The sequence below is a fragment of the Schistocerca nitens genome, chromosome 3, assembly GCF_023898315.1.
Source record: "Schistocerca nitens isolate TAMUIC-IGC-003100 chromosome 3, iqSchNite1.1, whole genome shotgun sequence".
Classification (NCBI taxonomy): domain Eukaryota; kingdom Metazoa; phylum Arthropoda; class Insecta; order Orthoptera; family Acrididae; genus Schistocerca; species Schistocerca nitens.
Genome location: NC_064616.1, coordinates 363,649,810 through 363,786,055, shown reverse-complemented (window position 1 = coordinate 363,786,055; position 136,246 = coordinate 363,649,810). Strand labels below are relative to the sequence as shown.

The following is a 136,246-nucleotide window of genomic DNA, read 5'->3' as shown; positions in this document are numbered from 1 at the left end:
GTCTTGAACTGTGTCGGAACAAAAGTGAGGCATTCATATGACTGTTTTCATTTCTCTACACTTATACAGATGTCTGAGTTCTGCTGTGTTAACATTGCAAAGTCCTGTAGGCATGTGGAGTATTAACCAACACTGTCATATTGGAAGCAGAATCAAACACATTTGTTACGTTACTTGATATTTTCAGGAGAAAAGGGCAATGTTGCTTCTTATTAATATAATACATTCAGAGTCACAGCAGTATTTGACCAACCATAACTGATGCTGAATGTGCATGTCGTTATATAATATGAAAGGCTTATTTCAATAGTGGTACAAGTCCATTACCTCCACTTTTCTGTCTATAATGCTTCTGAAATTAGTGATCCAAACAAACATAAATAAAGGTTCATCTCTAGCAAGAAGCCATATGCTTGAATATTTCTCGTATCTCAACTGCAGATTTTTCAGCGCTCATTTAACTTTACGACTCTGTATCTCAAAACGAACAAAAATGGACTTGTACCACTATTGAAATAAGCCCTTCATATGCACACACAGCACATCGATCTCGTGAGGCACAAAGCTCTCATGACGAAGTACGTACGTCGGTCAACAGATGACACTAGGAAAAGTATGTTAACTGCGCTTTTTAGTTGCTACTTGCGACTCTTAGTTGCGATTTGTCACGGAAATCGCAGTTGGACTCAATAGTGTATCGCAGAGATGGGCGTAGTACGAACTTTGACCCACAGATGGCACTGTTAACCGCGCTTTCTAGTTGCCACTTGCGACCCTTAGTTGCGACTTGTCACGGAAATCGCAGAAAGCAGTGCTAAATTCGACCAATAGATGGCTCACGTCTTTGAATGTGAAATACTTATTGCGACTGCCAACTGTGACTGAAACTGCAGTTAGACTCTGTAAAGTTGCTACTGTGATATCTGTGACTTCTCAGTCACTGTGATTTCTAACAGATACGCGATTTCCTGCCCACCACTAATGTACATAATAAAGATTAAAACACAAGTCGGATGCTTGTTCGTTGTCTGATATATGTTTTCGGGCATGCATTAATGTGCAAAGTGCATTTAAATATGGTGCAAACGTAAATATTAGGCTATGCCAAAAGTCTGTCTGTTACCAGAACATTTATTTTTACATTCGCTGAGTTCATCTAAACTATCACCTTTAGAGGTGGGCCAAACGGTTATTCTGGAGTAACCGTGATCACAGTTCCAGTTATTCTTTGACAACCGTTATCGTTAACGGTTATTAATAACTGCCAAGTTATTTTTCGCTAGCGAATACCGAATACTCGGAGGGGCTACAGTTAAATAACGACATAGTGGGAATCTATCAGTTTAGTTATCAGTATAACTGCGAGTAGTGTGAAATGACAGGAATGTCGTATGAATCGTGTCATAACCTTAACTTATTAACTCCGGGTACATTTTAGTTGATGTTAGAACGATTATTCAAGACCACCTACAATAAATGTATTGTAGGTGGTCTTGGATTATTAGTGTTTCATATTATATGTTTGTAGGTTATCAGTCGCTATTAGAAATATTATCTTCGCAGCTGCGACAGAAAGTACGCGGAACTTCGCCACAGCAGCGGTTAAGTAAAATGTTAACAACGTGCGTTTTTAAGTATGAAGTAATATGTAAACTGAGTACTGTAGGTTAAATTCGAAGCTTAATTTCTTGTGCTGCTCACATAATACACTCCTGGAAATTGAAATAAGAACACCGTGAATTCATTGTCCCAGGAAGGGGAAACTTTATTGACACATTCCTGGGGTCAGATACATCACATGATCACACTGACAGAACCACAGGCACATAGACACAGGCAACAGAGCATGCACAATGTCGGCACTAGTCCAGTCTATATCCACCTTTCGCAGCAATGCAGGCTGCTATTCTCCCATGGAGACGATCGTAGAGATGCTGGATGTAGTCCTGTGGAACGGCTTGCCATGCCATTTCCACCTGGCGCCTCAGTTGGACCAGCGTTCGTGCTGGACGTGCAGACCGCGTGAGACGACGCTTCATCCAGTCCCAAACATGCTCAATGGGGGACAGATCCGGAGATCTTGCTGGCCAGGGTAGTTGACTTACACCTTCTAGATCACGTTGGGTGGCACGGGATACATGCGGACGTGCATTGTCCTGTTGGAACAGCAAGTTCCCTTGCCGGTCTAGGAATGGTAGAACGATGGGTTCGATGACGGTTTGGATGTACCGTGCACTATTCAGTGTCCCCTCGACGATCACCAGTGGTGTACGGCCAGTGTAGGAGATGGCTCCCCACACCATGATGCCGGGTGTTGGCCCTGTGTGCCTCGGTCGTATGCAGTCCTGATTGTGGCGCTCACCTGCACGGCGCCAAACACGCATACGACCATCATTGGCACCAAGGCAGAAGCGACTCTCATCGCTGAAGACGACACGTCTCCATTCGTCCCTCCATTCACGCCTGTCGCGACACCACTGGAGGCGGGCTGCACGATGTTGGGGCGTGAGCGGAAGACGGCCTAACGGTGTGCGGGACCGTAGCCCAGCTTCATGGAGACGGTTGCGAATGGTCCTCGCCGATACCCCAGGAGCAACAGTGTCCCTAATTTGCTGGGAAGTGGCGGTGCGGTCCCCTACGGCACTGCGTAGGATCCTACGGTCTTGGCGTGCATCCGTGCGTCGCTGCGGTCCGGTCCCAGGTCGACGGGCACGTGCACCTTCCGCCGACCACTGGCGACAACATCGATGTACTGTGGAGACCTCACGCCCCACGTGTTGAGCAATTCGGCGGTACGTCCACCCGGCCACTATACGCCCTCGCTCAAAGTCCGTCAACTGCACATACGGTTCACGTCCACGCTGTCGCGGCATGCTACCAGTGTTAAAGACTGCGATGGAGCTCCGTATGCCACGGCAAACTGGCTGACACTGACGGCGGCGGTGCACAAATGCTGCGCAGCTAGCGCCATTCGACGGCCAACACCGCGGTTCCTGGTGTGTCCGCTGTGCCGTGCGTGTGATCATTGCTTGTACAGCCCTCTCGCAGTGTCCGGAGCAAGTATGGTGGGTCTGACACACCGGTGTCAATGTGTTCTTTTTTCCATTTCCAGGAGTGTAGAATAAAGTGTACAACCTTGTAATACAACAAAAAATATACGTAATGTGACAGATTCGTTTACTCCTGTGCTGTAAAAGCTACTCCTATTGGGGAAAGTGTGAGTACGCTTGGAAACTGCTCGATTTCTCCAGCTACAGCATGTTTATAACATATGAAGACATGCAGATCGAAACGGTTGACAGTGTTACATTTCTGGGACTGATAAATTCAGTTAGGAAGGGCATACCACATTTTTTCACTATTATTTCATAAGGGAGCATATTCTGTGGTAACTTATCAATCGTAGCAAAAGTTTTTCGCATGTAAAGCGTGTAATAAAAATCGTTTGTGGTATAAATTCAAGAACATCATGTAGGAACCTGTTCAAGGAACTTTATATTCTAACCACTGCTTCCTAGTATATTTATTCCTTAATGAAATTTGCTACAAGTATTTCCAACCAATAGCTCAATGCATAATATCAGTACTAGAAATGGGAACAGCAATCTACATAAAGACCTAAAATCACTTACATTGGTCCAAAAGGGGTCCAATATTCAGGAACATGCATTTTCAATAAACTGCCAGCAAGTCAGCAACCATTAAAAACTTGGTTTCAGATAAAGCACGGTTTACAGTGTGTTTGAAAGACTATTTGATACAGAAGTGTCTGATTCCACCCGTCAACAATATGCCAGAAATGGCTATTTTAAGTGTCTATGACGTCACTACATACACATGGCAACAAACACGAAGATACATATAAATAATACAATAACATCTCCCACCAAAAATACAATCAAACCAACGGGACAACTGTGGGAAGTTGGGGGTTTTAGGGTGAGGACAAGCTAGTAAAAAAAAAACACACCATGATCCCAAAACACAAAATGAAGAAAAACAAATACAGTATTCTGCTACACCAACAAAAATCTGCAGGCATCCGACACTTCCCTTGAACAATATAGGTCAACCATAGATGACCATACAAAACACCAATACCCACAACTAAAAGTACGAAAATTGGAATCGGACATTTCCCTTGACCTACATAGGTCAACCTCAAATGACGATACTAAATCATCAACACACAACTATGAAAATGGGAATCGGTCATTTCCAGTGACCTATATAGGTCCACCACAGCTACTGATGCCAAAATACCAACACCTACAACTGCGAAAAATAAAACCACAATCCCAAAAGTCCACAAATCAATCATCCCTACATAAATTAAATCACATTCAAATCTCCATAAATGCACAAAACATCACAGCTAGCAAAAAAAATTAATTACCACCAGCAAATTCCGGCTCTGCAAACTAGATCACCCGCAACACACACACACACACACACACACACACACACACACACACACACACAAAAACACACACACACACACACACAAAAAAAAAAAAAAACCAACTCATAAACACCGTGCCGTAATGACATTCACACACCACAACACCTTTACGTCGAAGCAGACGGGTGGAATCAGACGCTTCCATTGACCCCTCCTACTCTGTAGATGAATATCGTAACAAAGACTGATAGACCAGCTTAGGTAAAAATTCTGCTATATTTCAGTTTTGACAGCACTTGGTTGCAACAGTCAAGATCGGGTATTCTGTGTATGATAAATTTATTAAAAGTGTGTAACTGTGTTTTATTCTAACAGTGTATCAATTCTGTAAATATTAGCAGTTACTGTGATATGTTCACATATTTTGACAATCTCCTGACAAATGATGAGGATAACTATTATTATATTCAACTGTATTATGTTATACTTTCTTACATGCTATTTGTCATTCGCGATGGCCAGCGGCTATTTCCGAAGAAGTACGTAAATATTGGTTCGCTCCAGTAACTATCGTCTCTAATATCACCGGGGTCTAAGACTGGAGTGAGTGGAGTCACTGTATCAGGAACACAGACACAGTTATTCCGTTACCAACTTCCAGGTTACCTAAATGGTAGCCCGATAGCTGCCAGAGAGCGAGAACTGTGAGCCAATAAAGATAACTGCCAGAGGAACATACCGATCTCTGACAGTTAATTCCATAGTCGCTCGAATTCCATATGGTACCTCTCTTTATACAACCCGTCCAAGCTAAATTGACATATGTGGCGGTGGCTTAAGGGAACGACCGTACTTGTTAATGCCTGTACTGCAGCTACTATCAGCCACCGCTCGGTCATTAACTTTATTTAATTGTTTGTGCTAAAAGTAACGAAGGCGCACGATATAGTACACAGTTCTTATCAACAGATGGCGCGCAGTCTCACAGTTATTCCCATGGCCTATAGAACGCCTTCCAAATGGTCTGCCCTCTCCTTAGTTCCTAGCCAGCTCTCCGATGAGTCGACGGGAAAGCGTAATACGATCTTCGGTCAATAGATGGCGCGAGGCACTGTTGACAGTAGACAGTTATCGCAGTAACCATTACTTTTCAGTAACCGGTTATTTCTATCAGTTACGTTATTTTTTGCCACCTCTAATCACCTTTCAGCCTAATGTAGATCTGAGACTACGCTACAGATAAGCTTGTTACTCCAATCAAGGTTTCTGGGGAAGGGGGGGGGGGATCCAAACTAGTACTCTAGCCCAAATAAGTGCTCTTGCCAATACGCTTAAATTTGGAACGTCGTCGTTCTGCAAACAAACAACTATATGCCAATCACATCTTCCTATAGGTAGTTTCTGAAAATCCAGTTCATTTGTATGTGGCAGTCTGATAAACAGAGCTGAATAAGGAATTAGTAATAGATCTAGGCAGTACTCAGATCTCGAAATTGTAAATCTGTTATGCATTATCACTGTCTATAAGGTACAGGTAAATATGGAACAAAACATTTGAAATAAATCACGAAGTTCTAGGATAGTTTCAATCAATATATTTTATTTTTAGTGTATTGCATCAAATTATCAAAGGATTAAAAAACTAAAGTAGATGAGTTTCTTGTGTGCTTATAATATTTAGAAACAGAGGGCGGTACAGATGTAGTATGCCTGTCTGAATAACGAGCGCTTATTTCCTCGACCAAAAATATGTTCCATTCCAAAGTTAAGTCTCTAAGTCCAGTCAACCAACGAGAACGAAGTTACCATTAGCCAATGAAACCGTTCGGCGCGTATCGACGGGAAATTAACTTCTGACATTTACAAAACATTTGTTTGAGTGGCAGTAAATGATTGAAGAAATGGAAGAAATACTCGGCGCGAAATGGTTGGGAGTTGCAAAAGCCACAAATCGTACCAGTTTAGCAAACTGTGAAACCTTATGTTACCTCCTTTTATCCCTACAAGCCATGATTCACCTTGACATTTAGTATTTCATGTGCGTTAATATTGTAAAATGGAATTCATTTAATCTGTGAATATGAAGTCTATGGCAGCGTAAACACCGTGCACCAGTGAAATACGAAATAAGTATTGATCCCCCCACAAAACCAAGATTGGCCATAAAATTTTATATTTTGTGTATGCAGGCATAATTTGAATTTGTATTGTGGAAGTCGTTAAAGCCTTGGACACAGTGTGGTTGATTGCAGTGTAGTGTGTGGTTTTTGCTTAACTTGTACTGAAACATTGGCATTACACAAATGTCCGATTCCACCCAACTGCTTTGACCCATGATGTCATCAATACGGTGGAAATCTCTATTCTCAGCGCCTCCAAAATGGCACCTATGACGTCATTACATACACATGGCAACAAAGACGAAAATACATATAAATAAGACAATAACATCTCACTCCAAAAATAAAATGAAACTAAGAGAACAACCACAGGACATTGGGGGTTTAGGGCGTGGACAGGTTAAATATAACAATAAAAAAAAACACAACACGATCCCAAAACATACAAAATGACGAACAAAAAAACGTTACAACATGTCGCTACACCAACAAAATCCATAGGAATCGGACACTTGCCTTGACCTATGGCTCAACCGCAACTGTCGATACCATAAAACAACACAAAAACATCTACATCTACATTTATACCCCGTAAGCCACCCAACGGTGTGTGGCGGAGGGCACTTTACGTGCCACTGTCAATACCTCCCTTTCCCGTTCCAGTCGCGTATGGTTCGCCGGAAGAACGACTGCTAGAAAGCCTCAGTGTGCACTTGAATCTCTCTAATTTTACATTCGTGATCTCCTCGGGAGGTATAAGTAGGGGGAAGCAATATATTTGATACCTCATCCAGAAATGCACCCTCTCGAAACCTGGACAGCAAGTTACACCGCGATGCAGAGCGCCTCTCTTGCAGATTCTGCCACTGGAGTTTGCTAAACATCCCCATAACGCTATCACGCTTACCAAATAACCCTGTGACGAAACGCGCCGCTCTTCTTTCGATCTTCTCTATCTTCTCCGTCAACCTGATCTGGTACGGATCCCTCACTGATGAGCAATACTCAAGTATAGGTCGAACGAGTGTTTTGTAAGCCACTCCTTTGTTGATGGACTACATTTTCTAAGGACTCTCCCAATGAATCTCAACCTGGTACCCGCCTTACCAACAATTAATTTTATATGATAATTAGACCTCAAATTGTTCCGCATGCATACTCCCAGATATTTTACAGAAGTAACTGCTACCAGTGTTTGTTCCGCTATCATATAATCATGCAATAGAGGATCCTACTTTCTATGTATTCGCAGTACGTTACATTTGTGTATGTTAAGGGTCAGTTGCCACTCCCTGCACCAAGTGCCTATCCACTGCAGATCTTCCTGCATTTCGCTACAATTTTCTAATGCTGCAACTTCTCTGTATACTACAGCATCATCTGCGAAAAGCCACATGGAACTTCCGACACTATCTACTAGGTCATTTATATATATTGTGAAAAGAAATGGTCCCATAACACTCCCCTGTGGCACGGCAGAAGTTACTTTAACGTCTGTCTCTCCATTGAGAACAACATGGTGTGTTCTGTTTGCAAAAAAACTCTTCAATCCAACCACACAGCTGGTCTGATATTCTGTAGGCTGTTACTTTGTTTATCAGGCGATAGTGTAGAACTGTATCGAACGCCTTCCGGAAGTCAAGGAAAATAGCATATACCTGGGAGCCTGTATCTAATATTTTCTAGGTCTCATGAACAAATAAAGCGAGTTGGGTCTCACACGATCGCTGTTTCCGGAATCCATGTTGATTCCTACAGATTAGATTCTGGGTTTAATGATACGTGAGCAAAAAACATATTCTAAAATTAGATAACAGATCGACGTCAGAGATATAGGTCTATAGTTTTGCGCATCTGCTCGACGACCCTTCTTGAAGACTGGGACTACCTGTGCTCTTTTCCAATCATTTGGAACCTTCCGTTCCTCTAGAGACTTGCGGTACACGGCAAGTTCTTTCGTGTACTCTGTGTAGAATCGAATTGGTATCCCGTCAGGTCCAGTGGACATTCCTCTGTTGAGTGATTCCAGTTGCTTTTCTATTCCTTGGACACTTATTTCGATGTCGGCCATTTTCTCGTTTGTGCGAGGATTTAGAGAAGGAACTGCAGTGCGGTCTTCTTCTGTGAAACAGCTTTGGAAAAAGGTGTTTAGTATTTCAGCTTTATGCGTGTCATCCTCTGTTTCAATGCCATCATCATCCCGTAGTGTCTGGATATGCTGTTTCGAACCACTTACTGATTTAACGTAAGACCAGAACTTCCTAGGATTTTCCTTCAAGTCGGTAGATAGATTTTACTTTCGAATTCACTGAACGCTTCACGCATAGCTCTCCTTAAGGCCCGTCCACACGCAACGATCTGTCTGCGCAAATGTCTGCGCACATCACATCTGCGCAGACAGATCGTTGCGTGTGGACGGAAGATTTGCACCAACCTGAGGTGTGTGCAAACCTGGAAGTTGGAGTTGGAGGTTTGAGCGAAACCTCTCAAATCTGTGTGTTCAAACCACATCTGCTCAGACAAGTTGGAGCGTGTGGACAGGAGATCCCCGCAAATCTGGCGCGAAACAGCTGTTTGCTCAGTCTAATGTTTGTATTTGTGCGCATAGGGCATTAAAATGGCTGATACTCGTCAGTGTTCTCGAGAGTTTGTAAGTGAATTCATTGAAATATATAGAAACCACCCATGTTTGTGGAAGATTAAAAGTAAAGAATATAGTGACAGAGACAAAAAGACAGCAGCATACAATGCTCTAATTGAAAAATTGCGGGCAGTTGACGCCTCGTCAAACAGAGAAACGGTAAAAAAAATCGTTGCGAACTGGCAAAATTATTTGCGGATGGATGTCGAAACTTATAATTATCTCTTAAAGCTTGTAACCCCTCATATTATGAGAAAAAATACTTTTATGAGAAGGGCAATTTCTCCTCATGAACGGCTGGCGGTAACATTAAGATTCCTAGCAACAGGAAGGAGCTACAAGAATTTGGAATTTTCAACTGCAATATCGAAACAAGCGTTGAGTAAAATAATACCCAACACATGTGAAACTATTTACGCTGTCCTGAAGGATGAGTTCATGAAGGCAAGTCAAGTAAATTAAGTCTGTCAGCGAACTGTTTACCGAAAAGAGTAATCCAAAGTTCAGAAATCTAGAAGATCTGGTGTAAGAGTAGATCAAGTATACCAGCCAACGTTATGGTATTTTGATCTGCTTGGCTTTCTTAGTGATCAAGAAACGCCAAGACCAAAGAGGAGTACAATTGAAGATGAAATTGGAGTGTCAATGTGCCAGGAAATGGAACACGAGGTAATGTAAAACAAAACAGGTTCGCCCTGCAACTCTCGCAGTAATGTACGTGAGAAAACTGCTTTCGCTTTAGCAACCACTGTCTACACCATTTTGACCGCCTTCTCTGTTTCTTGCGGTTGGTCTGAATGTTTTTTGCAACACAAGTTGCGAACACAGACCACAACAGAACTTCCTCCATTTCTATATTTCAAAATAACTGAATTAAATTTTTGACGTTTACGGGGAGCGTAGTCGCTTGCCACGGATATTTCTTATCTACACCGACAGATGGCGGGCGAGTAGTAGATTGGGGTTTGTGTCGTGTGAACACACCACATTTGCAGCGATCTTTTGCATGTGGACCGGGCTTTACGCTAACTTTGACATCGTTTAGCTTCTGTTTGTCTGAGAGGTTTTGGCTGCGTTTAAACTTGCAGTGAAGCTTTCTTTGCTTTCGCAGTTGTTTCCTAACTTTGTTGTTGAACCACGGTGGGTTTTTTCCCGTCCCTCACAGTTTTACTCGGCACGTACCTGTCTAAAAGGCATTTTACGATTGCCTTGAACTTTTTCCATAAACACTCAACATTGTAAGTGTCGGAACAGAAATTTTAGGTTTGATCTGTCAGGTAGTCTGAAATCTGCCTTCTATTACTCTTGCTAAACAGATAAACCTTCGTCCCTTTTTTTTATATTCCTATTTACTTCCATATTCAGGGATGCTGCAACGGCCTTATGATCACTGATTCCCTTTTCTGCGCTTACAGAGTCGAAAAGTTCGGGTCTGTTTCTTATCAGTAGGTCCAAGATGTTATCTCCACGAGTCGGTTCTCTGTTTAATTACTCGAGGTAATTTTCTGATAGTGCACTCAGTATAATGTCACTCGATGCTCTGTCCCTACCACCCGTCCTAAACATCTGAGTGTCCCAGTCTATATCTGGTAAATTGAAATCTCCACCTAAGACTATAACATGCTGAGAAAATTTATGTGAAATGTATTCCAGATTTTCTCTCAGTTGTTCTGCCACTAATGCTGCTGAGTCGGGAGGCCGGTAAAAGGAGCCAATTATTAACCTTGTTCGGTTGTTGAGTGTAACCTCCACCCATAATAATTCACAGGAACTATCCACTTCTACTTCACTACAGGATAAACTACTACTAACAGCGACAAACACGCCACCACCGGTTGCATGCAATCTATCCTTTCTAAACACTGTCTGTGCCTTTGTAAAAATTTCGGCAGAATTTATCTCTGGCTTCAGCCAGCTTTCCGTACCTATAACGATTTCAGCTTCGGTGCTTTCTATCAGCGCTTGAAGTTCCGGTACTTTACCAATGCAGCTTCGTCAGTTTACAATTACAATACCGATTGCTGCTTGGTCCCCGCATGTCCTGACTTTGCCTCGCACCCTTTGAGGCTGTTGCCCTTTCTGTACTTGCCCAAGGCCATCTAACCCAAAAAACCGCCCAGACCACGCCACACAACCCCTGCTACTGATGTACCCTGCTGCGTGTGATGGACTCCTGACCTGGAACTACACCTTCAGCTACAAAATTTGGAATTGGCCATTTCCCTTGACCTGTATAGGTCAACCATAGGTGTCGATACCAAAACACCAACACCACTGACTATGAAAAATAGAATCTTACCTTTCCCCTCACCTACATAGCCTAACCACAACTATCCATACCAATAACCAACACGTACAACTACAAAAGATAAAACCAAAACCACAACACCCCAAACACCCAAAAATCAAACCTCAGTACATAAATTAAACACCATCAATATACTATAAACAAAATTCGAAAAGAATAGACCCAAAAAAAATTTCTTACCAACAACAAATTCCAGAGCTGCGAACCAGATTGGCCACCCCAACCCCCCCCCTCCCCCCCCCCACACACACGAAACAGGAAAGACTCAAACAAAAAAATCTCCCAAACCACCCACAACATACCACCCACAAATTAGTCACAAACCATCCATGTTACCCCACCCTCCACAAAACAAAAAACTGCCAACAAATAAAAACCACAAAATAAACAAAACTCACCATACAAATCCACAACAACTGCGACAAGAAAGGTCCTCTACAACATAATCATACCCTGCCCACCCAAAAACCACCCACCTAAATCCACAACCATTATCCACAACCTGCCCCCTCCCCACCTGCACATACCTAACTCCCTCAACTAACCACCCTTGGCATGCACACCTTACCCACAGCCCTCAAAATAACACAGAAAATACAATAATCCCCAGAGACACTCTTCCACCAGCAATACACATCTAAATGAGATTTCAAGTAATAAGAACGTCTCTTCCCCTTCCATATGACTGATTTAACCTTCCCTCCCCTGCCCCCTTACAAAACCTCTGTCATTTTAATACATGAACCAGTTTCAGAATTTTTAATCTCTATACTAATATGCAGAACTAAATGGTCAAAACGCCTCTTCCCCAAACCCCTATAGGATCAAAAGCATCTGAAATGACAGTACTTCCCTCCTCAATATATTCTTCAATCAACACCACCAATTCCCTCTTAGTTCAGCCCCCCAAACCCCTGAAAACACAGTCCACCCGCTGACATAACAGCTCCCCATATTCACAAACCAACCCAACAACCATCCCTGCCATACTTCCTCCTTCCAAACTGCAACTCATTGATCTCAACCGCCACCCCTGGTCCAACCAACTTCCTGCAATACTTGACAAATTCAGAACACACTTCCCTACAAAAAGAAAACCAATCTAACACCATTCTCTCACTCACTCCAGTCTCATGCACACAAAAACTAATCGTGGCCCTATAACAGAAATGGTATGTCAGCAAAACAATCTCTCTCATGGTCAACCTTGATTTCTCAAACCAGTTACCATGTCTACTGGAGCACTAGACGTTATCATGCTGACACCGCCACATGTACCCGTCCCTGGTCCGAGATGACAGAACTCTGGACAACCTTATGTTCTCGTGGTAAATACTTCACTTCACAACCTCAGCAAGCAGTCCAAATAACTGGAGAAATTTAATAAAGGGCAACACATCCTCCGCCATCTGTGACTGCTACATAGCATTGTAATATTTCGTTGTCATATCCATTCATAACAACCGAAGCCACACATTAAATTAAATGTCTTATTGCACCACAAACAGCACACCAATAACACCTAAAGTAAACGCCACACACATAAACAAAAAAATTGATAACTCACTGAAAAAACTTCCAGTCTTTATGTCCAAACTACAAACACTGCCAACGACTTCACTCATCAAAGCTCTAAAGAACCCAATACAACACATTATACTCAACACATACACACACACTGCCAGAGGGCACCATCAAACACAACTAGACGACATCTGGAAACACAACCAACTCATGAACTTACTGCCACCAGTGTGCAACAAGAAAAATGTCCAACAATGAAGACAGTGAGAAACTGGTAAGAAAAGCATGCAATAGCATGCTCTAAGAATTATAGTGGTACAAGTGGGGGCATGGAGGCTGCTGCAGGTGTGAGAATGTTCTCTAGATCTGAGGACCAGTAAGGTGTTAGATATACTAAATACCTTGGTGATGGGAACTCTTCTTTCAACACTGTAACAGATAATCTGTACAATACAACAATAGAAAAATTGGGATGTGTTGGCCACATCCAAAAAGAGGCTTGGTGGTAGGCTTTGTTACTTGCTGAAAGGGAAGGAAGGCGAAGTACTTGAGGATGGAAAACCACAGAATTTAGAGGGAGTGAAGCATGCTATATGAGCAATTTTTTCCACAAACCATCCACTGACCAAACACCAATGCACAATCTGTGTAAGTTCAACAACAGAAATGAGATGTATTACATAAAAACTCATTACCAGAACATGTTGTGAATGGAATTAAGCTCACATTAAGGTTTCTTGCAAACCCTGATTTATTAAGGAAGTGTCTTTACGGAAAGACACAAAATGCAAATGAAAGCCTCGGTAATTAATTAGGATTAGATGGTCAAGAAAGGAACTTCTGTGGACTCAAAATAGCTGTCTATGATGCAGTTTTGTTACAATAATGGAAATAATGGTAGAATTGAAGTGCTGAAGAGAGTTGATATAGGTCCTGGTTTGTTTACAACAGAAGCATTTTACACCATCGACGAGAGAATGGTCAAGAATGCTAACAGATCAGTGTCTTAACTGCAAATACAGGCCAGGCAGATTTGAAGAGGAGAGGAGAGACCTGGAGGATGAGGAGTATCACTATGGATTAAAATTGAGGTAAGCTTATTACATTTAGAAGTATGAGAAGAAAATCTGTGAACCTCATTTTCTGTGTTTTAAATTTTTTACATTATTAGAAGCCTTTTCTTAAAAGGTATATGTGCTAATGCTATGAAATTTTCAGGAACTGTTCGCAACGTGTTGCTGTCTCCCTGGAACAAAATATACGAGATCCTGCAATTACATTCTGATTTGTAGATGATTGTATGTAGGAAAACAAAGTTTATTTTGGATGGGCAAAATTAAAAACTCTGTTAATGATACAATGTGTACCATAAATTAATAACTGTAGCTCAGTGGTCTCATCTTCTCAGGACACTACAATAAAATTTTCAGATTGTGTGATTAGAATTTGAGTTATGGCTTTTTATAAAAAAAGACAATAAAATTAAAAATTCAAATTTCTGGCAAAATATTAATCCTGCATATTTTATTATATTTCTCTGTTAAAAACACAGTTCTTTTGCTTTACACATGTAAAATTTTAGATTTGTACATTAATAAATATATCTGTAATGATTTTTTAAATAAACGTTTATTTTCAGTTACACCCCCCCCCCCCCTTAATAGAAATGTGCGGCTGACAAGTGAAAAGCTTTACTCAGGTCTATAGTGTGGCACTGACAAAGTTTGGATCTGAATGCAGACAAAGTGAAAGAAATGATATTTTCCTCTGCTTTCACAGTTAAACCAGGTCCTGAATCCATATTTAGATTCACTAAGAATGTCGTTGGCAGATAGATGCTTATGGATTTGGAGTTGCATGCAGTGCTCTGCTGGATCCAATAGAATGGGTAGTAAAAAACTGGTCGGTAATTACTTGGACATGAGGTTTTTTTGTGGTGTGACCACTCATGATTAGACATGACTCAGATGCAGTAGAGGAACTTACATCACAAGCATTCACAAAATAGGCATTGAATTCATATGGTGTGACATTAACATTATGGCCATCATTTTTATAATTCTTGCTTCTCCCCAGTTCAGTTTTTACAACATTCCAAGCAGCTTTACACTTGTGGTACAAACTAATGTAATTGTTTGCTTTCCACTTTGCTAACTTGCATTCTGATCTGTATTTACTCTTTAACTCAATGTAATTAGCTTTGTCAGCATCACAATGTTCATATTCAACATAGTAAACCATGAAATGAAATGTCGTGGGGCTAGGTCCTCCCGTCGGGTAGACTGGTCGCCTGGTACAAGTCTTTTGATTTGGCGCCACTTTGGTGACTTGCATGCTGGTGGTCGCGGTCCAGATAAAATCTTCTACCCAGCCGGGAATCAAACCCAGGCCCCTTTGCACAGCATTCAGCTGTGCTGACCACTCAGCTATCGAGGTGGACATAGTAAGCCATACCTAATGTTCTAAGCCCCTGTAGAGTGGGTGTGAATGGCTCAGACGTACTTATGTTTTTGGGCTGTTGCAGTATTTCATTTCAGAACCTTTGGGCAACAGGTGTTAAAAAATGTCTGAGTGCATTGATAAAAACTGCAACTGCATCCTAAAATTTCTCTTTTTCAACAGTATGTCATGCCATCAGATCATCTGTAACTGTATCCTGCAGCCGTCAATATTTTGACCATAGAGTAGCCTAATATGTACTGCTTTGAGGCAGTCAGATATAGGCTTATTAATTTTTAATTGTAACCATATCACTTCATTGTCCGAAAGGAAGGAAGTATTGAACAATCCTAACTCATACAGATATTTTTCAAATTGGTGATGACATCAAGGCAGGGTATACTGCCATGTTGGATTGTTAGTAATGCAATATAGATCATACAAATGTAACATATTTTGTAGATAAAACTATTTTGTAGATAAAACTATTTTGTAGATAAAACTATTTTGTAGATAAAACTATTTTGTAGATAAAACTATTTTGTAGATAAAACTATTTTGTAGATAAAACTATTTTGCTTTCTTTAGCCTTGTATCAGTGTTTGTATCTCCAAAAAGTAATATTCAGTATTAACTTAATTTTTCAAAGTGAAAGACCACTTTTCCTAAGATCTGTGTAAAAAATTCACTGTCAGAGTATGGTATACTATTACGAGTTTTAGTGTTGCAAGTAGCATTGCAGCTGCTTCAAGCACTTTTTCTATATAGTAAACAGCAATGTTAAGGTCACTATATTGCAGATCTAGGTAATTACTTATATATAAAGAAGCTTCACCATGCTGTTGTGTTTTTCTACAGTAGGCTGTGACTAAATCAAAGCCAGGTGGTACATACAAATCCTAGTGACCTTCAACTAACCATTGTTCATGAACACATATGATCCTTTCCTTACAAGAAGTGATTACAAGAAAAAATAAATAAAAAATTAAAAAAAAGAAAAGAGAAAAGTACAACTAAAAAAAAGAGAAAATAAGTGAAAGCATAAATATTAAATTATTATTTGAACATGTGTGCTGCCTATTCATTACTGAAAGGAGATATACAAATCTCTTAAACAAATAAATAAGCAGCTAACATTGCTCCAGTAGAAAGCTGCAGTCTTCATTGGAGGCATGGAGTATGCAACACGTAAGTACTTTTATTTAACTCTGATAGGGTTACCATAGCCTGAAACTCCAAAATGAGGGCACCTGCAACAGGATTGATCACCATGCTTTTAGGACAGTTCTATTCTAGACCTCAACAAAAGGGTAGAATAAGGCAAAGATTGCTGATGTTATATCATGTATAGCCATTCCAAAAAGATTGTTTTTTAAAAAGTAGGACTACCATACCTCTTATCTGTAGCATAGTACAGGTATGGTTTTTTTTAGATGAAGTAAACAAAATAAAAATGTTACAGCCTACACATTATGCATACCTGTTTTACTTTAGATCCCATATCCCTTGTGAATTTTTCACTGGACTGAATCTTGTTTAAAGTTCTTTTTGTTGACACAAATAAAATTTTACACAATGAATTGTCAGCCTCTTTCTCTCCTTTGTCCACTGTGGTTGTATTAAGAGCAGCCTCACAATGCAAGTGTTATGGGCTGGCACGCCAAAGAAAAGAAAATGCACAATTTTAATTAATTCACGAAACTGTTCTTCCTTGCTAGACAACTCAACATACTTGCACCATTTCTTTTGGCTTGGTCCAGATTTTCCATCATATGTAGCCATGATTTCTTTTTTAAATCTGAAAACTGATCAAAACACTTTTCATCATAAATTTCAATATTTTTATGAAACAAAGATGTGATGGATTCTTCCACATAACCTAGTAAAGATTTGACGTAGCACTGTGGGCAATAATAGAGTTACTCATGTTTCCTTGCTAAACTTGTGGGACTTCTCAGTAGCAGTAGCTATCATTGGTATGTCCAGTTGTTGCACTTCAGTCTTGTGCATTCCTCTGGCTGTTTTATAAATCTAATCAATAACAGAACCTCGAACCTTGGCTATAGTGTGCAAAAGAAGAAGTGTCTTAAGGGCTAACAGTTGAGTACTGTAAGAGTTTAGATTAGTGAGTTTTGCGGCTGTAGGCCTAAACCTGTCCTGCAGTTTGTAGCGTCGCAAGTTGTTCCGAGTGAAGTTTTGTTTTAGGATAGCTTGCTGCATGTAGCTTCAGGGGCTGGATCTAGTCGAGAGAGACACGAGCATCAGTCACTGCCTGCCGTGGGAAAGATATTCAAGGTCTCTTACTGGATGCATACATTCACCACCTATAAGAACCTAAATAAATGATATTAAATATTATTCAATCATTTTTAAAATTGGTACACTACCTTTTGTTATTCAGGAGAAGATTGAACAAAAATTTCAACATCGTAACCATTATAGTTTCGGAGATCAAAAAGTTGCTAAGAAGTGAAAAACCAACACTTAGGGAACTAAATTCAGTTAGGAAATATAATAGTTTATCTTTTGCTATAATTGAAAACAGAACTCTCAGTGCGCAGAATTAATTAATTGTAATTTTCATATTATAACTAATTATTATTGGTTATCGTAATATAAAAATCAGACAAAATTAATATTTGTGTCTAATATTATTGTGGGAATAAATGAAAGTAAATGAGAGTGTGTACGCAGGACATTCATCAGATTTAAATGTTGCATGGTATACAGTCTTAAGAAACCTGCAAGAGTTACACAAGCCTGTCGTGGGAAATTGATCCTAGGGAATTTACTCACTTTGCTGATGACATATGTCTAGGTGTGATTGCTATTTTAACAGAGCAGCCAGAAAGTCAGCTGGAGTAAAATCTGTATCTAAAGAATATTTCCAGAATTGTCTTTTTGTTTTTGTTTATTAAACATTACTTTAATATTTTCATGTCAGATTGACACAAATGCATCTGTGTCTAGAGATTGGTGCAGGCCAGTTTTGGCGCGAGTATGATCATGAGTGAGCATTCTGATTGGCAGCGAGTATAATCAGCCAATCAGAATTGAGACGGTTCCCACTCTTTACCTGATAGTTATACTGGGGGTGAGGCTGCAAGAAGGGGAGTTACTCACTAGCTTTGAACATGGACAGTCATGCTATTAGTACAAGTCAAAATAATGTGTAAAATGAAATATTTGGCTTCTCACATCCAGATTGCATGGCTGTAACAGCAGTTGCATTTACGAACAGTTTTGTGAAGTTTGGAAGTTTTGTAATTGTTTCATTGGAAAGATATTCGCGTGTGAAAATTTGGCCTTCATAGTATCCATGTGGCATGTTTCAGTATTCAGCCACGGAGCATTTTTGGCGAGCAATTTCTTTTTTAGAAATCCACAAGAAGGACCGAATGTAATAACTCAAATTAGTAGTGAAATTAATGACTGAAAACTTTGTTTAATTCGGGTCGGGTCTGGACAGATTTCTGGCTAATGTGTGTACGAAATGTGTGTGTGTACGAAATGTGTGTGTGTGTACGAAATGTGTGTGTGTGTACGAAATGTGTGTGTGTGTACGAAATGTGTGTGTGTGTACGAAATGTGTGTGTGTGTACGAAATGTGTGTGTGTGTACGAAATGTGTGTGTGTGTACGAAATGTGTGTGTGTGTGTACGAAATGTGTGTGTGTGTACGAAATGTGTGTGTGTGTACGAAATGTGTGTGTGTGTACGAAATGTGTGTGTGTGTACGAAATGTGTGTGTGTGTACGAAATGTGTGTGTGTGTACGAAATGTGTGTGTGTACGAAATGTGTGTGTGTACGAAATGTGTGTGTACGAAATGTGTGTGTGTACGAAATGTGAACTGGAAGAAAATAGCCAATAGTTTAAATGTGGAGTGAATAGTACCATCTCTTTGGCTATAAGGACAAAAAAAAAACATTTTTGTGTGGAAACTTTGGACATTATTTTCCAGAAGCTAATCCATTTTCTTACTGTGGGATAAAATTTAATGACAGTTTTTCTACAGCTCTTTCTTTCATTACTAGAGTTGCATGGCCTCAGTAATTGTAGATATTAGATGGTGTTTTTCATCAGCAGTGCTTTTACATCATCTTTTAAGTATCTATGTTGTCGAGTGAAGGGACATCGAGCAGACGCCGTTCTGAGGTAGGTGAATTTTAATGTGCAGCCTTCACTGAGACCATAACCCTGCCCCGCTGCAAGTTGTAACTAAGCAAAGGTGGCAGTCACTAAGCAGTGACTATTAATTAAGGTCACAAAGTATATGGTCAGTGGGTCTGTAACCACTGTTCCACAGCCTGTGCCTTTCTGCTTCAGATAACTTTATCTGTGCTATGACATGTTATCTTGTTTAGGACAGCCTGAATCTTCTGAAGTGTGTGGATTACTGTCTTTAATGACTCATCTACTTTGAGGTTTGATGTAAGCAAAGGAAAAGAAAAATTAACTGTACAGTACTTGTGGCACAGACAACTTCGGTCAATGTTTCTGTGGTGCTGTCATGCAGCCTGTGATCTTGTTCTTGCTCTTGGTCTTGGTACAGAAAACTCATAGCTTCATGTTTCAATGTAGATGTGCATCTGTAAATCTCATCTAGAGCCTACATACTACAAAATATCTATAGCTCAAAAACTTGGCGTGGGTGCTTGCTCAGATAATTGTCCTAAAAGGACAAATTATCTCGGCGGGACAGTGACGCCGCCATCGCGACCTTGGGACCCGGGGGGCCCCTTTTTTTTTATCAGTTGCTGACCCTCATGAATCGAAACATGACTGCGTCGCGTCGTTTCATGATTCGAGGGTCAGCAACTGATAAAAAAAAAGGGGCCCCCCGGGTCCCAAGGTCGCGATGGCGGCGTCACTGTCCCGCCGAGATAATTTGTCCTTTTAGGACAATTATCTGAGCAAGCACCCACGCCAGCAAAAGGTTGCCCGACACGTGCTGTTCGATAATGTAATGTATATAAAAGGTGGTAATAATTTATTTAGTGTAGTCAGCAAAATGTCCCGCCGAGATAATTTGTCCTTTTAGGACAATTATCTGAGCAAGCACCCACGCCAGCAAAAGGTTGCCCGACACGTGCTGTTCGATAATGTAATGTATATAAAAGGTGGTAATGATTTATTTATTTTAGTCAGCAAAATGTCTTGGGTAAATCAGTATTTAAGCACGGGCAACCATGGCTCTATACAATACGACGGAGGTGTTTTATATCCGGAACCTGAGGAAGACAATAAAAGGTGGTAATGATTTATTTATTTTAGTCAGCAAAATGTCTTGGGTATATCAGTATTTAAGCACGGGCAACCATGGCTCTATACAATACGACGGAGGTGTTTTATATCCGGGACCTGAGGAAGACATTGAAATGGGGGAAAGAATTCCATTAACAAATGTAAATCGTTCTCGTAGTACTAATGATATTCGAACAGTGCAAAGAGAGGATGCTGCTAATCGTATACGGTATGGCCATAATGCAGCATACGACGATTTGGATACGAGTGGCGAAACAGTTGAATTTGAACGGGTGCCAGAAACAAGGCCAGAGAGTGTCACGGACGGGGCCGCAATTAGCACAGCTGGAGTTACAAGTTCAAGGCAGATAGCGATAGCGGCTGGCGCGGCGACAACTGCTGCTGCCGCAGGTGCTGCTTACGGCGTTAAAACAGTAGTTGAACGTGTACAGAACAAAGGATAATTGTAATTTATTTTTATTTGTTGTAATAATTGACAATAAAAATTATACATTGTACAAATTCTTGTCTTTTACTTAATAAGGAATATTATAAATTTGCAACACTGAAAAGAAAGCTAAGGGATAAGGCTTTTCTATTCCATTTTTCAATTCATCAAACTTTTTCCACCTAATAGTTCTCATACGGACATTGTTGAAATCTGGATGACTACATACAATTGGCTGAGAATTAGAAATTAACAGTAATGGAGTACGTCTTAAAATAGCATCTCCTTTATATTTTACACGAATGTTGCATGCAATTCCTTCACAAAGTTTTTTGAAATCCTCTACAGCACCTTCTTCTAATGAAATTTCATTTCCAATGATTATACGCCTATTTACGGCGTCTTGAGGAGCAAATTGATTCGTCTTATTATTGCATCGGCCAATGTGGCCTACATTAAGTCCAAGATGCGACCCTGCGATGTTAATGATAATCACCTTTTATCCACAGTATATAATAAAATACGTACCATAGACAAATCAAAGCAGAAATTTAAAGTAGGAGAGTTCGTAAGAATCAGTAAAAACAAAGCCATTTTTGATAAAGGATACAAACCAAATTGGTCTACAGAAATATTTAAGATAATTTGAGTCCAAGAAACAAATCCTAGGACATACACTCTGCAAGATTTTGAACTAAATAATATTGCTGGTGCGTTCTATGGTCATGAATTACAGAAAACAAAATACCCCAATACTTATCTAGTAGAGAAAGTATTGTGCAGGAAAGGAAATAAGGCATTTGTGAAATGGTTAGGTTTTGATAGAAAACATAACAGTTGGATTACAGTAACATAAAATGTAATTTTATTATATAAAATTACAGTTATGTTTAAAGAATTATATAAAAATTACAGTTATGTTTTAAAGATATACCAAACGAACAACTGCTTCTTCAAGTTCCTAATAGTTATACCACAGATGCACACCATCACACGACACATCAGGAATTTTAAAGCATTTACAAAAAAGGCCTGAATACTAGGAAATGAAAATAAGCTTCACAGTTTTCACATGATTCACAATTGTCTAACAGATCACACTTGCCAGCTTTTGTGAGGGTCCATTACACTCTTTACTCCACACTGTTCGGCATAATTTTTTAAGTAGTACCCTTTGTACCACTTCACCAGTAGATTTGTATTCAATTTCGCAGTTACTGGTTGGTACCTGCCAATACCATTCAGCTTACGTAGAGCATGTAGTGAAGGGCAGCCTTTCTCCTCCACATTAGTTATTAGGCAGTCAGGTAAGAACTCTCTTACCCATTTCACTTTTTCAGTACCTTTAACAAGTACAGTGCAGTTTGTTGGTACCACTGACTTGATGGAGTTTAATGCACTATCCAGCGAGTCTCCAACTGAATTAATGTTGTAGTGGTGATGGTTCTCGGCCAACCATTTTGCTGATTCGATATCAAGTTCGTAATACGGTGTTGTACATTGAAGAATGTAACTTCCAGAGGCAAACACTGTTCCATCATCGCACACCATTTGGAATGCTAAGTCCTTAGGAACAAATTCATTCGCACATGTCTTGAAGCCTTGACAGTCGAAGATTACAGTATACATCTTGAAAGAAGGTTACACACACACACACACACTTGCTGCTGCTGCCCTTAGATGTCGACGTTATCGGTTCAGAGGACATGATGTGCTGAGCTCCAAATCACCCCCCTTATGTACTAAAATTCGGGTACAGCCGGTTAAAACAACTCCTGTTATCAACAGGTGTCGGGCAACCTTTTGCTGGCGTGGGTGCTTGCTCAGATAATTGTCCTAAAAGGACAAATTATCTCGGCGGGACAGTGACGCCGCCATCGCGACCTTGGGACCCGGGGGGCCCCTTTTTTTTTTATCAGTTGCTGACCCTCATGAATCGAAACATGACTGCGTCGCGTCGTTTCATGATTCGAGGGTCAGCAACTTTTTTGTGTTTACCTGTGCACTACAAATCAGTTACCCACAGATGAGTAATTGCCTGTCTTCAGTTTTTGTTGTCAGGTAACTGGTGCACATTCAGATAACAGGATCAGAACTAACAACCATCATATGTGGGTGGAGGCATAAGGAAGTCTTAGCTGGAAGTGCCAGTAGAGGAGACACAGGGATGATGACTGCTTTCAAATACTTGAGGTCAAAGTATTTTCTGTTGAAAGTGAAGCACCACTTGATAGTAGATTCACATGCAGAACAAAAATCCCCCATGGAATCTAATCTGATGAAGATTTGTGTGTATCAGAAGATTTATGCATCTGCAAGATTTCAGGGAATCATATGCTATCAGTCCTTTGCCGTTACTTTTGGTTGATCCATGTGGCTCCGCAAAAAGATCCTGTAATGTTCAGTCATTTTGTCAGTTGAAATGGAAAGCTTGCTAATCACAGGTGACATAGTATACGAAAGTCAGAAATTGATGACAGTTTTTTAGTGGCTGAGGATCCTGCCAACTTTTATGCTGCCTTCTTGCAGCCTCTGATCCCATCCCTGCTCTTGGCACACAAAGCAGATAGCTTTATGTTTCAATCGAGGTGTGCATGTGTAAATCTCATCTAGAACCTATGTGCTACAAAATGTCATGCATATTGCTTTAGACAATAAAGAATGAACTCTTGCCATAGTTGATGTTTAGTATGGTCATATTGTTCTTTTGAAAGTATGCTGCCACTTAAATGGAAGTTTTTATAGATTGTAGTGTGCAGTTTTGTATTATTTTTGTGTTGTGGGAATATTAGCTGGTGGCAACTTATGCTGACATAATCTGTCATTATGTGGGTCTAATTGCAAAAGAAATTTTGTAATGTTTTCTCATGTAAACTTGATGTCATGATTTGCCCTACACATGGTTGGCAAAGAAATCCATGTTGAGATTCTCAGAGGTTATCTTCCATCAGAAAAAGCACAGACTATAAATTTTTGGCTAGAAATTACTGTACCCTCCACATCACAAATGTCTAAGAAGGCATTGTAAGTTTTTCCCTTATACTGGAAAACAATTACAAACAAGTAATTTCCAAATTTTGTAGCAGTATTACGCTAAGTTAAATCCCATACGGTGCAAATAACAAACTGATGAGTAATGTAGGCACTGTACATGAAAAATGCCAGAAATGAATAGTCTGAATGGACAGATGTGTCAGAATAATGTCCAGTTTCACGAAATTATCTTAGCACAAGAAAAGCTTGTCAGTCTGTTCTAGAATAAGACAAACGTTATATGCTATTGCTCACAAAATAAATCTGAAATTGCAAAGTATGTGAACGACCCATAGTAATTGCATAGATGTCCTCACTTCATGTCAAAGATCAATCTATGAAAACATGTGCAAGAAGGCTTTCACATGATAATGCGAAGAGTGACTCCAGAGATTCGAAGTATGCAAATGTAAGTATTTTGTTCTCAGGAGTGAACCTGCCATATGGAAGCTACAGAACTGCATTAGATGAACAAAGGGATACAACTCATGTAACCCACTAAAGGAATTATTTACACATTTATCGTAATCACAAAAGTCAGAAAAGTGATTTTCTATATATTCAGGACTGAACAGTGGAATATTGATATATTACTTGGTGCCTCCATATGCACAGCAAGAATAAAATAATAATAGTAAAATAATTAAAAAAATAAACCACACACACACACACACACACACACACACACACACACACACACACACACACACACACACACACAGAGAGAGAGAGAGAGAGAGAGAGAGAGAGAGAGAGAGAGAGAGCAAGGTGAATTATTTTTCCAGGAGAATACAGCATTGGAAAATTTCTTCCGTATCCAGTTTCTTCTACAAGATTGTACAGAGTTGTATTCATCTTGAGGAGGGTTACCAGGTTGGTTGCACCAATAATCACAACCATTTAGCAATAGTTCATTTATTAACCTTAACACATACAAGGATCACAAAGAACTGACTTGAACATGGCGGAACAGCCAAAGATAATGCTTTGAGTCCAAAGATGAATGCAGATCAATGTTGTTGTAGATTCCATCGGCTCCACATAGCCCCCTCCCCCCCCACCCTCCCCGCCCCCTCCCATAGTCAGCACAATAGCATCGTCGGGGAGCTGTGTGGGTAGATGTTGTGAAGGAAGGTTCGGCCACCGAACCTTGAAGTCGTTTAAGTGAACCAGGCGTCTTACTGGGCATACCAGCCCTGCGGCGACAGGTAGCCCTGCGGTTCGCGGTTTGTGGGTGGAACGGAGCGACGATGACGTTGTCTCCGGTGGGTGTGGTGAACACACGAAGCATGTCCAGATCGACGTCGGGCAGGAGGGGAACAAATTTCACCAGGTGGCAGGGAATGGCAGAGGCTGTGTCATGAGCACTGGATCAAGGGAAACACACGATGAACAGTATATAATTGTGTAGTATTATTGAGATGTCATGGATTATGTCCAGGGGGACAGGCACAAACACCTCAAGCGAGGGCTCGTTCAACACGGGGGGGGGGGGGGGGGGGGGGGGCGCGTGAGAAACCTCGACAGGGCGAGGCAGGCGATGGTGGAGAGGTCGAAGGGACTGGAAAAGGGCCCAGTGGCGAGTGAACGATCGTAGGTAAGCTCGATGTGGGGAGCATGTAGTCACTCTATGGAGTGTGAGAGACCGGAGTAGAGGGCGAGGTCAGAGGAGAGCTCAACAATTGGAGCTGGAAGTCACTCGATCGAGAGTGTAAGTCCAACGTGGAGGGAGTGGTCAGAGCATTGTGAGCCATGACAGTGAGTGGCGTGGTCGTGGCCTGGAGGGGGGGTAGAAGAAGGCTCGACATGGGCAGGCTTAAGTCTCTTGAGAGAGACTAACAGCTGAATCTTTCATCTGGATGTCATAGGTGTTGGCTGAGCACTGGAGAACTCTGTAGGGGACGGTATATGGAGGTAGGAGGGGAGCACGGACAGTGTCATCTCTGAGCATGACATACTCTTAATTGTCCAGAGATTTAGGGACGTGAACCTTAGGGCGTGAATGGCTGGTGGGCGGAGGGATATGGAAGTTCTTGAAGTGGCGTCTGACGCGGCCCACGAAGGAAAGTAAGTCAGACTGAGGGAGAGAAGCGGAAGGGCTCACAAGTTCGCCAGGGAGAAAAATGTTCTGACCGTATACGAACTCTGCTATTGTGCCTTTGAGGTCTTCCTTATAGATCACACGAATGCAGAGTAGCACAAGGGAAAGGGCCTCCTCCATAGAGCGTTGTGGCATTGAAGAGTCGCCTTGAAAGTGCAGTGCCAGCACTCGACTAGTCCGTTACTTTGCAGGTGATATGCTGTGGTACGGATGCACCGGATGCCGCAAATGTTACAAATCCCGTTGAACAGGGCTGACTCAAATTGTCTGCCCTGGTCAGTCGTGATGATAGCTAGATATCCGAAACGCGATAACCATGACTCGATGAAAGCTCAAGCAACAGTTTCTGCCGTAATATTTGGGGAGGGGGACAGCCTCAATCCAGCGAGTTCTTCGGTTGATAGACGAGAGAACATAACGAAAGCTGTTAGAGGGGGAGAGAGGGCCGACAATGTCAATGTGAATGTGAATATGCTGCAAACGCCCAGGAGGGATCGAAAAGGCGCCAAGGGGGGAGGGGGGAGGGGGAGGGGGGAGGGGGGGAGGGGGGAGGGGGGGAGGGGGGGTGAAGTGTGCTTGTGTACTTTTGCAGCGTTGGCATGCGAGGCAGGAGCGTGCCCATTGCTGGCGGTCCTTGTTGACATTTCTCCACACAAAGCACTCCGCTACGAGGCGGGCGGACGCACGAACACCGGGGTGGGCTAAATTATGCAATGTGTTGAAGACAGCTCGACAGAGCATGGTTGGGATGAGGGGGCATAACGTGCCCGTACTGTCGTCGCACCAGATCTCACCAGAAATGCCAGGGAAGGTGGTGCGGGTTGGAGGATAGGCAGTTCAGAGAGGTCTAACAGCGAATGGACGGCGTCGACTCGTGAAAACAATCAGCAACTATATTGTCGGCACACTGTGTGTCTGAAATCGGTGGTGAACTGAGATACTAAGTCCATGTATCTGAAGCGGCGAGGAGTCGGTTAAGCTGGTGGTTTTGTAATGGCCGCAGCCAAGGGTTTGTGGTCCGTTAAAACATAGAAAGGGCGTCCCTCAACGTCAGTCTTTAAATGCTTAATCGCTTCGTAGACCGCGAGCAACTCCCTGTCAAATGCAGAATATTTCCGTTGTGCATTGGTGAGCTTGCGCGAGAAGAACTGCAAGGCGAAGTTTGGCCGTCGATTGTCTGGCTAAGGACAGTGCCAATGGCAGTATCGCTCATGTCTGTGGTGCTGAAAAGCTGCACATTGGGATGAGGATGCGTGGTGGTGCATGCCTCGGCAAGAAGATTTTTGAGGGCAGTAAAAGAGTCAGTCGTAGTAGGGGACCATGGAACGGGCCGAGATCCAGAAATGTTGGTGCCTGCCAAGACGTCCATCAGTGGAGCCTGAATCTCCGCAGCCCGAGGTAGATGTCGGCGATAATAATTAACCGTCCCCAGAAAGCACTGGAGCTCTTTGAATGACGAAGGTCTGGGTAGGTTTAGTATTGTTTGTACTTTCTCAGGGGGTGGTGAAATGCCGTCAGCAGAGACCCGAAAAGCAAGAAAAGGGACAGCGGGTTGATGTAGCTGCAATTTGTCCTGGTTGGTCTTCATGCCTGCTGCCGCGAGTGTGTTCATAACAGTTTGCGCGTGTCAAATGTTGTCCTCGACGGAGGAACTGCAGACAAGAATGTTATCAAGATATGCAAAGCAGAATTTTAGGTCGAATAGCACTTCGTTGATGAAGTGTTGCCACGTCTGGGTTGCGTTTTTCAGACCAAAGGGCATGAATCGAAACTGAAATAACCCAATTGGGGTGGTGATTGCTGTCATCTCGATGTACCATGGGAATCTGGTGGTAGGCCCGTTTGCAATCAATGACAGAACGTGGTCGCACCTGCAAGGGAACTGGTGAAGTCGGCAATGTTGGGTATAGTGTAGGTGTCCATAATTGTTCGTGCGTTTAGTCGACGGTAGTCTCCGCACATGCGCCAGGACCTGTCTTCCTTGGGTGTCATATGTATGAGCGTAGACCAGATTACATTAATACAAGTTCCATGGATCATGGATACGATATTTCGTAATGATGTGGAACGAGTCAAATTTTCCAATACATGACATAATTAGGTTAATTTAACAACATACTTAAGTTAATATAACTATTTTTTTTGTGTTTTTTCTTCATTTTTTATTTTTATTTTTTTAATATTTTTTTCTTAATATATATCTAAAAATTCCTCTATGGAATAGAAGGAGTTGTCATTCAGAAATTCTTTTAATTTCTTCTTAAATACTTGTTGGTTATCTGTCAGACTTTTGATACTATTTGGTAAGTAACCAAAGACTTTAGTGCCAGTATAATTCACCCCTTTCTGTGCCAAAGTTAGATTTAATCTTGAATAGTGAAGATCATCCTTTCTCCTAGTATTGTAGTTATGCACACTGCTATTACTTTTGAATTGGGTTTGGTTGTTAATAACAAATTTCATAAGAGAGTATATATACTGAGAAGCTACTGTGAATATCCCTAGATCCTTAAATAAATGTCTGCAGGATGATCTTGGGTGGACTCCAGCTATTATTCTGATTACACGCTTTTGTGCAATAAATACTTTATTCCTCAGTGATGAATTACCCCAAAATATGATGCCATATGAAAGCAATGAGTGAAAATAGGCGTAGTAAGCTAATTTACTAAGATGTTTATCACCAAAATTTGCAATGACCCTTATTGCATAAGTAGCTGAACTCAAACGTTTCAGCAGATCATCAATGTGTTTCTTCCAATTTAATCTCTCATCAATGGACACACCTAAAAATTTGCAATATTCTACCTTAGCTATATGCTTCTGATTAAGGTCTATATTTATTAATGACGTCATACCATTCACTGTACGGAACTGTATGTACTGTGTATTATCAAAATTCAGTGAGAGTCCGTTTACAAGGAACCACTTAGTAATTTTCTGAAAGACAGTATTGACAATTTCATCAGTTAATTCTTGAATGAGATTTTCACTCTGCAGCGGAGTGTGCGCTGATATGAAACTTCCTGGCAGATTAAAACTGTGTGCCCGACCGAGACTCGAACTCGGGACCTTTGCCTTTCGCGGGCAAGTGCTCACAGGAGAGCTTCTGTAAAGTTTGGAAGGTAGGAGACGAGGTACTGGTAGAAGTAAAGCTGTGAGTACCGGGCGTGAGTCGTGCTTCGGTAGCTCAGTTGGTAGAGCACTTGCCCGCGAAAGGCAAAGGTCCCGAGTTCAAGTCTCGGTCGGGCACACAGTTTTAATCTGCCAGGAAGTTTCAGTTAATTCTTGTTTGTCAGGTGTGATTACTATACTTGTATCATCAGCAAAGAGAACTAACTTTGCCTCTTCATGAATATAGAATGGCAAGTCATTAATATATAATAAGAACAACAAAGGACCCAAGACTGACCCTTGTGGAACCCCATTCTTGATAGTTCCCCAGTTTGAGGAATGTGCTGATCTTTGCATGTTACGAGAACTACTTATTTCGACTTTCTGCACTCTTCCAGTTAGGTACGAATTAAACCATTTGTGCACTGTCCCACTCATGCCACAATACTTGAGCTTGTCTAGCAGAATTTCATGATTTACACAATCAAAAGCCTTTGAGAGATCACAAAAAATCCCAATGGGTGGTGTTCGGTTATTCAGATCATTCAAAATTTGACTGGTGAAAGCATATATGGCATTTTCTGTTGAAAAACCTTTCTGGAAACCAAACTGACATTTTGTTAGTACTTCATTTTTACAGATATGTGAAGCTACTCTTGAATACATTACTTTCTCAAAAATTTTGGATAAAGCTGTTAGAAGGGAGATTGGACGGTAATTGTTGACATCAGATCTATCCCCCTTTTTATGCAAAGGTATAACAATAGCATATTTCAGTCTATCAGGGAAAATGCCCTGTTCCAGAGAGCTATTACACAGGTGGCTGAGAATCTTACTTATCTGTTGAGAACAAGCTTTTAGTATTTTGCTGGAAATGCCATCAATTCCATGTGAGTTTTTGCTTTTAAGCAAGTTTATTATTTTCCTAATTTCAGAGGGAGAAGTGGGTGAGATTTCAATTGTATCAAATTGCATAGGTATGGCCTCTTCCATTAACAGCCTAGCATCTTCTAATGAACACCTGGATCCTACTATATCCACAACATTTAGAAAATGATTATTAAAAATATTTTCAACTTCTGACTTTTTGTTCGTAAAGTTTTCATTCAATTTGATGGTAATACTGTCTTCCTCTGCTCTTGGTTGACCTGTTTCTCTTTTAATAATATTCCAAATTGTTTTAATTTTATTATCAGAGTTGCTGATTTCAGACATGATACACATACTCCTGGATTTTTTAATAACTTTTCTTACTATAACACAGTAGTTTTTATAATTTTTGATAGTTTCTGGGTCACTACTCTTTCTTGCTGTCAGATACATTTCCCTTTTCCGGTTACAAGATATTTTTATACCCTTAGTAAGCCATGGTTTGTTACAAGGTTTCTTACGAGTATATTTAACTATTTTCTTGGGGAAGCAGTTTTCAAATGCATTTACAAAAATGTCATGAAATAAATTATATTTTAAATTGGCATCAGGTTCACGGTACACCTCATCCCAGTCTAACTGCTGTAGGCTTTCCCTGAAATTTGCAATTGTTAAATCGTTGACTGGACGTACTACTTTGGAGGTCTGTTTAGTATTGCTGAATGGAGCTATGTCATATATTGTAACTAGCTGTGCACCATGATCAGAAAGACCATTCTCAACAGGCTGAGCATTTATCTGGTTAAACTTATCTTGGTCTATAAAGAAGTTATCTATCAGTGAGCTGCTATCCTTTACCACCCGAGTAGGAAAATCAATAACGGGTGTCAAATTGAAAGAACCGAGTAATACTTCAAGGTCATTTTTCCTATTACCCTCTTTCAGAGAATCTACATTGAAGTCCCCACAAATAATAATTTGCTTCCCCCTGTCTGACAGATAGCACAACAAGGAGTCCAAATTTTTCAGAAATAAATGAAAATTTCCTGATGGGGACCTATATACAGTTACAATTATAAATGTGCCTTTATTTAATTTAAGCTCACAGGCACATGCTTCTATATGTTTCTCTACACAAAAGTTTTTTGTTTCTATACTTTTTGCACAATGATAACTTTTGACATATATGGCAACTCCTCCTTTCCCCATATTTTCTCTCATTACATGTGCAGAGAGCTTATATCCACTTACATTTACCTTATCCATATCAGTAACAATGTGATGCTCAGACAGGCATAGTATATCTATTTCATTCTCAGCTCCAAAATCTTCTTAACAAACCAGAAGCTCATCTACTTTATTCTTTAAACTCCTAATATTTTGATGAAATATACTTACATTATTTTTAATTATACTTTTATGAGAACCTTTCCTTATTCTAACATTTGCAGTACTCTGTCTGAGTTTCTCATTGTGCTTAGGCCTAGTTCCTATACCAGTGGTCACATGGTGTTCAGAGAGGCAGATTATGTCAACTGGGTTGGGTGACTAATTCATCAATGCAATTACCTAGGACTGAGATACAACTTGGTGGAGATAAAATTTCTGGTGATTGGTGAAAATTTATAATTGACAGCTGTGATTGGTGATCCAATGTGCTAGAATTCTGCTGTTTAATTTCTTTCCTAAACTGAAGATTTGTTTCAATCCTAACCTCTCGTAGAACTTGACATCTTTCTGTCTTACCTATCCTAAAAAAGGTGCTGCTCCAACACCTGTAACCACTGGTATTTTACCATTCATGGCAGTGCCTCCCCCCCTTAAATTTCCTGCTATTACCCCAGCCAGTTTCCCCTTCCCTTTCCTGTTGAGATGTAGGCCGTGCCTGGTCTAGTCCCACCTACTGAGATAATCAACAGAAACCACACCAATATGAGCCCCCACACCCAACCCAAGCAGCCGTTCCAACTCCAAATTAACTCTCCCAACAGAAGAGTTCAAATGAGGCCGGTCATGGCGTCTCAGGACAGATACAAATTCAAGATTGGTGTGTCTCGATGCCGACGCAATCTTTACCAGGTCACACACTATACTGTACCCAGGATCTCTGTCGATGCTGTTCCCTGGCCCTCCCACAATAACCACGGTGTCTTCCCTGGTAAATCCTTTACAGAGTGAACTTAAATCCTCTGTCACCTGATCCAGACTAGCACTTGGTTTGAAAAAATTTGTGACCTGGTATTCTGGTCCTAATTCCTCCTGCAGAAGTTGGCCTACACCTCTGGCATGAGAACTGCCTAACAACAAAACTTTCTTCCTTTTCGATGACTTTCCTACATTCTTTTTCAATTTCCTATTGAAAGTTTGTTGTGTCCTGTCTGCACCTACCTCTGCTTGAGGCTCATCAGTTTCTAACTGAAGCAACAGGTCAAACTTATTTTTGACATTCACCACAAAACTGTCAGACTTAGTTCTAGGCCTGTTCCTTCTGCTACCTGTTGCCACTTCCCACCTCTCTTTGCCCTTCTCCCTCCTTAACCTAGCCTGATCTAGCTCAGCCTGAAGGGCAGCACTTTTCCCCTCCTGTTCCACTATCTTCCTATCTCTGCTGCAAATCCTACATAACCACTGATGAGCCTGATCCACTTTCCCAACACCCACGCCACTGCAGTCCCCCCAGTGAAAAAAACTACTGCATCCATCACACCAAACCCCGGAACTAACAATTCTACGGCAAGTCAGGCACTTCTCACTCATGGCAAAAATAATACTTTATCTAGAATAAATCAAATTACCGAAAATCAAAAAAGACGTTACAAGAATTAAGCCTATTCACAAATGTATATAAGCAAGTTTCTGATTTAAAATTCCGCTGTTTTCCTGAGATCTGTATTAAAACAATGAAGGTATATGCTATTTATTATATATTTCACTCGATGGAATGAAAAAAAAAAGGACAATTAAACGAGATAGCCTACTTTAACTTTGATTCTCCAAAAATGTTACGATAATTAGGCCTATAAACAAATGTATATAAGCAAGTTTCTGATATAAAGTTACGCTGTTTTTCTGAAATCTGTATTAAAACAATGAAGTTATTCGCTATTTACGGTAGTTTACTTATTTGTTACCGAGAAACTAGTTAAATTACCGTGAAACAAGAAATAAACACGTTTACAAAATTTAAGTCTAAGCGCGACTTCGTGAAGTTACGATCTTTTCGTGTTTTCTGAAAAAATACGCAAAGGAAAGTCAAACCTTTAACGGCAAGACTAAACGATACACTAAGGCACGTATTTAATTTGTTGTCGGCGTTAAACTAAATTATATTCCTGTCTAAATCACTTAACTTTCTGGAAATGGTTTCTGGCGTCATTTACTCGGCGGCCATCTTCAAGGCAGAGGGTTCAATGACGCCGGAACTTAGTAGTTCATAAATCTGATTTTTAAGGTCGAAGAGGCGCTCGGGACAAAGTCAACATGGTTTACTGGAGATCGGGGGACCTGGCGTGAGGCGAAGCTTGTGAACCGTGCCGTTGGTGACGACGGAAATGTTGCTGGCGGCACGGGAGGCGGTTTGTTTACAATGTGTGGCGGGCGGAGCAGGCGAGATGTTCAAATGGTTCAAATGGCTCTGAGCACTATGGGACTTAACAGCTGTGGTCATCAGTCCCCTAGAACTTAGAACTACTTAAACCTAACTAACCTAAGGCCATCACACACATCCATGCCCGAGGCAGGATCCGAACCTGCGACCGTAGCAAGGCGAGATGTGGTCGTGGTGTTCGGAGCCACTCAGCGGATCCGACGGGAACCGAGGCTGCAAAGTGTACCAGGAGTCAATGCGAATGATGACCGCTGGCCGGAAGCAGTGGCACCATGGTCGGGTGAGTTCGTTAGCCGTTAATGGGTCCATTGTCTGAGCGCGCGGCCTGTGGCAGCACAGTTGCGGGCGAAACGCTTGGCGCGAGTGTACTGTTTGTGTTGTCAGTGGCGGTCTCACGGCGGCGCGCAAGAGTGTAAGTTGCATAGGTTGAGGTGCTGTCTGCGAGGGGCGAGGTAGGAGCCATCTGATCGGGAACACGTGATGCTCGTCACGCATGCGCACTTGTGTCCAGCTGTGTGTCAAATGCTGCCGTTTTAGGATGGTTTGGCTCTGCAGAACTGTCAGTACACGTTATGGCAGTCTTGATAGCACAGTTGCGAGGGGTAGTGGAAGGTAAACACATGGGGGCTCGATTGCTGGGATTGCAAGCAGATTCGGCACACTTACTGTCCTTGCTGTAGTGTAATTCCTTTGCTGCATCAGAGAGCTGGAGCTGTGTTTCGTGGAGCCGGAGGGAGAGCTCAAAGTATTCCTTGCGTAGGTGAGCGATGTGTTCAAGCTCGACAAGGCACTTGTGCGTGGTTTCTTGTAACGTCGTCGATAGAGACGAGCATGTACGGATGAGATGAGCCCAGACTGATGTGTCACAGGCGGGGGCTTGCTCGATGGAGCACAGGGGAAGTGAGTCTTTATCAAAGACGGTGTTTCGCATTAGGTCCAGTGAAAGTTTGTGGTGTCCCAAGAAGTCAATGCCTAATATAGGTTCGTCAATTTCGCACACTAAAAAAGTCCACTCGAGTTTTCAGTTTGCGGAGAGTGAGATGTGGGAAGTTGAACCTGAGCATTCTAGTTTAGTTCAATTCACGGCTTGCAGTGAAGTATGATGAGGGCGGATGTTCGATGACGCTAAGGACGTAGGCAGCAGCGAAACATCGGTGCCTGTGTCCACTAGGAAAAGGTATCCCGAAGAAATGTCTAACAAAGTCGTCCGCAATTATCTGATCGTTCCCAGACAGAATGGAGCACGGGGGGGGGGGGGGGGGGGCTGTCATGTGCACAGGAGGCAGCACCTGGACCTACCTTCGATTGGCGTTTGGGAAGTAGCAGGGTGGTCTGCAGTTCCGTGCCGCCTCACCAAACCGTGTGTGGAAGTAACAGTACGGGTAGTGCAGTTGCATTTCCTGCTGAAGGTTCGTTGTCAGTGGCGGTGGCCACAGCAGGTTCGGTTGCAGAAGGGGGCGTGCCCGTGGGCAGAGCCGGTGACGTCGCAGTTGCTTGTTTACTGCGAGCGGAACGGTCGGCACAGTACGGCCCCGGCCGCGTCCGGACGCAGGGCGATGAGCCTGAACCTGAGATTTGTCAAGTAGGCAGTGGCTGGCGAAATAGAGCAGTAATGCATCCTGTAGCTTGTCAGCAATTGTCATCCTTTGCTCGACAGGTTCAGGAGACATTTGAGCCAGATCAAAGCGGATGTGAGGAGATAGTTTATCTGACCAGATGGCGGGGAGAGCTGTGTCAGAGTAGATCAGTGCTGACCAGGGCACGTAGCCATCTCCAGAGCTGGGAAGGTTTGTCATTGCGTAGTTGCTAGACGTGGAGCATTTGCCGTACTGCTGCCTCAGTTGAGAGTGCAAGCCGGCATAGAACTCTTTTTGGCTAGAGTGTACCGGGTAGATGTGTCCAGGGTGTCGACCAGGTCAGCAATCAAGTCGTCCTGGTCGGCAGGTGGATGATTAGGCACAGAAACCTGGTTGACTCGTCGAGTTTGTAATGGTCGAACACTTCGTCCACAATTTTGAACCAGGTTGTTGCTCTGTCGGAATTAAACGGCGGCAGCGTCGGTAAGCTTTGTAGAATGTTCGGAAGAACAGGTTGAGTTGAGTTCCTTGGGGCACTGCCTGAATCGAGCTGTTGCTGTAGTATTCCAGGAGAGTGTGCCTCCATGGGATGTTGCAATGACGGCTGTTTGGGTGGCAGCGTGAAGGTGACACGTTGTGGTTGAGCACAATCCGTCACGACGTGGACGGCCGACACGGGTGAGACACCGTAATGTGTTGATTGCGGTTTCGGAAGCTCAACACGTTGTGGGTGTGTTCAGATTGACGTGTCGCGGAAGACCAACGCAGATGAGGCACCGAGATGTGCCAAGAATGGTAGCAGAAGCTCAACTGGAGCCAGCGGGGTGGGGGGTGGGGGCGACAGGTGAGAAAAGTTCAAAGTTTGAGAACACGTGTTAGTTCACAGAAAGCTCGACATATGATCAGAGCCGGGGCCACCTGTGTTGCAGGGAGACTGCGGAGGTGCGGGCTGTCCAGAAGCCCTGTGCGGGAAATGATGTCAAACGTGGGACGGAATGTGTGAATGTTCAGTGTTCATAGTCACTCCACTCAAAACGGTGTGCGGATAAGGTGAATGTCGTGGCACAAAACACTGAGGCATAGCAGTGGGACAGAAGTGGAGGTCAGGCACAGATAACAAGTTATTGTTCCTGTTGCAGGCTGAGGTATCTGAGTAGGGAGGCATGTGCTGATGCTGAACCGAGGCAGGCGCGGGCATGGTCGGTTGCTGAGGAGGTAGACCTGTGAATGAAGCAGTTCCGGCCACGTGGCAGGTATCCACGTGGTGCTGCATTGATTGCGGGGTGGCAAATCGTTGTCCTGGTGGTAGTAGGTTGTCCAGCGAAGCATTTGCAGAAATTGGCAATGGTCCCACACTGCACGGAGATCCGTAAGAGGTAACTGCACAGTCGATGAGGGAGGGCACATGTGGCGGGAACAAAGGCGTTTGATAGCCGGAGTCATGCGCACTGCTAACCTCACTTATTGTTGCAGGCTCGAAAACGTCCAGCGAAATTGGCAGAATGATCGAGTGAGAGGCACGTACAACACGTGTTAGTTTCATACCACAGTAAACAACAACAGGGTCCCAGAAGCATTCACAGGCATGTATATCCATATTACAATGGCTTGAAAAATATAAGGACAAAAGTAACTTTTGCATGATGTGTCACTGCCAAGTAACATAGTTCAGTGAAACTACACATAGAAAATAATACTTGAATGTAGTACAGAAGGTAACTGAAATAAATACATTATGACAAACAGAAATGATGCTTTCATTTAAAGACAATAATTACTTTAAGTCATCATGATTTATGATGGTCCCCTGGATATTACAAATGGCAGGACGTTTATTAATAGAGTGTGAGATCACTAAGGATGGCAACATGCTCTCGTGTTGGTCATTAAGTTGGTAAGGAGTTCTTGTGGTAGGGTGTCCCATTCCTCCATCAGTATGGCTGACAGTAGCTGGAGGACCATTAGTGCATATAGCCATGCTGCAATGTGTGTTTCAACACACTCATTGGGACTTAAGTCTGGAAAACAGGCAGATCAGTCCATTCCCCAAATATCCTTGCCTTCCAAGAGCTGCTCTACCTGCGCTGTTCAATGTGGTCACGCATCATCATCCATAAAAATGAAGTCATGGTCGAATACCAAACATTGGGAAGGAGAAAAGTGTCACATTGATGTTGACTGATGAGTGTACTGTGTTCAAAGATTTGAAGAGAATATGCCCTTGCAAAATTGTGCGTCCCTAAATCCTGACAACTAGATCACCAAAATTATAATATCAGGCAATGTTGTAGGGGTGCATTAGTAATCCCACCATGAGGCCACACATAATGCACCCAGGAACATAGTCGAACAAGATCATTTTGGTTGTCTAGATGTTATGGTGTGGAGAACCATAATGTTGCATGTGTGCTGCCTCCAAATCTTTGAACAGTACATTTACAGGTCAGTATCATTGGGAAACTACTCCTCCCAGCTGTTTGTCTTTTCAAGACTGCATTTGGCCCTGACTCCATTTTTATAGATGAAAATTCACAGCTGCATTGAACACTGCAGGTGCAAGGCATCTGGGAAAGAGAAGATATTTGGAAAATGGTCTGGCCTGTCTATTCCCCTGCCTTAATTCCCATCTAGCATGAGAGGGTGTGTTGGGGAGATATACTGCCAGCACATCCACATGCACCAACTACCATCCTGTAATTGTCAACTGTGCTGGAAAATGGAAAGCCCTACTGGAAGACTATGTGCCAAACTTGTGGGCAGCATGGGGGCACATTGCTGAGCATGCATTGCCATCCATGGTGATGGCAAGAGACTTTTACTGCCTTTTGTAATGTACAGAGTTCCACTTTAAACTCTGAATATATAAATATCAATTATGATGGTCACTTAACAATTCTGTAAAATTGCCTTTCTTAAAAAACACATTAAATACTGAACTAAAATCAATGTAATTGAATCTCCTAACTGGGCAAAAACTTTACACCATAACGAGAACATGAGTTTCATTCTTCAACTTAACAACTATTCCTGAATGAAGTGTGTGGGTCCCACCCGCCCCCCCCCCTTTCTTCTGGGGGAAGGGAGGGGGGGCAGGTGCACTGTCAATACCACACTGACTCACAGAAGGGAAAAAAATTTACAACACCAAAGATTGTAAGCAATGAAATGTGCCACATGCAAGGAACAAACAGTTAATTACTATTATCTACAAATACTGTCCTTACCTTTCTTTTATTCTACAAAATATGGCTAGTGTGTGATCATAGTGCACAAAAATATCCCACAGAACACTGAGGTGATAAATTATCTGTAGTGCACCCACCCCGTAATTAAGTTAGGCTGATATGTGGCAATCTGTTCAAGAGTCTGAATGTGATCTAAGTAAAAGATGGATTTATGTGATAGTCCGATGTGGATATGTGTTAAGCATCTTCATAAAGCAAAGGAGCCAAAACAGCGTTAAAGGAACAGGCCACATGGTAAGCATATTCAGAAAAATTAAAACATTGCTGTTGTAGACACACTCACAACACTACAGTATATCATGTTATATTGAATACTTATCTGTCCTTTTGTACACCTGTGTGTTTTCATGTATTTTGAGATCTGTCACAAATCTGACATTGTTTTCTCTCTGCCTTGCTGTTGCCATGGCAAATGCACATGTATTTCCATAAGCTATGACTGGATAAAAATCTTCCCCAAACACTGCACAACACTACACATTTGATCCACATGAACCAAAATAATCTACAAAATACGCCACTTGTATCACAATGTTCTCATTTTCTGGGTGTAACCTCAGTCGTCATTGGCTGACTGCGAAATGGAGCAAATATCTTTGGGATGGAATGTATATTAGGTCGGGGAAATAAACATTCACGTCCAAATATCATAGTCACAGATACGCAAAACGTAAATGTAGGTGGATATAAGCTTTCAGCACACTTAGACACTATGAAGAGAGGATTTTTATTGTTTGTTTTGGTTTTAGGGCGCAAAGCTGCTATGGTCATTAGCGCCCGGTCCGTGACTTAGTAAACAGTAAAAACCGAAAATGGAAACCAGCAGAAATGGGAACGAAACTCAAAAAATTGGAGAAACTAAAAGCAGAAGGAAGGAAAGTTTAAAAATCCACTACAGAAAAGGGTTGGTTGTCCCCAAAAAAGCTTCAAATGACTGACGTCATTTCACTTGCACTAAAACTCCAAGAACGCGATCGGCCAAGCGCGTGTCATCTTCTAAAATGGACGATATATCAGGCGACAGCTGTAGACGGGCGCGTAACTGAGTAAAATAGGGGCACTCAATTAAAAGGTGTCTTACCGTCCACAGCTGAGAGCAGTGGGGACAGAGTGGGGAGGATCGCCGCTTAAAAGATGTCGATGGCTAAAAAAGACAGTGCCCTATCCTGAGTCTATCGAAAATTACCTCCTCCCGACGACGCGTTCGGGAGGAAGAGGTCCAAGCACAGGAAGAGCTTTCACATCCCGCAATTTATTATGGGGAAGTGTCGACCAATGTGCATGCCAGAAAAGAACACGACGACATAAAACACTCCGTAGATCGGCGAAGGGAATCTTGCAAATAGCTGGCCGAAGAAGAGACTGCAGGCTTGGCCGGTATATCAGCCGCCTCATTTCCACAGATACCAACGTGTCCTGGGATCCAGAGGAACGCCACCGAGACGGCCCCCAAGTGGAGCAAGCGTAGGCAGTCCTGAATCCGGTGCACCAGAGGGTGGACAGGGTAAAGAGCTTGGAGACTGAGGAGAGAGCTGAGAATCTGAACAGATAACATACTGTATCCGCTGATGGCGTGGATGTATTGGACAGCCTGGAGAACAGCGTAAAGCTCCGCAGTATAAACCGAACACTGGTCAGGAAGCCGAAATTTATTTGGGGTGTCGCCAACAATATAGGCACTCCTTACACCTAACTATGTTTTCGAGCCATCAGAGTAAATAAATGCGGCTTCCTTAATTTGTGCACAGAGCAGAAAATGCCCGACGATAAACAAGTGAAGGGGTACCATCAATGGGAAATTGACAGGTCACGGAGCAGGCAGATCCGGGGACGGAGCCAAGGCGGTGTTGTACCCCAAGTTGTCAAACTTTTCGGAAAGCGGAAGGAAAGAGAATGGAGCAGTTGACGGAAGCGGACTCCCGGTGGTGGTAGTAGGGAGGAAGGGCGGCCTGCATACCCTAAATCCAAGGAGACGTCGAAAAAAATGTCATGGGCCGGATTAGCAGGCATGGAAGACAAATGGCTAGCATAACGACTTAGGACAGCTCGCCGATCGGACAGCAGAGGTTCAGCAGTCTCAGCATAAAAGCTTTCCACAGGGCTGGTGTGAAATGCTCCAGACACTAAACGTAATCCACGGTGGTGGATAGAGTCGAGACGCCAAAAAACAGACGGCCGAGCAGGGGAGTAAACTATGCTTCCATAGTACAATTTCGAGCGCACTAAGGCGCGATAGAGGCGGAGTAGGACCACTCTGTCCGCTCCCCAGGAGGTACCATTCAGGACACGGAGGGTGTTGAGGGATCGCAGACAGCGAGCCGAAAGATAGGAAACGTGGGAGAACCAGCACAGTTTTCTGTCAAACGCAAGACCCAAGAATTTAGCGACGTCCGAAAACGGAAGGTTGACAGGTCCTAGATGTAAGGAGAGTGGAAGAAACTCCTTACGTCACCAAAAATTAACACAAACGGTCTTACTGGGAGAAAAACTGAAGCCGGTTTCGATGCTCCAAGAATAGAGGCGATCGAGAAATCCTTGTAGACGTCGTTCAAGAAGGCTGGTCCGTTGAGAGCTGTAGTAGATCGCAAAATCGTCCACAAAGAGGGATCCCGAGATATCAGGAAGGAGACAATCCATAATTGGATTTATGGCAATGGCAAACAGTACAACACTCAGCACGGAGCCCTGGGGCACCCCGTTTTCTTGGGAGAAAGTACGGGAGAGAGTAGTGTTCACCCGCACTCTAAATGTGCGCTCTGCCATAAATTCGCGAAGAAAAGGGGCAGCAGACCTCTAAAGCCCCAAGAGAACAGTGTGCGGAGGACGCCTGTCCTCCAACAGGTATCGTATGCTCTCCAGATCAAAAGATGCTGCTAGTGTTTGGCGTTTCCGGAGAAAATTGTTCATGATATAAGTGGAGAGATCAACAAGATGGTCAACTGCAGAACGATGCTTTCGGAATCCGCATTGGGCATGTGTTAAAAGACTGCGGGACTCCAGCCACCAAGCTAAACGGCAATTCACCATACACTCCAAAACCTTACATACACTACTCGTGAGAGAAATGGGGCGATAGCTAGAGGGGAGACGTTTGTCCTTTCCAGGTTTCGGAACAGGAACGACGATAGCTTCCCGCCACCGTCTGGGAAAAGTACTGTCGGTCCAAATTCGATTATAAATGCGAAGGAGGTAACACAGACTATGGTATGATAAATGCAGCAACATTTGGACGTGGACGCAACCCTGTCCTGGGGGGCGGAAGAGCGCGAAGAAGAGAGTGCGTGTTGGAGTTCCCGCATGGAGAAAACAGTATTATAGCTTTCGCTATTGAGAGGACAAAGCAAGAGGTCGCATTTCTGCTACTCGTTTCTTTGGGAGAAAGGCTGGCGGGTAATTTGAATAGCTCGAAATCCCAGCAAAGTGTTGACCCAATGAGTTAGAAATTGCGATTGGGCCCACTAAGGTGTCATGCGCAACAGTGCGCGCCTGATAACCGTCGAATTCGACTCGAAACTTCTGAGGAGGGAGTGAAGGTGTTAAAAGAGCTAGTAAAGAAGGCCCAGCTTGCCTTCTTGCTATCACAGATGACGCGACGGCATTGCGCACGTAACTGCTTATAGCGGATACAGTTTGCCAAAGTAGGGTGGTGGTGGAAAACGCAAAGAGCACGTCTCCACTCGCCTATTGCGTCACGGCACGCCTCATTCCACCAATGTACTGGGAGGCGCCGGGGCAAATCAGAGGTGCGATGTATTAAACGTTCTGCTGCTGTAGGAATAACTTCTGTAACTTGAGTGACCTAATCGTCGACGCTAGGAAAGTGACGGCCATCGAATGTTGATAGAGATGAAAAGAAAGTGTCCAATCGGCTTGGGCCAATTTCCAGCACCTTGGGCGCATAGACTGCAGTTATGGCTGCAATCAAAGGACACATGGAAGAGCGAACCATTCAAAGCACTGAGCTAGTTGAACAGTACTGACCAAAAGGTCCAAATGAAATTCGTCGTGGAGGTAGACAAAAATGTAGGTTCCCAAGTGTTGAGGCAAACAAGATCCGCTTGGTGGAAGAAGTCAATCAATAGAGAGTCTAGTGGACAAGGAAGCGAGACACCAAAAGCGTGTGGTGGGCATTGAAATCCCAAACCAGCAAATAGGGGGCAGGAGCTGGACATCAGCTATTGCTGTCAATGTCGACGATGGCATACACACACACACACACACACACACACACACACACACACACACACACACACAGACAGACAGACAGACAGAGAGAGAGAGGTGTATCCAGAAAGGGAAAGACGGACAGCAACAGCTTGGGAGTAACTGTTTAAGGGGATTGGGTGATAATGGGCAGTATCATGGAGAAGAGTCGTAAGTCCCCATGTGGTGGAGTGCCATCAACAGAGGGGAGATCAAATCGGACTGACTGAAAATGGGGGAAAACAAAGTGATCGTGGGTACGCAGCTTTGTTTTCTGAAGACAGAAGATGACTAGCGAGTAGGATCGTAAGAGGATCGACAATTTATCCTAATTGGCTCTAGTGCTGTGGATATTCCAATGGATAATGGACATAGGGTGGACAGAAAAGGGAAGAATTTTACCATGGTTGCTCTCAACTCAAAGACTGCTAAGAGGTGGCAGCAGACAGCGTGGAACAGCATTCAGCCAAAGGCAGAAGATCTTTATCCATAGGTTGTTCGGGGTCAGCTCCTCCCACCAACTATCAGCCGCCATCAGTGCACCTTGGCGACACATGACAGCCGAAGGCGGTTACTGCCAGGTTGCGCTGTAGATGAGACATGCCGTGGCAGAGGAGAAGAACTTTGTTTCTTGTGAGCCTTCTTGGAAACATGACGTTGAGATGTGGGAGGAATTGATGGTTGTGAAGTCAGGGGACGTAAAAAAATCTTCGTAAGTAGGCTCTTTTTTGCAAGTCCAGGTGTTTGATTTTGGGGCTCGTGATTTAGCAGGAGCTGATGCAGTGTGAGCCGTAGAGTGAGCAGGTGATAGTGGGGAGGTTGAACGTGCGATCTTTGGACTGGCTGATCTGACGACCGTGGCACTAAAGGTGAGATCACAAGTCTGCATGGCTACCTCTTTAGTAGGCTGAAGAGATGCAAGGACAATGCTGTGTTTACCTGCTGGAGGCACAGTGGGCTTTTGACTGGCGAATAACTTACGAGCAGCAAACGTAGACAACTTTTCCTTCACTCTGGTGACACTGATAGCAATGCGTAGGGTTGGGGGTGTAAGGGCGAACTGAAACTATCTCATAGCCCACTTTAATGTTCAATGGTAGTTTAACAATGTCAAATGTCAATAAGATATTACGGATTGGTACCCAAGTCCTTGTCAACCCTGTTACACGCTGGTCAGACAGGTAGTTTTGAATTTCGTCGTTTGACAGTGCATCGAGTGAGCGTGTATAAAAGGCCGCACTTTAAAGTGCGGTGCACCTCCCCCAGACACGGAAGATGTGTAGCAGTGAAGTTCGCAGCAATGTTTGTGCCTGGAGGGCACTGACTGTTTCTAACAAGGTGCCACTTCTTAATCGGGAACAAGACTTTACAGGACCTGCAATTGCGTCGACACCTTTCTGAATAATTAAAGGGTTGACTGGAGAAATCTTGACCTTTGACAGAGAAACAACAAGGAACTGTGGCACTGATTGAAGAATTGTCTGTGGCTGAGACTCATCTAACTTTCGCTTCTGAGCAGAAATTGTAGACAGAGGAAACCACTGCGCCACTGCGGAAGTATCCCCATGATTACCGGTGTCTCTGATGGCGCGCTCCTTCCTTGTGGTAGGGGGGTGGGAGGGGGGAGGGGTGGGTGGCGCCTCTCTGAGGGCACTCCACCTAAAATGATTGTTCAAACCTCAGGTGTCACCTCCCGAGAAATTGACGGAGGGACCAATCGGCACCTTTGGAAGGTACCAGCTCGGGTAATCATCCCTCCCTGGGCCTGGCCATTACCAGGTGGGTACATACGTGTCCTACCTGTCTGCCCAGGGTGGGGATTACGCGTTACCCCGTCAGCAGCAATGCGTGGGACGCCCTACAGACACGCACAGGAAGGAAACAAAGGGGGAGGGGTGAGGGAGCCAGAGGGGAAGGGTGAGGGAGCCAAAGGGGAAGGGTGAGGAAGCCAAAGGTTGGTTGGTTCTTTGGGGGAAGAGACCAAACAGCGAGGTTATCGGTCTCATAGGGTTAGGGAAGAATGGGAAAGGAAGTCGGCCGTGCCCTTTCAAAGGAACCATCCCGGCATTTGCCTGGAGCGATTTAGGAAAATCATGGAAAGGCGCGCGGAAGCCAAAGGGGGGGGGGGGGAAAAGGCGCGCGGAAGCCAAAGGGGGGGGGGGGGAAAAGGCGCGCGGAAGCCAAAGGGGGGGGGGGGAAAAGGCGCGCGGAAGCCAAAGGGGGGGGGGGGGGAAAGGCGCGCGGAAGCCAAAGGGGGGGGGGGGAAAGGCGCGCGGAAGCCAAAGGGGGGGGGGGGGAAAGGCGCGCGGAAGCCAAAGGGGGGGGGGGGGAAAGGCGCGCGGAAGCCAAAGGGGGGGGGGGGGAAAGGCGCGCGGAAGCCAAAGGGGGGGGGGGGGGAAAGGCGCGCGGAAGCCAAAGGGGGGGGGGGGGAAAGGCGCGCGGAAGCCAAAGGGGGGGGGGGGGGAAAGGCGCGCGGAAGCCAAAGGGGGGGGGGGGGGGAAAGGCGCGCGGAAGCCAAAGGGGGGGGGGGGGAAAGGCGCGCGGAAGCCAAAGGGGGGGGGGGGGAAAGGCGCGCGGAAGCCAAAGGGGGGGGGGGGAAAGGCGCGCGGAAGCCAAAGGGGGGGGGGGGAAAGGCGCGCGGAAGCCAAAGGGGGGGGGGGAAAGGCGCGCGGAAGCCAAAGGGGAAAGCGGCGCGGAAGCCAAAGGGGAAAGCGGCGCGGAAGCCAAAGAGGAAAGCGGCGCGGAAGCCAAAGAGGAAAGCGGCGCGGAAGCCAAAGAGGAAAGCGGCGCGGAAGCCAAAGAGGAAAGCGGCGCGGAAGCCAAAGAGGAAAGCGGCGCGGAAGCCAAAGAGGAAAGCGGCGCGGAAGCCAAAGAGGAAAGCGGCGCGGAAGCCAAAGAGGAAAGCGGCGCGGAAGCCAAAGAGGAAAGCGGCGCGGAAGCCAAAGAGGAAAGCGGCGCGGAAGCCAAAGAGGAAAGCGGCGCGGAAGCCAAAGAGGAAAGCGGCGCGGAAGCCAAAGAGGAAAGCGGCGCGGAAGCCAAAGAGGAAAGCGGCGCGGAAGCCAAAGAGGAAAGCGGCGCGGAAGCCAAAGAGGAAAGCGGCGCGGAAGCCAAAGAGGAAAGCGGCGCGGAAGCCAAAGAGGAAAGCGGCGCGGAAGCCAAAGAGGAAAGCGGCGCGGAAGCCAAAGAGGAAAGCGGCGCGGAAGCCAAAGAGGAAAGCGGCGCGGAAGCCAAAGAGGAAAGCGGCGCGGAAGCCAAAGAGGAAAGCGGCGCGGAAGCCAAAGAGGAAAGCGGCGCGGAAGCCAAAGAGGAAAGCGGCGCGGAAGCCAAAGAGGAAAGCGGCGCGGAAGCCAAAGAGGAAAGCGGCGCGGAAGCCAAAGAGGAAAGCGGCGCGGAAGCCAAAGAGGAAAGCGGCGCGGAAGCCAAAGAGGAAAGCGGCGCGGAAGCCAAAGAGGAAAGCGGCGCGGAAGCCAAAGAGGAAAGCGGCGCGGAAGCCAAAGAGGAAAGCGGCGCGGAAGCCAAAGAGGAAAGCGGCGCGGAAGCCAAAGAGGAAAGCGGCGCGGAAGCCAAAGAGGAAAGCGGCGCGGAAGCCAAAGAGGAAAGCGGCGCGGAAGCCAAAGAGGAAAGCGGCGCGGAAGCCAAAGAGGAAAGCGGCGCGGAAGCCAAAGAGGAAAGCGGCGCGGAAGCCAAAGAGGAAAGCGGCGCGGAAGCCAAAGAGGAAAGCGGCGCGGAAGCCAAAGAGGAAAGCGGCGCGGAAGCCAAAGAGGAAAGCGGCGCGGAAGCCAAAGAGGAAAGCGGCGCGGAAGCCAAAGAGGAAAGCGGCGCGGAAGCCAAAGAGGAAAGCGGCGCGGAAGCCAAAGAGGAAAGCGGCGCGGAAGCCAAAGAGGAAAGCGGCGCGGAAGCCAAAGAGGAAAGCGGCGCGGAAGCCAAAGAGGAAAGCGGCGCGGAAGCCAAAGAGGAAAGCGGCGCGGAAGCCAAAGAGGAAAGCGGCGCGGAAGCCAAAGAGGAAAGCGGCGCGGAAGCCAAAGAGGAAAGCGGCGCGGAAGCCAAAGAGGAAAGCGGCGCGGAAGCCAAAGAGGAAAGCGGCGCGGAAGCCAAAGAGGAAAGCGGCGCGGAAGCCAAAGAGGAAAGCGGCGCGGAAGCCAAAGAGGAAAGCGGCGCGGAAGCCAAAGAGGAAAGCGGCGCGGAAGCCAAAGAGGAAAGCGGCGCGGAAGCCAAAGAGGAAAGCGGCGCGGAAGCCAAAGAGGAAAGCGGCGCGGAAGCCAAAGAGGAAAGCGGCGCGGAAGCCAAAGAGGAAAGCGGCGCGGAAGCCAAAGAGGAAAGCGGCGCGGAAGCCAAAGAGGAAAGCGGTGAGGAAGCCAAAGAGGAAAGCGGTGAGGAAGCCAAAGAGGAAAGCGGTGAGGAAGCCAAAGAGGAAAGCGGTGAGGAAGCCAAAGAGGAAAGCGGTGAGGAAGCCAAAGAGGAAAGCGGTGAGGAAACAAAGAGAAAAGGGAGGAAACAAAGAGAAAAGGGAGGAAACAAAGAGAAAAGGGAGGAAACAAAGAGAAAAGGGAGGAAACAAAGAGAAAAGGGAGGAAACAAAGAGAAAAGGGAGGAAACAAAGAGAAAAGGGAGGAAACAAAGAGAAAAGGGAGGAAACAAAGAGAAAAGGGAGGAAACAAAGAGAAAAGGGAGGAAACAAAGAGAAAAGGGAGGAAACAAAGAGAAAAGGGAGGAAACAAAGAGAAAAGGGAGGAAACAAAGAGAAAAGGGAGGAAACAAAGAGAAAAGGGAGGAAACAAAGAGAAAAGGGAGGAAACAAAGAGAAAAGGGAGGAAACAAAGAGAAAAGGGAGGAAACAAAGAGAAAAGGGAGGAAACAAAGAGAAAAGGGAGGAAACAAAGAGAAAAGGGAGGAAACAAAGAAAACGAAGCAGAGGTCTCAAACGCCACAGTGGAGAAGATGGTAAAGATTGGAGGCAAGGAAAAGGACAATGGGAGGACAGACTTGCCAGCAGAGAAAGCGAAAAAGAGTATGTCTTACAGTTACAAGCATATGTCTCCGGACGTAGGCACACAACATACTCCCATCAAGTGAGAAGGGGAAGGGAAGAGGCGGAGGTGAGGGGGGGGGGGGGAGGAGGAGGATGGGGGATGCGGAAGGATGTGGAAAAGCGAGGTACACAGCCCAGAAAGGAAAGAGCTACACTAGCTCTGGGTCCCATGCTCACCACAGGTATCCACTAAAGAGTTTGGGGACCCCTGGGGGAAGATTTATTGTACCTGAACATGTTGAAATTACTGGTGCTGGCCTAACATTAGAACTCTGATCTCTCATTTCACTGGCTTTGACCCCTTTGAGACCGTGTAGTTCCACCGTTGTCTTCATGATCCCACCTCTTCCAAGTCTCCACAAATAGAACCTGCCGCAGTTCATATCTTTGTCTGGTACAAATGTTTCCACCTAGTTATTTCTGATTTTAGCATGTGCATACCAAACTGCTGGTGACAAATTATCATTTGTGGAATCTCTCTGCGTTTTCAACAATAACTATAGGTACTGGTTTCGACACCCAGCCAAAATTTCATGTTCAAACATGCCACTTTCTTGCTGGTTAAAGAATCCAGTAATCAACGGCCCTTCATCTAGTCAGCGTTAGACTCCCTGTCTCAACCGAAGTTTACATGTTATTTCAGCTTAAGACATGATAGATGAGCACATCGCTACTGATAAAGTTAATAGACGTTAACAACGATAGATACTAGATTCTAATCCAGGTAACAAAAAATTTTAGTCTCATTTCAGTTTTTCACCTTGAATTGAATGATTATGCTTTTTAACATTTTATTACACTTAGCTAAAACCCGATTAGGTGCAGAGTTCGAATCCCCATCCAACACGAAATTTCATTCCATGTGATTTGAAGTTTAAACCAGAACACACTTTCTGCTTGTGACTGGAACGATATTAAATAGTTTTCGTTGTTGACAGAAACAATAGTTGCTCGACTGGAGTCTGAGGTCCTAGCCCACTACAAAGAATGTTCATAAAGCTAGTTTAAATTACATTACGGAGTCATTTGTTGTAAATTTGAGTTTACAAGCACAATGATTCATCCGCAATAACGTTTTCTAATATTTGTATTATCGTGATAATTTGCGCCTGGATTGATAGCCATACAGATGTTACATTTTGTGGCCTCTTAAGCATTTTGTATGGATAGACGACTGAAAAGAGCAGAAGATTGCGAGACAGCTGCGTTATGTGTTTGCATACAAGTCGTGCGAAACGCAATTCAGGTCATTTGGATCGTTATGAGTATGATAGTACATGTACAGACGAGGAAATAATTAGAATTTCAGAAAAACTGGACGATTTATACAAGAAATCTTCACAAAATGAGAAAAATCAACAATACATTGATCTACCACTAGCCCTTATGGAGCAATTATTTAGTTTGGTATTGACAATTTTTAGTGGTCTCAGGGTATCTTGCTAAGTCCTGTCCAACAGGCGCGTTAGATTGTCAAAATGCCATGAATATTTGAGGACCCTGCTCACAATGCTCCAAATTTTCTCAATTAGAGGCCCAGCAACCTTGCTGGCCAAGGTAGGGTTTGGCGAGCACGAATAAATGCAATAGAACGTCTCGCCGTGTGCAGGCGAGCATTAGCTTGCTGGAATGTAGGCCCAGGATGGCTTTCCAGGAAGTGGAGAGAAAAAATAAAAGAACAGGGCGTAGAGTATCTACGTGCTGGGGTGCTGTAAGGGTGCCACAGATTACCACCAAATGGCTCCTACGAAATAGACACCTCAGACCATCACACCTACTTGTCAGGCCATATGGTGGTCAAGTCAGTCTGGTATCCCACCACTGTCCAGGTCTCCAGACATCATCGCTGATCATTGGGGCTCAGTTCGAAGGCGGACTCATCGCTGAAGACCATCCCACTCCAGTCAATGGTATTCTGGCCACAGTAACCAGTGACGACATGTCTTTAGACGCCCCTAGACTGGTGGGATGCCAACCTGACTTTTCCACCATACTGCCTGACAAGCAGAAGTGATTCACTGTCATTTCTATAGCTAGACCACAGTCATCCACAGCAACTTTGCAACACAGTAGTATGTTGACAATACTTTATGTCCCGTTTTGTTACCTTCCATGGGAAGCTATCCTGGGTGAGAGTGCCCTGCTACACGCAATGACAGTTTCTAATGCTTGTCTTCGTGCTTACCAGACCGTAAAGCATATGGTGGGGTCCCCATCCAGCTCAGAGTTTTGATTAACGCGCCAGTTAGATTTTGGCATGATATCCCTCTGGAGGGCATTCATTCAGCAGCTGTATCCATCAATGTCAAGCGGGAGTAACTGCTTTTGTAAGAGTCAGAGGTGGACTAACACGTTATTTACTTGCTCCATTTGGTAAGCTCTTTATAATTTCAGAAAAACTGGATTTATTAAAGACCTGTTTGTAAACATTCATAATGTGTACCTATTTCCATCAAATTCGGCTCATTCCTTCATGGTGCATCTTTTTGTTTCAGTGTCTAACGATCGGCAGTTTTGATCGCTTTGTCTATTCTTAACGAATGAAATTTATCAAATTTCTCTACAATAGTATGTCGTATCCACTCAGAATTAACTCAATATGACACAAACTAACTTCGCCCCATGACTTTCGGCATAGATAACGCTGTCTCATTTCCTTGCACAGTAACGTACTACTCTGCTAGAAGAAAAGAAATAGCTTCCAGACGATTAAGTGGAGAATTCGGCATTAATTAGTTATCGGCAGCAGAGTTTTGTGTTTCGTAGGAGCCATTTGTGTGCACTGCAGGCCTGTCCTTGCGGATAAATTTTGCGAATATTTCCAAGGTAATAAACTTGGTGAGAAAAACATGACGGCAGGTGATCGATACAGCCGAGCTACCACAAATCCACGGATGTTAAAATCTGGTACCATTTGGGCAAACCAGACATGCCCCTGCCCACGCATCCACGTGTACTGTATATCAGGCACTTAAATACGTATGTAATTTACTCAATGATTGTGTCATGTGATCCAGAAGTGAGCTGCCGTAAGTATAGCCTTAGCACCCACACCTACCTATTTCAGTAAATTCAAGTTTTCAGCCAAAGGATCAATTTACAGTGACAGTCTGGTACACAGTTGGTCTTGCGACCTAATGAATTAAAGACTACCGAACGTCAGTTGTCAATAGGAATTTATGTTGCACTGATTTGATAACTAAACATCTTCCTGGTAATTGCTGGAAAGGTTTTAGGATAATGTCTAAGGTATTGTCATTTACAGTTCAACTTTATTAATCTTAAGATTTCGTTAAATATTCATAAAAATGTTGAAAAGTTCTTGGGAAAACTACATGTGCCTATTTCGCTATCTTAAGTTTTGTTCATTGTAGGCACCAATACTTCGAAACATACCTTGTCAGTTTGTTAGGACAGAAGCGGACCAGTCATACTTTTATTTTTTAGTAATGCTTCTAGAATGGCAAATTTACATATATTTGTAACATGGTGGTCGCTGCGAGCTCACCAGGTACAACACACCTAAAGGGCATTTTTACTGTCAGATATCCCATAAAATTTCCTTAACGGTTTTCAACCTGCCAACGGTAGATGACATGATAAAGCAGCAAAATATCAAAGATCTCAGACAAAACTTCATTTTTCAGAGTTCTTTTCAACGATAAAAATTTAGAACCCTCTTCCTACTCAAATTCTGAAGTTCATCTCCTTTCGTCTTGTCTCCTGCATATTTCAACCAAAGTGATTTTTAAAATTCAGTTCGTCCCATATCATCTAGAGTTAATTTTATGACGGACTATCGATGGTAGATGTCGAGGAAAACTGCGAGTTCATTGGGTCTGACATTTTTTTATCAGTGATAGGTCCTAAATATCACAAATGTCAGATTTCCTATAATAAGACAAGTATGTGAAAAAAATAGCATGTAATGTAAATTTGCTAACGAGGGCAATAACATCGCGTTAGGGCATGTACTATCGCTCAGCAGTAATAAAAATACCGTGCACATAATTTAACAATTCTGATGACTGTCAGGTAGTTTTAAGAGAGATCACCTAGAAATGAAATTTTACATGTTTAATTCTCCGTACGAGATAGGCGGAAAGCTTTCCTGAACCTAGCACATTCAGAATATGGTGCAAAAACTGGATGCTGCTGTCTTTAATACAAAACCCTGTACTGACAGCCGTTAAAACTTACCTGTGTTTTAAAATTTTGGTAACACATGCGTGTTATGAAGATTCGGCCGTTCACCCCCAACTCTTTTTCCGCAATATACGCGGGAAACATGAACTACCACCTTGTTTACTTTGTTTTCACTGTGTCATGTGTCCATATTTTAGGGAAGTTCTGCATTTTATAGACATCTTTTGCCCAGGCAAGGGTGATTAGAACGATCTGTGATGTTAGTGAACTTTGTACTGGTCATTCTTTCGTTGTGCTTCCAGAATATTACTTCATAGTATTTACTAATACTTTGGAATAAATCAAAGAATTGCAGCGATCGCTCAGTGATCACTGGTCAGAACAAAGGTTTACACTTTGATGAAAATTCCTTAAAGACAGGATACAAAGGCGTGCACTGTTCTGTGTTTTCTGTTTTCAGTAAACATCCACAGGATCTAAATCTTTAGTGATTAACCCCCATGTCAACTCTCAGCTGGAAAGCTTCCCTGTGACGATTTTACAATAGTTACTCATAATCAGAGCTTCTCACAGTGTGACTTGTGTCAATTACGTTTTCATTAAGGTTTCTGCAAATTATAGAGAACGCTTCATACCATAACGGGGTGGCTTTAGCTAATTGTTCTCCGTAAGTGGCTAGTATATTAATTTCTGCAGTAATGACTGTCGCGGCGTGTGAATGGAAAATGTTTCCACTACATGGCGTTGTGCTAGGAAATACATGTGTGACCATTGCTCTGACAGATCTGTAAGTCACAATCCGGTTACTCGCCTTAGATTTGTAAAATACGAATTATAACTGGCATTCATCTGCTAAGACAAGATTTGACTTTCCACTACTGTATGCTCTTTCATCACAAGGCTTCTTTCTATACATTCTAGTTTAATAGGAGGGGGGTAATTTGGTGGTTCATTAAAATAAGCCATAATCTATAATTTTATTTATTAAATGAAAGCGCCATATGTTTAAGGATTTAATATTTTGAAGAATTTAAAAATCTATGAATATAAATACCACATGTCTTAAGTTAAAATTTTCCTCATTTTCTATGAAGCAACACGAGTCATTCTGTCGAGATATTCACGTGGTCTTAGTTATTAGCTATTTTTATCACTAACTATATATTTCATTCATCACTTTTATCCACTAGTATATCACTCCTCTGCTTACGCACACGACGAGGGCGGCAGTTCCCTACCTGTGCGATGGATAGTGTTAATTCTTTTCTATTTGGAGGTGTAATGAGCTGGTCCTCTGCTCCAGGTGTGTGAGGTGAGAGATGCACACAATTCTCTTTCACAGTAGGTGTTTTATTCAGTTTCCACACATTACTCCTGTCGTTAAATGTTGCTTCATCATAACTAGTCATTTCTGTTTCCCCACGAGTCACGGTTTCTCTAGGATCAGAACTCCCAGAAAACAGCGATCTGCGGGATAGAGGACGTTTAGGTAACACTGGCGTAACAATAGTTTGAAGAGGTGATTTAAGGTAATAATTATTTGTTATGCCCGACCTGCTACTATTACTACTAGTGGGAGACATTTTTCTATGATTTCTAGCATCTGATAGCTCCAGTGATATTTTTACTTCTACTTTGCCTTCTGAGCTCTTTACACTAAGAGTCCTGACATTATATATGTCCTTTCTTCTGACCTTAGGCAACCTGGTTGCCCTAATATTCCTCTTTAGTCTCTTCGTCTTCACACACCGAGTATTTCTTTCACTAGAGATATTTGGGCATTCTGTCATTCGTACAGGCATTTTGTTCACTTTACTAATGCTGTGTTTACTTTTGAGCATACCTGGATTCTTACTAACTTTCTCATTTTTATAATATCTTGGGTGTTTACTAATACATCCAAGTGATGTTTTAGTGACAAACTTTTCCCCAATAGGTTTATTGTATGCGGCTGCAGAGTCCTCCAATCCTCCCCCATAATTGCGTTTATCAGCTTCCTGGTTCTCGCGCTCCTGAATAAAGGTAGAATGCGCAGCATCCCCCATACCGAACGCAATGCTTTGAGATGAATCACTATTATCCAGTTTGACATAACCTGTTGAAAATAGTGACCAACGTCGTTTTCTGTTATGCACACTGTTCGTCTGTTTGATACGTTCCAAGGAATTCTTGCTGCTTGTTAACATGGCAGCATCAGCCTTCACACCCTCACTCCTTGGCCTTTTGCAAGCGTTATCTGCGGCTTCAGGCAAACTACAAGATGATCTTCGAGCTGAAGCAAATGAATCCCGAATTTTGCACCATTTTGCTGACATTTTCGCCACTGAGGCTATACTACTTTCCGAAAATCTTCTAAAGGTGCTACGCATGACATGCTGCGACTGTTCATTTTCCATCATGCAAACTTCCGATTGGGTACCAGAGTCGGAGTGAAGCTCCTCTGATGATATTGTAACGAAAGAGGATTGTTCGGCATCTCCAGTTTCACTCATGGGAGTCACATCGCTCTGGCCATTTCTAGCATTATTAATTACAGCTCGCCGAGCCAGACATCCAGATGACCTGTTAAAAAAGTAAGGTACTTTAGAGGCAGTTTTGACATACACTATCTGCCTAAATTTGTTGACATGAAATTACCATATATTCCGCAAGTGTTTGGTCTCAAATCCCTGTTTCTTCATTTTACCTGTAACAAAACAAATTTAACACATTTAAGACCACACTTAAATGTACAAATCTACTGCACTAATTTATTTTAATACTATTCATGAACTTTTGTAAAATAATACACAGCATGTTTGATTTTGCATGAATTAGTACATTGAAGCATATTTCATAAACAAATTATCAAAATGTGTCCAGACCTTTACTAGTGAACATTAATATGGCGTGTGCCCACCCTTCGCCTTTACAGTCGCTTTAACACTACTGGGGACGCTTTCAATCAAGTTTAGGGATGTCTTGAGGAATAACAGCCCATTCTTTCTCCGGAGACTAAACCATAGAAGGTACTGATATTGGACACTTGAGTCTGCAGCGAAGTAGATGTTTTAAGTTATACCAAATATGTTCCATTTGATTCAAGTCTGGACTCAGGGTAGGCCAGTCCATGTATTAATGTTCTCCACAAACCATTGTCCCAGATTCTGCTTTATATCAGTGTACATACATGCTAATACACTCTTCTGCACTCTTACTGTATGCAGTACATAATGCTGCAAAGATGTACATAAGGCTGTAAATGTGTTCATATCCTACAAGAGTTTTCTTAATACAGCTTCATTCCATATAACTCGCTTCCAGTGATCCACTGTCCATTGGCGTTTTCGCAGCTGAAGTGTCACTTGACACGGACAACATAGATGTGTGGCTTATAAGGAGCTCTGAGCAATTTTACGCCATTCTTTTAACCACCTACAAGCAGTCTGCTAGCTGGGCTGACAGCACTTTGGAAGTCTCAAGTAATTCCTTCTGCTGATTTCGTACAATTATTTTTAGAAGCACCATCCACAATTGTTGATGGTCATTTTTCTTCAGTATGAGAAGTCTGCCTTGTCTCTGCATAGCTACAGTGGTTCGCATTTCAGTACAGTGTATTTTTGTAGCTTTAGAAGGGTTGAAATGTCCCTGATGGATTTGTTACTTAGGTGACGTTCAGTGACAAGTCCACATTCGAAGTCACTAAGCTCGCCTGACTGGCCCATTCTGTTACCACTTTGCCAACAAGAGTGCTCCCCTTTTACACAGCCAAGTCCACCCCACCTGATATCTAATGGTCAATTTCTCATTACGAGAGCGAATCAGAGTCTCTGCACCGATTTTTTGCCAAATTACAGGTGTACATGAGAAGTCGACATATCCATTCCCAGTGGTGGACCTTTCTTGGACCAGCAGGACACATCTGCCAGTAGCTCTGGGGCAACACACTGCAATTTATGATTGTGTTGTGCTTCACATGTCCACAGCGCACAGGTAATTATGTTTGATTTTTTTTCTATGGTATAAGGAAAGAACACCCATTGAAATTCACAGGGGAAACAGTCCACATATCGAGAAAGTGTGTTTGTGGAATGAGGGGGGATGGAGTTCATTCCAAGGTTAAAGACGAGGACGCCACATTAGTCACCTACATTTCTCAAGTGGATGTGCACCTGAAGGACACTACCTGGTAGTTTCATTTTGTATCTGAGTGTTCATGGGTCCTTTGGATACCAGAAACTGTCAGTATACTTGGCTGAAAGAAAGTGAATAATTTTTTCACTGCATCATCTAACACTGTTTGCCTATGGAATAAATTACTGGACCACATTGTTACTGGTCATGAATCGTGGATACTGCATTTTGCACTGGAATCCAAGCAGAAGAGCATTGTGTGAAAATACCTGGATTTGCCCGAGACAAAAAAATTTGTTTCAGTGTCATCTGCTGGGAAAGTGGTTTTCTGAGATCTCCATGGACTGCCAGTAGTAAATTTTATGCAACTAAGTGCAACCACCAAAGCTAACAGCTATCGTTCCACACTGTCACTTCTGCTGGCTGCCATCAGGACGAAATGCCAACGGATAATATGTTCACAATGTGGTTATCCTCCACGACAATGTGAGGCCACATATGACAATCAGAACCACCTACAAGTTCCAATCATTTCACTGGCACAGTCTAGACCACCCACCATATGGTCAGGACACCAATCCTTGTGATTTCAACACTTTCGATTTGCCAAACAAAGTTCCTAGCAGGACAGCAATTGACATGGCAAAGGCAAGACAGCAGTCCGACGGTTACAGAGCCAGCCAGTAAAACTCTGCCACAGGGCATCTCAAATTTAGTGCTGCAGTGACAGATTCTGAACCATATTGGGGACTACATGGAAAATGGCGTAATGTACATGGAATAATGCATATATTGGTAACTACCTGTATGTACACAACAAGCAATTGGGCCACTGCAGACGAAACAGCCAAAAAATCCGAGCATTTGGCAATAACATAAAAACTGGGCACTATGTCAAAGTGGTGACATTCATGAAATGGGAAATATCCAAAACTGTATTCACCTAAGCACCTAAGAACAATGCACTAAGGAACACACACACACACACACACACACACACACACACACACACACACACACACACACACACACACAGAGAGAGAGAGAGAGAGAGAGAGAGAGAGAGAGAGAGAGAGAGAGAGAGAGAGAGAGAGAGAGAGAGAGAGAGAGAAGAAAAGGAAATGCGAAACTGCACAACAGACCAGACAACGTATGGACAAGGTGGGGAGAGCCTAGGCAGTGTGGAGGTAAGAAAGGCCTCCATGACCAACGTCTACAGTAACGGAAGGATGCAAATTCCAGAGGAAAATTTAAGGACTTACACGTGAGAATACGAATCACATTCGTGCAGATAACAGGGCAGACGAAACCATACAAAGAGTCGTCCATAAACACTCAACACAAGGAAGACAGGAATGCATATTTAGTGCAAACCGCAAAAAGGCAGGGGCAGTTCAGCAAAATATAGACCACTATGAGCAGAGTCCCACAACCGAAAAAAAGGTGGTCTCATTGTGGAATAAGAAATCATGGGTCAGCCTAGTATGGGCAATAAGAAGATGGCAGAGCGTGAGATTCCCACCAGGAAAAGCAGAGGGAAGAATCACATGGTGGGAGTCTCCCAGATGGCACGAAGTTTACTACACAGAGGTGTAGCCTCCAAAATCAACCCATGGTTGAGCAAAAAGTAATCTGATGTAAAGTCATAAATCCACTCCTGGATGGGGCATTTACAACAGTGGGTGGGGTGGGGGGGGGGTTAGGTGATTCCCCACACCCACCCAGATGTGCAGCAAGTTCATTACCCAGGATACCTATGCAGCCAGGAACCTGAAGGAAATCAAGTGGCATCACCAAGAATGTCCTGAGTAGCAGAGACCATGGGGTGGCTGGAAAAACAATAGTGAGCCTCAACGCAACTCAGTGAGGCTGTACGTAACAAGACTCTACTGAGAACCATTTAATGAAGCAGATAGCCCAATATATTGACATCAATCCTACAGAAACGACACACATGGCAGGGAAGAGATGCCACTAAGTGCAACCACCAAAGCTAACAGCTATCGTTCCACACTGTCACATCTGCAGACTGCCATCAGGACGAAGTGCCAACAGAAGATGTTAAGGAATGTTTTGTGGAACAAACAAAGGGGTCGGTTAGGAGACAATGTGGTAAGAGGACAAGGAGGGGAGATAGTCGCAGCAGAGAGGACCGAGTCAGAGCCGAACCAGTAAGCCCGCCCGAGGGTGGAAAATGGGTAGGTAATAGCCCAAAACCGCGAAAAGAACAGTATATGAAGGGTTAACAGGGAATAGCAGATACTTTTAACATAGGAAACAATGCTGGACTGTTGAATTTGAAGGGGAGAGATCCCAGTGTTAATCAGAAGACTCAACAGGGCTATTGTTAAAAGCACCAATGCTTATACAGATAACACTATGGCGAACTTGGTCCGAGAGAAGCACTGAAGAGGCAGCTGACCCATAAACTTTACAACCTTAGACAACACAGTAAAGTGGAGAAGGATCGAACTATCTGCACCCCCAGAGGTGTGTGCAAGGGAGCGAAGGACATTGAGTTAAACAGCTATCAGGTGATGGATGGAGGCCACCAAGTAAGCTCGTTAGAAAGACCCAAGAAACAGAACCGTGGAATCACTGTCAGCTGCTGGGCATCGAGGGAGAGCTCCAGGTCAGGATGGACCTTAGTACGGCGACAAATGCACCACCCTCGATTTAAGGGGGGAGAATTGAAAACCGTGCAGCGTGGCCACAGGGAAACAGTCCAGATGGCACCTAGAGCTGTCCTGCAGAGGGCACAGTGTAGAAGCTAGCCCAAATACAGAAATCATCCACATACAGTGCAGGAGTGACCAACAGCCCAGCAGAGGTACTAAGTCCATTAATGGCGATCAGAAAAAGGACGCTATATTAAGCCTTGTGGAACGCCATTCTCTTGGGTCCCCAGAACAGTGCCAATCCAGATTCTGAACGAACAGTGGGACAGGAACAGGCAAAAATCTGAAGGGGGGCTCTTTAGACTCTACTCATGGAGTGTAATGAGGATGATGTGATGGTGTCAAGCTATGTATACATCTACATATATATACTCCGGTAGCCACCAAGCAGTGTGTGGCGGAGGGCACAATTCGCACCCAAATCATATTTCCCCCTCTGTTCCACTCATATCGCGCGAGGCAAAAACTGTCTTAACGCCTCAGTACGACCCCTTACTTCACTTATCTTTGAATGGTGATCACTGCACGATTTGAAAGTTGGTAATAATATATGCTCTGCATCCTCAGACGATCGGATTTCGGAATTTTGTTAGCAGTCAAGAATCTTGCCACTCTTATATGGACCTTCTCAAACTCTTGAATCAGACCCAACTGGTAAGGGTCCCATACAGACAACACTCCAAGACAGGATGAACTAACGTATTTTAAACTATTTCCTTTATTGAAGGACTGCATCACTTCAGGTTTCTACCAATAAACCGCAATCTAGAGTTTGCCTTGCCTGTTACTTGCATAATCTGATCATTCCATTTGATATTTCGAATAGTCACACCCAGATACTTGACATATTACTGCTTCCAACGACTGGGCATTTATTTTGTACTCTCACATTAATGGGGATTTTCACCTTGTTATACGCAGTAGGTTACACGTACTAATATTGAGAGATAACTGCCAGTCACTACACCACACATCTGCAAATCCCCATTGCTTTGTTCACAACTTTCGTGTGATACTACTTTCCTGTAGACTACAGCATTATAGGCAAAAAGTCTAAGGCCGCTGTAAATACCATCAACCAGGCTGTTTATGTAAATCATGAGAAGCAGAGGACCTATTAAGCTGCCCTGGGGCACACCTGAAGTTACTCTTGTTTCTGTTTAAGTCACCCCGTTCAGGACGACATACTGCTTCCCGTGTTAGAAAACTTTCTATCCAACCACATGTCATTGGATAGACCACAAGCGCGCACTTTAGCAGGCGACAGTGCGGAACCGAGTCTAACGCCTTTCGAAAGTCGAGAAATATGGCATCAACCTGGAAGCCACTATCTATAGCCTGTTGTATATCATGCACAAAGAGGGCCAGCTGTGTTTTGCATGACCGCTGTTTCCTAAAACCGTGCTGGTTTCTGCAGATGAGATTCTCAGTGTCTAGGAAGGTCATTATGTCTGAACGCAAAATGTGTTCCAGGATTCGACAACAAATCGATGTCAGTAAAATTGGCCGGTAAGTATGTGCATCCAATTGTCTACCCTTTTTACAGATCGCTAAGACCTGGGCCTTCTTCCAGTCCTGTGGAACTTTCCGCTGTTACAATGATCGCTGATAGATGGATAAGAATGGTGCTATATTTGTAGCATAGTCAACATATCTTACGGGGATACCGTCTGCGCCAGATGCCTTCCTAGCATTTAAGGATCTTAACTGTTTTACAATCCCAGATACACTGAACACTGTCAGCCATCCTTTCGTTTGTTCAATAATTTAAAGGGGGAATGGTGCTGCAGTCCTCTACTGTAAACGAGTTTTTGAAAGCTAAGTTTAGAATTTCGGCCTTCTGCTTATCAGTTACATTACCTGTACTGTCAGCAAAAGAAGGTATTTAATTATTTGTAGTGTTCATAGATTTTACATACGACCAAATTTTTGTGTTATTAGAATCCGCGGATAAAATGTTGCTTTCAAATCTGTTAAAAGAATCTTTCATTGTCCTGACAGCTGCTTTCATTTCGCATAATTTGTTTGTCGGCAGGGCAGTGACTGTTTAAAACGACTGTGCAAAATTATCTGCTTTCTCAGCAACTTCCTAATACGTTTGTTGTACCAAGGTGGATCCTTTCGCTCCCCTATACTTTTGCTAGGCACATACTTCTCTAGCACATGGTGTACAATACCTTTAAATTCTGACAAAAGATGCTCAATATCTGTGTCCCGCAGTGAGTGCTTGGAGCCAACTATGAAGATATTCATTAATGACACTTATTTGCTTTCCTAAACAAGAAAACTCACGCCGTTTCTTTTGTTTTTGCAACTTCCACTGACATAAGCCACAACGACATTATGGTAGCTAATACCTCTTAGATTAACTTCCTCAAAAATATCAGGTATATTTTTCGCCAAGATATCTAATATGTTCCCATCTCGAGTTTGTTTTCTAACCTAATTGCTCAAGGTCGTATGTTGAGAGCGCTTCTAGAATAACTTCACACAGATCTGTTTCTGCCCCCTGTGATAAACTTTTAATTTTCCCAGTCAATGGATGCTAGATTAAAGTCGCCACCTATAACTAATGGATAATGTGGATATTTATACTTGTGTACTCAAGACTTTCTCTGAAACGTTCTGCGACGATTGTTGCAGATGCTGGTGGTCTATAAAAAACATTGTAATACAATGGTCAATTCTTGTCTGACAGCTTTATCCAGACTATTTGACAGTCCGACCCAGTATCGATCTCAACTGCGTTTAAACAGCTTTTAACTGCAACGAACACACCATCTACCATAGCATCAGTTCTATCCTTCCTGACCATTGTCCAACTGAAGTTCAAAATTTCACTGCTTTTTATGTATGGTTTCAACCAGCTGTCGGTACCTAATACCATATTGGCATTGCTACTGTATTTTGGAGAGTAACTCGAGGATCTTGCTACAGACACTTCAGCAATTTACTAACATGAGATTAAGCATATTTAAATCCTTTGTAATGACCTGTTTAGGCGAACTAACAACTTTTACAGTTGGAACACCTGCAGTATCTAACTGGTAATTTTCCAGGCCATCAATTTATTTCCCATGGGGAGGAACGTAATCTAAAAAAAACCCATGTGCACACCACAAGTACTCTGCTACCCATGCAGCTGCTTCCCGTGTGTAGTGCACCCCTGATCTGCAGAGGTGCGTCCTACAACCTTCCACCCCATAGCTTAGGTCGAGAAATCTACAAACATTTTCGTCAGAGTCTACGTAGCCTCTGGTTTAGATTCTCCAAACCGGAGGATCCCAGTCCACCCTGGGTACAATGCTGCAGAGTGTCAGCTTGGCTTCCACTCGCCCAGAGATGGAGGCCACCTTCACCAATTTCGCCAGCCGTCAAACTACCCAAGGATTTCCTCAGAACCCCAAGGACAGGCATCGTTGGGGCCGACATGTGCAACGATCTGCAGCTGGCTCCACCTCGCACACACTATAGCCACTGGAAGAGCCTCTTCCACATCCCAGACGAGGCCCCCCAGGAAGCACACCAAGTGAACGTTTTACTTCTTCCCCGCCCTAGCCGCTATGTTACTGAGGGACTCCATGACCCGCCTATCATCAGAGCTCCCAATAACTAACATGGCCTTAGGCCTTACAGAGATTTAAGAAAACTGCAACAAGATGGCAGTGCTGAGAGACTGCCAAACTGCAGCTTCCAAACGAAACAGATTGTTGATCGAAGGACCCTCCCAAAAGCCATACTGGCAACTTGCAGGGGACATTTGTTGGGCTGACTGGCCAATAACTATGAAGGGGGCGATGGAACCCTGCCAGAGTCAAGAACTTTAATCACAATACTGTCTCTCCATTGAGAGGGGAAAATGCCTTTGAGCCAAATATGGATAAGACAATTGATGTTGAGGCTCGAGGCACTTCAGCAATTGGTTATGGATGGAATCAAGGCCAGGAGCCAAATCATGGGAAGAAGAGATAGTCACAACACACTTCGATGCAATGATGTTTAAAGGTTGGACTGGCTGACGACAGGTGCTGTGTAAGATGATGTGAGGCATGAGGATTGCCGATAGTGGTGGCAATAGCTGCACTCCACCATGGAACTGGCTGATGGTGAATAGTGAGTGTCAAGTGGTGAAGGCCAAAGCTGGCAGCATGGATTATCTTATCAGACAGATGACAGACAATATCAATACAACCACAAAGGTGGAAACGACTCTAGCCATACAGAGGCCAATCAGCATGATTGAAAGCCCAGCAGGGTAACACTGTCATTGCAAGGTGGGAAGGAACAAGAGAATCAATTGGAAGTTCTCTCACACAGTTCATCGTGTGGTGACCTGTGTGAGAATGGAAGAAGGGAACAGGGAGATCAGTGGCAGATGAAGTGCCACATGTAGTACTAAAATCACTAAGAGAAAAACTTAAGGAGGCACAGGTCATAGGCTGCAAGAAATTTGTCAATGAGGAGCCCCTGATTTGATGAAGCACTGCCACAAAAAAAGGGTAATGGGCATTAAAATCAGCAAGGAGGAGGGAGGGGAGTTGCTCAAGTGAGGCAGCGGACATAGATGTCTTGTCAGGAGGTTGACTGGTTTGTTTAAAGGCGGCAGAAGGGGCCAAACTACGAGGCCATAATTCCCTTGTTCCTAATAAAAAAAAAATGTCAATTGTGAGAATAAAACAGACGAAACATTTAACAAAAAGAAAAGGAAAAGTCACAAGAAGGGAAAGCAAGAAACACTAAAAGGAACAAAAGAGGACAAAAAACAGACGCTAAAAACAGAAGAGTGAAACATTAAAGCGGATTACAGTGGCTGGCCAACCACGAAAATAAAAAGGGAAAGCCAGCCACTCTGCAACACATTAAAACCTCCACCCTAGAAGCACTAGGGTGGTGGACAGAGGGACAAAGTACATGTGCTAAAACCTACATCGAAGTATAAAACCCACTCTCATGGATAAAATATAAAACTAAAGCTGCTGTGGAGGCACTGTCGCCCAACACCGAAGGCAGGGTGCTGGGAAGTTAAAAAGTCTGCCGCCGAGCGGCTAAAACTGGGCAGTCCAGCAAGAGGTGGACAACTGTCATTTGAGAGCCACAGCTACACAGTTAGGTCCTCACGACGGAGTAGGTAACCATGCATTAGCCACGTATGGCCAATGCGGAGCCAGCAGAGGACAACTGATTCCGTTCAAGAGGCCTGCAGGGTAGACTTCAACACATTCATAGTCTCCTTAATGACATTAAGTCTGTTGTGCGTGCTGTTATGCCATTCCATCTCTCTAAGCCGGAAGACCCTGCGGTGTAAGAACGCAGTTCAGCTTCTGACATGCCTATCTCCAGAAGCTGTTTCTGCGTTGCTTGTTTGGTCAGCCTGTCGGCAAGTTCGTTGCCAGGGATTCCGACGTGTCCTGGGGTCCACACAAACACCACCGAATGGCGGGACTGTTTCAGGGCATAGATGGACCCCTGAATGGACGCTACCAGAGGGTGGCGAGGGTAGCACTGGTCGATAGCTTTTAGGCTGCTCAAGGAGTCAGTACACAGGAGAAATGACACGTCAGGGCATGAGCGGATGTGCTCAAGAGCACGAGATATGGCCGCCAGCTCTGCAGGGAAAACACTACAGCCAACTGACAGGGAGTACTGTTCAATATGTCCTCCATGAATGTATGTGAAGCGTACATGGCCATCAGTGTAAACCACTTCAGAGCCCCAGAACACGTCAAGAATCGAGAGGAAGCGACAGTGGAGAGCGGCAGGGATGATGGAGTCCTTAGGGCCATGCAAAAGGTCCAGACGAAGCTGTGGCCAAGGCGTACACCTAGGAGGTGTACATGAGCGGACCGCAAGTAGAGGTGGTAAAGGGAAGGACTCCAGACAGAAGCAATCGCGCACAAACCGCAATCTTAAGCCCTGATCTGGGCCGCCGATGCGGGAGATGGACTGCTGCAGAAGGAAAAAGGAGACATTAATTCGCATGCTCAGGGTTACTAATGAATGTGTGCTGCGTAACTGGCGAGCAGTTGTGCACGTCTGATCTGTAGTGGAGGGACAACAGCTTCCACCAGTACACTGCTCACCCGACTCGTCCTTCAAACTCTTGTCACTAATCTAACCCCACTGTGGCGCATAGTGTCGAGTAAATGCAATGCTGAAGGTGCAGCCGAACCATAACCACACTCCCATAGTCAATTCGGGATTGGACAAGGGCACCGTAGAGCTGCAGCAGCGTACAGCTATCTGCACACAGAAGTGGTGTAGCTCAGGCAACAGAGGGTATGGAGGTGCTGCCAGCACTTCTGCTTAAGCTGACGATGAGGGAGCCAAGTCAATCGAGCGTCGAAAACCAGTCCTAGGAATTGCTATGTCTCCACTAAAGTGAGTGAATAGTCATTAAGGTAAAGTGTGGGTTCCAGATGAACAGTACGACGCCGACAGAAGTGCGTGACATGAATGTGACTGAAAACTGGAAGCCGTGGACTAGAGCCCCATGACTGCACCTTGTAGATGGCTCCCTGTAGTCGCCGCTCAGCATAAATAGTACTGGAGCAGCAGTACAAAATGCAGAAGTCGTCTGCATACAGAGTAGATGAGACAGAGGGCCTGACAGCTGTCGCTAGACTGTCAATGGCCACTAAAAAGAGACACTCAAGACAGAGCCCTGCGGAACTCCATTCACCTGGATATGGAGGAAACTAGGAGTGTCACCAACTTGGACACGGGAAGTACGGAGCGACAAGAAGTTTTGGATAAAAATCTGGAGTTCTCCCCAGAGACACCACTCTTAGAATGTGGCAATGGTATCATGTTGCAAAGTCGTGTCGTATACACTACCCAAGTAAAAAAAACAAAAAGACGGCCATCAGGTGTTGCCATCTGGAAAAGGCCGTTCAGATGGCAGACTCGATGGACAACATTATCAGTGGTAGTGCGACCCTTGCGGAAGCTGCCCTGACATGGAGCCAGCAAGCCCAGTGACTCCAGGACCCAACCAAACTGCTGACATACCATACATTCCAGCAGCTTACAAAGAACGTTGGTGAGACTCATGGGACCGATAGCTATCCACATCAAGCGTGTTTTTACCACGTTTGAGCACCAGAATGAGGGTGCTCTCCCACCATTGCGATGGAAAGACGACATTGCACCAGATCCAGTTGAAGATAAGAAGATATTGGTTGTAGTCAGATGAGAGATGTTTAATCCTCTGGCTGCGGATGAGATCAGGCCCAGGAGCTGCGTCAGGGCAATGTCCACGGCCACTGAGGAGCTTCCACACTAAATGGGGCGTTATAGGCTTCACTGTGGCGTGTAGTGAATGAGAGGACATTCCCTTCCTGCTGCCGTTTGAGAGTGCAAAACGCTACGAGATAATTCTCAGATGCAGAGGCTCGAGCAAAGTGCTCAGCAATCGCATTTGCGTCGGTACATAACTCGCCATTTATAGCAACACTGGGGACAGCTGTGGGGGCCTGGTACCTGAAACGACGTTTGATCCTTGGACTCAGGAAGGTGACATGTGGAACCCAATGGTGGAGATGTATCTTTGACTCAGGAAGGTGACATGTGGAACCCGATGGTGGAGATGTATCTTTACCAGCACTCCTTCAGTTTAGTAAGGCAGCGAACACTGGCAAGGAGCCACTTAAAGGCTATGAGGTGCTCTGTAGAGCTCGCCGACGCTCCATAATTGCTTCAGCGACTTCCGGCGACCACCAAGGGACTGCCTTACGCCTCGAGTACCCTAAAGGGCGAGGGATCGCGTTTTCTGCCACAGAAACAATAACCATCACATTGATGTTACCGTGTGGGGGAGATTCAGTGGTGACAGCAGAAATGGAAGTTCCACAGTCCGCCTTGTTCAAAGCCCATCTGGGCAAGCATCCGTGCGCCTGACGCTGGGGCAGTGACAGGAAGACGGGGAAGTGGTCACTACCCCACAGGTTGTCATGTTCTCTCCATTGGATAGATGGAGAAGTCCTTGGCTGCAAATTGACAAATCAGTGGCCGAGTAACTACCATGAGCCACACTGAAATGTGTGGTGGACCCAGTATTTGAGGCAAAGGAAGTGAGACAGCGAAGTGTCTACATCTGCCTCAGCCAATAAGCATGGTACCACCCCACAAGGGGTTATGGGCGTTAAAATCTCCCAGAAGTAGGAAAGGTTTAGGGAGTTGATCAATCTATCAGTGTAGCTAATACATTCAGGGGTACTGCACCATTTGCAGGAATATATACGTTGCAGACAGTTATTTCCAGTGTCATCATTCTGACAGTAACAGCTTCAAGAGAGGTCGAAGGGGCACATGTTCACTACAGACCGAGATTAGGAGAAAAACTCCACCCGACACTATTATGGTCGCTACAGTTCCTGTAATATCCCTTATAGATGTGGAGGGCAGTTGAGATAGGTGTAAAGCTTAACAGTTGCCATAGCTCATCCAGGCAGTGGAAGAAACTACCGCAATTCCACTGGAGGATGACACCGTCAGACTGGGAAGGCATGGAACATACAATGAGGCAGTTTACGCCTCAGTCACCTGCTGCCACCGATTTATTGCCTGAGCAGTCTATATCCATTGTGTGAGGACGGCGAGATATGGGTCCTCAGCGGACACCAAAATCTCTACCCCATCTGCAGCTTCAAAGCTTGTGGGTAGCGGTGGTTTGGATGCCACCGCTATTTCCTTGGTCTTAGGGGTTTTCTTTTTGGAGTTCTCTCGCTGCTCCTTGGGTTTCCCTGGCTGGGAGGACTTCACTGGCTGTCTCCAGGACCAGGGATGAAGTGAAGACCTGCAAACGGCTACTTTCGAGTTATTCAGCCACTGGTGGGTGTCTTATTTCCCACTAGCAGAAACCTGGGAATGGAGTGACCCAAGGGACCCCTTCCTAAAGACAGAACCCAAATAAAACTTATGCTTCTCCAGCTTTGAAGTGGGGACAGACATCTCAGATGGTTGGGGGGGGGAGGGGAGGGAGGGTGTTTCTCCTTAAGTAGGCGGTGCAGAAGCAACAGGGAGGGAAATTCCCCACCATCCAGGCAGCAGGGGGGGTCTTCCACCTCAGGTGACCTGGGTTGGCGGAGCTGATGGTGCCAGAACTGTTTTAGTGGCAGTGTAAGACGCTGTCATATGCACAGGATACAGGCATTCACATTTTTTCTTAGCCTCAGTGTAGGTCAGTCAGTCCAGGGTCTTGTACTCCACGATTCTTCTTTCTTTCTGGAGAATCCTGCAGTCTGGTGAGCAAGGCGAATGGTGCCCTCCGCAGTTGACACAGATGGGAGGCGGAGCACATGGAGTATTTTGAAGTGATGGGCGTCTACGATCTCGATATGTGATGCTGGAAGTACAGCAGGAAGACATATCGCCGAACTTCCAACACAAAGCACTGCATCGGGGGAGGGATATAGGGCTTTACATCACAGTGGTAGGAGATCACCTTGACCTCAGGCAATTTATCACCATCAAAGGCCAATATTAAGCCAACCGTGATGGCCGAGTCCAAGAGGACCAATGACAACCACTTCCAATGTGGTACAAAGATGCAGAGCAGGTATCCAAATGGGAGATGAATGGGCTACAGCCAATCATCAGGTAACCATCACCAGTGATGGCAGGTCGACAACCATGTGGGTCAGACTCGAGTTGCAAGTAGGTAGATAGAGCACCTCTGGATGGAGGGGCGGGGGGGGGGGGGGAGGGTGGCACTGGGGGCGCCTTGTCCTGGGCCTTATCTTCGTTTCTTCATTTCTGTCTTAGGTTGAGGAGGGCAGGGCAGAGGGAATGTAGGCTTCTGCAAGATCCTCAACAGATTAGGCAACCTTGGGGCACACAGAGTGTGTCCTGTGTCCAAGTTGTGGTAGCAGGCCTCTGGTCTGATAGACACCAAGGGGAGTGATCCTGTGAAGGAGTCCCATCGTCAGTGAGTTCCAAAGAAAGTGTGCACTTCTTTGGGTGGGGAGGGGAGGGGAGCAGGACCCAGAGGGGAGAGTGAGGGGACCACAAGGCAGCTGGAGGTGACAGGTGAACTGGGCCAGTGTAAGGAAGAGTGAAGATAGGGAAATTGAGCAACAGAGGCGAAAGTAAAAGGAAAGGACAGTGAGTGGAGCCCGTCTTATTTTTTGCGAGCCTCAGCATAACAGACGATCCATGCACTTTTACTCTTTGAACTTCTCTTTCTTGGAAACTGAACAATCTGGCAAGCATGGACTGTGGCAGTCATAATTAACATGCAGGTGGCAGAACACAGGGGCTTTCCTCATGGAGTGGGGCCATAGTCACCACACAGAGGGTCTGCTGTTTACCAGGATGTCAAGAGCCCAAAACCCAAGCACCTAGAGCACGTCATGGGTGGTGTCATGTACAGCTGCATATATCATTAGCACAGAACCTTGACCTCTGGAATGGTATCTTCCTGCGAAAGCAAGAATTAAGGTGCCAGTATCGGTGCAGTCGTGCATATGATGCCTCTGCACATGTCGAACGCCACACCACTCCACTCCAGATTAGCCTGGAGTTCCTTATCAGTTTGCAGGATGAGGTTTCTATGAAAAATCACTGCCTGGACAATATACAGTGACAGGTGAGAGGTAATAGACACTGGGACGTCGCCAAGACTATTGGCAGCATGTAGAGCTGCAGACTGGGTGGCAGAGGAAATTTAACAGGGAGCCCATCCATATCTTAGTGAGACCCCACTTCTCCAAATTTGTCCTTAATATTCTCCACAAAAAACAGCTCTGACGCAGTCTATTTATCCCAATCCGTCTTAGGACAAACCATGTAGTGGGGAATGTGTTTTAGCTGAAGGTGGCAATCTTAGCAGTCATCCCAGGGTGTAGCCAGGAAGGGAAGACTCCGAGGCCATGGAAACAGCAGTCAAGTAACATTTGCCACTCTGAGGCAGTCATTTGAGAAGGGCCAGATTTTTGTAGCTTGGTATATTTCATCAGTGCGATCTTTGGGTTGTCAGGGGGTCAACACAATGGGTACGTAACAGCCTTACCACAATGACCCACTACACGTGCTGGTTACCTAGCAGGTTCGAGAGGGGTTATGACAGAGGAGGAAGAGGGGAAAGAGGAAGGGGTGAGATGAATCCACTCCATACCTGCTAGGAAGCAAGTTCTTCCCCAAATGGCTCACACTAGAAGCAGGAAATTTAGTATTGGGGTAACACCCAAGGGGGACCAAAACGCCAAAAAAATGAAAGACAGGCTAGAGGAACAAAACTGCAAGTAATATGGGTAACCAGGTGGATAGCCAGGTCGATGAATCAGAACACCAAGAAAGGAGGGAGGGGCAGTGGGGAAGGAGTGAGGATGGAGAGGGAGATTCACAGTGAAGGAACTGCTGCCAGGTAAGTAAGAATGGGCTGCAATAGCTTAGGGCCAGTGTGCACCATGCATGACCTCTCCAAAGAACCGTGAGCCCTGGGGATCTATAAATGAGGTCTCGTGTAGCACTCTTGACTCATTCTTGTGTACCACTCTAAGAGCCTGGGTATCCCCACCAGGTCTGACTACAGGGAGACCTCTAAGCAATTCAGAAGTGAGGCGCTAGATTTATTTACCTGTAGGTTTGATCAACAAGCCATTATTACCGACTTCTCTAACTCAAATGGGAATCCCTGGAGGGAAGACTACGTTCTTTTCGTGAAATGTTGATGAGAAAATTCAGAGAATTGGCACATGAAGCTGACTGCGGAATGGTAGCCAACTCACATTTTGCAGTAAGGACCACAAAGGTAAGAGATATTAGGGTTCATATAGACATTTTTCATTTTGTTTGTTTGGAGTGAAAGAGTGAACAACAGGCTCATCAGTCCTTCAGCCGTTTAGTGGCAAACCAGGAGTTATCAAATGAAGGAGGCAAAAGGCAAATCCTGGGAAGCCTAATTGTAACTAACAAAAAACCTAAGCCCAGAAAAAGATAGCACAGACAGGTCATTAAAAGGTCAGTCAAGGCTAGGCATTAAAATCGAGAAATGATAAAGAATAAATAGAAAGGCAGGAGCAGTAGAGGCCAGGCTGGGCCACCAAGAAACCATTGGGGAAGGTGGGGAGCAGGAGAAGTGTGCCCCTCCAACCGCTCAGGCGGTCAATGAGACCAGAAAACGCTCTACCTACAGGGAGATGAATAGAAACCATCTTAGGAGGGTGTAACTTAACAGCCGATCAGTCGCTTTGACATCTGCTAGCTCCAGAGGGAGCTTGTCACAAGATTACTATGCCGCCTGGAAGCAGCCAAATTAAAGCAGTCTGAGTAAGTGGGCCACCATCAGGTGGCTTCTACATCGACGGTGAGAAATCTTCGTCGTATTTCCCGTGCTTTATTTTTAAATGGAGAAGGAAATGAAATGACTAGTAGAACAAGGTACCCTCCGCGATTCCCCACACAGTTGCTTACGGCGTATGGACATAAAAGTAAGTTTTCGTGTTATTTCCCAAGACTGTACGGCAAATCCTATCTCAAACGTTCTCAGCTGAGACTTCCTCTGACGCACTACCAGCTCGCCTGATGTTTGACTGACTGCAATGGGTCTACACTGACAGGGAAAGAAGTTTTAAATCTGTATATACTGCTGTTTTATGTATATGTAGTTCTTTGCGTTTATGTGACAGTTCTGAAAAATTTTTATTGGTGAACTAAATTAAATGGACTTTTGAAAAATTTTGATCCAAATGTGAACAAAATAGGTCATTCTCAGCCAGAGATAATGGAGAGCCAATTAGTACACCCCCTTCTAAATGTCTTCATACAGATGCATCAGAGGAACAAAAAGCCTGTACGTTGAAAAATGACTTTACAAATGGTGGCTGAAATATGCCCACTGGACCAAAGGCGCAGAAAATACCGCTAAAAATTAGACTAATGTCACTGGTAAAACCAAAATTTTCAGGACTTGACTGTAGAAGTGACGAAGGCAGTAAACGTGGTTAAATAAGTTGACCAGAGACATTTTCAAAAGAGAGTCAAAATTTAGCTTCCTGTGTGATTAAAACTTTTTGAGCAAAACCAATGTAGCTGTAGCAGCGAAGTAATTTGAAGACAACTTGCGTTATCAGCACTCTCAAATGTACAATTTAAAGCCATATGAGAATGAACACTGCCAGCCAGACTGTCTTACCCAAGTGAGTGGTAGGAGACTTCAGATGGAAAGTGGGCTTCACCACTTAAGTTTATTACCCCCTCGTGGTCGGCCATGCCTTTTACAGCTGCAGCTTGACCGACGTCTGGCAGTAGGAGTATTTTACAAGTTTCTTACGTCACGATTTGCTGCCTGATTAATGGTGACTCGTCTCAGCATAGTGACCTTACTGCATAATATTTAAAATAAAGTGGTCAAACATAACCAAAATCATGCATTCATACTCTAGGCAGGATCGCATTAAGACTAACAGCTAAGTTTACTGACTGCTGCTCACGACCTGAAACTAATGTTCTGAAACTGTTTAACGACGGTGGATTCACGACCTGAAGGTGTTCAAGCCAGATGTGCATAAAAACGTTTCTGAGCATAATATTTCAGTTTACAATTTGGACCTAAGTTTAACCCTCTTACCAGGTAAATATGAATTTAAGTGGCTGCAAAGGCTACAAAGGCCCTCCCACCTAGCTGGACGGCCATTGCTCAAGGTCTTTATGCTCCAAACGGATATGCACCTACCGCTTGGTTAAAGCTCTAATCAATAGTGTGTTGCCTGCATAGTCAGGGGGCTACAACTATACATGAAAATAGACTGGCTACCATGCTGTGTACTTCGCGAACTTTATGTCCCACTCATCTGTAAAAGAAATGTTGAATATGCAGTCAGATCCAGAACTTGGTACCGAAAATGAGTTAACCAAAATAAGTTGCGTAAAATAAATGAAGAGATAATGTTTTCAATCTGTCCCACGAAGAAACTAGGTTAACAAGCGTTTTGTCCTTGAGACAACGAGTCTAAGAAGGTTTCAGTAAGACTGCAACACAAAAACATTTAGTAATTACTGCAATGGTTTGTTGCCACATGATGACCACACACTTAACGAAGGGTTTGAACACCTAGGGGCTCAAAGGCCGTGCTTGCGTTTTGTCCCCCTTATTGCATTGGGACACAGTTGTTAAAACTCGCGGATTGTTGTTTAAGGCGTTACTTCCAGCAACTAAATTCCTTTACTTCACAACTCACTTGCACATTCAGACGAGATAACTGCTGGGCACTGCTCAAGTCAATAGTTGGCACTAATCTGGTACGGTACTCTGCAGTTAGGAAAACTTTCCCCTTATTGTCTGAAAGAAGCAGCTGCAGAATTTCCATTACAAAACTCTTACACAAATACTGTATCGATATGTCAGTATTTGTAAATATCTGTGGGGTGCTTAAACGCTGCAATAGAATTGGCTAACAAACTACAGTTACAGTAATTTTAAAACAAATATGACACTGGATAAGCAAACCCATCACAGCTTTTATCAACACGTGAAATTAACACTAACCAGCTGTACCTCAAGAGTAACAATTCGACACGTTTATGGAATGTTATTCTGATTGGTCTGTACCACCACTTAAGTAATTTTATTCATACTTCAACGCCCTGTATTTTCATAGATACTAGGTTACAGAAGTAACTACTTTACAGAGAAAGTTACTTTGCTCACAGGATATGTCATGTCACGACAACCCTTGTTGTCTTCACTCCTGAGACTTGTTTGATGCAGCTCTCCATGCTACTCTATCCTGCACTAGCTGCTTCATCTCCAAGTAACTATTGCAACCTACATCCTTCTTAATCTGCTTAGTGTATTCATCTTTGTCTCCCTCTACGATTTTTACGCTGCACGCTGCCCTCCAATAGTAAATTGGTGATCCCTTGATGCCTCAGAACATATCCTACCAACCGATCACTTCTTGTAGTCACGTTCGCCACAGATTTCTCTTCTCCCCAATTATGTTCAGTACCTCATTAGTTACATGATCTACCCATCTCATCTTTATCATTCTTCTGTAGCACCACATTTCGAAAGCTATTTCCTTGTGTAAATTAGATATCGTCCATGTTTGACATCCATACATGGCTACACTCCATACAAATACTTTCAGGAAATACTTCCTGACAAATCTGTACTCTAGGCTAAATTTCTGTTCACGAATGCTTTCCTTGCCATTGCCAGCCTACATTTTATATCCTCTATTTCGACCACCAGTTATTTTGCTTCCCAAACAGCAAAACTCACCTACTTTAAGTGTCATTTCCTAATCTAATTCCTCAGCATCACCCGATTTAATTCGATTACATTCCATCATCCTTGTTTTGCTTTTGATGATGTTCATCTTATATCCTCCTTTCAAGACACTGTCCATTCTGTTCAACTGCTCTTCCAAGTCCTTTGCTGTCTCTGACAGAATTACAATGTCATCGGCGAACCTCAAAGTTTTTATTTCTTCTCCATGGATTTTAATACCTACTGCGAATTTTTCTTTTCTTTCCTTTACTGCTTGCTCAATATACAGATTGAATAACATGGGAGAGAGGCTACAACCCTGTCTCACTCCCCAACCACTGCTTCCCTTTCATGTCCCTCGACTCATAACTGCCATCTGGTTTTTGTACAAATTGTAAATAGCCTTTCGCTCCCTGTATTTGATCCCTGCCACCTTCAGAATTTGAAAGAGTCCTCCAACATTCTCAAAAGCTTTCTGTAAGTTTACAAAGGTTAGAAACCTAGGTTTGCCTTTCCTTTATCTTCTACAGGAAGTCGTAGGTCAGTATTGTCTCACGTGTTCTAATATTTCTACAGAATCCGAACTGACTGCCTGAGGTCGGCTTCTACCAGTTTTTCCATTCATCTGTAAGAAATTCGTGTTAGTATTTTGCAGGCATTACTTAATGAACTGATAGTTCGGTAATTTTCACACCCGTCAACACTTTCTTTGGGATCAGAATTATTGTATTCTTCTTGAAGTCTGAGGGTATTTCGCCTGTCTCATACATCTTGCTCAACAGATGGTAGTTTTATCAGGTCAGGCTCTACCAAGGCTATCAGTAGCTCTAATGGAAGGTTGTCTAATCCTGGGGGCCTTGTTTCGACTTAGGTCTTTCAGTGCTGTCAAACTTCACGCAGTATCGTATCTCCCATTTCATCAACTACATCCTCTTCCCTTTCCATAACATCGCCCTCAAGAACATAGCCCTTGTATAGACACTATACTCCTTCCACCTTTCTGCTTTCCCTTCTTTGCTTAGAACTGGCTGGGCATCTGAGCTCTTGATACTCATGCAAGTGGTTCTCTTTTCTCAAAAGGTCTAATTTTCCTGTAGGCAGTATCTTTCAAGTAGTGATATATAGCTCTGCATCCTTACATTTGTCCTCTAGCCATCCCTGCTTAGCCATTTCGCAATTTCTGTCGATCTCATTTTTGAGATGTTTGTATTCCTTTTTGCCTGCTTCATTTACTACATTTTTGTTTTCTCCTTTCATCAATTAAATTCGGTAACTTCAGTTACGCAAGGATTTCTACTAGCCATCGTCCTTTTACCTACTACAGCATCTGCTGCCTTTAGAATTTCATCTACTGCATTTCGTTCCTGCAATTCTTGTCAATCTTTCCCTAATGCTCTGAAACACTCTGCAACCTCTGGTGCTTTCAGTTTATCCAGGTCCCATCCCCTTAAATTCCCACCTTTTTGCAGTTTCTTCAGTTTTAATCTACAGTTCATAACCAACAGATTGTGGTCACGGTCCACATCTGCCCCTGGAAAGGTCTTACAATTTAAAACATTGAAAGTAAATGTTTACGCACCTGCATTAGTAGTATCAGGGCTCTCTTCCAAGCGTACATATGGTGTGTCCCTTATACGATATTTGCGCCTGCCATGCCATTTCAGCATACTGCGACCCATTGTTCACGTCCAGTACTCAGATGGTATGTAATGAACACTGACAGTTACGTAAAATCCAAGTAGAATTTCTAAAATTACTATCTTCTTGCGTCCCGCGCCGATTCCTAGCAGAGAAAGAGGAACATTGATATTTTCACTAGTTTTCGGCAATTAATGAAACAGTGTTTTAGGCATTTTACACAGTTGTTAGTCTATAAACTTATTTTATTTTACTTCAGATATCTAGTACCTTTTAGAATCTAGTACCCAGCCTAATTTTTCCTCAGCATTTTGTTTCATTTCCACCACAAGTGCTTTAAAGTAACCAATGACAAACTTAACATAGAATGAGACTTTAAAGAGATCGTTTGGTTTTGTCAACTCTGAGATTTAATTCTCAATTATTGAATGTAAAATACAAGCTGTGGAAGTAGGCCAAAAATGTTGAAGTCGTCTTACTGGCTACGGAACAGAGGGTTTATGGGACCAAACAGTGAGATCATCAGTCCCGCGATTCCGAAGTTAATCACAGAAGAAAGAGGGTCCGCTAAAAGTGGGCAGATCCAGTCAGAGAGCAAAATTATAAATAATGAAGTTAACATACCGTAAAAGGCCTTAATCGAAAAGGGGGTCTTTCCATGAGGGAGTGGTCATAGGCAGAAGACGTAAATAGAGGTCCCAACCACAACTCCCCTGCCCCCAAGAGTAAAGTAAAACCTTACATCTGGAAATAAAAACCACTTTCAGAGGAAACTGATGACCTTTCAAACATCCGTGAATAGCCTGCTAATATTAAATTTAACGAACCAGGATGACTACACCTAGCACGAAGATACAAAAGGGACATTCCACCAATGTGGGATACCGTCAGTCTGCCTCCACAACCATACTGTGGGTGTGGTTATCTATGAGGAAACAACGGGTGTGCCTGGTATGACCAATGCGTAGACGGCATAAAACAGTGGACTCCTTCCAAGAGTAGTGGAAGGAATAGTGCCAAACTGCAGTAGACTTCTGGATTACACAGAGTTTATTACTATGAGCAGAAACATCAGATGTCACTCCAATTTTTGGACAAAGATGGGGGGGGGGGGGGGGGGGGTGCTCCGTAAGTAGGTGGTGCAGAAGCAACAGGGAGGGAAATGCTCCCACCATCAAGGGGGCTGGTGTAGTCTTCCAGCACAGAGGTGACCTGGGTTGGCGGAGCTGATGGTGCCAGAACTGTTGTAGCGGCAGCATAAGACGATGTCATATGCACAGGATACAGGCATTCACATTTTTCCTTAGCCTCAATGTAGGTCAGTCGGTAAAGGGTCTTTTACTCCATGATTTTCCTTTCTTTTGGAGAATCCTGCAGTCTGGCGAGCAAGGCAAATGGCGCTCTCCACAGTTGACACAGATGGGAGGCGGGGCACATGGAGTATTGGGAAGTGATCGGCGTCTACTATCTCGACATGTGACGTTGGAAGTACAGCAGGAAGACATGTGGTCGAACTTCCAGCACGTAAAGCACTGCATCGGGGGGGGGATGTAGGACTTTACATCACAGCGGTAGGCTATCACCTTGACCTTCTCTAGTAAAGTATCACCCTCAAAGGACAATATGAAGGCAGGTGGCAACCTGATTATCCCTCAGACCCCAGTGGACACGCCGGACAAAATTTACTCGTCACTCTAAACTGACGCCCAGCTTATTGTCAGACTGCAAAAGAATGTCTCTGTGAAATATGATACCCTGGACCATATTTAAGCTCTTATGGGGCATTGTTACAGAAACATCCCACAGCTTGTCACAAGAGAGTAACATCTGTGGCTGGGCAGAGGATGCTGTTTTGATCAACACTGACCTAGACCTTATTTTGGACAATCCCTCCACCTTCCCAAACTTTTCCTGTAAATGCTGAACAAAAAAAACAGGCTTTGTCATGAAATATTCCCCATCAGATTTCTAACATACAAGGTACCGGGATCTGCTGCCATTCTTAGCCTGACGTTCCTCCCATAGTGTGGCCAGGGAGGGGAACGATTTGTGGTCATACTTCTGTGCGCTGAATTGAGCTTATCACATAGAAACTGCTGGTGTTTCATGGCCAGCAAGAGATGGACTAGGCTTCATTGCGTGTCATCCACACTGATGTCACTCCGACCAGGAGCCCTCCCCATGGGCACCATCCAGGCACAGCAAAGGCCACCTGGCAGGTTGGTCATTCCCGGAGTCCCAATGCCCCAGGGGGTTGGTCATCTACCCCTTGGCATATGTGGGGAGTTAGCGGCGCAGTCAGCAGCAGAGCAATCCCTGTGTGCTGTGTGGTCTGGAGGCTACAACCAACAGGATACATGGTGGCCCCACCACAACATACTACCATGCTGGTATCAGGTGCAAAGAAGTCCATGGTCATTGTCAACAGATAAAGTGACACTGCATAGTGCATGGTGGACAATGCACCCAAGAGATGGAGAATGAGCGAGACTGAAATGAGACGAGGAAGTGGGATAAATATCCCAATGCTCTGTGGACATGACAACATGTAAGGCACTCTTCCCCAATTGGCTTGCCATTCAGGAAACTTTGAAGAATGGAGGTCAAACCCTGTGGGGGAACATCACGAAGGGTGAAACATGTAGAACTCTTAAGTCGCCTCTTACGACAGGTAGGAATACCTCAGGCCTATTCTTACCCCTGGACCTGCAGGGATTTCTTTCAGGTGTGGGAGCCATGTTTAGAGTCAAACCCAAAAAGCGCAATGTCTTGAAAACGTAAAATACAGTCCCTATTGTAAGCTCTGGTTGGTTAAAACTCCGACGAGCACGATTAAAATTGACAGTCTTCTCACAAGGGAACCTCCCCATCGCACCCCCCCCCTCCTCAGATTTAGTTGTAAGTTGGCACAGTGGATGGGCCTTGAAAAACTGAACACAGATCAATGGAGAAAACAAGAAGTCGTTTGGAACTGAAAAAATAAGCAAAATATATAAACTGATTAGTCCATGCGCAAGATAGGCAACATCATGAATAATATAAACTCAGGAGCGACGTGGTCCCGTGCTTAGCGTGAGCACCTGCGGAATGAGAGGTCCTTGGTTGAAGTATTCCCTCGAGTGAAAATTTTACTTTATTTTCGTAAAGTTTTGATCTGTCCGTTCGTTCATTGACGTCTGTTCACTACAATAAGTTTAGTGTGTGTTTTGCGACCGCACTGCAAAACCGTGCGATTAGTAGACGAAAGGACGTGCCTCTCCAATGGGAACCGAAAACATTTGATCGCAAGGTCATAGGTCAACCGACTCCTCTAGAGGAAAATACGTCTGATATATTCTATACGACACTGGTGACGGAATGTGCGTCACATGACAGGAATATGTTGTCGACCCACCTAACTTGTACACTTAGCGAATGGGTAAAAAGATTCTTCTACCTTGCCCGATTTAGGTTTTCTTGTGGATGTGATAATCACTCCCAAAAAAGTGATGAAAACTTAAGAGCGTCAGATAACAATTGTCTGAAAATAAAAAATTAAACTTTTCACTCGAGGAAAGACTTGAACCAAGGACCTCTCGCTCCGCAGCTGCTCACGCTATCCACGGGACCACGGCGCTCCTGAGCTCACACTATCCATGATGTTGCCTACCTTGCCATGGGCTACTCAGTTTGTATATTTTGCTAATTTTTTTCATAGTTCTACACAACTTCCTGTTTTCTCGATTGATCTGTGTTCAGTTTTTCAAGGCCTATCCACTGTGCCAACTTATAACTAAATCTGAGAGGGGTACGATGGGGAGGTTCCTTTGTCAGAGAACCTAAAACCAGTTGTCTGGACCCAGGTTTTCAGCCTCCTAATGGTCAACTGTAGCTGCGTCGTCGTCGTCTTAAGATCAGAGGAAGAGTAAAGGATTGGAAAGTCATCCACAAACAAAAATCATTTGACAGGGCTCCTTACTGTGGAGGAAATGCCATGGATAGCGATGGCAAACAATGTGACACTGAGGACACTGCCCTAGGGCACACCATTCTTCTGAACATAGCGATCAGACATGGCATCGCCAATGTAACGAAAATGTCAGTCCTCGAGAAAAGATTGGATCAGAAGCAGCAGGCATCCATGTAGTTCACATTCATGAAGTTAGCTCTCTAAGTAGTGGTGTATGCTTTGAGGTCAAAGAACACAAACTAAATGTGTTTCAGTTTAAGAACGAATCCTGTATCGCCGTCTACAGTAGAATTAAGTTAAGAGTGGAACAGTAGCACCTGAAACCACACTGGGCACAGCTAAGGTGACATTGAGACTAGCAGCCAGACAAGGTGGCAGGTGACCAGGCATTCAAGAGTCTTACCCATACAACTGGTAAGGGCGACGCTCCAATAACTCAGGGGTGCTATGGTCCTTGCCTGATTTCCAGAATGGAATTAACATTGTCTCCTTCCAAGTTGTGGGGTACTGTCCGTCAAACCAGATGTGATTGAAACAAGAGGAGCTGACCTTTCGCTTCTGGGCACAAATGTCGAATCATGGTATAATGGATCTCATCAGGTCCTGGAGCAGTGTGTCTAACTGCAGATAATTCAAACCCCCAGACCAGCATGGGGGCTAAATGGGCAGCAGCTGTCAACAGACGTTGGGTTCTTTCCCAGGGGCGACTATACTGTCTCACATTGTGACAGAAGCACCCATAAGCCAAATGCAATAGGACCCTGAGGAGATGCTGCCTCTGCACAACAGCCAAGTGTTTCATCATCTGCTTGTGGATGGAGTCTGGGCCGGGGGCCACGTCTCAGGAAGAGGCAAGAGCCTGGAAGATTTCCCATTCAGTGAAGTGTTCATTATAGGGCACAACATGGTGCAAGATGAAACAGAGGGGGAGTCTTTTAGGGCGCAAAACTGCTATGGTCATTAGCGCCCGGTCTGAGTTAGGAAAACGTAAAAAACGAAAATGGAAACCAGCAGCAATTGGAACGACACTCAAAATTGGAGAAACTTAGAGCAGAAGGAAAGCTTAAAAACCACTACAGAAAGGGGTTGGTTGTCTCCAAAAAGAGCTTCAACTGACCGACATCTCACTGGCAGTAATAAACTCGAGAACGCGATCGGCTGAGCGCGTGTCATCTGTTAAAATGGACGATATTTCAGGCGACAGCTGTAGACGTGCGCGTAACTGAGTAAAATAGGGGCACTCAATTAAAAGGTGTCTTACCGTCCACAGCTGAGAGCAGTGGGGACAGAGTGGGGAGGATCGCCGCTTAAAAGATGTCGATGGCTAAAAAAGACAGTGCCCTATCCTGAGTCTATCGAAAATTACCTCCTCCCGACGACGCGTTCGGGAGGAAGAGGTCCAAGCACACGACGAGCTTTCACATCCCGCAATTTATTACGGGGGAAGTGTCTACCAATGTGCATGCCAGAAAAGAACACGACAACATAAAACACTCCGTAGATCGGCGAAGGGAATCTTGCAAATAGCTGGCCGAAGAAGAGACTGCAGCCTTGGCCGGTATATCAGCCGCCTCATTTCCACAGATACCAACGTGTCCTGGGATCCAGAGGAACGCCACCGAGACGGCCCCCAAGTGGAGCAAGCGTAGGCAGTCCTGAATCCGGTGGACCAGAGGGTGGACCAGAGGGTGGACCAGAGGGTGGACCAGAGGGTGGACCAGAGGGTGGACCAGAGGGTGGACCAGAGGGTGGACCAGAGGGTGGACCAGAGGGTGGACCAGAGGGTGGACCAGAGGGTGGACCAGAGGGTGGACCAGAGGGTGGACCAGAGGGTGGACCAGAGGGTGGACCAGAGGGTGGACCAGAGGGTGGACCAGAGGGTGGACCAGAGGGTGGACCAGAGGGTGGACCAGAGGGTGGACCAGAGGGTGGACCAGAGGGTGGACCAGAGGGTGGACCAGAGGGTGGACCAGAGGGTGGACCAGAGGGTGGACCAGAGGGTGGACCAGAGGGTGGACCAGAGGGTGGACCAGAGGGTGGACCAGAGGGTGGACCAGAGGGTGGACCAGAGGGTGGACCAGAGGGTGGACCAGAGGGTGGACCAGAGGGTGGACCAGAGGGTGGACCAGAGGGTGGACCAGAGGGTGGACCAGAGGGTGGACCAGAGGGTGGACCAGAGGGTGGACCAGAGGGTGGACCAGAGGGTGGACCAGAGGGTGGACCAGAGGGTGGACCAGAGGGTGGACCAGAGGGTGGACCAGAGGGTGGACCAGAGGGTGGACCAGAGGGTGGACCAGAGGGTGGACCAGAGGGTGGACCAGAGGGTGGACCAGAGGGTGGACCAGAGGGTGGACCAGAGGGTGGACCAGAGGGTGGACCAGAGGGTGGACCAGAGGGTGGACCAGAGGGTGGACCAGAGGGTGGACCAGAGGGTGGACCAGAGGGTGGACCAGAGGGTGGACCAGAGGGTGGACCAGAGGGTGGACCAGAGGGTGGACCAGAGGGTGGACCAGAGGGTGGACCAGAGGGTGGACCAGAGGGTGGACAGGGTAAAGAGCTTGGAGACTGAGGAGAGAGCTGAGAATCTGAACAGATAACATACTGTATCAGCTGATGGCGACGGATCCATTGGACAGCCTGGAGAACAGCGTAAAGCTCCGCAGTATAAACCGAACACTGGTCAGGAAGCCGAAATTTATTTGGGGTGTCGCCAACAATATAGGCACTCCCTACACCTAACTATGTTTTCGAGCCATCAGAGTAAATAAATGCGGCTTCCTTAATTTGTGCACAGAGCAGAAAATGCCAACGATAAACAAGTGAAGGGTACCATCAATGGGAAATTGACAGGTCACGGAGCAGGCAGATCCGGGGACGGAGCCAAGGCGGTGTTGTACCCCAAGTTGTCAAACTTTTCGGAAAGCGGAAGGAAAGAGAATGGAGCAGTTGACAGAAGCGGACTCCCGGTGGTGGTAGTAGGGAGGAAGGGCGGCCTGCATACCCTAAATCCAAGGAGACGTCGAAAAAAATGTCATGGGCCGGATTAGCAGGCATGGAAGACAAATGGCTAGCATAACGACTTAGGACAGCTCGCCGATCGGACAGCAGAGGTTCAGCAGTCTCAGCATAAAAGCTTTCCACAGGGCTGGTGTGAAATGCTCCAGACACTAAACGTAATCCACGGTGGTGGATAGAGTCGAGACGCCAAAGAACAGACGGCCGAGCAGAGGAGTAAACTATGCTTCCATAGTCCAATTTCGAGCGCACTAAGGCGCGATAGAGGCGGAGAAGGACCACTCGGTCCGCTCCCCAGGAGGTACCATTCAGGACACGGAGGGTGTTGAGGGATCGCAGACAGCGAGCCGAAAGATAGGAAACGTGGGAGGACCAGCACAGTTTTCTGTCAAACAGAAGACCCAAGAATTTAGCGACGTCCGAAAACGGAAGGTTGACAGGTCCTAGATGTAAGGAGGGTGGAAGAAACTCCTTGCGTCACCAAAAATTAACACAAACGGTCTTACTGGGAGAAAAACGGAAGCCGGTTTCGATGCTCCAAGAATAGAGGCGATCGAGAAATCCTTGTAGACGTCGTTCAAGAAGGCTGGTCCGTTGAGAGCTGTAGTAGATCGCAAAATCGTCCACAAAGAGGGATCCCGAGATATCAGGAAGGAGACAATCCATAATTGGATTTATGGCAATGGCAAACAGTACAACACTCAGCACGGAGCCCTGGGGTACCCAGTTTTCTTGGGAGAGAGTACGGGAGAGAGTAGTGTTCACCCGCACTCTAAATGTGCGCTCTGCCATAAATTCGCGAAGAAAAGGGGCAGCAGACCTCTAAAGCCCCAAGAGAACAGTGTGCGGAGGACGCCTGTCCTCCAACAGGTATCGTATGCTCTCCAGATCAAAATATGTTGCTACTGTTTGGCGTTTCCGGAGAAAATTGTTCATGATATAAGTGGAGAGATCAACAAGATGGTCAACTGCAGAACGATGCTTTCGGAATCCGCATTGGGCATGTGTTAAAAGACTGCGGGACTCCAGCCACCAAGCTAAACGGCAATTCACCATACGCTCCAAAACCTTACATACACTACTCATGAGAGAAATGGGGCGATAGCTAGAGGGGAGATGTTTATCCTTTCCAGGTTTCGGAACAGGAACGACGATAGCTTCCCGCCATCGTCTGGGAAAAGTACTGTCGGTCCAAATTCGATTATAAATGCGAAGGAGGTAACGCAGACTATGGTATGATAAATGCAGCAACATTTGGATGTGGATACCATCCGGTCCTGGGGCGAAGGAGCGAGAAAAAGAGTGCATGCTGGAGTTCCCGCATGGAGAAAACAGTATTATAGCTTTCGCGATTTTGAGAGAAGAAAGCAGGAGGTTGCACTTCCGCAGCACGTTTCTTCGGGAGAAACGCTGGCGGGTAATTTGAAGAGCTCGAAATCTCAGCAAAGTATTGAGCCCGTGAGTTAGAAATTGCGACGGGGTCCACTAATGTATCATGCGTGACAGTGCGCGCCTGATAACCGTCGAATCCGACTCCTAACTTCCGAGGAGGGAGTGAAGGTGTTAAATAAGCTAATAAAGAATTTACAGCTTGCCTTCTTGCTATCACGGATGATTGGACGACACCGCGCACGGAACTGCTTATAGCGGATACAGTTGGCCTATGTAGGATGGTGGCGGAAAACGCGAAGAGCACGTCGCCGCTCACGTATTGCGTCACGGCATGCCTCATTCCACAAAGGAACTGGGTGGTGCCGGGGCAATTCTGAGGTGCGAGGTATTGAACGTTCCGCAGCTGTAAGAATAACGTCTGTAATATGAATGACCTCTTCGTCGACGCTAGGAAAGTGACGGTCATCGAATGTCGCTAGAGACGAAAGAAGTGTCCAATCGGCTTTGGCAAACTTCCAGCCTCTCTGGCGCATATATATGGCAGTTGTGGCTGCGATGTAGGGTTCCCAGTGTTGAGGCAAACTAGATCCGCTTGGTGGAAGACGTCTAGCAATAGTGAGCCACGCGGACAAGGATGTGGAGATCCCCAAGGCGGGTGGTTGGCATTGAAGTCCCCAACCAGCAAATAGGGGGTTGGAAGCTGACCAAGAAGATGAAGGAGATCAGCTCGTGCCATTGGTGTGGACGATGGAATGTATACAGTACAGAGAGGTGTATCCAGAAAGGGAAAGACGGACAGCGACTGCTTGGAAGGAAATGTTTAAGGGGATTGGGTGTTAATGGAGAGTATCATGGAGAAGAATCATGAGCCCTCCATGTGCTAGAGTGCGTTCAACAGAGGGGAGGTCAAATCGGACTGACTGAAAATGGGGGAAAACAAAGCGGTCATGGGGACGCAGCTGTTTCCTGAAGACAGGAGATGACCGGTGAGTAGGATCGTAAGAGGATCGACAATTCATCCCTACTGGCTCGAATGCCGCAGATATTCCAGTGGATAATGGACATAGGGCGAACAGAAAATGGAGGAATGTGACCAAGGCTGCCGTCAGCTCAACGACTGCTCAGAGCTTGCGACCGACAGCATGGAATGGCATTCAGCCGAAGGCAGAAGATCCTGATCCATAGGTTGTTCAGGAGCAGCTCCTGCCACCAGCCATCGGCCGGTTGATCGGCCGCCAGCAGTGCACCTCGGCGACACAAGACGGCCGAGGGCGATTTCTGCATCTACATTTATACTCCGCAAGCCACCCAACGGTGTGTGGCGGAGGGCACTTTACGGGCCACTGTCGTTACCTCCCTTTCCTGTTCCAGTCGAGTATGGTTCGCGGGAAGAACTACTGTCAAAGCCTCCATGCGCGCTCTAATCTCTCTAATTTTACATTCGTGATCTCCTCGGGAGGTATAAGTAGGGGGAAGCAATATATTCGATACCTCATCCAGAAACGCACCCTCTCTAAACCTGGACAGCAAGTTACACCGCGATGCAGAGCGCCTCTCTTGCAGAGTCTGCCACTGGAGTTCGCTATACTTCTCCATAACGCTATCAAGCTGACCAAATAACCCTGTGACGAAACGCGCCGCTCTTCTTTGGATCTTCTCTATCTCCTCCGTCAACCCGATCTGGTACGGATCCCACACTGATGAGCAATACTCAAGTATAGGTCGAACGAGTGTTTTGTAAGCCACTCCTTTGTTGATGGACTACATTTTCTAAGCACTCTCCCAATGAATCCGCCAGGTGGTGCTGTAGATGAGACACGCCTTGGCAGAGAAGGAGATGAACTGGGTTTCTTATTAGCCTTCTTGGAAACATGATGTTTAGATGAAGTAGGAACCGATGGTTGTGAAGTTGGGGTACGTAAAAAACTTCACGAGTATGCTCTTTTTTCGAAGTCTTGGTGTCTGACTTTCGGACTCGAGATTTAGCAGAACCCGATGAAGGGTGAGCCATAGAGTGGGCGATCTTTGCAGTGGCCGATCTGACGACCATGGCACTAAAGGTGAGGTCGCAAGTCTGCTTGGCCGCCTCCTTTGTTGGCTGAGGAGAGGCAAGGACAGTGCTGTAATTTCCTGTCTGAGGCACGGTGGGCTGTGTACTGGCGAATAATTTTCGAGCAGCAAAGGTAGACACCTTTTCCTTCGCTCTGATTTCCTGAATGAGCTTTTCGTCTTTAAAAATGGGGCAATCTCGAGAGAAAGCAGCGTCGTCACCCATACAGTTGCTGCAACGCGGGGATGGAGGTTGACAAGCACCCTCATGGGCACCCTTGCCACACGTAACACATTTGGCTGGGTTGGAACAGGACTGGCTGGTACGATTGAACCGCTAGCACCGATAGCAACGCGTAGGGTTTGGGACGTAAGGGCGAACGGAAATTATCTCATAGCCCGCTTTGATTTTCGATGGGAGTTGAACTGTCAAATGTCAAGAAGACTGTGCGGGTTGGAATGATGTTCGTGTCAACCCTTTTCATAACTATGAACAGCCATTACGCCCTGGTCAGAAAGGTAGTGCTGAATTTCCTCGTCAAGACAATCCGTCGAGGAATCCTGTATAAACGACTCCACGTGAGGAATTTAAATTGCGGTGCACTTCTACCCGGACAGGGAAAGTGTGGAGCAGTGAAGTATGCAGCAATTTTTGTGCCTGGATGGCACCGTTTCTAACAACAAGGTGCCATTCCGTAATCTGGAACAAGACTTTACACGATCTGCAACTGCGTCGACACCTTTCTGAATAATGAAAGGGTTGACCGTGGAGAAGTCTTGACCTTCGTCAGACCGAGAAACAACAAGGAACTGTGGCAACGATGGAAGAACTGTCTGGCTGAGACTCAGTGAACTTACGTTTGTGAGCGGACATAGTGGAAGATGAGGAAACCATTGTGGAAGAATACCCATGATTACCAGCGTCTCCGATGGCGCGCTCCTCCCTTGTGAGAGCCCTCTCTGAGGGCACTCCCGCCTTAGGTGATTGTTCACACCTCAGGTCACACCTCCCGACAAACGGACGGAGGGACCAATCGGCACTTTTGGAAGGTATCAGCTCGGGTAATCACCCCTCCCTGGGCCTGGCCATTACTAGGGGGTACGTACCTGTCCTACCTGTCTACCCGGGGCGGGGAATTACGCGTTACCCCGTCACTGGCTATGCACGAAAATGCGTGGGTAGGCCTTCAGACACGCACAGGGAGGAAGAAAGGGAAAGGGATAAACAAAAAGGGAAAGGAAAGAAGAGATGTCTCAAACGCCGCAGCGGAGAAAAAGGGTAAAGAGAAGAGGTAAGGAAAAGGACAATGGAAGGACGAAGTCATGCAAGCAGAGAAAGCGAAGAATGTGTTACATTTTCTAGCATCTGTCTCTGGACATAGGCACAAACCATACTCCCAGAAGGGGAGAAAGGGAAGGAAAGAGCCAGAGGTGAGGGGAGGGGGGGCGAAGATGGGGGATAGGGAAGGATGCAGAAAAGGAAGGTATGCAGCCTGGAAAGGAAGGAGGGCCACATTAGCTCGGGGTCCTGTGCTCACTATGCATGTATCCACAAGAGTTGTGGACCCCCCTGGGGGGAGAGGGAGTCTGTTCAACTGTTTCTGCTGGAGAAAGGTAGCGGGATAGGAGGATGCTGATGCTGTTGAAGTATCTTAAAGTGTTCCACAAGGACCATTGTATCAGTGCACAGATCACCTTTGAGGTTAAGACTCTTGACAGTTGGCGGCCCAGAAGGCTATGGAGTTTGTACCAAACCTGTGATTAGGAGGCATATATCCCAGGGAGGAAACATAGCGCCTACAGCATTCCTTTTTACTCTGCTTAATAAGGTAACGAGCCTGAACATGGAAACATTTGGAAGTGAGGAGGTTGGTCTGCAAAGTACGATTTAAACCACTACAGCGCCCATTGGCAGTCCTGGATGGCAACAGCGACACACTATCTACCACAGTAACATTCTACAATGAGTGGGCCCTGTGGTTAAGGGGACAGCACTGTCAGCAGCTCAGAGAATAGTGGCACAGATGCCTTGCATGACTGCATTGATGGATTTCGAGAGGGAGGTTTCCAAGTGCACAGCAGATGTATATAAAGGCCAACTGGCCCAGCAGAATGCCCAACATTGGGGCCTGTGCCTGGCAGCAGCAGGGGAACAATAGAACCTCCGTAAGTTGGCCATTATCACAAAGGTCATCATGAAATGACCAATGCAGGGAAGCCCTGAGAGCAGGGCAGGAGATCGTGAAATCGATAGCAGTAAAGGTGCCATGAGTGGCACTGAAGTGGGCAGGGGAACCATCACTGAGGAGACAACTCGAGGTCTGTAGTAAGTTGGTCAATTAGAAGACCCCAAACCTGTTGAAGTGACACTCCCCATAGTGAGCGGTGGGCATTGAAGTGCCCAAGGAGAAACTGGGGTGGCAGTTGCTGGAGTAAGGTAGACAGTTAAGTGTAAGGAAGTTGTCTACCTCGAGGGAGGTAGACATGGCAAATGGTGATTGGTGGAGTCGTTTGCACTCTAACCGCTATTGCTTCCAGGTTGGTATGCAGGGGATCCAGTCACTAATGACATCAGAGTAAACCAAAGTGCAGACCCCACCAGATGCTACCCTGGGGCTGGCACAGTTTCAATAGAACACTATCACAATGTAATGTTGGAAAGTGGTCCTCACAGAAATGTGTTTGTTGAAGAACAAGACAATATGAGGAGACAAGACATTTCCAGTAGGTGACGCTAGTATCCATTTTAATTCCACTGGATTATCATGTGGCGTGAGTCCAGGTTAGACAAAGAAGCCAAGAGGTGGTCATCTTTGTCAAGGTTGGGGTGAAATCCCTAAATAAAATATCTATCAGGTTGCAAGTAGGCAGATGGCATCTGGGGCACCAAGGGAGCTTTGTCTTGGGACGTAGGTTCTCCCCTCTTTCAGAAATGGAGGGTAGGGCATGGAGAGAATACAGGCATCTTCAAGATCTGAAACCAAAAGAGTGTGCAACCTTTGAGCACATGGATAGTTCATCTCATGGCTGGGTTGTATGTTTTGTTTTAGGGTGCAAAAAATTGGGGTCATACGTGCCCAAGTCAAAACTATAGAACACAAACAGACAAGGGAAACGATTGTCTGTCAGAATGGACAGAATAGGGGACAGCTGAAAGAGGCATGTGGGAAAAGGGCTACAAAACACCATACAAAAATGGGGATCCAAAATAAAGTTAAATGGCCTTCATGATATTGCTTTGGAGGATAAAAAGTAATACACGGTCGACAGCCTGCACGTCATTTGCTAAAACAGCTGATAAAACAGATGGCAAACTCAAGCTGGAAAGTACATTGGTAAATAAGGGCATTCCAGCAGGATGTGTCAGACAGTTAAAATTTGGGTGCAATGCATACAAAGTGGTGGGGCAGCACCACTGAGCAAATGATTAAAAGCCAGTGCCCAATATGCATCCGAGTTAAAATTATCTACCCCAAGCAGGAGGGCTGAGAGGTGGTCTTCCAAGGTGACAGGAGAGTGTTAATAAGCTGAAGCTTATTTCCATGAAGGGAGGGCCATTGGCAATGCTAAAGGGACACCACCACCACCACCACCACCACCACCACCACGAATAGAGGTACTCACAGGCTGAGGTATAAGGACTGCAACCTTGGCAGCAGCATCAGCAGCCTTGTTTCATGGCAGACCAACATGACCAGGGACCCACAGAAACATGGCATTGGCTCCACCAAGAGGGAGCAAGTGAGTTTTCCTGGACCTGCTTGCACTAATGGATGAGCAGTGTACAGCAGACAGACTTGGGAGGGTGCTGATTTAGTGACTAGAGGACATAATTGGGAAGACTCCTCTGGTCTGATACAAGTCGAGAAGCTCGGCTGTAAATACTGAGGAGTGTGCCAGAAGCCAATATCGAAAGACATGGGTGCCAATGACTGAGGCACACCCAACCCCACAGTCAGTCCAAGAGCCAACATTGTATACAAAGGTACTATCACTAAGTACATGCGAAGGTCGTGAAACTGAAGGCGATAGACTGAGGCTGGAGTAGTGTCCTTAGGAAGCAAATTAAGGCCAAGGTTAACATGGGTAGCTTCACGAACCCAAGGTGGTGAACGGTTCACACCCACAGGAAAAGTTGCAGGTAGCGTCAAGTTAAGCCGCCGTATCAAGTATCGAAAGTGGACTCCACGAGGTAAGAAGAGGGACAAGCCCCATACTGACTATCAAAGGAATCATCAAAGGGTGACCACATGTGGCAGACAAACGGCATGCATACATACTGAGGAGAAAGTCACAGCAGCAGGTCAGTGGTAGTTCAGCAGCTTCAGCATGCAGACTATCAACCAGTCTGGTGTAAAAGACACCCATGGCCAAATGGATGCCATGATTATGGATAGTGCTGAGACAGCGTAAAAGGGATGGGCGTGCAGATGCATAAACAAAGCACCGATAGTCTAGTTTCGAATGGATAAGGGACCTGTACAAACTGGGGAGGATGGTTCGATTGGCACCCCAGTAAGTACCATTGAGGACACAGGACATTGCAGGACTGCATACAGTGGGCTGCCAGGTAAGAGACATGGGAAGACCAACAGTGTTTCCTATAGAGCATGTCATGGCTGGGTGGTGGTAGGAGTCTTCCAGCCTGAGGGGAAGGGTCCCAGGAGGGAGCCCTATCACTAGCCGGTGCCAAAGAGTTGGCGAGAGGGAGGAGCTCCCAGACGGAAGGTTGTGGGAACTGCAGGGAAGTGGGATGGTAGAGGGGTAGGGCTGGGGTAAGGAAGAGGTAGAAGGGGGAAAGGAAGTAACATAGGCAAAAGTGGAAGATAGTGACAGTGGATGGAGCCTTTCATACTTTTGGCGAACTTCGTAAGTACGGCAATCCAGGGAATGGCGTCATGACAATTTAAACACTCGGGTAGCAGAACATAGGGGATTCAATCTTGGAGTGGGGTCCACAGTCACCATACAGATGGTCCATCACACAACAGGTAGACATTCCCAAAATGCAAGCACCAATAGCATCTGATGGGTGGTGGGATGTACAACTTCACATCACATCTTTAGCACATAACCACTGACCCTCACTGGGAGTGTATCCCCTCTAAAGCCACAATGAAGGTGCTGATATCAGATCAGTTGTCTGTGACACTTCTGCACACGTCAAACTAAAGTAACGCTGCCACTCCAGATTAGTCCAGAGTTCATCAGTTTGCAGGGTGAGGCCCCTATGAAAAATCACTACCTGTATCATTTCAGAGTTTGGTGAGGAGTAATAGACACTGGAATATTTTCAAGACGATCACAAGCACAAGGAGGTGTAGATTGGGCAGCAGAAGAAGCTTTAATGAACAGGGAGCCCAACCACATCTTACTAAGAAACTCCACAAAACCTGTCTTCTATATTCTCAAAAAACTGAGCTTTGTCATGTTTAACGTCTCCTCATACTTCTTAGTACAGACAAGGTAGCAGGGAAAGTCAGTCATCCCAGGACAGCGAGCCTGGCCCCCCTCCCAGGGTGTAGCCAGGGAAGGAAACTCTGCAGCATCATACAAAACAGCATTTGAAGAGATGGCCATTTGTGAATAGCCAGATTTTTGCAGCTTCATACACTTCATCTGCCAAGCATCTGCCCTGATGCCACCCACTCTCCACATGGGCGCCATCCAGCCACAGCTAGGGCCACCTGGCATGGCAGCCACTGCTAGAAGTTCCTGATGTTCCAAGAAGACAAGCGACCACTCCTTGGCATATGTGGGAACAGTTCAGGTATCAGTAGTGTGATCTGTGTTGTCATGGGGCTCAGATGGACATTTAACAGCACAAGCACACAGACTAGCTATACATGCTGTGACCTAGCAGGGTGGAAGGGGGGCTACAGTGGGGGAGATGGAGTAATCCACCCTGTAGAAGTTAGGGAGGGAGTTCCTCAAATGGCTCTCACTAAAAGCAGAACATTTAAGAGTGGAGGTCAAACCTCAAGCAGGGGCCTAAACATTATGAAGGATAAAAGGACAGAAGGAACAAATTGAAAGCAATACAGGGAACCAGGTGGATAGTCAGGCTGATACAAATCTGAACACCGAGAGAGGGGAAGGAGGGGGCAACGGGGAACGACTGAGGATAGGGAGGGAGTGAGTGTAGGGTGAAGGAAATGCAGCCAGGAAGGAATAATTGGCTGTAATAGATCAGGGTCCCATGTGCACCACACACAAAATCACAGGAGAACCTTGAGCCCCTTGGGGTCTGGCTACAGAATAATTCTTTCCCTTTTCCTTGGGAGCTCAGCTATAGATCAATTGTTCCCACCGCATATTCTGTTATGTCCCCCAGGTAGAATTTTCATGGAGGTGCTTTAATTACTGGATAAATTTAAACACAGCACTGCAGATTTGACTAATATTATTAATAGAAGTCTCAGTAGCATTCCTTACTAAGGAGGAAAGTTTTGTGCTTACCGCCCCATGGATTATGAAATAATTAGTGATGCAGCACAAGCTCTGAGAAGTATATACCGTGTGACCTACCACCATTTGCCTCACACAGTTCAGGGAAACAGTGGACAACTACGAATGACCAGACTAGTTTTAAACACACTGCTAGTTTATCTCAACCACTGTGTCATCCCAGTGTTTCTCATATGAAGGGGTGCACAGTATCTCAAATGAGGCTGGGTTGTATAATAGTTGTGATTGTTTATTAACCCATACAGGCTCCAACTTGCATAATCAATTCAGTGTGAGCATCTGCTTGTGTCATGCCTAGCTAACTTGTATATCAAAGAACCTAAAACTCTCATTGTCCCTTAGGAAGTTTCCACGAATCATTGCAACTTTTAAGTGCCTTAAGCTTCTGCGCAAGTTACTATGTAGACGGTAAATTGGAATAATTGCCTTAAGTGACATTTCAGGACATACTTTTTACTTTTAATTAAATGTTTTGTATACTTGCACACATTGCCATGAATCAGACTAGGTGTGGAAGACTTCTGACACCAGTACACGTGTGTGTGTTTGAGGTTTACGGGCGCTAAACAGCGTGGTCATCAGCGCCCAAACGCATAAAAACAGGAACAGATGCAGTGAAGGGACTAAGACGGACAGCAAACAATGAGAACGGCTAAAAGACACAGACCTGACGCAGTTCCACATCCTCACAGACAGAAGCAAGACAAGAGGAGAAGAAACGCACTAAAAAAAGGAAAAAAGGAAAGGAGAACAGACCGAAGGGAAACAAGGAGGTAATCGTGACTGGCGGACCTCTTACCTAAAACCCGGGTGAGCCAGTCACCCAGCAGCACATTAAAACCCTCTCCCTAAAATCCGAGGCAACAAATTGGACAGGACACAAAACCGTAAGACCTTAACCACAGTCGTTGCGTCGTCTTGTAAAATAGAGGGCAAATCCGGTGGCAAAGAAACCACCGCCCTCTGGTCAGAGAATAAAAGACAGTCAGTTAAAATGTGGCGGACAGTAATCTGGACGCCACAAGCACTGCAGATTGGGGGGCCTCCCGCTGGAGTAAAAAACCATGCGTTAAGGGACTGTGCCCGATGCGGAGGCGAGTGAGGAGAACCCCATCCCGCCTGCATGACTGGTAGGACGTACTCCATGGCCGCGTGGTTGGTTGGTTGGTTGTTTGAAGTTTAAGGGACCAAACAGCAATGTCATCAGTCCCTTGTTTCAAATATACTCCATTCTGCTAACGGGACATCTCAGAAAAGTCAGAACAATAAAACGGAAAAGGGAAAATCGTAAAAGGGCAGTCACGTTGTCATTGGTAAAAAACAAATGAGGGAAGTCGGCAAGAGAACGAACCCAACACTATGCTGAAGCAGCATAGGCAAGACCACCTGTGACTTAAAAGGTACAACTGCTATAATGCAGAAAGTACGTATGGGAATAGAAAGACTAACCAAGCCTTAATAAAAGGGTAAAAACAGAGTAAAAGGGGAAGAAAAGAGGATTCCGTTGAGGGAGGTGAACTGCCTACAGTGGGAGAAACCCAAACACTCACCGCCCAGCCCCAACACCAGAGAGATTAAAAACCTTTAAACTGAGAATAAAAACCACTTTCCCGGAGGAAACCAAGAACCAGAGAGACCATCCGGGAATCGTCAGCCAACATCAAAGGTAAAGTGTGGGGGAGTCTGTACTTAGCACGCAGAGCCAAAAGAAGGGGGTATTCAACCAAAATGTGGGCTACTGACGAAGGATCCACAACCACAAAGTGGGGGTGGCTCATCACGCATAAGAAAACAATGGGTCAGCCTGGTATGGCCGATGCGGAGACGACACAGTGTGGTCGAGTCCTTTCGGGAGAGGGGAAAGGAAGAATGCCACGGGCCTGGCGTCACCTTAATCGCTCGAAGTGGGATTTGATGTGAAGCCGTAAATCCGCTGCAGGAGGGGTTACAGAAAACGGGGGTAAGTAACTGCTCCCCCAGCCAAACGATCAGCGAGCTCATTTCCCGGGATACCCACATGGCCAGGGACCCATAGGAAGTCAATGGAACAAGCAGCACGGTGAATATCAGCGAGATGGTCATGGATGGCAGAGACCAAGGGATGGCGCGAAAAACACCGGTCAATAGCAAGAAGGCCACTCATCGAGTCCGTACATAACAAAACGCGGTTGTGTTGGGATTGTTTAATAAAGGTAAGGGCCCGGGAAATTGCCATCAATTCCGCAGTAAACACCCCACATGTAGGTGGCAGCAGATGATTTTCCGTTCCAACAGAGGACGTGAAGGCATACCCAACATGATCAACAGATTTAGAGCCATCAGTATAAAAAACAACAGCATCCCGAAACTCCCATAAAATTTTGCGGAAAAAGGAACGAAACACCACCGGGGGGATGGAATCTTTCGGACCGCGGCGGAGATCCATCCGAATTCGAGGCCGAGGAACTAACCAAGGAGGGGTGGAGGGGAGGGAGCGAGGAAGACAGGACAAAGAAGGAAGCTGAAAATCATGGTAAAGAGACGCAAGGCGCAGCCCAACCGGTAAACCCGCCCGAGGGCGGGAGTCGGGTGGGCGACGTCCATGGTCTCGGAACAGGATAGAATAGGAAGGATGAGAGGGAGAAGAACGGATAGTGAGGGCATAAGACACCAGAAGCTGCGACCGCCGAACAGAAACGGGTGGGATCCCAGCTTCAACCAGGAGACTATCAACAGGGCTAGTAGGGAAGGCACCGGTGGCCAAACGGATACCACGATGGTGGATTGGATCCAGCACGTGCAGTGTGGAAGGAGCAGCTGAACCATAAACTTGACAACCATAGTCCAAACGAGACAGAACTAGAGCACGATAAAGACGGAGGAGGAGGGAACGGTCCGCACCCCAAGAGGAGTGGGCAAGGAAGCGAAGGACATTGAGTTTACGGAAACATCCTACCTTCAGGAGTCTGATATGGGGCAACCAAGTGAGCTTGTTGTCGAAAAGAAGACCCAGGAAACGAAACTGTGAAACCACAGGCAATCGTTGTGCAGCGAGATAGAGCTCTGGATCAGGGTGGACCGTAGTACGGCGACAGAAGTGGACCACCCGCGATTTTAAAGGAGAGAATTGAAACCCGTGTGAGAGGGTCCATGCAGAGGCACGCCGTATAGCCACCTGGAGCTGCCGTTCTGCAGATGCCATCGAGGAGGAACTAACCCAAATGCAGAAATCATCCACATACAGGGCAGGGGCGACCAAGGGACCGACAGAGGCCACAAGTCCATTGATAGCAATGAGGAAAAGAAGGACACTCAAGACAGAACCCTGTGGGATGCCTGTCTCCTGGGTCCGTGGAGAACTAAAAGCAGTACCAACTCGAACTCTGAATGACCGATAGATCAGGAACTGGCGGATAAAATTCGGGAGTGGGCCCCGAAGACCCCACTGATGAAGGGTTAGTAAGATGTGATAGCGCCAGGCCGTGTCATAGGCCTTGCGAAGGTCAAAAAACACTGCAACCAAATGGCGGCGCTGGGAAAAAGCCTGCCGAACTGCGGATTCCAAGCGAAGTAAATGATCGATTGGAGATCGTCCCTCTCGAAAGCCACACTGGTAAGGGGACAATAGATCCCGAGATTCGAGGACCCAAGTGAGCCGACGGGCTACCATCCGTTCAAGTAACTTACAAACAACATTGGTCAAACTAATTGGCCGATAGCTGTCAACAGATAGGGGTTTCTTACCAGGCTTAAGGACAGGAACCACAATGCTATCCCTCCAATGAGAAGGGAAGTCACCCTGGAGCCAGATACGGTTAAACACCCGAAGAAGATGTTGCCGTTGTGGAGCACTGAGATGTTGAAGCAGTTGGTTATGAATGGAATCAGGGCCAGGGGCCGTATCATGAGAAGAAGATAGAGCAGAAAGAAATTCCCATTCAGTAAAAGGTTCGTTATAAGATTCTGACTCACAAGTGGTGAAACATAAGGTGAGAGCTTCAGCCTGCTGTTTTTGATGAAGGAAAGCAGCGGGATAGGAAGCTGACGCCGATGCCACTGCAAAATGGGTCGCAAGATGTTCGGCGATAACTAATGGGTCCGTACAAATGCCATCTGAGAGGTGAAGGCCTGGTAGGGTGGACTGCCGATGGCAACCTTGGAGAGAACGAAGTGTAGCCCATACCCGTGACAGAGGGACAGTGGAACCAAGGGAAGAAACGAATCGTTCCCAACATATCCGCTTGCTCCGTTTGATTAAATAACGGGCTTTAGCGCGAAGGCGTTTAAAAGTAGTAAGGCTGGCTACGGATGGGTGCCTCTTGAAGTGTTGCAAAGCTCGACGGCGATCACGGATGGCAATGGCAATGGCCGGACTCCACCACGGAACTTGCCGGCGACGAAATAGTCCAGATGAGCGCGGGACAGCAACGTTAGCAGCGCGAACAATCGCGTCAGACACGTCACGTAGGACGTCATCAATACAACCCGACAAAGAGGGAGAAAACTCGACCTGTGCAGTGTATAGAGGCCAATCGGCGCGGTGGAAAGACCAACGAGGTAACCTGTCCATCGGGGAGCGCGAAGGGAGCGTGATAATCAACGGGAAATGGTCACTATCACAAAGGTCGTCGTGTGGCGACCAGTGTAATGAAGGGAGGAGAGAGGGAGAAGAAAGAGAAAGATCAATGGCAGAAAAGGTACCATGACCAGCACTGAAATGAGTAGGGGAGCCATCATTAAGAAGGCACAGGTCGTTGTCTGCAATAAATTGGTCTATAAGAAGACCTCGTCTAGATGGAAAGGCACTGCCCCACAAAGGATGATGAGCATTAAAATCCCCAAGGAGGAGGAAGTTGCTGAAGAAGGGTGGTTAAGGCAGCAGGTGTAAGAGCCCTGTCAGGAGGGAGATAAAGATTGCAAACGGTGACTGCAAAGTCTAAGTGGACCCTAACAGCAACCGCTTCCAATGTAGTTTGGAGAGGAATCCACGTGCAAGCAATGTCGGTACGGACCAACGTACAAACGCCACCAGAAGCCCGCAAGGGTCCGACCCGATTTCGACAGAAAACACGGAACCCACGGAGGGTCGGTGAGTGAGCATCAGTAAAATGAGATTCCTGGAAAACCACACAAGCTGCAGAGTAGGACGAAAGAAGGGATTTCAATTCCGGAAGGTGTCGATAGTAGCCATTACAATTCCATTGGAGAACCACAGAACGATGGTTTAAATGAGGGCTGAACACGCTAAATCCAGTCATACTGCCGGGTCCCCACCCGTCACAGACAAGGAGGGGGCGACATCCATAAACGACAGGTCAGAATCCAGTTGTGAAGTCGGGGAAGGGACCTCCGGTGACACCAGAGGCTCTTTGTCCCGGGACTTATGTTTCTTCTTCTTTTCAGGCTGAGATCGAGGAGGGCTGTGTGGCATAAAGGAGCCAGCTGCAGCAAGATCAGGAACAGAAAGAGACCGGGCGACCTGGGGGCCGACAGACCGCGGCTCTCGCGGTCACCGCGCGGCAGCAGACCTTTGACCTGGAAGGTGCCGGGAAGGGGCATCCCGGGAGAGGCGCCCTTGACCGGCAGACGCCGAAGGAGTGGGACACTTCTCCGGCTGGGGAGGGGGAGCAGCACCCAGAGGAGAAGGTGTGGGAGCCGCAGGGGAGGGGGGGAGGAGTGGGGTCCGGGATGGGGGTAAGGAAGGGGGGGGAAGGGGGGAAGATGTAACCAAGGCGTAACTTGATGTCATGGACACAGGGTGCAGTCGTGCATATTTCTTACGGGCCTCTGTGTAGCTTAAACGATCGAGGGACTTATACTCTTGTATCTTTTTTTCTTTCTTATATACTGGGCAATCTGGTGAACGTGGAGAATGACTACCACGACAATTTACACATACAGGAGGGGGAACACAGGGACTCCCCTCATGGAGTGGACGTCCACAGTCACCACAGAGAGGGTCCTGGGAACAGCGAGAAGACATGTGGCCAAAACGCAAGCACTTAAAACACCGCATCGGAGGTGGGATGTACGGCTTCACATCACAGCGATAGACCATAATCTTAACTTTCTCAGGAAGGGTATCCCCTTCAAAGGCCAGGATAAAGGCACCAGTATCAATACGGTTATCCTTAGGACCCTTCTGAACACGCCGAACAAAGTGAACACCCCGCCGTGCGAGATTGTCCCGAAGTTCCTCATCAGTTTGAAGGATGAGGTCCCTGTGGAATATCACACCTTGTACCATATTTAGAGACTGGTGAGGGGTAATAGACACAGGAATCGTGCCAAGATGGGTACAGGCACGAAGGGCCGCAGATTGGGCAGCTGAAGTAGTTTTAATCAGCAACGAACCCGACCGCATCTTGCTCAGGGAGTCCACTTCGCCAAACTTGTCTTCAATGTGTTCCACAAAGAATAAAGGCTCGACACTGGTGAAAGTATCGCCATCAGTCCTGGTGCAAACTAGATAACGGGGGAAAGGTTTTGCCCCTAGACGACGGGCCTGACCCTCTTCCCAGGGGGTAGCCATGGAAGGGAAGGCCGAAGGGGCAAGAGAAGCAGCACTTGAGGAATCAGTACCACGCAGAGAGACGGCCGCAGAACGGCCAGAGTTTTGGACCCTTATGCGTTTCATCTGCATAGCGTCCGCCCTGATACCACCCACTCCAATCAGGGGCTCTCCTCACGGGCGCCACCCAGCCACAGCAAGGGCCGTCTGGCACGGCGGCCATTGCCGGGAGTTCAGATGCTCCAGGATGACTAGCAACCACTCCAAGGCATGCATGAGGAGGTCACAGCTCAGGTATCAGAAGTGTGATCCCTGTGTGTTCAGGGGGCTCAACCAAAAGGGTACATAGCGACCCCACCACACGGGCTGGCTATGCACCCTAGCATCAGACGACGTGAAAGAAAAGGTGGAACGTACTAGGAGGGCACACGTCGGAGACACTAGGTAAGGTGCTCTTCCCCAAATGGCTCACACTACGGAGGAGAAATTTTGTAATGGAGATCAAACCCCAGAGGGGGACCAAGGAATGCCAAAAGGAGGAGATGATTACGCAACAAAGCCGGAGTGTAAAACCAACAGAACCAGGAGGATAGCGGGGGCCAACATAAGCAAGGACACCAATAGAGGGAGAGGAGAGGGCGGGGGAAAGGAGCATGGAGGGGAAAGGAGGGGAAGGGAAAGGAAATGCAGCCCGGGAGAGAAAGAAGGCTGCAATGGCTCGGGGCCCCGTGCTCGCCACGCACATACCCACAAAAGAGTTGTGGACCCCCTGGAGGGGCCGCGTGGTGGCCTTGACCAGACGCAGCTTATTTTCACCGACTGCCAGCCACTCCTATTCCCATTGATGCATAACACGAAAACGCAGGAAGGAGGTAACAGCATGGAGGGGGACGGCACAGTCAACAACGCGAGGGAGGGAACATGCATCTTTGGCAGCCACATCCGCCAGTTTGTTTCCCCTAATACCCACGTGCCCCGGCACCCAGCAGAAAGAAACCGTCCCCTGCCGTTGCAGGTGGAGTAGGGCATCATGGATGTTCTGGACGAGCGTATCCTCTGGGTACAAGTGTTTCATGGTCTCAAGGGCACTCTGAGTCAGAACACATTAACGTAAGACTGGGAACACATCTTATCTGCTCCAATGCCCGCAAGATCGCAAACAATTCGGCATCAAAGATGGTAAACGCTGCAGGAAGCTGTAACTTGACGACTCCATCAAGGAAAACAACAGCACAACCAACAGAATCCCCCCGTTTAGAGACATCCGTAAATACTGGTACATGGTCGGGATGCTGGTGTAAAATATCGGAAAATAAGGAGGTAAAAACAAACGCAGGAGTGCAGCTCCTCCGGTACTCCAACAAGTCTAAAAGGACGCTGGGCCTCTGGAGCAAACAGGGAGGCAGACGAGTAAAACCTTATCGTTGGGGGGCCACACGCTCCACACCAAGGGACGCAAGCAAATGCTTGGCACGAATCCCAAATGGTCTCGTTGCCCTGGGACGACTGGAAAAAGACGTTCCATAGGCGGTCGGGCAACGGTAGGGTACGCAGGGGAGGTAGGACAGGCAAGGAATTTACACACCCGTCACACCATGAGGAGTTTCCGCCGGATGGCGAGCGGCGGTTCCCCTGCCTCAGCACAAAGGCTGGGGATGGAACTGGTACGGAAGGCACCAGTGGCCAGCCTGATACCCTCATGGTGTACTGCGTCAAGAATCTTCAGATATGAAGGCCTTGCTGACCCATACATGGTGCAACCATAGTCAAGACGCGATCGGACGAAAGCCCTATAAAATTGCAGCAGACGCGCCCGATCTGCTCCCCAGGACCGATGGCTCAGACACTTCAAAATATTCAGTGCCTTCAGGGCCCGCACCTTGAGATCTTTAAGGTGAGGCAACCACGACAACTTGGAATCAAAAGTGGGGCCCAGGAACCTCACAGTGTCTCTAAAAGGAAGAATGGTGTCCCTCAGACGCAATTAAGGGGAGGTAAAAACACGTCGAGAACGATTAAAATGAACACACATTTGTCTGCAGAAAAGGTAAAACCCGTCTTCGCAGTCCATGCCTCTAATCGCTTTATCGTAAGCTGCAACTGCCGACTACCAGTGACAAGACTAGAGGAAGAACAGAAAACAGCAAAATCGTCCACAAACAAGGAGCATTGGGCAGGACTCCTGATAGTGGACGCGTACTGTTAATGGCGACGGCAAAGAGGGTGACACTTAAAACGCTTCCCTGAGGAACACCATTCTCCTGCACGTACAAATCAGAAAGCACAGTACCAACCCGATATTGAAAGAGGCGGTGGGAAAGAAAGGACCGAATGAAGATGGGAAGACGGCCACGAAAGCCCCACTGATGGAGTTGATTGAGGATAAGGCGGCGCCAAGTAGTGTCATACGCCTTATTAATATCAAAGAATACACCTAGACAATGCTGGTTACGTAGGAAGGCCTGCTGGATGGCCGCCTCGAGCAGGGTCAAGTAGTCTATAGTTGAACGACATCTCCGAAAGCCACACAGAGGGGCTAAGGAGCTGCCTGGTCTCTAGCAGCCAAACCAGGCGACGGTTGACCATGCGTTCCAACGTCTTCCCGACACAGCTCGTCAAAGCAATACTCCGATAGCTACTGGGATGCGTTCGGTCCTTCCCTGGTTTGAGGAGGGGAATCAAAATCGCCTCCCTCCACGAGTCAGTGTACATGCCGGATAACCATATCATATTAAAACAATTCAGGAGAACTTCCTTGGAAGGCAGTAACAAGTGCTGCAGCATGCTGTACCGGATTTGATCATGACCAGGCGCAGTATCATGAGCCACAGACAGCGCCGAATCCAGTTCCCACATTGTGAAGGGGCTGTTGTAGGGTTCAGAATTTGGAGACCGGAAGTCCAAGCGACCCCTCTCGATGGCAGTGCGGTAGCGGCAGAAATCTGGATCACAGTTAATAGTGGCGGTAGATTCCGCAAAATGCATGGCCAGTGTCTGGGCAATGTCTCTCGGCGCCGTGAGGAGATTTCCCTGATGCAGCAATGCCGTGACAGGGAAGCTGGCCGAGTTTCCCGGAAATCCTTCTGATGGCTTCCCATACTTTCGTAGAACTAGTGGAGCGGGAGAGAGTTCAAGAACGATTGCCATGACCGTCATTTGCTCTCTTTAATCACTCGCCGCGCTTTGGCCCTTGCCACCCGAAAGGCCGCAAGATTGTCAGCTGAGGGACGGCACTTGAAGCGGCGCAGAGCTGCACGGCGGGCTCGGATGGCTGAGAGGCACTCAGTGGTCCACCAAGGGACAGGACACCTCTTGGGATGACCGGATGACCGTGGGATTGACAGTTCAGCAGCATGGGAGATCACTGCTATAACATGGTCTACCCATTCGTGGACACTGGCACGGTGTTCCAAAACAGCCAGTTGGCTGAAAAGTGTCCAGTCAGCTCTGCAGAGGTGCCACTGGGGCGGCACTGGTAATGCCATAGCCTCATCCAGGAGGCTAATCCAAAGGGGGAAGTGGTCACTAGAATTGAGGTCAGCAGCAACCTCCCACAGAGCAGAATCCGCGAGTGCTGGAGAGCAAAAGGAAAGGTCATTAGCTGATGACCCAGAAGCAGTACAGAAATGAGTGGGAGCACCAGAGTTGAGGATGCACAGTTCTTCAGACATCATGAGGCTTTCCGGAATGCGACCCCTGGGGCAAGTAGTCAGAGCCCCATAAGACATGAGCATTGAAGTCCCCCAGAAGAAGAAATGGGCGGGGGAGTTGGCTAATAAGGTCTGTGACGGCCTCAGAGTCTATTGCATCCTGAGGCGGTAAATAAACTGAACCGACTGTGAGCTTCCGACACACAAGAAGGTCAACTGCAACTGCTTGCAAGTCTGTAACGAGAGGGAGCTCAGATGAGGGGTGCATTGCACGGACAAAAAACCGCAACACCCCCCTTTGCCCTTTCCCCCGTCAGATCATCTTTCCGATATACGGAATAGCCCCGTAAAGAAGGAGCATCAGTGGCCCGAAAATGTGTCTCTTGGAGACATAAGCACAAAGGGCACTCTCGTACAAGGAGTTGTAATTCGGCCACATGCGTCCTGAACCCATTCAGGTTCCACTGTAATATGGGAGCCAGTGATCAGGGTGGCTGAACTTTCACCCTGCCTCTGTGTTTGGGAGGAGAGCCCATACTGGCCGGAGATTTATTCCTGGGGCGAGAAGATCGCCCCCGGTCGACATCAATGTCCATCAGTTCCGATGACGACCCAAGGGAGATAGACAGTACGATGGCCTCATCGGACCGACCCTGACCAGTCTCCTCAGGTGGCAAAACCTTCACCTTCGGCGTCTGTCTTGGGGGGCTTAGAATGCAGAGCCTTGTCAGCAGTTTGAGTTTTACTCGCCTGGGCAGAAGGCGCCATATGGGAAGAGGCAGGAAGTACCCCAATGTCAGCAACAACGGCCTTGTCCGACGTTGCGGGGAGAGCCGCAGGTTTCAAAACAACCGCAGCAGCGCAAGTGCACTGGCAAACGCGGGTATTAGTGCTAACACTAGCAACCTCCGTTTGCGTAGCAACAGTGGCCATTTGTACCGGTTTTTTCAGAGCGGCAGCGAAAGATGTAAACACAGGAAATTGCATGGCCTTAAAGAGCTTCTTGGCCTCACCATAGAGGATGCGCTTAGATGTTTTGATCTCTTGTATCTTCCGTTCTTCGAGATAGATGGGGCAGACCTGGCTCCAGCGAGGGTGACTTCCAGAGCAATTCACGCACTTTACAGCCGATGAACAATCGGCGCCTTCATGGGCAGGCTGACCACATTTACCACAAGTGGCTATCCCATTGCACCCCAACGTAGTATGCCCAAAGCGCTGACATTTAAAACAGCGCATTGGGTTGGGGAAATATGGTCGTACTGGCAAACGTAAGAATCCCGCTTTAACATGCTCTGGGAGTCTCGGGCAACTGAACGTGAGAATAAACGAGTCGGATTTGACGAGGTCCCCATCGACTCGTTTCATAATATGCTGCATGTCAACAATACCTTCGTCAGCGCCCTCAGATTTTAACTCGTTTGTGGAGATATCCACCAAGTCCCTACATGTCACAACACCCTTACTATAATTCAAAGTGGAGTGGAGCTCGGTCTCGATAACGTACTCTCCGAGACAGGTTGCTTTCTGAAGAGAAGTGATTTGACGGGAACTAGAAGTCTCAACTAACAGAGTCCCATTGCGCAGTCGCTTCACAGATTTCAGTGTTCCTGCAATACCCTCAAGACCCTTGTGGATGTAAAGGGAGAAACCCTCTCAAAGCTACCCTCCTTCCGTTTAATAATCAAAAACACATTCTGATTATCAGCATGTGCTCTGTTACGACAGTCTGATAAATCTCTAGCAACACCAGGAGCTGGAGGACTCAGCACGAAGTCGCTTTTTCGATGGGGTGTGTTTTACACCACACGTGCCTTACTCTTTCTCAAAATTCCCTGTGATTTATGTATTAAAACAGGTGGCCAGATGCCCCTCCTGCCACCACCCCATACCCCAAGACAGAATTAGTGTACCCTAGTTGTCTGCATCTAGTGTAAAGCATGAAATAGTATGAACGATTTTCAAATGTGTGTGAGGTGTATAAATGAGGCAGGATGTGGGGACCAGTCTGGTATTCACGAAGTGGGATGTGGAATACCACCTAAAAACCACATCCAGGCTGGCCAGCATACCAGCCCTCCTTGTTAATCCACCAGGTGGATTCAAGCCAGGGCCGGCGAGCCTACCTGAGTCTAGGAAGCAGCACATTAGCACTCCCAGCTAACCTAGTGGGTTTACACTTCCACGGTTTATCTGGTACAAATTCAGATTTGCTTTAAGCATGGTTTAGGCGAATATTTATGTTAGAATCAAGTTTTCAGTTCACATAACTTTGCATTTGTTTTTATAAACAATATGCTTATGACTATCACCCTTGTGTAGTTCATGAGTACCTTTGGTCAAATTATTTAGTGGTTATATTCTACGTAATTTACATTCATGGAAGCAAGATTAACACTCCATTAAATGAAACTATCCAGCTTTGAGGGTTATAATTTCCAAATATTTAATATTTCTTCACATTCTAATTACGTCTCGTTTTTATGCTGGAGTTGCGTAAAAAAGTTTAAATCCTGCTAGAGTAATATTTTCACCAGTTGGAGAAGACAATCATCTGTTAGTTGATTTTGGGGAGGGGAACAAACAGCGAGGCATCAGTCCCATCGGATTAGGGAAGGATGGGAAATTAAGTCTACCGTGCCCTTTGAAAGGAACCCTCCCGGCATTTGCCTGAAGAGATTTAGGGAACTCACGGAAAACCTGAATCAGGAAGACCGAATGCTGGATTGAATCATCGTCCTCCCGAATGCGAGCCGAGTGTACTAACCGCTGCACGACACTGCTCAGTCAAATCTATCAGACAGTACTTAAAAATGCAGTCTTAGAATATCACTGAAACATTTTAAGACTTCTCGCATTACATGTAGAACCGAGACATATGCCCAAACGGGAATATCTCACAGGCAGAGGAATATAAAGTTTGGAGGATAAAAGACGAATTCTGCTAGTTCAGGCTAGACCACTGATCTGAAAACCAAGTTCTGGGTTGGAATTTGGCTCAGCACACTTAGCATGGAAATGGATACAAAAGGCTCATGTTTCGTCGACTAGGTCGTTACCGACCCCGCACAAACTCTTAGCCCACACATGAGGAAATTAGCCCTGTCTTATCAGGGAATTATCCACCGTTCGCTTTGATTGATATATAATAACCACGGAAACAAACTCACTGAAACTTCGCGCCTTTTCTCCCGCTGAAGTTAAAGCGGTGTACACTGCTCCAAAACCAGATTAGAAAATCAGCTGCCATTTTAAAAGAAGTAACTAAGTCTTAACAGGTTTAGTACTTCTAGCTTTCTCTTAATTTGTCAAATTTTGTCAAGTGACTTCACTATGTGCAGAGCAATCCCGTAGCATTATCTAATCTTTTCTTACTGAAAGAGGTAAGAAAATGTAGGTTTTTCGGGTTTAATTTTGTTGACATTTATCGACTGATTAAAATGGGCCGCCGTCATTGCCTTGTCACTTGTGAACGAATTTAATTCTGTAACTTTTGCAAGTAGGAGACAACTAGAGGAGTCGTCACATCTGAGAAACGAGTGGCAGGCCTGGAATATGCTAAACCAAACTATTTTGTTGTAAGCTTGAACCACGCCATAAATTGTTCCCTGTGATTTGGCGGTCCTCAAGTGGACACTGGCTTCAGTGTGAAGAGCTGGCAGCAAAACAAAGTTCTTCGCAATGCAATTAAAAACACTAGAAACATTCATAAAAGGGCTTTTAAGTTTTACATTAAAATGATAAATTTCACCAAAATTTCCACAGAAAATGTTCGTTTTATTATTTGCAGAATCTTCCCTTTCACATTTGCCAAAACAACGTTTTCATTCCAGGCGGACGTTTTTAGTTATCGTGATGGGCAAGGTAAAATACCTCCTAATGAAATTTTCACGTTTTTGCATCATATTGAAGGCTTTATCCCAAAACGTAAGAACACTTTCAGAAAATTCAATGCCAAAATCTCAATCCTAAAGTTGTAGGAATGTTAGAAGATTATCAAATCGGTCACTGTTTCCTTACTGGATGACTTTACCATCTGACCACGATTTCGGTGTCCTGAAAAAATTACGAACGCACGACCGAGTGTTTGTTCCAGATCAGTGTCACTTAGCATCTGGCAGCTGCCTTTGTCACTTTAAAGGTTGTGCACTAAACACAAGCTGGATTTTAAAAGATTGTGGATCCCTTTGTATAACAAGATCATATCAGCTGGAACACTGATAAACTAATGTGAACGGAGTGTCATTTGCTCCCATCAGTTTCTGTAGTATGCATACATCTCCTGAAAGTAGTTGCTAAGCACTCTGGGGACAAAGTTCACATCTTTACATTAGTGAAAACCAGGCTATTTCCTTAATAAAATTGGGCTTCCTCTAACAAGCGTTTTATGCTAAGTTCACGTAAACAAGGCGATAATTCTGAGAAACAGGCCGCAGTATATTACAAATAAACTACCTTAACTAAAGGCAGGCCTACCAAAGAAGTGGATAAAGTTAACTGAAAAACGGCTAGAATCAAACACTTTCTAACGTTTGGGATGAACTTTAAACAGTAGTGAACTAAGTTCTAAAGTTAACATCAAACATTCAGCGATTTAGGTTCAAAGTCACTGAAGCATACTTTGTTACCATGTAAATACCACGAAGAAAGTTATGTACAGTATTGAGTTTTCCTGTGCAAAAATATGCTCAAGAATTTATTATTGCGTTCTAAATACTGCCAGTTATGAGTTCTTATAAAAAAACTTAAGTGCCCGACATATTTGCTTCTCCATTTATTGCTATGCTGATCGCCTTAGAGCTACAAATATTTTCGAACAAGGAAATAATCTTACGCATTCCAGAAAATGTTTGGCAAAGTAGAAAGAAAATTCCTACCATTTAATTTTTAAAAGGATGTCTAATTTTTGCCCTCCAAAATAATTTGTCAATCTTTATTTGTGCCGTTTTAGAATTAAGTGATTCACAAAAATCGCAAAGGTATAACAGCTTTCAGTATTTCGAAAAATCCTTTAATTTGCTGAGTGACTTTCCGCGATGCGCAGTGTAGTTCCGTAGCACTACTGCCTTAGCATGATTAGCTACGATAATTGTGTCCGAGTGGCCTCCACCTCTTACAGTCTGACTTAATATTTGATCTCCATATTACACGATAAGATTTTTCACTTGTTTTTCACTTTACGAACCATTTGATTTGCTGATTCGTTTCTAAAAGACAGTTACCTAAAACTATTTTGTGCACCGTTTTATTTTCATACGTAAATTTACTGGCTAAACCAGAGCGTTCGACACCATCTGTCGACTGGCCAGTGCCACTAAAAGTCCCAAATTTAAAAACCTGATTTCGAGATTGTCACCATGATACCAAAAACACTAACGGTGTGAAAGTTATAGAAATATACAAATTCTTAACATATATTGAATCTAATGGGGAAACCGCGGAAAGTTTTGGTTCTTTGGGCGGGAACAAAAGATTAAAATAACTACAAAAATCACGAAAATGCTAAAAGGTGCCAAGAAAAAGATAGAGACATTTAAACTGGGTAAACCGAATCCAAAACCTCAGAGGGATTGAACGTACCGTTACGGGATTTCTGTCCCACTGCGGAATGTGAGGTGCCACGTCATGCGTGCAAACAGAACACTTCTTTTGCGCCTATAAGCTATTGGAACGTACGTTTTAGTAACCTGCTAATCTGTAGCGTGGCCTGAGGTCTAGGTTAGATTATGTTAGGTTTGAAGGTGAAATTTTGCGAAGCGATTTCAAACGCCTCTTCAGTTAATTCCCATTTTTCACCACTCGAAATATGTATTAAACAACCCCTGCCCCTGAACCACCAACCTAAAACATGCCGCCAAACTAAGTCTCACAACTACATGCCTCATTCCTATTTCCTCTTACCAAAAAGAATACAATTTCAATGACCACCCCGTACAGATCCTCTATATTTAAAGAATTCCGCATACGATTCCCCACAAATTTAAGACCAGTCAATAACGGTGCGATCACTGACATCAGTTTCGAATTCAACTTAACTCGCAAAAGACCGTATAATCTCCACCTCAAATCGAGTGCCAACCCCGTATCTCCCACCACAAACTACTACAAAGAATATCAGCGACGTGGCTATTTAGAAATAAAAATAGAGCTGCAATAGACAAATAGAACCGATGACAACAAAACTAGACAAAACTAGTAGTAGGACCAAACGTCACGTGCCCATTCCAGCACAAACTCGCCGCCCTCTACAAAGCTAATATTAACTACGAACAGCATAAACACTACTAGCACCGTAAACAAAACTAACGCTCGGCACACTTACGATTTATCAGCACCAACACCGCTATGTCACAGTTCAAAGACGAGCTGAGACAAATTAAAACCACCATCTTCAACTCGTTCTATTTAACATGAATTCAGTTAATCAAGATCCCCACATTCGGTACTAACCTTGGCAAAAGGTTTTATCCCTAACATACAAAAACATTCAACCTCAGAACGACAAACCTTCACTCACAGCTGCACTTTATAACCTACAAAGAAAAGCAACTAGTCACCCGATTTGAAATATTTTGTGGTTCAAATAGCGAATTATTGCCGTTTTATTTCTGCTTTCAATAATACACAGGGAACAAATACGATATTGTATTTCATTCTATAAGAACCTAAATAGTCTAAAGCCCACGATTTCCTTTTATCGATATACACAAAGTATTTGCATTTAAACCTAACTGGCACCGAACAAATAAAAAAACATTACTTCATGAAACTTAGGTTGTTCATTCAACAAGAACCAAGCCTGTTTCTCACGAAGGCCACGGAATCTTGTCTACATCTAAATGGATACTCTGCAAGTAACATTTAAGTGCCTGGCAGAGGGTTCATCGAACCACATTCACACTTCTGTATTCTAATTTCGTATAGCGCGCGGAAATAACGAACACTTTTTTTTTCCTTCGAGAAATTTATAGAAAAGTTCTCGAGTGGTCTCATTTTCGACCCGTAGTATGAAGGACAAAATTAAGGCACCAACGATGGATGTAGGTGGCAACATCGAGCTAAGATTCTCTGTCCAAGAACTACCATGAAACCAGGGCATTCACACCATCTAAGTCAAATTACGCTCCCAATTTTTATAAAAGGGATAGAGAAATAACCATACATCCGCAGTAAGTGCAACGGGATTTAGGAATTTTTTACTCTTACTTAGGAAGAACTCTTACTGAACGCTGTAATCGACGCGCAGGGCGCCTAAGTGGCGTCAGCTCGAAAGACCTGCACCAGGCGAACGGTCTACCCGACGGGAGGCCCTAGCCACACGACATTTCATTTCACCGGTATAACACTACATCCGCGTTAACGTATCTTTATGATTGTACCGATTAACAAATCCCCGCACTTCACTACCGAAAACTAACATTCTGAATAGTGTTTCAAAATTCATAACTGACTAGCAGCCCTTACCTTAAGGTTATGAAAGTTGGTAACGACGTATCTCGAAAGCCTATGCAACTTATTTCGCAGGCCCATCAAACAAGTTCTCAACACAGATGTTCGAAAGCGAGTTATCGCATGGTTTATATCTTTGGTTCATTTTCCTGTGTGACGTATTCCAGCGACCTCTGCCTACAGATAACTGATATTCCCTATCAGACGAACTATTATGTCGTAGGACTAAAAATCCCACACATTTGTGTCGCTTATTTACGGTATGTAATAAAATTACTTTGCATTTTTTGCCTTTTTAACTCATTCGAAGGTGAATAACTGTGCTTGGAACAGCGCAGATTGGAAGCCTCAGATGGGGTCATGTTTAATTCTAGCCTAAAATACATTAAAGTAATAACCCAAAATACTGTGTTTCTAATCAAGGAAAACCCTGAATATTTAGCCTTGTGTGGTGCGAAAAAAGGAAGTTCTCAGACAACTTCTTTTTTCCTCTGCAGACCGTCTAAGGGGAACTTACATAAGTCCTATACACGTACCAATTTATAGACCGATCAGCGACCGACCAATTTCGTGGCAGCCTACACGCGTCCCGACCGACTGCACTCAGCGATTACACGTCGCCCTCTTGTGACTTGTTTATCTTACGTCAATTGAGTTTATGTTCTACGAGATCCCACTTGGTTTTACATAGAAACAAAAACAGGGGTTTGCCTTGGCTGTTTTATAGGTAACAAAGCCAAAAATGACGAGCGGAATCTTTGGGTAAAGAAGTGGCTAATGAAAAGAAAGAAACTCACCCACATTCTGTTGTTTAATCGGTTGGGAGTAGATGATTTTTTTAACTGTCTATGAATAGAAGAATCATGCATTTCCAAGCTGCTGAACATCATCAAATCATTCTTAATGAAAAATAATACATTCATGAGAGAGGCTCGAAGCTGCGACGAGAGGCTGTTACCTACATTGCGATATCAAGCCACTGGTAGAAGTTAAGATGACCTCAATCTCAGTGCTATTGTATCTCCAAAATTGCTAACTAAAATGACTCATGAAACCTGGAACGTGGTTTATAGTTGACTATGGAAATACATCATGGTGAAGCAAAATATATAAAACAAAAGACGTTCGCGTAAACGTTAGTAATTTAGTTATGTGTGTAGCACATATGATAACCTGTAAGTTTACGAAACTCATTTCAAATTCGAAGAAGAAAGACTATGTAAGGTAAAGGGCAAGTTGTGGCGCCCTAAAAATATTGGCAAGCGGGGCTCGTCAGCAGTACTGGGGCAAGGGGGGCAGCACGCCAAAGTCCCGTTATCCAAGATGGCGGGAAGTATGAATTTTGGTAGGAAGATAGAACAATAGAGCTACCTCCACTAACCTAACCCCCCCAATCCCCCCCATCCCCAGAAAAATGGCAGGAAGTTCAAATTCTAACAGAATACTGCATCACACCACAGTTATCTCTACTAACCTAAGATAAATCGCGGAAAGATAGGTCACTTGGGCTATCTCCACTGACCTAAGTCATTTGACCGCCAACTCTTCCTAGGAACTGGCGCCAAGTTTGAATTTCGGTGGTAAAGAAAGGTCAATTCATGTATCTCTATTAAGCTAAGAAAATGGTGCGAAAGAAAGGACACTTGGGTTACCTCCACTAGCCTAAGTCACCCGACAGCCACCTCCTCCTAGGGATTAGTGGGACAAGGACTTGACCAGTGCTGGACATAAGTCTTTATTTTGTATGCACCGGTCTTTATTTAAACAATTTCATGCAGTACAACCATCCAGTGCGTACACCATGATATCCGGACTCCAACTGACCTAATACACACTACCAACAGCAGAGGGCACTGTCGTCGAAGATGACAGACATGACGTCAGCTGATGATGCAAGTTCCATTATCCAAGATGGCGACAAACAGTGTGAGGTCTGGACCTAGTACACAGTACTGCCACTAGAGGGCGCTGTCGTCTGTTCTGTGACATAACCCAAGATGGCGGTCTGGAGTGGGGGAAAATGGCAGGAAAAGAACTCTGCCTGTGCTGGGCATGAGTCTGTATTTTGCACGCAGTCTAAAAAATGGTTCAAATGGCTCCGAGCACTATGCGACTTAACTTCTGAGGTCATCAGTCGCCTAGAACTTAGAACTGATTAAACCTAACTAACCTAAGGACATCACACACATCCATGCCCGAGGCAGGATTCGAACCTGCGACCATAGCGGTCACGCAGATCCAGACTGAAGTGCCTTTAACCGCACGGCCACACCGGCCGGCTTGCACACAGTCTCTCCACCAAGAGATCTACAGTCCAACTGACCTAGTACACAGTACTGCCACCAGAGAGTGCTGTCATCCCTCCTGCAATGTAATCCAAGATGGTGGTCTGGAGGGGGAAAATGGCGCGAAAATATATCAGCCTGCGCTGGGCTGCTGGGGAGAGTAAGGAAGCAGTATACTCTATTTATTTTGGAACAATTTATTTAGGGATGGAGTATATTTATCACATTGATACCGAACACACGCTCTGACATGCTTGAGGTCACCCCACACAGCCCACAGACCTGTAAACTACTCCTAAATAACGCTCTGCAGACACACAAACAGCTCCTAAATTACCAAAATGATTTCAGTACAGACATGCAAACTCCTCCTAAACAATGCAGTACACGGATGTGCAGGCACAAAATCAACTCATAAACTATCCAAATAACACATACCACAGCCCACAGACCCGCTCACAAAATAATGCAACAGACACCCAAACAACGTACGCAGACACTGCCCACCATTAGAGATGGGTCAAGCTCGTTCATTCCCGTGAAATACTTCATTCATTTCACTCTTTGCCGTGAAGCGTTCAAATGAAGTAGTTCATTCACGAAGTATGGAAGGCTGGCCTAAGTTGCCCAGTTCGCTGCTCAGCCGCGGCTATGCTTGCTTCGCCTCGCTCGTACAACAAAGCTTTGTAATACTTCATAATTATATCAACAGATGGCTGAACTATGCAGTAACGTGCACGCAACGTCTTACGCTCTTACCGTGTCTGAGAGTTAAATAGAGCATGGTCGAAGGGGACAAAGGAAAGATAAACAGAGAAACCTGTCACATATAAAGAAGATATTACATTTAATCTTGCTTGATATATTCTCATGAAGCACCCAAAAAAGTCTTTATCTGCCAAGTGAAACCTTATTTGTTGTATTCATGGACTGAAAACTAGGGCTACCAACGAAATTCAGTCCAATTTTGTTCCTTTTAAAATTTAATCCAAAATAGAATGAGTATGTTTACCATTGTTACAAAGTCTATATACCTACGTTAAGTAATTATTCAGAAGTTTTCCTGTAGATTTTATTTTTGTTGAGAATAATAACCCTCCAAATTTAAAACGTAAACTGTCACCTGTAGTCATTGCTACGATTTCAGGTAAAATCCCTCTTTATTTTACCGAGCGAGGTGGCGCAGTGGTTAGACACTGGACTCGCATTCGGGAGGACGACGGTTCAATCCCGCGTCCGGCCATCCTGATTTAGGTTTTCCGTGATTTCCCTAAATCGCTCCAGGCAAATGCCGGGATGGTTCCATTCAAAGGGCACGGCCGACTTCCTTCCCTAATCCGATGAGACCGATGACCTTGCTGTCTGGTCTCCTTCCCCAAACCAACCAACCAACCCTCTTTATTTTCTTTGGAAAGCAGTTTTTGTGTCTGTTCACTCTTATAAAATGGCTAGCAACTCGCGATCGCGTAAAAGTAGTGAAATTTGGGGTTTCTTCGCCGATTTAGGTAATGGGAAAGCAAAGTGCAATTATTGTTCTAAGTGTATTTCATATAAAGGAGGAAATACATTTAATCTAGCGCGTCACGTTCGAGTGCTGCATCCAACAGTGTCATTGTCAGTCAGGCGCTTAGCGCCCCCTATTCCTGCATCTTCCGATATTTCTTGGATAAAAAACCCAGACAATCCGGAACCAACATCAGCAAATGCCAGAAGCGAACAGCAGTTGGTGCCAGAAAATAACAGTATCACTTCAGTATCAGAAAGCAGACCTCAATATCACGGAACATTACCTATGTATTTTCCGAAACCTCTTTCTAACAAAAGAAATCAGGAGATAGATTTCGCACTTCTGCAGACTGTTGTAAAGGATTATTTGCCCTTCAACATAGTGGAAAGCAAACATTTTCAAAGTTTTGTAGGCAAACTGAATGGTGCTTACAGAATGTCATCTAGGAAGACCATTTCCAATACGCTGCTACAACAACAGTACGCCATGATGAAAGAAATTGTGAGAGTCAAAATTAATTCTGCGGAAGCGGTTGTGCTGACAATGGATGGGTGGACCTCAACTACAAATGAGAGTTATTTGTCGGTGACAGCACACTACGTTAAAGACCTGGAGCTGGCGTCTTCCCTCCTAGAGTGCTTTAAATACGACGAAAGGCACACGTCAGAAAAACTGTCGGAAGAAGTGCTACGTGTCACAAGGGAATGGGGCATTCAAGAAAAAGTCGTGTGTGTTATCAGCGACAATACTGCTAATATTGTGGCAGCTATAAGACTCACAGCCTGGAAACACATCCCCTGCTTTGCGCACACACTCAATTTAATTGTTCAGAATAGGCTTCCGCACATTCAACCCATTCTGAATAAAGTAAAAAAAAATGTTGAATTTTTTAAAAGAAGTTTGCAAGCCTGCACGAAACTGAAAAAGATGCAGGAACAGTTAAAAGAGCCAGTTCTGACACTAAAACAGGACACTGTTACAAGATGGGATTCAACCTATGATATGCTGCGAAGAATAATCGAGGTTAAGAATTCCCTAATGACAGTTATCACTCTGAATTATCCGGATCTTCCAAATCTGACTGTAGAGGACATTGCGGAAGTGTAACACAAGCCTGTGACCTGTTGAAAGTTTTCAAAGACTGCACCGAGGAAATTTCAAGTGAAAATGTTGTCACTGCTTCTAAAGTTATACTCCTTAGCCGCTCGTTGAAAAAATGGTGTTGCAGGTTTGTTAATAACACTGAAATTCATGTAGACGTGCAACATATGGCCGAAAAGTTAGCTGAAGACCTAAAACGACGATTTAGAAATATAGAGGAGAATTCCATTTTCGCGGAAGCAACTGCATTGGATCCCCGGTTCAAATTACATGGTTTTTCTGATAAAAATTCTGCTGAGAAGGTGAAATTAAACCTGATCAGGCACTGTGAGAAATTTGTGACGAACACATCCATTGCTACTGCAACAATCTCAGTTCCAACCACTGAATCTACTTCCAGTCTCTGGCTCGAATTTGATGAAGTGTTTTGCAGGCTGCAGAGTAATCCACACCCGAGAGCTGCTGCAATAGTGGAAGTGGACAAATACTTACAAGAGCCCCTGCTACAGAGACAAGGCAATCCACTTCAGTGTTGGTCTGAACGGGTGTCAGTATACCCCTCGCTCTTTGAAGTTGCAAAAATACGACTGCATATCGTCGCAACCTCCACGCCGTGTGAAAGAGTGATCTCGTAGGCAGGACACCTTATAACTGACAGAAGAAATCGCCTGACAGGGAAAAAACTGGAACAAATCATGTTTTTAAACGGAAATCTCTGAAGAGTCACCAAATCCGTTGATGTTTATTCATAAATATATATGTGTATTTTTTAAATTTAATTAGGACAATCCTCAACTTGACATTTAGTGTATTTATTTCAATAATGTGTACGAGATAAACATTCCTACATGAACGATTATCTTTCGAGCGTGGATTCCACGCATGCTTCAGTTCCAGACTCACAAGGTAAGTATTTTATTTTCATGTTGGCTGTGCATGCTCACACAGCCAGCCTCTTCTTTTGTATTTTAATATTCATTTGTCTGCAAGCGCTGCCAACGGTAGCTTACCCGTAGACGCGAAGTATAACTGCACAAATAGTCGCTGGTAATGATGTCAGCACTGCAGGAAGCAACTGACGCTACCTTCCCCTCGCCCCTCATTGCCTCTACCACTCCTAATCCTATCGTTCCCCACAAACACCGCGCGATTCGTCGACAGGCAGTAGAGGGAGGACTGAAGTGAAGGGAGAATGAGTGACGTAGCGCCGATGTACTGGGGGAGGGAGAGGGGAAGAGTGAGTGAACTAGAAAAAAGTGTGGAGTGTGCTATCTGTGAAGAGTTTGAAGTACCAGTTCATTGAAATTGAGTGGTTAGTTCACACTTCACTGGAGTGAAGCGTTCATTTGAACGACTCATTCACGAGCTCCCCATCACTACCCACCATCCCCCATCCACTAGACCGCACAGGAGGATAACGACAGCCCCACGAACTGATGCGGCCATCAGCTGTTAAACCACACACATGTGCCCGTTCGAGTCCCACACACGAGGTGGCGATATGCCTTTCATACTTGGTACCTGGGAAATTCCTCTCGAAATACATGTTCACCTAGGCACCATTGCTGACACAACCAGATGGGAGCGAAGACTTATTCACAGAGCGCAGACTCTCCAAGCTGGGCTGCGCACGCATATGTTTGCCGCTATCCTCCCTCTACCTGTGGTCTGGCGAAGACGCTGCAGAAATCCGTTCCAGAATGGCACAAGCTGCTTTCTCTCTAGCGATTCTAACGGACCATGTGTGACGTGTGGCCGACGCATTGCCGCACTTAGCTACATACCATTGCAAGCGCATCTAGCAACGTTCTCAAAGTTAGACTGAAGCCACATGGCTATCTAAAATAATAACCCAGTCGAACTCTAGTAATGCTATGCAGCATCCCAGAAATATTTAACGTGCGGTCTTGTAGGAGTTTTCGTGATGTCTCAGCTTGTTGCATGGAAATTGTTGCCCTAACAGAACCTGTTTACGAAAATAGCGCAGAATAACAGTGAATACACTCTTCACAGCGGTTCTAACGTGATACCCCGCCCATCATGTGTTACACTTCTGCTTTCAACACACACACATTTTCCCACCCCTATGTAGAGACTCCTACATCCCAGCACAAAGGATGTCTTGTGATGAATTGAGCATTATGATTGGCTCTTATCGAATTACCCACCAAATTACTGATGCCGCCAGTATCGAAGCACTATCCATCTTTTCTTTCTTTCTGCAGATGAGACTTTCTGCGGTAAAATTATTTTGCACAGATCGCTAAATTGCATTGAGAGCTGAACCCACAAAGTTGTCTACAGATCATCAAATACATACAAAACTCACAAGAATATTGGAAGCCAGGAACATATTTACCAGTGTAACTACAATTAAATATTACGATTGCTGCTACAGTCTGACACTGATCGACGTACAGGTAATGTCTCCTCGTGACGGCTGTGCTTGTGGAAAGAATCTCACAAGGGAACCTCCCCATCGCACCCCCCTCAGATTTAGTTATAAGTTGGCACACTGGATAGGCCTTGAAAAACTGAACACAGATCAATCGAGAAAACAGGAAGAAGTTGTGTGGAACTATGAAAAAATAAGCAAAATGTACAAACTGAGTAGTCCATGTGCAAAATATGCAACATCAAGGATAATGTAAGCTGAGGAGCGCCGTGGTCCCGTGGTTAGCGTGCGCAGCTGTGGAACGAGAGGTCCTCGGTTCAAGCGTTCCTTCGACTGAAAAATTTAATTTTTTATTTTCAGACAATTATCAAAGTTCAGGCACTCACACATAACCAACTTCGCTCTCCAAAATTCCAGGACATGTTCAGATTTGCTTGGAAAAATTTGAAAACGTTAAAAACATGTTTTGACAGAGCACAGGGAAAACTGTGCGAATGTGAAACTGTTGCATTCATTTGTTGCAGATTATGTGACAAACTCTTATGTTTTCATCACTTTTTTGGGAGTGATTACCACATCCACAAGAAAACCTAAATGGGGCAAGGTAGAAGAATCTTTTTACCCATTCACCAAGTGTGTACGTTAGGTGGGTCGACAACATATTCCTGTCATGTGACGCACATGCCGTCACCAGTGTCCTATAGAATATATCAGACGTGTTTTCCTGTCGATGAATCGGTTGACCTATGACTTTGCGATCAAATGTTTTCGGTTCCCTTTGGAGAGGCACGTCCTTTCGTCTACTAATCGCACCGTTTTGCGGTGCGGTCGTAAAACACAGACACTAAACTTATTACACTGAACAGAGCCGTCAATGAATGAACGGACAGATCATAACTTTGCGGAAATAAAGAAAGTAAAGTTTTCACTTGAGAGAAGTCTTGAACCAAGGACCTTTGATTTCGCAGCTGCTCACGCTAACCACTGGACCACGGCGCTCATGAGCTCCCATTCCCCTTCATGTCGCATATATTGCCCATGGACTACTCAGTTTGTATATTTTGCTTATTTTTTTCACAATTCCACACAACTTCTTCCTGTTTTCTCGATTGATCTGTGTTCAGTTTTTCAAGGTCTATCCACTGTGCCAACTTATAACTAAATCCGAGAGGGGTGCGACGGGGAGGTTTCCTTGTCAGTATCTAGAGTACTCATAATTTTCCACGTGTAAGGGTCTACGGATTGCGCGCAGCCGTACGGTACATTAACATGTACTCACCAGCTGATCTGTCTGGAATGCAGACAATCTGCTTGATCAGTAGGGGCGCGTCCGGCCCCACTGCGATGGAGAGTACACGACTGGCCGCCGTCCGCAGCACGCAGTATTAACTAGCTTGGCCTCAGGCGCGAATATGTCTCTTTTCTTAGCTCACCATGGAGCCTTTCGATACGACCATAATTAGCCGGTGTTAGGATGTCAGACACAGTGATGATGTGTGCACATAGCGTGTGTGTTTTATAATCCACCTTTGTTAATGGATTTGTTTAAACTTACTTCTCGTGTTCGCGTATTGCCATACCTCAAGGACCCACCGCTTACAAATCCTGACAAAATATTCGTTTAATCGTCATCCGAGGCAACAACACAAACTACCCCTTATAGAAGTGGTGTCAACATGGGAATAATTATGGGCCGGCCGCGGTGGTCTAGCGGTTCTGGAGCTGCAGTCCGGAACCGCGGGACTGCTACGGTCGCAGGTTCGAATCCTGCCTCGGGCATGGGTGTGTGTGATGTCCTTAGGTTAGTTAGGTTTAAGTAGTTCTAAGTTCTAGGGGACTTATGACCTAAGATGTTGAGTCCCATAGTGCTCAGAGCCATTTTGAACAATAATTATGGAAAATCTACAGTCCTGAAGAGGTGCAGTACAACTTGAACTTCGAGCAGCAACAGCGTGAACACCTTCCGACTACGCGGCGACATCCAATGCTGGAATTCAGGTTCATGTACTTCAGTTTGGCTAGAGTACGAAAGTGAATGATGGATTTTTATTTTACATTTGAGTGACTCATTGGCATTAAATTAGACGAAATGTCGCAATCCAGTTGGAGTAACATTGTCGATCTACAAACTGTTATTAATGAACTGCAAGAAGAGATTCGGCAGTTAAAAGCAGAAAGAAGCGAGCATAACATTCCGAGAGACTTGTCAAATGATAGTTCATGCAGTACAGGTACAACTACAATAAAGAATTTTTCATTATTACCATCAGTACCACACGGAATAATGTAGGAAAAGTGCAGCACCATTGTCAGAACTGCCAGAAACAAGTGGACCATTTGAACGAGTAGGACTAGATGTCGTAGGACCGTTACCTAAGCATAAAGATGGAAAAAAATACATATTGACAATGTTAGATCATTTCTCTAGATACCTTCTCATGATACCAATATCTGATCAGAGCGATGAGACTATAGCTAAAGTTTTTGTAAAAGAGTGGATTCTTAAGTTTCGATCACCATTAAGTATAATTAGTGATCAAGGAACGAATTTAATGAGTGAATTACTTAAACAGACTTGTAAGCTCATGCAAATAACTCAGTTAAGCACTACACCAGTAAACCCTGAAGGAAATGGAAGAGTCGAGCGAGTCCACAGAACAATTATTAAAATGGTTAGCCATTATGTGAGCAGCAAACACGGCAATTGGGATGCCTGTTTACCATACTTGGTAAGTTGTTACAATGCCAAAATGTACAGCTCAACTGGCCTAAGTCCATATGAGATCGTGTACGGAAGAAGAATGCATTCACCCTTGTACTGATCGACTGCCGGAATCAGCAATGAACGTGGAAGGGATCTAGCACGCAAGCTAGAGGAAGCATGGAGGGGATTGAAACAGTGGAATCATCAATCCTTTCTTCAGCAAGCAAGACAACACGACCGCTAAGCAGTAGTGCCACAGTATCAAGTTGGAGATCTTGTGTATCTGAGTAACGTGGTGTTAAAGAAGAGTCAAGTGAAAAAGTTTAAGAAGTTTTGGAAAGGACCATATCCAATCTTGGAGGTGTTGTTGCCAGTTACTCTTAAGCTCCAACTGCCTTTTCGTTCGATTGTCGTTCATGTCAATCGTGTAAAGCTATTTATGGGTAGATTTCCTGTAGTATCGCAAGACTGAGAGGCAGACCTGCTGTTCTCAAACAAAGAAGCGAGAATCTCGAGGTCACAGTCCAGACTTCGAGGCCGAGGCATCGCCATGTTCCGAGCGATCCTGTTCGAGACACACCTACAATCTGCGTAAATGTGTGTAGTGTGTGAGAGTGCAATGCGTGTGTTTATTTCAACCATGTGCTTAAGTGAATGTGTTGTGAAAACTTAGTATTGAAGATATTTCATGAGTGCACAAATTAAACTAAACATTTTATTCCACGGGTTACCACAAGAAACTCATTTATTTCATGTTCATTCTTAACTCTAGTATTTAGAACTAATTAACCATGTTCATTTTTATTCTAATGCTTGCTATGATAGCGTATTCTACTAATGCTGTAGTAGTAGTACCACAGAGTACAGGTGTTTTGTTTGATTGATTGATTTGGTTGATTTATTGATCCATCTTTAAGCATTTTTAATGCAATTGATGTCGTCATTTTACATACATTATATAATTACAAAATAAGTCATACATTTTTAACATTCTGAATGAGTAAATATGTTTTATACTGCACATGTTTAGTAGTCATATAACATAAATGTGTCGTGCAGAATTACAAAAGGAGATACTGTATGTGTAACACAATACACATGCTAAGAAAAAACATCTTAACAAATATAAATGAGACGGGCTTAATACATGTTAACCATTGGGGAAAATGCATTGTGTAAATAAAGCACAACAGCATGGTACAATAACATTTTCAGAAGAACTTATGTAATAGGGTGGTCATGTCATACAGCAGTTAACTATTGAGTAAAAATACATTATGTAAATAAAGCACAACCGCATGATACAACAACATTTTCAGAAGTGCTCATGTAATATGGTGGTCATGTCATACAGCAGTTTTAATAGATTAGATCATTTTTATTACATACTATAAATTCTTCTATTGTATAGAATGCTTTTTGTCCAAGCCACCTTTCTGTAATATTTTTGAAGACATTCAGTGATACACTGTGTGCTGTAGGTGGTAGCATGTTAAACAATTGTATCCCTGTGTATGTGTAACTGTTTTGGGGTTTTTTGAGCTTAGTAACTGGGATGTCCATCATCTGCCTTTGGCGTGTGTAATTATGTACAGACTCTCGCAGTTTATAGCTTTGTTGGTTTTCCTTTATGTGCATTAAGCAACTGAGAATAAACAGTCATCCAAGTGTCATTATTTTTAACTCTTTGAAATAGTCTCTACATGATACATGGTTTCTCAGTCCAGGAATACACCTAATGGCCTTTTTCTGCCAAAGAAAAATTCTTTTTGCCCCAGAGGCATTGCTCCATAACAGTACTGCATACGTGAGGTGGCTATGAAAAAAGGGATAATAGGCATTTAGCAGTAGCTCGTCCGTCACACAAGTCCTGAGCTTAGTTAGCAGATAGGTGACTCTTGATAACTTTTTGCATACATAATTGGTGTGAGTTTCCCAGGTTAATTTTGGGTCCAGATGAATGCCAAGAAGCTTAACTGAGGACCTACAGTTGTCATTGTTACATAGGCTGAATAGAATGTTTACAGATTTAGAGTGGTTAATTTGTAATTCATTTGCTCCGAACCATACACTGGATATTCTGAGTTGTTCTGCACTTTTGTGCTTGAGTATGTCCAAGACCCTATCTACTGTAAGAAAGGTGGTGTCATCTGCATATAGTATGGACTTACAAGTCATCATATTGGACAAATCATTTACATGAATTATGAAAAGCAAGGGTCCAAGCATGGACCCTTGTGGCACACCTCGTGTTACACCCAGTGTGTTTGATTTGTTTCTGTTAAAATGTACTATCTGTTTTCTCTCACTCAGATAATACGTAATCAGAGATAGTACTTTGCCTTCAAAACCATACGAGCAGAGCTTATTTAAGAGAACTCTGTCGTTGACAGAATCAAAAGCTTTACTTAGATCTACAAATGTGGCATTTACAGAAAGTACGGATTCAAATGCATACAACGTGAAAGAAATAATATTTTCCACTGCCTTCACAGTTGATAACATAGGTCTGAATCCAAATTGAGAATCACTAAGGAGGTTGTTGACAGATAGATGCTTTTGGATTTGGAGTTGCATGCAATGCTCTATTACTTTCGATAGAATGGGTATAAGAGAAATTGGTCGATAATTACTTGGAAATGACTTGTCTCCTTTTTTGTGTAGTGGTGTGACCACTGTCATTTTTAAACATGTTGGGAAACAAGCACTAGTAAACATCCAATTTACAAGTACACAGAGTGGAAATGCTATTATATCTCCTATTTTTTTAATTACAAAATTAGAAAGACCATAAATGTCTTCTGCTCTTGAACTTCTTAATTTTGCAATTGATATCATGATATCACTTAACTGGACCTCTTTCCATTCACATGTAGGAGAAATGTGTTCCAAATGTTGTAGGAAAGATACAGCTTCCTTTAGGTCCTGTTGACATTTATCATTTGACTCAGCTGCAGCAGAGGAACTTATGTCACAAGCATTAACGAAATAGGCATTGAATTCATCTGGTGTGATATTCACATTTCAGTCATCACTTTTACAGTTCTTACTTCTCCCCTGTTCAGTCGTTACAACATTCCATGCAACTTTACAGTTGTTGCCAGATTTATTAATGTCATTGTCAGTTGCCTCACACTTTGCTAACCTGATTTCTGATCTGTATTTACTCTTTAACTTAATATAACTAGCTTTGTCTGAATCATGATTTTTACATTTATCATAATAAATCATAACCAATGCTCTAAGCCTCTGCGGAGTGGGTGTGAACCACTTGGGTGTATAGTCATGTTTTCTGGTTGTTGCCGTATTTCTTTTCAGAACGTTTGGACAACAGGTCTTAAAAATGTCTGCGAGTATATTGATAAAAGCTGTAAGTGCATCCTCGACACTTTCACTATCAAGTAGGATGTCATTCCATCTAACCATCTGCAACTGTGTCCTGTAGTTGTCAATATTTTGATCCTACAGTAGCCTGATATGCTTTGTATTGGGGCAGTTAGATATAGGTTTATTGATTTTTAATTTTAACCATATCCCCTCATGGTCTGAAAGAAAATAAGTACTGAACAAACCTAGCTCATACAGATCTTTTTCAACATTGGTGATAGCATTATCAAGACAGGATAACTGCCTTGTTGGATTGTTATTAATGCAATATAGATCATATGATCTTAACATATTCTGTAGATAAAGCTGCTTTGATGTCTTTAGCCTTATATCAAAGTTTATGTCTCCAAATATTAATATTCTATATTTGCTTAACTTTTCAACGTGTAAGGTCATTTTTTTCTAAGACCTGTGTAAGTAATTCACTGTCACTATCTGGAGTATGGTATACTGACACTATTATGAGTTTTAGTGTTGGAAGTAGCATTGCAGCAGCTTCAAGCACATTCTCTATACAGTATTCAGCAATGTTAAAGACACTATATTGCAAATCTAGATCACTACTAATATAAATTGAAACTCCACCATGCTGGTGTGTTTTTCTACAGAACCCTGTAACTAAATCAAAGCCCTGTGGTACATACAAATCCAACTGACGTTGACTTAGCCAATGTTCATTAACACATAGTATGGTGGTTTTGTTCTTTCCTAAAAGAATACTCAAGCCATCAATTTTATTTCTTAAAGACATGATATTTATATGCATGAATAAAAGGGATTCATTGTTACATGATGGTAGGTCTAAATTGTTCTGCAATTGTACATCAGTTTGAGAACTTGCCTTGTGAAGTCTTCTGTTACTTGGAGTTGGCTTACTCACACAAGCTGCTAACTCCTTGTTGGTGCTGGATCCAGGCGCTGGTGATGCAGATTCACTGGAGCTAATCATAAAAAAATCGTTGCTCCTCTTTGGTAGCTTTCTTGCCCTAGAGGACACCCGTGCTGCAGTTTTTTTCATGCTACACATGGTCTGGCTGCTTGCTTTTTGCACCACCTCAGCAGAGAATAAAGATGTATGACAGTTAACATTTGTAGGTTCTGTGTCGGCTTTTGCAGACATCCTCCTCTGTTGGGAGTTCTGTAATGTACCAGGGTGCTGGGTAGTAGTCCTACTGCATTACATCAACTGAGTACTTTGCTTCAGGTCCGATTTAAACCCATTTTCTGAACTGGGAACTGTTTTCATTACCTCTGTTCTATTCCATGTGCATTTAACTGAAACAGCAAGGCTTCTGCACAAATTAAGTTTTCCTTTTGCATTGAGATGTAACCCATGTTTTGTGTAATCATACCTCTGTAAGAGATAGTTGATATCCACTACTCGGACTTTGTCACTCATAACATCCATTAGAATGCTATTGAGATTAAATATAGATTTGTTCAAGTATGGCTTGTCATATCGGTATGGTATTATACATAGTATCAGCTGTGTATGGTTCATCACCGAGATTAGCTTCTGAGCAGCAGCACTGAAGTTTCTTCTTTGTTGGTTAATGTCATTAGCGCCTACTACAACAATCACTGAATAATTCATTTTGAAGTCACTAGTGAGTTCAGTTGCTTCCTTCACAACATCTTCAAAACGTGCATTTGGTTTAACTATCGCTGATGCTTTGTATTCCAAGGTTAACATCTCATTAATGACTGATGCACAGCCACGTCCGTGGCTATCAGTCAGCATAAGTATTTTATTACTACACTTCAACTTCACTACTTTGTTTGCCGTAGTTTTGATATTCTTGGGAGTTCTACTAGTTTTATCCACAACGTTTTTAGTCGTGGTTGTGAAGTGGTCGACTGTTTTCTCTATGATAGCTGTGCCTTTAGCAGCATCGTTTACGTTTTTCGTTGGGGTACAGCTATTTTTTTCCTTGGCCAGTTTGAAATTACGCGAGCAATGTTTGGTAGCACCTTGCAAATTACACTTCTTTACTGTTTCACGTTCATTAAGTCCATTTTTCTCCGATAATACGTCATATTTATGATTCAAAACTTCTATCTCATCCAGTAGTATGGAGATGACAATGTTTTTGTTGTCGACATATTCTAGTTTTAGACCTAAATCATTTTTGCAGCACTGACGACAGAGCCAGATTTTTCGCATCGAAATCGCCTTTGCAAATGCCAAATGAGAAATGGTCTTGCATTTAATGCACTGAATGCCCTTAGTCGCAGGCTTTGTGCAGTAGCAGTGTTTTGGTTTCAAATCCTGAATTACACACGCTTGATCGTAAAACGACGTGGAAGGTGAGCAGGCAATCTCATCGACGTGTTTTCTTATTTCCGAATTGTTTTCTACTACTGTTTTAACAATATAACACGATATGCACTTACTGTCGCAGTAAACTTTGAGTTTTTCACAAATCACACACATTTTATCATAATTCTCAATGATATTTGTGGAGCTAAGACACTCGAAATTTGTTCCCGCCGCCATCTTGAACCACGATCAGACATGGTAGTTTCAACAAGTAATACAAAACTTGTCCTCAAGTACAATCTGAGTGAAATCCAACAATAGTTCAGTTCTATAAAGAAGCAAATTGACCTAATTCGTTCTGTTAAGGTTAATGATACAATTTTGGAAATAGGTAAATCTTGTTATAATAACTGGATCACAGCCAAAATGCAGGTAGAGTCTACATTTCCTAATTATGAACAAGAGATATACTGTTTTATAAAGCTCTTGCCACACAAAGCTTTAATTAGGCATAAACGTGCCTGGTGTGATTTTAGAGGGAGTATCCTTCGTACTGTATTTGCTACTTTAACTAGTCGAGATCTACTGGATGTTAAAGGCAAAATATTAGCTCTTGAACAACAGTCTTGTACAGATTCAACTAACCTCTCTAATGAAATTATCGTATTAAAGAATATGTAAAGAACCATTACGAACCACTCAGTTTTCATTGAACAGATTGTAAAGCAATTTATCTCACATTTCCATGTAATTCGTAATGAAACGAACGCAAATATCCGAGAACTATTCCAAGGATTAAATGCTGTGAGTGCACATTTAGATTTAAACACTCTTTTGTTAAGGATTATTGATAGTTTATCAAATGCTAGAATTGATGCCCTTAACTTAAGAACAGCCTTAGAAAGTAGTTCAAATGATTGTTTGAGCAGTGTACTACTACATCAAGAACAATTTTTACAGATTCTACTATCAATTAAACGAAACCTAGATGTAACATATATTATGATTTACCCTGTTGACTCTTACAATTTATATGCTTACTATAAGTTAACCAGCACAAACTCCTTAATGATTGAAGATGAATTAACTGTTATTGTTTCTATTCTCACTGCTAGATCAAAGCATAATTTTGAAATGTATAAGATTTATACTTACCCTGTGAAATGGAGAGAGGCAGGTATTCGTGTGAAGTATGTATTGAATGATTATCTACTGATCAGCAAGGATCGAAGATATTTTGTGTCCCTAAATGAAAATGATTTGCATATGTGTAAACGTAGTCATAAGTTAATTTGCCCTGAATCGCCAGTATTCTTAGACAGTAGAGTGTACAGCTCTGGGAAAGAATTGTTTATGAATCATCCCCCAAGAGATGATTGCCCTAGAATTTTAACGCAACATTATCAACTATTTCTTAAACGACGTTCTGAAGATACAATTTTTTCATTTAACTCCACACTTGATGTCACATTTTCATGTAAAAACTATGATACACCGAAGCTACCCTTTAAACTAAAATTTAATAATAGTGGATTAATCTTGAATGCCACACATTGTGACTTATCATGTGAACTATTTGATATGTCTAGTGTGTTGCCAACTACATTTCATGCAACTGGACATTTGCCGTTAACTAGAATGTTATCTTTTTATTGCAATGATTCATACATATTAACATATAGGAAGCATTCCTTATCAAGTTTTTCTAAAGACAATAATTTAATTAAGGAAATCCATGAAAATGTAATCTCTTCCAATAATGAGTTAAATTTCTTTGAAGCAGCGAATAGAATTAAGTCCTTCGATTCCTCCAGTAATGTTAATGCATACTTGATTGTCAGTATTGTGCTTTTATTGCTTTTATTAATTTGTCTTTTGTCAGCAGCATTTGTCATGTATGAAATTGTCATCTTGAAGGCATGCTACTCTGTACCGAACGTTACTGTGTCTGCAAATGAAATACATGTTGCAATGCCCCCTGATGCCACAAATGGCGAAATAGATTCATAACGCCCAGGAGGTCGTTTTGAGCCACCTATGGTTGCTCTTATCTCTGGGGAGAGTGATGTAAGGTTCTATGGATTGCGTGCAGCTGTACGGTACGTTAACAGGCGCTCGCCAGCCAACCTGTCTGGAATGCTGACAATCTGCTTGGTCAGTAGACGCGCGTCCAGCCACACTGCGACGGAGAGTACGAGACTGGCCGCCGTCCGCAGCTCGCAGTAGTAACTAGAGTAGCCTTGGGCGCGAATATGTCTCTTTTCTTAGCTCACCATGGAGCCCTTCGATACGACCGTAATTAGCTGGTGTTAGGATGTCAGACACAGTAATGATGGGTGCGCGTAGCGCGGGTGTTTTATAATCAGCCTTTGTTAATAAATTTGTTTAAACTTACTTCTCGTGTTCGCATATTGCCATACCTCAAGGACCCACCTCTTACAAATCCTGACAAAATATTCGTGTAATCGTCACCCGGGGCAACAACACAAACTACCCTCTTATACATGTAAAAATCTCTCTCATACCCTTGCGGTTATCGATGTGCTGAATCTATACGTCCCGCACGATAGCACACGCAGTCATCTTCTCTTGTCATGCCGCAGCATAAACCACACTAACTTTACAATGCAATATATACACATTTTAAACAAAATAAGCCACAGTAACTTTACAATGCAATATATACACATTTTAAACAGTGAAGTTATCTTTTATATCTATACAGCACCCAAAAAAACTATGGTATGCCTACACTCGCACTGGCTATATTTCACGATTCCCCTCAGTCCTAGGGAAGCACCATCCGCCTTTTCTTTCTTTCTACAGACATGACTTTCAGTGGCAAAAAAGCTATTTTACACTGATCGCCATATTGCACCAGCAACTAAACCTCGCAAAGTGCCATACATATCGTGAAATATGGAAAGACTCTTACTCAATTACACTGCTCTCCCACTGAGGACAGACGCTTGAATATTAAAGCGAGAAACCTATCACCAACCCAGCAATATCTCACCATATACCATATCGATGTAGTAAACATACAGTTCATATCCTCCACGATACAAAATCATTCCTTTAACATCAGAAAGCCATCAGTGGATCGAAGTCACTCTCAGAACTGTTGTGCAAAGACCAGCTCAATTCCCCCTAGACACAAATGCGTTATTGTTTCTGGTCCGGACCTGCTTGCCTGCTTGATTTTTTCTACACCAATATCCAGACTCTGGGATTACATTCACCTCTATACTTACGTGCATCTGCGTTAAAGGATAACAGAGAGTGGACGGGGTGATCGATTGAGATGGAGCTGTAACAAGGAACGATTGATGGTTGACTGATGCAGCCTAGAGAAGGAGAAGTTCCTGCAGGTCAATTTTTCCACTGTTCTGTCTGGATGCATCAGTCGCGTGACATAGCCTGCGTTGTACTCGTATACAGCCACATGTTCTGTATGTGGCTTAATGCACTGTCTACTTGCGATTGTTAACGGTAAACCTGTCTGTCATTAGAGGACTTCTATCTCATGTGTGATGAAGCTTGACACCTTCCTCTAAATCTACTTTGATTTATGCCATGTACTCCATCCCTCCTGTCGCATCTTGGATGTAAAATCGACACTTCAGTGTCATAACTAAGTTAACGATAGGTGCTGTCTGGAAAATTGGGAGAGAATAATATTCAGTGTGGCACCCGAAACGTCTTATTACCATGGTTTAAGTCCTTAATATTTACATATGTGTACTTTGTTCTGCACACTGAACGGAACTTTGTCCGCTTGTCGATTCACACATCAGGTTTTTAGAAACTGGTGCTATAAGCAGTTACTAGTGCGAAAAGAATTAGTAACGTAAACCTTTTTTAGAAAATATTTGCAGTGCGTCTTAGCAGCTAAAAGTTTGACAGTGAATTTCTTTCAGTGCGTTCTTCCTGAGATAGGTTTCGACATGTCGGACAGGACCATTCCCTTATGAGTGCATTTCAAATGGCTCTAAGCACTATGGGACTTAACAGCTGTGGGTCATCAGTCCCCTAGAACTTAGAACTACTTAAACCTAACTAACCTAAGGACATCACACACATCCATGCCCGAGGCAGGATTCGAACTTGCGACCGTAGCAGTCATGCGGTTCCGGACTAAGCGCCTAGAACCGCTCGGCCACCACGGCCGGCTGGGTGCATTTCGCGAGACACTGCTTCTTCAGCTAGCCGCTGCACCACGTGTACAGAGAGATGTCATCGCACCGTCCATTTAACGATACGTGTCCGATATCATGCGTCATTGGCACGCATCGACTTCTCTCCTTACATAGTGCGCTCCCATTCCAATTTAGCGACATGCAAATCGCATAAATTATACGTATCTGGACATTAATATGAATCAGAAAGCCTCTTGAAATACATCGCCAGAACAATTCACTCACAGAGCACTTGAGGACATTGCACAGCGTGCAAACAGCAGGGTTGGCTAGCATGAATTTATCGCGGAGCCCTAGGCATGGTTGGTAGTCAGTAAACAGTGGGCGGTTTTTAGCGATATGTCCGTGTAAAAAGCAAACTGACTGCTGTTGCGGCAAGTCATCCGGTCTACATTGCATGTCACTTACGATTCTTTCAAGGTACACTGATGAAATACGTGTACATTTAATAATCATATACTGCCACTCGCTCATCGGATGATCTACAGCTAAAGACTGGAGAGTAATCCAGTAGAGAAGAAAGTATCACTGACATCAAATCTGCAGTAAGATTTTTGAAGAAGTTCCGTGCTCTAACATTATCAAATATAAGGTTCATTCAAATGAAACCTGGTCATTGCGTCTACCTTTGCCTTACACGTAACTGCGGTTATGGTGGCGCCACAATTGGTAGATAGACTGACGCGTGCGCACCGTTTGATGTTGCATAGCGCCAGTGTGATTTCACGCCTAAGTGAAGGTGGTCACAAGTTATTATCTACTACCGAACATGCAAGCGATTACGGAGCAACAACGAAGAGTGATTCGATTTCATCCCTAGCGTTATCAGGTCACTTTACAGAACTTTAGACGAACCATCAAGTCGAAACGCCGAGGCATGTTGTCCAATGGCGTTATCCTCCTGGATGATAATGCTCGCCCAAACACGGCCAATGCGATAAAGACGACATTGCAGCAGTTTCGATGGGAAACTCTGGAACATCCATCGTACAGTCCCGACCTTTCACCGTCTGACTTTCATGTGTTTGGACCTCGAAAGTAAGCTATTCGCGGACATTGATTCGCAACGGACAACGAAGTGTGTGACTGGGTCCAGGCCTGGATCCTACAGTAGCCTACTAGCTTCTTCAAGGGTGGAAGCGACAGGCTAGTGTCGCAATGGGATAAATGAGTCAACAGTTTTGGCGACTATTTTTGAGTGTGTGTACTGTGTATAATTACATTTTTGAGTTCATAAAATCGTTACCGTTACTTTACACCAGTGAACGGGTTTCATTTGAATGCCCCTTTATACATCGTAGAAAGCGACACAGTCAGAACGTCATTTGAAGAGCTGCTGCCGTAAGTACTGCGCTTTTTCCTTTTTGACGACAAAATACTCATATTTTACACATCGAACGAACTAGACTGTAGGATAGATTGCATGACGCAATTTTGTCTGGTGAGCAAATTGCTCAGTAAGCGTGTAGATCGATTTAAAACTTCACATGTCTATTCGCAAGTTTGCACACCGTCTATACTGTCATTCATTTGTTCATTCGTGATTTACCACGGGTCTTAAGACCTGTGGGATGTATTCGCCTCTCACGGTGTGCAGATGAAGCGCTCGTTCTGTAAATAACAATCAGATCTAGATTTCAAGTGACAGTACAACAATCATCAGTGTATTATACACTCCTGGAAATGGAAAAAAGAACACATTGACACCGGTGTGTCAGACCCACCATACTTGCTCCGGACACTGCGAGAGGGCTGTACAAGCAATGATCACACGCACGGCACAGCGGACACACCAGGAACCGCGGTGTTGGCCGTCGAATGGCGCTAGCTGCGCAGCATTTGTGCACCGCCGCCGTCAGTGTCAGCCAGTTTGCCGTGGCATACGGAGCTCCATCGCAGTCTTTAACACTGGTAGCATGCCGCGACAGCGTGGACGTGAACCGTATGTGCAGTTGACGGACTTTGAGCGAGGGCGTATAGTGGGCATGCGGGAGGCCGGGTGGACGTACCGCCGAATTGCTCAACACGTGGGGCGTGAGGTCTCCACAGTACATCGATGTTGTCGCCAGTGGTCGGCGGAAAGTGCACGTGCCCGTCGACCTGGGACCGGACCGCAGCGACGCACGGATGCACGCCAAGACCGTAGGATCCTACGCAGTGCCGTAGGGGACCGCACCGCCACTTCCCAGCAAATTAGGGACACTGTTGCTCCTGGGGTATCGGCGAGAACCATTCGCAACCGTCTCCATGAAGCTGGGCTACGGTCCCGCACACCGTTAGGCCGTCTTCCGCTCACGCCCCAACATCGTGCAGCCCGCCTCCAGTGGTGTCGCGACAGGCGTGAATGGAGGGACGAATGGAGACGTGTCGTCTTCAGCGATGAGAGTCGCTTCTGCCTTGGTGCCAATGATGGTCGTATGCGTGTTTGGCGCCGTGCAGGTGAGCGCCACAATCAGGACTGCATACGACCGAGGCACACAGGGCCAACACCCGGCATCATGGTGTGGGGAGCGATCTCCTACACTGGCCGTACACCACTGGTGATCGTCGAGGGGACACTGAATAGTGCACGGTACATCCAAACCGTCATCGAACCCATCGTTCTACCATTCCTAGACCGGCAAGGGAACTTGCTGTTCCAACAGGACAATGCACGTCCGCATGTATCCCGTGCCACCCAACGTGCTCTAGAAGGTGTAAGTCAACTACCCTGGCCAGCAAGAACTCCGGATCTGTCCCCCATTGAGCATGTTTGGGACTGGATGAAGTGTCGTCTCACGCGGTCTGCACGTCCAGCATGAACGCTGGTCCAACTGAGGCGCCAGGTGGAAATGGCATGGCAAGCCGTTCCACAGGACTACATCCAGCATCTCTACGATCGTCTCCATGGGAGAATAGCAGCCTGCATTGCTGCGAAAGGTGGATATACACTGTACTAGTGCCGACATTGTGCATGCTCTGTTGCCTGTGTCTATGTGCCTGTGGTTCTGTCAGTGTGATCATGTGATGTATCTGACCCGAGGAATGTGTCAATAAAGTTTCCCCTTCCTGGGACAATGAATTCACGGTGTTCTTATTTCAATTTCCAGGAGTGTATTTAGATTGAACGCAATTATAGCGACATATATTCCAGTATAACTTAGGAATGCACAAGCATTAGTTCAACAAAGTTGTACATGCCTAAGGTAGATTGGAACATGTGTCGCTGCAATTATATTCAGTCTACATGACCGTGTCATATGATCTTGCTATAATATGGGTTCATTTGTAGAATGTCAGTAGCTCTAATCAACCTGGGCCTAGTGTAGGATGCAAAACATCTGCCAGAGGAGACAATCCGAAGACGTTCCCTAACACCTACGCCACTAGCATTGCCTAGTGCACAACCGAATGTGGTGCTACCCTAGGCCATGCATAAGAAGTCTCTAGAATGTTATGCACATGTAACATTCCAACACAGTAAACCACTGAGACGAAGTATGTTACATCCTACGCTGTACCATTACCCTGTAGGTGGTAGCCAGCATGGATATGTCTAAACCAGATGCACATTCCATCAGCTGTTTTTTGGTATCTAACTCACTCACCTCATTACTATTTCAAATCCACAAACATGTTATCCACACCTCTGGAATGTGATCTTTTGGCTGTTACTTGGAATCCAGGCCTAAACTCTTAAACCAATTACGTAATATTCTATGGAGTTCGAAAAGTTTCGCAGACATCTGTTCGCACACACATTGGTAATAGGCACAAGCTGGCAGTTGGATTGTCATCGCCTCCTGGACTGATCGTTCTATCACTCAAAGTAGACACACATCTGATAGTAGCCCAGTAATACTGTCAGCGTGTTGCTTGCTTCCAGGTTGGGTGGGATGGAATTGTGTCTGTATTCATCAATGCCATTGTGCTCATCAATGCCCCAACTTATATGTACATATGCATTAATTCACCAACAGAAAAAAAGTGTTCTATTAACTCGATCAACCTCTGCAATACACCGCAGACAGAACATGTCACTTCCAGAAAGTACATGATACCACTCTTTGATACACGATCTTTGCTCACCGATTACAAGAACACAAGTTAGTCAGTTATTTCGTTACACGTTCCATAGATTATTTGAACGATTCTTTTATCTAAATGATGTGGAACAAGTAGTTTAGAGTGTATGTATACATGATTAGAGCTAACATTAATGAACACATTATGGACAAGCCACTTTTGTTTCTTCTGTTACTAGCTACCAGTTTTCAAACAGAAATTTGTCACTGGAAGAGAAGGACTTGTCGAGGAGAAATGATTTTAAGTAAAATTTAAAACTTGCTTTGCTATCTGTCACACATTTTATTTTCTTTGGCAATTGGTCAAAAATGTTTCTTGCTGCGTATTGAGCTTCTTTCTGAGCCACTGACACTTGTTAATGGGTAATAAAAATAATGATCCATCTAGTGTTGTAGGTATGATCATCACATTTCTCCTCAAATTTGATGGCTTATTTGTGACGAATTTCATTAGCGAATATATGTATTGTGATGGCACAGTCAAAATGCCTAGCTCCTTGAAAATTTACCTACACGACAACTGTGTCTGAACACCCCATATTATTCTTACTGTTCGCTTTCTTGCAATCAGTACTTTCTTCCTAAGTGACGAGTTACTCCAGAAAATTATTCCATAAGGCATTACTGAATGGACATATGCAAAGTTTGTCAGGAAGTCAGTTCCTTGTTTCGAAGAACAGAAGTAGCTAAATGCAACAGTTTGAGAAGTTCAGTAATATGCTTCTTCCAGTTCATTTTTCATCAGTATGTACATCCAACCCTTTGGTGCATTCTACACTATTTACTGACTCTTCCTCATGTGCTACTACAATTGTAGGTATGACTATTTACGCTGTATTCGAATTGAATGCAATGTGTTTTTTCAATATTTAGGGAGAGCGCATTTCCTGAGAACTACTTTACAAATATTTGGAAAATATCATTTATCATGTCTTTCATTGCTTTCTCCGTTAAAAGGTTTTATTATAACACTGGTATCTTCTTCAAAAAGCACCATTTCTGCTTCTTAAATCTGAAGCAGTAGGTGATTCACATATATAAATAATAGGAGTGGACCCAACATTGAACCCTATGGGATTCCATTTGTGATTTCTCCCCAGTCACTAAAATTTTCAACCGTTCAACATAGTTCGAATTCTTCACAACTATTTGCATTCTGTTTGTCAAGTATGATTCAAACCAGCTGACCATTAAGCTATTAACTCCACAAAACTTCAGATTTTCTAAGAGCATAAATGTTCTACACAGTCAAATGCCTTGGGAAGATCGCAAAAAATACCAACAGGCGAAATTTTGTTAGTGAAGATGCATACTATTTGATGAGTGGTTGTATAAACAGCATTCTCAGTCAAGCAACCCTTCTGGATTCCAAACTATAATCTGCTACGTAAATTGTTTCCACTTAAGTGTGAAACTACTCTTGAGTACATTACTTTTTCGAAGATTTTGGTAAGAGATGTCAGTAGGGAAACTGGATGATAGTTGTTTAAGTCTGTCCTGTCACCTTCCTTATGAATAGGTTTAACAACTGCACATTTTAATTGGTTTGGAAAAATTCGCTGTGCTGGTGAGGCCTTGCATCATATATCACTAACAAGGACTCTCTTGAATGCGAGGCCGCTAAAGGCCAACGATGTTTACGGCATTAGAAACCCCCTCCCCCCCCCCCCCCCACATATTGTCTACCATGCAACCATAATATCGACTGCTAATGACAAGCCGGCGGCGGTGGCCGTGCGGTTCTAGGCGCTGCAGTCCGGAACCGCGGGACTGCTAAGGTCGCAGGTTCGAATCCTGCCTAGAGCATGGATGTGCGTGACGTCCTTAGGTTGGTTGAGTTTAGGTAGTTCTAAGTTCTAGGGGACTGATGACCTAAGATGTTAAGTCCCATAGTGCTCAGAGCCATTTGAACCATTTTTTGCTAATGACAACAGGGAGCGGGACTGGAGGTATCCAGTGGTGAGCGCAGCATGAGGCTACAGAGAGTAACTGACTGCTTAGTCGACGAGTAACTCACAACACTGTTACAGTGCTAGTGGTGTTGATACGAAGTAGAGCAATGGCAACGATAAGCAAAGAAAATATTGCATTATATCTACAACAACAGTCGCCAAAGTTGACATTTCGTGAGTAAGGAACCCAAGGAATTTCAGAGTGAGAAAGAAATGGCTCATTAAATATTAGCGTTTC

General features: G+C 44.6%; 1 protein-coding gene across 1 annotated transcript; it reads left to right on the top strand.

Moving 5' to 3' along the window:
• Positions 1-20,624: 20,624 nt before the first annotated feature.
• Positions 20,625-92,863, top strand: LOC126249233 (uncharacterized transmembrane protein DDB_G0289901-like). Its single transcript, XM_049950889.1, has 4 exons — positions 20,625-21,090; positions 45,583-47,343; positions 81,315-82,190; positions 92,811-92,863. The coding sequence occupies exons 1-4, from the start codon at positions 20,625-20,627 to the stop codon at positions 92,861-92,863; spliced, it is 3,156 nt and encodes a 1,051-aa protein (XP_049806846.1).
• Positions 92,864-136,246: the final 43,383 nt, after the last annotated feature.

Bases quoted from the DNA above. Each gene is read 5' to 3' on its own strand.
- LOC126249233 (XM_049950889.1), top strand. From the start codon at position 20,625: ATGGCTCTATACAATACGACGGAGGTGTTTTATATCCGGAACCTGAGG. The intron at 47,344-81,314 runs GTGAGGAAACAA...CCGGTGGACCAG, and splicing joins GGAAGCCAAAGAGGAAAGCG to AGGGTGGACCAGAGGGTGGA. The intron at 82,191-92,810 runs GTAAAGAGCTTG...TAACCCATACAG, and splicing joins TGGACCAGAGGGTGGACAGG to GCTCCAACTTGCATAATCAA.